The 144,179-nt window shown below is 31.4% G+C and overlaps 11 protein-coding genes across 15 annotated transcripts; 4 read left to right on the top strand and 7 right to left on the bottom strand.

Moving 5' to 3' along the window:
• Nucleotides 1-20,076: 20,076 nt before the first annotated feature.
• Nucleotides 20,077-24,900, top strand: LOC126844734 (transcription factor Sox-2). The gene has a single exon (XM_050583130.1). It carries the CDS (start codon nt 20,493-20,495, stop codon nt 21,867-21,869), a length of 1,377 nt encoding a protein of 458 aa, XP_050439087.1. The 5' UTR covers nt 20,077-20,492; the 3' UTR covers nt 21,870-24,900.
• A 43,481-nt stretch (nt 24,901-68,381) lies between these two features.
• On the bottom strand, nt 68,382-73,949 carry LOC126844539 (repetitive organellar protein-like). Of its 2 annotated transcripts, none has more exons than XM_050582813.1 (8): nt 73,743-73,949; nt 72,755-72,928; nt 71,103-71,202; nt 70,483-70,664; nt 70,117-70,411; nt 69,659-69,874; nt 68,587-68,958; nt 68,382-68,505 (listed from the first exon to the last, which is right to left on the bottom strand). In XM_050582813.1, the coding sequence occupies exons 3-8, from the start codon at nt 71,181-71,183 to the stop codon at nt 68,437-68,439; spliced, it is 1,215 nt and encodes a 404-aa protein (XP_050438770.1). In that variant the 5' UTR covers nt 71,184-71,202; nt 72,755-72,928; nt 73,743-73,949; the 3' UTR covers nt 68,382-68,436. The 2 variants fall into 2 exon arrangements, with proteins under 2 accessions (XP_050438770.1, XP_050438768.1); XM_050582811.1 differs by lacking the exons at nt 72,755-72,928; nt 73,743-73,949 and adding exons at nt 71,617-71,801; nt 71,864-71,963.
• Nucleotides 71,860-78,129, bottom strand: LOC126844726 (cilia- and flagella-associated protein 57-like). The gene is made up of 7 exons (XM_050583122.1): nt 77,841-78,129; nt 76,502-76,656; nt 76,183-76,437; nt 75,192-75,369; nt 74,211-74,633; nt 73,743-73,955; nt 71,860-72,180 (listed from the first exon to the last, which is right to left on the bottom strand). Exons 1-7 carry the CDS (start codon nt 78,108-78,110, stop codon nt 71,860-71,862), a joined length of 1,815 nt encoding a protein of 604 aa, XP_050439079.1. The 5' UTR covers nt 78,111-78,129.
• A 3,384-nt stretch (nt 78,130-81,513) lies between these two features.
• Nucleotides 81,514-88,841, bottom strand: LOC126844984 (MPN domain-containing protein). The gene is made up of 10 exons (XM_050583533.1): nt 87,405-88,841; nt 86,425-86,571; nt 86,232-86,331; nt 84,702-84,840; nt 84,434-84,603; nt 83,474-83,722; nt 83,246-83,406; nt 82,666-82,758; nt 82,172-82,583; nt 81,514-81,732 (listed from the first exon to the last, which is right to left on the bottom strand). The coding sequence occupies exons 1-9, from the start codon at nt 87,531-87,533 to the stop codon at nt 82,185-82,187; spliced, it is 1,587 nt and encodes a 528-aa protein (XP_050439490.1). The 5' UTR covers nt 87,534-88,841; the 3' UTR covers nt 81,514-81,732; nt 82,172-82,184.
• An 81-nt stretch (nt 88,842-88,922) lies between these two features.
• On the bottom strand, nt 88,923-102,993 carry LOC126844982 (uncharacterized). Of its 4 annotated transcripts, none has more exons than XM_050583528.1 (8): nt 102,508-102,993; nt 95,748-95,803; nt 95,413-95,677; nt 94,925-95,269; nt 94,681-94,826; nt 93,795-93,944; nt 93,590-93,720; nt 88,923-91,917 (listed from the first exon to the last, which is right to left on the bottom strand). In XM_050583528.1, exons 2-8 carry the CDS (start codon nt 95,748-95,750, stop codon nt 89,166-89,168), a joined length of 3,792 nt encoding a protein of 1,263 aa, XP_050439485.1. In that variant the 5' UTR covers nt 95,751-95,803; nt 102,508-102,993; the 3' UTR covers nt 88,923-89,165. The 4 variants fall into 4 exon arrangements, with proteins under 4 accessions (XP_050439485.1, XP_050439487.1, XP_050439484.1 ...); XM_050583530.1 differs by lacking the exon at nt 95,748-95,803 and having other exon boundaries at nt 94,925-95,082; nt 95,155-95,269; XM_050583527.1 differs by lacking the exon at nt 95,748-95,803 and having other exon boundaries at nt 88,924-91,917.
• Nucleotides 102,994-103,139: 146 nt separating this feature from the next.
• Nucleotides 103,140-112,758, top strand: LOC126844983 (symplekin). The gene is made up of 17 exons (XM_050583532.1): nt 103,140-103,336; nt 103,436-103,629; nt 103,689-103,922; nt 104,072-104,227; nt 104,298-104,446; nt 104,833-104,987; nt 105,242-105,472; nt 106,767-107,187; nt 107,258-107,465; nt 107,528-107,714; nt 109,016-109,257; nt 109,317-109,495; nt 111,031-111,191; nt 111,283-111,412; nt 111,475-111,839; nt 111,919-112,080; nt 112,550-112,758. Exons 1-17 carry the CDS (start codon nt 103,298-103,300, stop codon nt 112,649-112,651), a joined length of 3,315 nt encoding a protein of 1,104 aa, XP_050439489.1. The 5' UTR covers nt 103,140-103,297; the 3' UTR covers nt 112,652-112,758.
• A 2,056-nt stretch (nt 112,759-114,814) lies between these two features.
• LOC126844794 (importin subunit beta-1-like) lies at nt 114,815-118,418 on the bottom strand. Its single transcript, XM_050583206.1, has 3 exons — nt 118,359-118,418; nt 118,172-118,254; nt 114,815-118,085 (listed from the first exon to the last, which is right to left on the bottom strand). Exon 3 carries the CDS (start codon nt 118,066-118,068, stop codon nt 115,495-115,497), a length of 2,574 nt encoding a protein of 857 aa, XP_050439163.1. The 5' UTR covers nt 118,069-118,085; nt 118,172-118,254; nt 118,359-118,418; the 3' UTR covers nt 114,815-115,494.
• A 211-nt stretch (nt 118,419-118,629) lies between these two features.
• LOC126844854 (DNA replication factor Cdt1-like) lies at nt 118,630-124,864 on the top strand. Its single transcript, XM_050583282.1, has 9 exons — nt 118,630-119,015; nt 119,618-119,779; nt 120,881-121,428; nt 121,487-121,608; nt 121,675-121,775; nt 121,852-122,014; nt 122,439-122,602; nt 123,935-124,136; nt 124,210-124,864. The coding sequence occupies exons 1-9, from the start codon at nt 118,833-118,835 to the stop codon at nt 124,362-124,364; spliced, it is 1,800 nt and encodes a 599-aa protein (XP_050439239.1). The 5' UTR covers nt 118,630-118,832; the 3' UTR covers nt 124,365-124,864.
• A 49-nt stretch (nt 124,865-124,913) lies between these two features.
• Nucleotides 124,914-130,536, bottom strand: LOC126844425 (uncharacterized). Its single transcript, XM_050582613.1, has 10 exons — nt 130,236-130,536; nt 130,030-130,159; nt 129,566-129,880; nt 129,287-129,510; nt 128,531-128,696; nt 128,201-128,398; nt 126,958-127,181; nt 126,787-126,896; nt 125,690-125,831; nt 124,914-125,150 (listed from the first exon to the last, which is right to left on the bottom strand). The coding sequence occupies exons 1-10, from the start codon at nt 130,322-130,324 to the stop codon at nt 125,093-125,095; spliced, it is 1,656 nt and encodes a 551-aa protein (XP_050438570.1). The 5' UTR covers nt 130,325-130,536; the 3' UTR covers nt 124,914-125,092.
• A 3,176-nt stretch (nt 130,537-133,712) lies between these two features.
• LOC126844724 (DNA methyltransferase 1-associated protein 1-like) lies at nt 133,713-136,375 on the top strand. Its single transcript, XM_050583119.1, has 8 exons — nt 133,713-133,920; nt 134,056-134,219; nt 134,751-134,978; nt 135,043-135,144; nt 135,219-135,422; nt 135,788-135,932; nt 136,017-136,171; nt 136,237-136,375. The coding sequence occupies exons 1-8, from the start codon at nt 133,713-133,715 to the stop codon at nt 136,333-136,335; spliced, it is 1,305 nt and encodes a 434-aa protein (XP_050439076.1). The 3' UTR covers nt 136,336-136,375.
• A 374-nt stretch (nt 136,376-136,749) lies between these two features.
• LOC126844382 (gamma-tubulin complex component 3-like) lies at nt 136,750-143,610 on the bottom strand. Its single transcript, XM_050582534.1, has 12 exons — nt 143,442-143,610; nt 142,428-142,546; nt 142,183-142,368; nt 140,956-141,168; nt 140,745-140,881; nt 139,263-139,414; nt 139,004-139,199; nt 138,718-138,922; nt 138,483-138,621; nt 138,204-138,424; nt 137,695-137,934; nt 136,750-137,632 (listed from the first exon to the last, which is right to left on the bottom strand). The coding sequence occupies exons 1-12, from the start codon at nt 143,467-143,469 to the stop codon at nt 137,438-137,440; spliced, it is 2,031 nt and encodes a 676-aa protein (XP_050438491.1). The 5' UTR covers nt 143,470-143,610; the 3' UTR covers nt 136,750-137,437.
• Nucleotides 143,611-144,179: the final 569 nt, after the last annotated feature.

Raw genomic sequence — 144,179 nt, 5'->3', positions numbered from 1 at the left:
AATAGTATGTCTTGTAAGAGTAGCTATTATGATCGGCCGTCGCCGACGGAACCGTATCGTGTCACACGATTCTTCGGGGGGGGGGGGGGGGGAGAATAACGCCAGGGTATTATTATATTTATTTATTGAATTGTTCGTGGGCAACGATAATGATAAAAAGTAATAACGATGATAATTCGGTAGCTAGACGACCTATACCGATTATGAGTACCGGAGTTGGGCAAAACTCAAATAAAATAATAACAATTAGAAAAATAATAGAAGAAAATAGTATATTTATATTATAGCTTATAGATGTTATTATTATTTATAAGTAAAAGATAATTTGTTCTTCGAGAAGAAATTTATTTGTAATTATTTGTAGTGGGAGGAACTAATATTTGATTTGGAAATTTTGAAATATCTAATTAATAAAATTCGATAAATTGACGAAAGTTATTTAAAAAAATAATATTAAAAATTATTGATGATATTCATACCAATAGTGTATCTCACTATATGGAAACCTTTAGTGGCAGATTAACTTGATATCCTGTTTATCGACTATATGTACATATACCATATTATTATACTGTAACGTTTAAGCTAAATTCGTTTCACCGTTCAGGCGGTAATCAGTTTTTCGCAAACAGCTTTTGTGAATAATAATAATTAATAACTGTTATTGTAATGGTCTGGAAAATCCGTTCCGTTGAAATTGGGGGAAGCCAAACCGCTAGGAATAACTGTCAAACGCACTCTTGACAAGCGCCGCATAAGCTACCCGTTACGTCGGTGTAATTCCGCAGTGGAAATTAAACTTCACAGTGTTTATAGTTCGTCGCTAAAATCTTATATAGCAATACAAATTTGATTTCGCTATCTACAACCAATGGCCAGATTTACCTGAGAAAAATGTTTAAAACAAAGAAAGAATGAAAATATAAATATTATCAATTGTAGTACTTACAAACACCAAACAAAAATGGGTTTTCAGTAAAAAAAAACTCGTGAGAAAAAAGATCAAGGATGACATTTCTAGAGAATTGTTTCTATAATACCACATTTTTAATTTCTCCAAAACCTCACTCACCTATGAACTATCTTGAATATTTAAAACCAATTCCCACAGCAATTGGTAGTATTTATTTATGTTTTCAAAAACCAAAAATGTCCATATTTTCCTCCCTTTATTTTTTAATTAAGTTCCATTGTTAGACGGATCCACAGTTCAAAGGCAACGGAAAGCGCTGTTTGTTAAGTAGCAAAGGATAGGCAATATATTATGACAAAAATCTAGTATCCATTTTAAATATGCCGACTAATTTTAAGGTTAAAAAATATTTCTAGTTTTTCTAATTATAAAAGTTTAAAGTTATTTTTCTTCGGAATGGTGAACGTTTGATGAAAAATGTCTTTCGTAGAAAAGAGCTAAAGGCCAATTAAAAAAAAAAAAAAAAAGATCAACATAAATAAAAAATAGGCCTTTTAGCCCCTATAGAGAAAATGTTAAACTTTTTAACAAAAAAAAAAAAAGGTTGAAAAGTTTTACCGAACCGGTACCACACATAAAAAAGCAACTTCACGTTTTAGTCTTCAACGGAGAGACTGTTACACATTTTATTTTTTGTTTATTGTATTAATATAATTGTAACTGTACATTCTAGTCTTGAGTTAACTCAAGTAACTAGTAGAGAATGTCTAAGTAGAGAAAATTGAGACTAGCAAATCAAATATGAAAGTGTATTTTTCCGAATTGACAATTTGATGTTACCTTGACCGAATTTATCAAAAAATTAGGCGTTTTTTTAAGACCCTAGCATGTCAACGATTTAAGTACACGGAAAAGCTCAGATGACTGTTGTCCCTTGTGATCACCGCGTTCATTGTATGCTTTGTCCTAGCTTTGCTTTGAGCTTTGTGTGTGTTTGGTTACCACCTCTGTTCTCCAATCATATCTTTTTGCTTTTTCCATGTAAATGAATATGTCAACTTTGATTTTATTAGAATAGAACAGCAGGCTAGTCGCGTGAAGGCTGGAGCTAATGTCGCCCGTCTCGACCGTCGTCTAGACCGCGGCGAAAGCGCGTCAGCCTACCCGGATTCCGAAGCGTTACCACGGTGTCAACAGGTATAATATAATATACTGTGGATGATGATGATAGTAATAATATAATAATTATTTCCGTTATTATCGAAAACTTCACGGTATTTTCGTTGAACTATTAGAGGACCGTATAGCGTAGTGCCTCTGCCGACGCGTACCACTGCCAGGTAATATAAATCACCAAAATTCCACAGGACAACAAAAAAACAGTTACCACGTGTCCGCGGACCCGTGAACCGTTTAATTACGACTTGGACGAAATAATCGGTTCACGTTATCATTGTTATTACAAACAACGGCGGGCAAGCCGGTGTATGTATGTATAGCTGCCGGTGTACAGGAAAACAACGGATAGCCGAGACTGATGAACAAAAAACTATCTATAACATAATGACGTGTACGGCACCCGATCCGCCTTGACGGGTTTTCCTTCGGTTTGCTGCTCTTCTCTTATGGTGTATAGTCGCGCCGCGTCGGTTGATGGTTGATTGCTCACGCTGATTGAGACGTCTTCGCCTCGGCCGGTGATATAATATATACATTGGATTGGATAAAAAAAAACCTCTTTGTCTCGAACCGTACACACACAGTTTTCTATAGTATAACATACATAGAGCAGGGTGAAAGATAGAAAACTCCCTTCGATCGCTATTAAGACTGCATTGATATTGCCTATTATATTATGTTATTTATATAATAGTTGATTTCCCTACAAACAACACCGCACCGGCGCTATTAAACCGTACAATCGTACGCTGCAACCACGTACCTTGACTCGAGATTGGTAGGTCCTAACCTAGGTACATATTATTATATAGTATGCACCGTAGATTGGACGCGTTAAGTGCAATAATTACCGTATTTTACTCAAGAAAGAGCTGATACGACTATTAAACAAAGCGGACGTCTGTAAATTGCTGTGACAATATCGTGTGATCCGCCACAGTTAGAAATGTGTAGCCCGATAATGTTGTCGCGGATCTAGAAATGTAAATATTGTGCCGGCAAGCTGAACTGGGGCACACTAGTTTACAAAATTCAACCAAGAACGGACAGAATTCGTTTTTTTTCTTATGTACTCTTATGACAAAATATATATATATATATATCATAAAACAACTAATATAATTGACACGAAGACACGTGAAGGGAGGCAAGACAGCTCTGATGGATAGTGAAGAGTGAGGAATTTTAGCTGGCCCGTCATCATTTGCACTTCGGATATAGAGCTAAGAAGAAGACTATATACCGTAAGAACCTATTTTTATACATGCGAATGTCGACAATGAAGTTCTAACACTTAGCAATCGAATATGATCCAGTACCTACCCTTGTCATCTGCGGTGTGGACCAAATGTTTGTTTTTCATTTAAAAGCACATTTATATGACTCCGACATCTATAAAAAGTGTTTCACTCTTTGTACAAAAAATTTGAATAGTTATAACGAAATTTGCCTCCAGGGATTTGACCCGCCTCTTCCCCTTAAACGAATTCGGTCTCTTAAACATAATTAGAAAAATGTTGGCGTAACATCATTGTACGAAAATATGGAGTCAACAAGAAGAGTTTTTTTATTTGTCCGGGGTTTAACGTAAAACGTTTCAATAAACGCGGTTTGATTTTTAAATTACTTTTCGACGGCACAATCAATAGAGTTCGGTTGGTGCATAAAATGTATAATATGTGCTGTTTTATTCCATGGGTTTCGGTCGTGGAAAATATTTGAGTGCGATGAAAAATCCATTTGTTCGTTTCCGGGAATAACTAAAAGAAGACGCCGTACTCCGTATAGTTTATTATATAATAATTCGGCATAAGCTTTAAAATTAGTTTTGCAAAATAGTATACACAAACAGTCGAGTCGTTCAACGCCTATTCCGAATAATGCGGGAAAATATTATATTTAGATTAAAATATGTTATCGCCGTCGACGCCGGCTGCAGCTATATTGGCGAACGCTTTTGACATTTCAATTAAAAAAGAGTTTGCGGCGATTTCTCGGATTTAAGCGCGCCACGTGACCCCCTGTATAATTGCAAACCGAGAAAATTACATTTACCGTGATCTAATTTCTGCGGAATCGAAAATTATTATAATAATCATCAACTTAAGCGTAAGCTGTCGCCGACTGTATCGTGTGATTCGTGCGATGGCGGCGAAGAATTGGTAGGTACAGCACGTACGGTTTGCTGATATTGAATATAAATTATAATAAAATATAAAGGCCGACTGATTTGGACGGATTTATAAGTTCAACGGAATCGTTATAATCACACAACCATACCGGCAGGGCATATTCAGAAATAGTTCATAGTTTTAGCCATAGGTAATAAGATGAAGTTTGTGTGTGGCGCCCGTTGAATTCCTATTATATACAATATAATATTATTATTACTATGCTTGCTGGTCGGATTGTTGCTTGTGCGTATCCCGGTGGCCGCCGCCGTTTTGTTGTACAAGACGTTTCGGACAAATTAATGTTTGCTCATCGTTTAAACAATAATATATTATGTGTGTGTATTGGATAAACATACAGTAAACCCACACACACATCACGTTTGTAGATAAATATCTCGATGTGCACAGTGCACACACATAAGAGGCGGCCGCAGAGGAGCACTAACGACGGGATCGACCCTAAACACGAGAGGCCGCTCATACGCGATAAATCAGAGTTTTAGGGTTTGCTATGACATATTTCTCAGGAAAAAAAAACGGGTAAATCGGTGTCCGAGACTGCCCGTACCGCACCGACCGCGGCTGTCCGGCAATGTACCTGCGTTGTTATAATAATAACGTGCTGTACATGTCAGTTTCATGTGAAAATATGTTAAGAGGAAAAAAAAAAATTACAAAATAACTACGACCTCGGCTGATACCGTTAGAGGGTCCCCGGCGTGTCCTTGTCGTCACAGACAATTTTTATAGATCCTCGTTTTAGTCCTAGAAGGTCCTCTAGGACGCGAAAGGTCATTTTGGGTAGTTTTCCTTTAGCACCGACCAGGCGCCTGCTTGCAAAATACCGTCGCCGCGTACAAATACATACACATTTACAATTATTCGCCATTAACTATACCGCTTACCGGATCTAGATTATATAGAGGGTATTAGGTACAACCCTCCCACGAGGACTCCAACTTTCGGCGATTTCATGTTAAGTACAACTGAGTAACATATTTCAAGCAATGAACAATGTTGGTCAGTGACGTGCTGAACCCGGTTCGTCCGAAGCAACAGCTGCCTGGGACATATATTTTATAATTATTTAAAACTGGCTGGTATTACTATAGTATTATAGCATGGCTCATCGCCTCACCTTTAAAACGTGTTCGTGATGTAAGAATAATACCTATGATGTATAAAAACTGTCATGGTTAAATTACTGTTAAAAATAAAACAGAAAATTTCGAGGAATTTGAAATGATATTTTTATGGACATAACATCACTGTCAATTAAATTTTTCCTAGGTGGTTTGAAAGGGCAGAGTTTAAACTAACTTAATTTTTATTTTGTTAAAACTATTAATTGATCGATCCAACCAAACCAAACCTACTTTGATCGTACCGTTACCATTCCAAACGCTGTAGGACTATTATCCCAAGCCCAACCCCGCCTACGCGATATTTTTATTGTTTACTATTAACTTCTTCGCCTCTGCTCGGACATTGTGATTTTTACTAACATCGAAATTCGCGTTACCGTTTTAGACTACCGCTAATGATTAGTTGTTCAGATTACCGCTGCGCTTGGGTCTCGTTACAACACCAACTGCGACTGTAGATATTTTTTTACTATAATATCTTTGTTATAATATTATTTTCCATATTTTTTATTAAAAAAAAACCTATAACAGACCTGCAGCAAGACGCGCGTTCGACTGTACTCAAAAAATAGTACAATAGACATTAAAAAAAGGACAATTTTTATTTTTTTGCACTAGGACTTCGTTATACTACTTTACGGTTTCGGAAAAAAAAACTAATTCTCAACTACCTAAATTGCACACACACCCGGAAATAAGGGCCGAATATCTTTTCTCTTTATATTATAATATAAATCGGAAACGGTTTATGTGCACGTTTTCGAGGGTCTTTAATTATTACCGTTTTCTGTAAAGTAAAAAAATACATATTTTATTTCTATTACGGCTCGCTCCACTAGGGGTTTTTCTCAAATAGCTATACCATGATAAACACTTCTCTATTTGAAACGTGGTAATATAACGTGGTAAACATAATAATGATAACATTTATGCCATTGTAAAACCATTAGTACTCCTTATCTCACCGCATTAAAACTCGACAATTAACAACTGTTGTTCCTTATGTAGATTAACCCGTACGGTTAAATTAGGTTAGGATAGTGCTAAACAATAATAAGAAAACATATTATACCTAATTTATAAGAAAAACGAATCGTCAAAGCTGATGAAAAAAAATGTTAGTCCTGTCGCATACGTCTTTTTTTCTAGAAAACTACTCACCATCCTGCCCTCCTCCAACGTTTTGTTCAATTTAGATTGTGTGTGATTGACAAAATAGTAGTAGCAAAAAATAAATATAACGTGTAGGTCTTCTACAGAATGTACCCCTGGAAGGAGTCTCGTTTTTAAACGCAAACACAAACTATATGGCATTTTCCTGAATAGTAAATGATTATTTTTCGCGTTGGGCCTCCATAACAGGTATGTTACCTACATCAAAAAGCTGTCTATGAAATTTCACGGAAACCGAATTTCACCGTAAGCTCAACGAATACGGGATAAAATATTAACCCCAAACAAGTGCTCACGTTAACGTCCGTTTCTTTAAAAATGATTTTCATCAAACACAATATATATATATATATATATATACTTAAAGCGCTGTGTAAACGTACGGCAAAAAAAAAAGAAACACTAATGCCATCATACAATGTTTGTACAATATATATAGTACAGTTTTTACGAACTATGATACTTTTGCTGTTTTATGCGTAGCAGCAGGCAAATTGACACATATACGAAATGATAGACTTGCATTAAACAATTCAGTCGTACAAATCCAAATTATTCGTCAACCGGTGCACACTTCTAATGCCGTCCTGATACTATACTATAATATATGCTTTGTAGGCTACACCACATATACTTTGAGACGGCCCGAAACGTTGATCTCGACAGACATAGTGCAGTATAATATTAAGAGTTCGATCACGGACAAGGCAGACGGGTTAAGTGATTATTATTATTGATATTATTGTTGTTGGTGTGTATACTTTACTACAATGTGTGTGCGGATATAATATGAATGAACGCCAGACGGACGTAATGAGACGTTCTCCGCCCAAACATTAAGTGGTAGCTCCCAAAAAAAACCCCCTAATAAGCGGCCGCCGTCTTGTGTTGTTCTTCTGCGGTAATGTTGCCTGTATATAATACATATCATATTAACTATGTTTGAGACTTTTTTTTTTCAATTTAATTTTTTTACCAATAATCGATACACTAAATCGATCGAGACACGCAAAATGCCGAAAATGTTTTCCGTTTGATGTACCGCCGCATGCGATTCGTTTTGATTTTGGTTTTTGGTTTTTACATATTACTATACATAGGAGAGCGTCATTAAACCCGTTCTCCCAAGTGCAAAACATTATGTCCCGGGAGAAGATCATTTCATGGAAGCTGAACAGTCTTAGCACATGTTGTAAGTGTGCAATGCGATATCCGTAGACCGTATGGAGTAAAGTTAACGATCAAGAGTTTAGCTACATAGACATTAACATGGGTGACATTCGATATAAAATATTCGATATACTGTAGATCTTACTATTATACAATTTAGAAAGTCCGGTGTAGAAAAAAAAATGTTTTGGATTTATTTTAATATTTATACGATACTACATAATAACGAACTAAGAAAAACATTCAAACAAATTTTGCTTTTTAGTACCTAATAAGTAATATTTGTAAAAAACCATGCTTTTCTAAAAATAGTAAAAAGGTGAACTAAAAATTAAAATACTATCGAAGCTAAAATAATTTTACTATCAGAACAATTCACCAATAAATTGTAGCACATTTTATTTAAAATGTCAATTACTTTGAAAACAACCGAAAATTAACTACAATTTTAAATAATGTTAAACATCTTTAATTTTTGACTAAAAAGACAAGCGTGGGAGGGACAAAGTCCAATTAATTGAGTTAAGTATTATGAAATGTATGTGTCACACACTAATACTGAACTAAATACAAATTACAAAAAAACTTACAATATAAAACATTGTCCAAAAAACGATGTCCAAGTCCCAATATTATTACAGGATATTGTATTGTCATCCGAGATGAGTGTCTGTGTCAAGTTTCAGCCCTCTAGAACATCGGGAAGTGGGTTAAATTAATTTGGCAAGATTTGAAAAGTACCCGTACAACCGTACGTACGTGTTAGTGAGTTAAAGAAAAGCATGTTATTACATTGTTAAATTACACGCTATATTTCTTTTCTTTCTGTCAAACTACTATCTAGTTCCATACCTCTCTATCTACAAACCTCGATGCTTTCATTTATCTTAATGTAATTTACTAGCCTTTGTCTAACGCTAACTTCGATCACAGTCCCTTGCATTCGACATGCCCGAGCTCATAATAATATGCAATTGCCGCAACTTTCTATGCACAACTTATTCTATGACTAATGCAAAATATTTTACATATTAGGATTCGATACAATTGGTGTTATAATTATGTATTTTTTTTTGTGACTGAATTAACGAAAACTTTTTTCCTGTGGACCGAATTACTCGTGTAGCACCTCTTCTATAAATCCGGATTAGTGTGCAGATGGTACTTTGTTGGGTCAGAACTTCTTTAGCCCCGAAACAGGGAAAAATCCGAAATAAGTGAAGTCTATATCGAGCACAGTATAAACCAAGTTAAAGATAGAAGAAGTATCCACAGATTCGCATCGAAGAGTTTTCTTGAATATGATTATATTACTCTACAGTCTACTACCTAACCTAACCTAACCTCTAAAACACAGGTCTAGAAGAACTGAATAATATACCTAAACTAGTTCTATATAATTTAGCAAGTGACAGAAGGTTCTAGGTACCAGTCTTTAATCTTGTAGCTCGATTATAAGCCAACATAATAGGACCTGTGATTTAGAAGTACTACTTCTAAAAATACATTCAAGAAAAAGCTCCGGTGCGAATCTGTGGTTTGGAATCTGCTTGGTTTGAACTGTGCTTGGTTTAGGCCGTACTGGTTTTTTATATCTTATATTAATAATATTAATAATAATGCACTTACGAACAAACACTCATACGCAGAATTAGCAGGCGCCAACTGCCTTAGGCATCCTTAGCCTCCACCCCACCCGTCTTTAGACTTTAGTTTTATTTTTCTAAGGTTTCTGGAAATAAAATGTAAATGGACATATTATTTTTTTGTACATAAACATGTGTATGACCGTGTAGAAGATCCGGAATTCGGTCGCGACCGCTCTGCGGTTCGTTGGACACGACCCGCGTGTGCTGCACTATTAGTATATGAACGTTATATTATGCTGGTGACGATGATGACGGTGACAAAAAAAAAATAATGAAAAAATAACCTTTAAGGACCCACCACTCGCCACCCGGTGGGAATATCGGGCCCTGTGGAAAATATGGCTTTTCGAAATGTCGCAGTATTTTTACCATACGCTGGATTTATTGTTATACCTAATACATATATGTATATACAGTGTACGGTATATATATACAAGTCTCACGTCCGTATCCCGGGGGAAAGCAAATAATCCTACCTGAGAGACGTCTAGCGGCGAGCGTGCCGGTTCGCGCCTTTGGACATATATATATATATATACCTATTTCAGTTTTAATATTTTTTTTTTTGGATAAATTTCACGCGATCCGTGGCGGGTTCGGTTCGCGCCTCGCACCGACACTGTCACGCCAATGCCTAATCACTCTCTTATTAGCGACCGGTCCGACACGATAATATAGGTAGGTAGGTAGGTAGGTAAGTGCAATGTGTATAATAATAATAATATACAATGTTAAAATAGGACCCGGGTAATAATATTCAATAACGTTAATCAAATTGATTTTCTGGGCTCGACGCGCGCATGCGATGCCCCGCACCATCAATTACACGCCGAAAAAACCACCGGCAAATCCGGTTTTTCACACCCTCCAGATACACACCCAGATACCACTCGGGGCATTTGTTTTTTACAACATAATTACCATACCGTTGCCATTGCGGTGGAATTATACACCTCACGCTCGTCTAACTGTTGCCAAAATCTATTCACGATATAGTATATTTTCATTAACAAACGCCTTGTATTTTTTATTATAATCGGTATCATATATAATTGTAGTTCTTTGCGATGTAACCGGCCAAATGGTTGTAGCCAAAATACCTACCGCCGTCTTATCTACACACGTGGACGGAATTTCATTTATTGTAACCACAGAGCTGCTATAGTCGTAGGTTGTTATTGTTATCTAATATGCGACCAAAAAAATATTTAATCTTTATATATATATACATATGAAAGCCAGCTATTGCTATTTGCTAGCTGTAGTTGTGTGTTTGCAACCGTATAGTGTAGTTGTACCCGAGGACCAAGTGGGTAACCGTGCAAAAGTATTCAAGTGAACGTATTTTCTCCCAGGTTTTTACTTTAAAATGCTACATTTCTCTTTAAAAAAAAAAATATTAATAATAACCAAATTAAATCCATAAATAATACGTTTACGTGGTAAGTACAGTGCAAATTATACAAAATGGGTTACATAGTGACTGTAGTAAAAAGTTACAGACGTTGTAAGAGTGAACGATTAGACTAAATTACAGATATTTGTGTAACATTTGACGTTGATGTTTAAAAAAAAAAAAGTAAATTAAATCCGAAATTTTCGTGTAATTATAACGATTGATAAAACATTGATTGGCTTCGAGTGAATCGAGTATTAAGAAGTCGACAGATTCGTAGGCTAAAATAATCACATTATTCTTACAGCTATTAACAGAATATAATTATTTAAAAAAAAATAATATATTAGTTGCTATTTAAATTTTTAAATAATTATGCTGTCGTGGGATCTAGTTCCTGCCCTTTATGTAGGCCTACAACTCTCGTATAGTACTTTGGTGTATAATCTGTACTTTCATATAATTCTCAATATAGACATCAATCTTTATGCCAAATAACCTATATCGAAGTTATAAAAAGAAAAACAAACCATTTATAGGTGTTGAGTGTCTGCAAGTTAGTTTTTTTTAATAATGTATAAGTATAGCCTGTAGGTATCACATTTTTGTCAAATTGGTCGAGTGGTCTGGTGTTTTCAAGAGTTGTTTAAGATGTCAATTATTTTTGTAAACGAACATTAAAGTTTGTATTTTGTTATGAGTGCGTGCATTCGGGTTTAAAGTGTTTATAAGCGTGACTGTGTCTAATTAATACAAGTTATTTACAGATAACTTTAAGTTTTTTGAGTGAGGTAAAGTTGTATATATATATACATATACAATATGTTGACCCTTTTAAATCTAAAAGTACAGACAAGGAATATTTAAACAAAATTTAACAGTTCAATAAAAAAAACAATCCTTTTTTTACAGTTTTATGAACTACCGAAAAACTCCACAGCCTTTTTTACCTTCCATTGTTCGTGTGCGTTAAACGCTATATATTTTTGTGTGTATGTAATGATTGAGACCGACAACCTGTTACAAATCCATATTATGTATACTATGTAGCCGCAGTAAAAAATCTATCCGTATACTGTACTAATATGCTCTGTACTCATATATAAGTGTATAGTAGAGTATAGTGGATGTGAATATACACATTCGGGCTGTGTATCGCGTTTTCGATACAATGTTTATGGCCCAGAAAAGGGAAAAAAGGGTCTAGTTAACCATACGTTTATAATATAATGTTTATACACTCTAGTGTTTGACGGCTTTGGAGTTGAAGAAGATAGCAGCTAATATAACAATATTGATAGTGTATATTATTATACAACACGGTATACTACTATACATTATATATCTCATGTTATTTTTACGGTATGACCAATATCTATACACATACAAATCCACGTGCATTATAACGGTGATTCCAGTATATAATAATAATTGTGAACAGCACTGCAGTGTAGTTAAGCCGCAACAACAGTTAAAATATCTAAACCTAGTATCTAGCATATCTATTATAACATAACCTGCATGTATGTATGTCTATTCCATATACACACATAATAATACTCGCAAGTTGTAACATAATGAACTAATTGCAGCAAATTAAAAATATGTCAGCATTTGAAGTTGATTAAATGTCAGAGATGCATACAGGTGAGCAGCGTGCGCGCTTAAATAGTGAAACTTAAGTTTCCTTGATTCTCCCCGCCTTTGAAAACATACAAATAATTTATGTTTACAAATACTAGTTACATTCCTCAAACAGCTTCTTTTCTCACCACCGAGTGACTTGCAATAATAGACGCTTTAAATCGTATTGAAACATTCCTTATTGTTGTACAGCCTCTCAAGTCTCAAGCCTGTCTCGGTGCCCTTAACTGTTTCTCTCTCAAATCCACCTATACGTCTCCTCTCCCCTTATAAAAAAAACAAATTCGTAATCTATATCTTATATTATCTAAGTTGAGCTTGAAATTACTATCGCTTCCTAATCATGTTGTTATTCAATTCTTACATGGTCCAATCTTTCTTGGTGCTATGAAATTTTCACTGTCAAAAAAAATACTATACCTATTTCCACGGTTTCATTTTGGTCACAACTTCCATTCTTCCTTCCTTCTTAACCATACTTCAACTATCCTCGAATAATTCTTCTTTATGCTACCTCCGTCTCCAATAATTTTCTATCCAAAGTGAATGTGATACAATTAAAATATTGTTATGCTTACCAACTTTTATAGCTTTTACCACTCGCCAAAATCTTATCTTCAAGGCGATAAGAGATTGGCTTAGATGTCATGTCATTATTTCTATGACATCTATTTTTATTTCCTGTAGCTTTTAAAATTAATATTATACTTCTTAGCTCTTTATAAAATGTGTGGTTGGTTAATCTTGCATTGACATTCATTGTAACTGTCTATAGATAAAACAGATCAAACAATATTATGAAAATAAAAATATCTAAATCGAATTGGTTAAATGACTTCTATAAAACTATAAAACAATCGACGAAGGAGCGGTCATTAGGCAACATACTGGCAGTGGCAATAATTACAATATGCATTTTCATAGCTATTCTATTCATTTAGAAAACTAAAATGGCTGTGTGTGAGAAATTGAAAAACTGGAAAAGAATCTGATATCTTTGGCCGGTAGACGGATTTATAACGATATTTATATACATTATAATAATATATACAATAATAATGTTGACTATTCGAGTTGTATTATGTAAAGTACATTAGTGTAATATTTTGAAGCCTGGTTTTTTGATAAATTATGTATTTGGAATAATATTTTCAATCGGCGTAGGTATAAGGTACTTAATTATATCATTCATTATTGTGTGTATACATTTCGACTGGGCACTATAAACAGACTCGTCTGTACAGTTTTTTTTTTGAAATAGCAGTTTAGATAGGTCTTACATACTCAACATCATCATATACATTTTAGGTGTACAAATACTATTGCGTACCATGCGTTCGAGTTACTTCAGTTTGAGAGGGGAAAAAATAATAATATTAGTGAAGAGGCGAGAGGGGGCTCATTGAACTCGCGGTCTAGAATAGGATATGTTGGTAACGACGACGGCCGGAGGGGCCCACACACAAACACAGCAAAACCCATGCACGACCAGGAAAGTTTAACCTTAAAAAAAAAAACACCTTTTGATCTACTTACGTCCGACCGAACCATGTTCATTATCCATTATGTTAAACCGGAAACCGAATTGTACCTATATGAGTGTAGAGCGTACGTAGACCCATAATAGCATATAGCGTCGTTTGTGTATATGTGAGCATTGCTATAATATATATATATATATTACATTTCTAACGATTGGTTATAATAACAATAATAATGTTCAATGACGGATTGGCAGTGTAAGTACGTTCAAATAGATAAGACAACAAGCGTGTTTTAAAACGCTGACAACTGAGCTTTAGTGCTCGAGTCAAACGCGCGTTAATAGGTGCACTGTCTTGTTTTATTGAAAGTGATTTTTTTTTTTTTGGTCGGAGAAACGTATAAAATAAATAATTTTCTTTATCCGGTATACCGTGTAGGTACTATAATATATATATACAGAGAATGTGAGTACACACAACGGCAGTGCACATACGAGTATAGTAGATGACTAATGACTATTCCTCTGACGTTGCAGCTCGGCACAGTCGTTTGTATTATAATAATACATATGGAGAAGTTGGCGGTTTAGTTAACGGTTTTGCAAACTAACTACTGCTCTGCAACTGATGCTTGGTTATTCTTATGCGACAACACATATTATAATGATGTAGGCACATACAAATATATACTTGCAGTGTATATTTTAAATGCGCTTTGTATGCTGCAACGAGCTTGGACGACAGGGAAATTATATGGTAATACGACGACGATAATGACTTATTTTCACCTGAATAAATATTAAATATTTATGAATTTTGGCCTATATCCAATAACATCTAACGCCCGTTAATGTTTGTCCGCGATGACCGATGATCATTAGATATTATTATTACTGTTGCACCGTCCGGCTCAGATCGTCATCAGGTGTATTCGAAGACTAATCGATTCATTTTATCATTGTATAATATTATTATATGTACCTATACATGTGGCGTACACCGATAATCAATGTATAAATCCATCGCCGCCAGTATGAGAACAATGTTCAATCCGTCTGGTGTACCTACATTTAAAGGTTGATCGCTTAATGTAGAAATTATTACTAAAGAAAACGATGATAGACGGAGAGAGTGAGAGCGAGTAAAGGATTAGGCTGACCGACCCCGTTTGCATTGGGTATAAGACGAAGGAGAAAAAAATTAAAAAAATGTAGATATAAATTAATCAGTTTTTTATTTTTTTATTTTTGCTCAGTCTTAGTGACCAGCTACTCCTTTGTTTCTTTATTTGTCGTATTATAATAAGGTATTAAAATTCATACCCAGTCAGTTGTCCTCAAAGTAACTCCAGAGTCAAAGGACCATGATAACGATAAGATGCAACGATTAGCTACAAACGAAACTTTCGCGGTTCGGTGTTATTTTAAATTCAGCCTTAGGTTTTGAGCACAATTAAACTCTGGTGTGTGTGTGTGTACAATACATAAGCTACAAAGATATTGTATCTAGGCATATACCGGACGCCACCGTGTGATGTTTGTGAACGCCAGACGTAGCACTTGTGTATAAAATCATAAAATAATGATATGCGCAGATGACATGCCCGCGATTAAGTCAATATACATATTGTAGAGTTACACACATAGTTTTAACCATATAACATATTAGGTTAGGAAGTATTTGTATTTAAAAAAAAATGTCTTTAAAACGTACCGTCGGAGTACTCAAGACGGCCAAGTGGGTCAACACGCACAGACACATATACGTTTAGGTATAAGACTAACTGCATCGTTATTAATAATATTATATTCCCATCTAACGCGACGACGTCTCAACACATAATATACAAAATATATTATTATAGATGTGTAGAAAATATGTTTCAAGAAATAATTTTTCATCGAATCGTCAAGCCGCGGCGTTTCTCTTCAACGCTAATGCAAACTGCACCCTACCGCGAGTGCACGCTCACAAGTGTGTATATATATATATATATGTGTATACGGTTTTTAATTGATATTATTGTTTATTATCTTTGGCCGCGGTGAGAAATTGGGTGTGAAACGTTTCATCAATCACCCTGTATATATATATAAAATAAAAAATGAAAACACAATGGGAAAAAAAAAAGAGGGGTGGACAATGAATGCCAGGTGCTCGGCGACGGCATCGGTCGTCGTGGACTGTCAGCCAGTGTGCGTGGAAAATTTTCATTTTTTTATTTTATTTATATATATATATATCTACCGAAAAAACACACACACACATACATATACTCAAAACACCACATACACCGACCTCGTATATGCCAACGCTGACACCTCGTATGGACGATGATTTACGCGTCAAACGTGTGTCATGTGCGCTTGTGATTATATATTATGTGGGAGGAGCAGTAGACACATACACACACACATATGTATAATATAAATTGGTACAAACAAATAATTGAATAGCAGTAAAAAAAAGTCTAAACGCAATTAGATAGTGACCGTCTTATTAGTCACACTATATACTTTACTGTATTATAATAATTATTATACACATACCTACTGTGTATAGTATAGTAAAGATTATAATATTAATATAGGTATTAGGGACACATTACTGTTCGTTCCACGGTGTTCTGTGGTCATAATAATTGTTTTGCAGCGTGATACAGAATTCGTCTAGGATTTATCTTATATAACTTCAATAATTCCAGTTGATTTTACAAAAATACAAATAATTTACCTATACACTAATGTATATAAACTACTCGTGTTGAGTGTTCCGAATTATATTATAGGTAATCCGGTGCCTTGTTTCCAGTAACGCCATCGCGTACCTTAAACATATTTGCCCTTATTCTTAAACAGGTATACCTAGTAGGCTGCTATATGCATGTATACCTATTCATTCTAACCTAATCCGTCAGCTGTTCTAGCCCCGGACCAAAACTATTCCGCGTGGGCATAGTACCCGCACAAATCTATTATGTACAGCCATAAATATGTATCCTTAGGTATATATACTTACTTTTATAGCCGTTTTCAAAACGTTTTACGACTAGCGCCATGCCTGTGTTATACCTAACACATAATATGCGGGTAGGCTACAGAACGCATAAATCTGCTAAAAGGTGCTCAGAACATGAATAATTGTTAAATAAGGTATATCATTATGCGCCAATATAGCTATTATTATGATTTACACATAACGCGGGCAAAAAGTATCAGCCACTGTGCTACACTATAATATACTATCTTATTATGCTTAAGTATACTCGTATACAGAGAAAGTAAAGTATATTATAAAGAGAGACTGTATAAAGACTTTATACAGAGGGTTCTCTATAAGACCGTTGCACGCGCTCTTAGACGTCGTGTGGACGCGGACAATATTGTTATTGAGTCGTTTCCTATTGCTTTTTCTACTTTAATGTATACACAATAATAATGTACATATATGCACGTAAGAAGTGTTGTAACGAATACAATATAGTATAATGCAGTTGTGGTGATCGTTGGGCTTTTATGCCACGGGGCCAAGGTCACGGACGGCGACTGCAGTATACAGTACATAATATTTATACCTATATATTATTGCTGGTATGTACAATATATAGGTATAAAAAAAATATTACTATAAAACGTATGTATGCATAAATGCATACATATTGTATATATTACATGTATATCTCGAGACGACAGGGCGTCTTGCATAAACAAATATGTTTAACTCCCTATTGAGGTTTATTTAACCGTAAGATGTCTACAATATAATAGTATGTATATAAAGATATGTCGTTCATTTTTGTACTTACATATTATTTCAACGTAGGTCGTAGTGCGTATGCAGAATATTTGTATATATATATATATATAAACAATTAAATTTTTAATAATCGTTCAATATAATTACTTGGTACCCTTTCTCAAGTATAGTAAGTATATGTACACGGACACTAAGATATTACCACGGAATAAAAGCTATTGGTGCGACAAACGCTGACCCTCACTGTAAGTATATCATATGTGGTAAAATATATTATATAAATATACAAACAGATTTATATATACATAATATGTGTGTGTGTGTGTATCATGCCGTATATTATAATAAACGTGGTGATGTATATGTATATATATCTGTATATTATGCTATGCTATCCGGCAATATTGTTAACGCGATTATCGTGGGGGGACGAAGCTGCTTGTATACATATTTATCGCGTTATTTAATCCTAAGCGGTGCACAGTCGTTTGATTTAATATGATAATTATATTATTGTAATGCGATTGGAACGTCCGTTCATTTTGATATTTATATTAGGTATTATTTCTTTTCTCTCGGCGGGTTAACGGGTAGATAATAAATTTGTTATTTATGTGTATTAAATGAAAATAGCATCGTTTAGCCTAAATATTATGTTCTGTACAGTTCTATAATTTATTTTTTATATCTCTTTAATTTTTACACACAGTGTATCTAGAATATGTTAGTGTGGTTATACCGTGTATTTAAGGGCTACTAAAAAAGAGTTTCGCGGTATAAAATTTTAGGATATAAGTAAAATGATTAGAACAAAAAAATGTTATGGATATGTTTTCTACAAAGTTCTTTTCCAAACATTTTGGTAAATAAAATACCGATTAATACTCATTTTCACTTATAAAATACCAATACAATTGTTACAATAGCTTCGTTCTCTCGTTTTTCATATGTTTTTCCTCTTAAGATTTAGATTTGGGTTTGTTGTGGGCTGCGGCAGCTCACTGTGTAAGGTGTCTTTGTAGCTTGAATGCCCAAAGTTTCAACTAACCTTGGGGCTTGGATGACATAGGTATAACTCTGCATGTAAACAAATAATTAGTCGAAATTAGTAAGTATTAAATAGATATATTCAATTACATTATAATATACATTATAATTCAATTACATTATAAAATCGTCTGGTTTTTCCAACATAAGTATTTTTATATTATAGGGTCAATATTATAGGCTCGTTCTTAGCTTCATTTCTTGCACTATTAATAATTAGGGACGTTTAATGTAATTACACGTTTAATAAGATTGTTAGGTTAGCTGCTGTCTATAGGTAATAGGTATAGGTATTGTTTTTACATTTTAAGTCAGAGTATTGGTAATAATAGGCGAGATTGTGTCTACAATTACATAGTACAATCAAAAGGGGGAGCGACATCAAAATGTATGAATCCCTGCATGTTGGCACCAATCATCCCACAAGCCGAAATTTTTTGCAATTAACAGTGCTACCATTTCATACTAGCTTACCGTTTTTATATGGTCTATAATATAGGTCATACAACTTATATAAAAGGGTTTAAACGATTAGTAACAACCCTTAATCAATTGATTTTATTAAATATGTGTAATAAGCTACTTTTCATTTTATCCAATGGACATTAAGCGTAATAATTGTGTCGATTTAATACAATATTAGTAAATAGTATATAAAAAAATGTACAACCTACTTAAAAAAGACGCGCTACTTTCGAGCTGGGAGGCCAAGGCTAAAGCATGTTCCATGCTAAAATAAAAACTCGGTTAGGTAAAAACTGCCGACAGATAGATAGGATTATAGATGGGATTAGTGAACATTCGTTATGATCCGTAATTGGTCAATTATATGTCATAATGAACCGTTCAATGTAAACAGTTTATCGTGCGACCAGGGTTTTCATTGAACGATTCTGTGGTGATTTTGGATGTAAGTGTAGGTACATTTATAAATTCAAGTGGACAGCGGCTATTGTTTTTGAGCTCACGTCTCGCGAGTATGTTTACCTAAATTCCGGTGTTGTTTTCTCGAGTAATTTTTCGAAAATTTCTGACCGATAACGTGTTGGCAAACCGGGACGGAAGCGAGAGGGGACGCGGCGGTTTTTTTTTTGGGTCCGTTACGGTAGTGCGGGCAGTCGACGGGTACAGCGGGTTGGGACCGGGACAGCAACGCGATGTGGGGGAAAGGTTAGGCGCGCTCGTCCTCCGTCGGCGGGCGGCACCGCCCGGTGACGTCTCGCCACCGGATTGGCCGCGGAGGCGGGACGCCCGGCAATCGATATACCTGCGGCGGTGGGGACACCGTGGCGGCCGTGGCGGCCCCGAGACTCCAACGCCCGATAGTCGTAGCCGCCACCGACGGACCGAATCCGATAGTAGTTCTACGACAGCCGCACTCAGACGACGTTGTCCGATCGCGTGTACGTCAGTGTGTCGTGTACGATAAAAATATTAATAATAATACCTATTCGATATTTCGTCCGTGTCGTTATTTTGGACGTCCACGACCACGTTTCGACGGCAAAGTGCGTGCATGCAGTTGTTATTGTTTTCGCCAACATTACACACCGTGTACCGAACCGCCGCAGGTATTGCGTTTTTTGGTCTTTAATGAAAAAAACGTCCAAACCGATCGTGTACTTACGTGCGAGTGTGAGTCAGTACCCGTGAAATACTCATTCGGCGCTTTGTCCGACACGAAGTTGTCGCCTATTTCCGTCGGTACTTATTGTGATTAAAGCGCGCGCGTCACAGCGCCCGCGACGACGGCCGTAACACAATGTTAATGGACGCCGAATTGAAAAACTGCTCGGGCTTGCTGGGCAACGCCGGTGGTGGACATCACGCGGCCGCCGCCCACATGGGCCACGCTGCGGCCTACGGCAATCTGAACCAGATGGGTATGCTGGCCGGTATCGGTCCGGCGGGTGTCGTGCTCGGTGGACAGCAGTCTCTGTCGCCGCCGCCACACCACCAACACCATCAGCAACAGCAACAGCACCAACAGCAGCAACAACAACAACAGCACCACCATCACATGCAGTCGGCGCACCACCAACACCAGGGCCACGGTGTTGGCGGCGGACATTTACAGTTACCGTCACCAAACAACAACAACGGCACGGCCGCCAACAACAAGAATCAACAGCAAAACGCGGACCGCGTCAAGCGACCCATGAACGCGTTCATGGTGTGGTCCCGGGGTCAGCGCCGGAAGATGGCTCAGGAGAATCCCAAGATGCACAATTCGGAAATCAGCAAGCGGCTGGGCAGCGAATGGAAGATGCTGACGGAAACGGAAAAGCGACCGTTCATCGACGAAGCCAAGAGGCTGAGGGCCGTGCACATGAAAGAACACCCCGACTACAAATACAGGCCTAGGCGCAAGACGAAGACATTAATGAAAAAAGAAAAATACCCATTGCCGGGTGGAGGCGGTGGACCGTTGTCGCTGGGTGGCGGCTCCGGACCCGGCGGCGTCCAGTCGGACCCACGAAACGCGGCGTCTCAGGCTTCAGCGGCCGTCCAACAGCAAATGGTCAACAGTGGCCGCGAGCTATACCATCAGATGAACGGTTACATGCCCAACGGCGGGTTCGGCATGCACCACCACGATCCCAACCCGTATGCGCAGCAGCCGTACGCGTCCGCTCACATGGCAGCGGCCGCGTCCCAGGCCGCAGCCGCCGGTTATCGGTATGACATGCCGCAGATGAACAACAATGCGGCCGCGGCCGCATCCATGCACTACCTCAATGGCAGCTACAACCTGTACTCGGACATGAACCAGTACCAGCAGCAGCAAGGCCCGCCGTCGACGTCGCATAGCCCGGACAGCATAAAATCCGAGAGGATCACGCCGCCCGTCCAAACTGGCGGACACTCGCCGAGCCCTAGGCTCTGCCAGCAACAGCAGTCCGGAAACGGGCAACAGCTGCATCAGCAGCAACAGCTAGGCAGCGGCGATCTGCTACGCATGTACATGCCACTCGAGTCCAGGCTGTCCGCGGCCGGTGGCGGTGGCCACAACCCCTATCTGACACAATCTGCAGCCGCCGGGGCCGGTGGCCACCAAGGGCACGGCCAAAACCTCGGACAACACCCTCATTCCATGTCGCCCGACCTGCAGATGAGCCATCTCAACCATCACATGTAAATCAACGCTCCGCCGTGAACCATGTGTAAGCCATATACATATACATATTATATAAATACATATATATATATATACATAGGTTTTTTTTATATATATAATAATATTATAAATAGATACGTTTTAAATGCCGCCTATGATATTATAAAGCGCGCACGTTTTAATTTATTTTGTGTAACCCCCGAAAATTAAGTTTGAAAAAAAAACATGTAAATAATAAAGTTGATTGTTTTTTTATTCTTTTTTTTTTCATTTCACTCTGTTTCTTTTACTTTTTTTGTACGTATATTAGGTATACTTGCGTTGGTCGTTTTTATTAATAGAAAAATAAACACTATTGCAATACCTCTCAAAAACTTGTTCTTATTAAAACAAAAAAACCCCACAAAAAGAAAAACGCAACAAATAATTTCCGAACGATAACCAATAACTATAATAATAATTGTATAACAAAAAAAAATAATAATGATAATAATAATAGTAATAATAATTATTTTAATTTTAATTATTTAACAAAAATGTTTAATTAGAAGTATTTTCCAACGACAAATTAATAAAAAAAAAACCGTCGGCATACGACGGGCCAGCCTTTTATGTAACTAAATACTATAGCTTTGTACATAAAAGTGCGGTCTCGAATATTGTTGTTGTTATTATTATTATTATGATTATAATATAAATATAAAAATTGCTAAACAATTATATATTTTATTAACTGTTATTCTAAAATCGTACTTACATACCTATACTCGAGACGAAAAACGCGACCATCACACGGTTAACAATGCACGCGCTTCGAGGTTGTGCCATAAAAAAATAATCTAATAATAAAAAAAATATTATCCAAGCGCTCGTACGTGTATAATTTGCGTGTATCGTTTAAACAAAAAACAATTACTGCATGTGTATAAAAATGACCAAAAAAAAATTCCAAATAATATTAATAATTATTATTGTCGGCAATATATTTTTTATTATTATTGTTATTGTGAAACGTTCGGGCGATCTGCCCCCCCCTTCCCCCCATAAAAGCGGTCGACGGGTTTAACGTTGGTTTTTTATTTGTTAACTCGCTAATGAGTTACTAATTAGCGTTTAATAAACCAATAATAATAATGAAAAAAAATTACTTGTGGAATAGATGCGGCGGCGGCGGCGGCGGGTTAACCATATTCGCCGTTCTGAAATTGAATAATGAAAGCCAGAAAACTGATTTTCAGTGACCTTATTTTTGGAATTTTTTTTCTTTTTTCAAACAAAATTTCGGTGTTATTTTTTTTCTCTACGATATTAATAATAAATACTAATACCGATTATATTTTGGGTAAAACGCGGAGAACACGAGGTTCTGTGCGCGGTTGTCCGCATCGTGTCGACAACCGGTCCGGCCAGGCTTATCGACACCAAATCATCGCCGTTTGATGGTTGTTTTGGTACCTAAACACAGCCCAAAAAATGTTCATCGTCCTTGACAACAAAAATAGAATAGTGCACACCGTCGTCGTCGGTGTACAACAAGCACACGGCGGCGGTAATCGCAATAACGATCGGTCAACGGAGTTTCCGGTTGTTGGATTTGTGGTAAAATAAAAAAAAATGTCTACTTAATATTTTCGTTAATTATCAAAAAAAAAAAAAACGCTAAAAATTGAATGAAAAAATTAAAACACATACCGTAAACTAGCCGACAAAACATTGACCCTCGATTCGATTAGGTCAACGCTACTTACTTGCGAGACAAACGTGAAGCCGTTTATTGCAGTAATTATTTTATTAAATAATCCAATATGAACACAAAGATGCGGTTTTTAGACCCGTCGACCCGATCAACCCCGCTAAACTAGCCAGTTCTCTTGCATTGAAAAAAAAACCCAAATATTTTTACCGTTGTTCAGGCGAATCTGAACAAACGACAATATATTATTATTATATTACTGTCAGACGTCCAAACGCATTTTTACCTGCCGGTCCGTCCGCCGAACAATTACATATGATATGTTTTAAATAATGTAATGGTAATAAAAACAAAATAATTATCGTGCCATGATATGAAACAAAACAAACAATTTTTTTTTTATAAATTTGTTTTTTTTTAACTACCTGCGCGTATTTAATTTTTACAAAAACGTGAGCGAAACAAAAAAAAATGTGTATTTACTTAGATTAATAACGTGTAAATAGTAAAAATAATAATATCGTTGTTGCGTCTTGATTAAGTGATTGATAAGAATAAGAGATTTTTCTATTGGTATAAATTATTATTATTTTACGAACGGCAGACACAATAAAAAAAAAAAAAATGCTTTGACAAAAATTAGTAATTTTACTGTGAAAAGAAAAACGCTCTTATTGTAAACTTTTTTTTATAATTTTTTTTTTAACCGCCTAAATGATTCTCTATAGCACTGCCGACAGGAATAGGTGATAATAATTATTATCATTTATGTATTACAGAATAATACTATTATTTGTATTATTATAATAAGTATTAATTATTATAACCGACATTGTTATGTATAACTACTTTTTTATATTTTATCCCTTGTTTTTCCTGTCGAACGTGAGAATTCGTTTCTTTTTTTTTGTGTATTTTGTTCTTATTTCAAATGATTCATTCAACATGTTCATACATACATTATTATAAAATAATAATATTTAAAACAAAATCCCCGAACGAATCCGACGCGACCGAGCAGTGCTATGACCCGAATCATTTTTTTAATTGTGTACAAAAAAACAGCAAACAATCAAATAATATATAATTGTTGTTGTCTATTTCTCTCTCTCTATATATATATATATCTCTCTGTCTATTTGTGAGCCTGTCCAACGCATTTCATAACATTATTTTGTATTATGAGTTTTGTTTGCGAGGTTATCGGCTTATACAGACCCAATTAGATACAAAAAACAAATATATTTTTTTTTTGTTCATATTTTCATTATCACTATTATTATTATTATATAATATTATCATTATTATTATAATTATGATTATTATTTTTATAACTATTATTATTATTATTTTTATTATTATTACCTATTATTATTATTATTATTATTATTACTATTACCTATTATTAAGCTACGATTATTAATTATTATTATTATTATTATTTATACTGCGTTTGTGTACATATTAATTATTGAATAATAAATATAAATTTTCGGTTTATAACGCGAAAAGCAAAAATACATAATATATATGTATATATATAAATGAACATATATTTATATGTATATATATATTACCTGTAAATACTTTAAAAAAATGTAATAATAAAAGGAAAACATGAAAAAAAATCAACTGTTGTACTATTTTTCTATATAATATGGTTTTGTTTTTATATTGATATATATTATATAATTATCTTATCGCTGTCACGTCTTGTCCACACACACACTCAAACAAAATAATTAGCTAGGTTATCTATTTCGTTATTAAATCATTTTACATGTTGCTGTGAATAAATTATAAGAATAATATTAGTTATTAACCTAACCGGCCATAGGTGTTATGTTTGTACATATATAATATTATATATATATGTATTATTAGATATTATTATACTAAGTGTTTTTAATTTTTAGTCTATAGCAATAAGTGTACAATAACAGCTATACCCTGTCCGCCCAGAGAACAAGCCGCGACCCGTCGAAAAATTGGCCGTTCTGCGCATTGTCCCGGCATGTTCTCTGGGCGGACAGTGTATAGTTAATAGTTTAATCTTCAGGCAGAATAACTAAATTGTGTACATTATTATTATAAGAAGAAAAAAAAGTTGTCTACCAATTATTGTATCATATAAAATGGTGTTATTGCTTCTCCGTTTCGCCGCAGTGATCGATATCAACGACTAACACTAAATAGAGTTAATAATAATGTTGTAACGCCAACTGATCGGATGGGTCGACGACGCACGCTGTTTGAGGGGTAAGTTTTTATACAATAATATAAATTAATTTAAAACATTTTTTTTAAAAAACGTTGAATAAGTTCTGACTTTTGTGTAATTTAAGCGCGGCGTACGGTTTTTGCGTTCTTTACTAAATTATTCTTATGTATGACGTTATCTCCCATGTCGAACACTACAATACAATACAATTTAATCAAAGTAACGTTTTTTATTTTGTTTTTACATTTTTTTTCCTTAGCAAGCGAAGAGACAAGTTCAAATACACCGATAAACCGCAGACATAATAATTGGATTTATAATACCAGAAACCCTGACCGTCGCCTAGGGATTTAAACTTTATACTTATGTCATCTTAAGGCACGCTTTAGTGCTGAAGCTCATACTGAGAATTATGCTCAGACACTTATTTTTAACCTCAAGTCGACGCGACATTTCGTTAAGCTTTGCGGTGCAAATCACAGATATTATTATGTTGATCGCACACCGCTTGTGTTAATTGATTTTTCTTGTTTGGTCAAATAACAAGTTCGCAGCTCGACTCAACGTTCTTAGGGGTTTTAATAAATAATAAAAAAATTGACAATTTAAGAGTTAGCTCTTTCTGCGGTGTTCGAAAAACGGAAACTAAAATAAATAATAAAAATAATGACATTTTTTTTTTTCATGTTAAAATTAGTTTGGCGTCGATTCTTGTAATATTATTTTGTTGTTGTTTTCACACTATTGACGGCCGGCGCAACGTGGTGTAGCAACCGACGAATGTCGCCAAAAGTGACATTGGCCCGATTCGAATAGAGAACAAAAAAAAGATAATAATAATAATTCGTTTCCGTCTTGGCCTTCAGGTAAATTCAGGTAATAAAAAAAAACAATGTTATCGACGCCAGATATAGATAAAATTATAATATCATTATGTTCACGACCGTTTTTGGTAAATATTATAGATATACATATTATATTATACATAATTTAAATCATGATAACAGCATGAGTAGGCGATACGGTATTTAAACGACAGTTCGTTTGTGGAATTCCACTTTTGCGCCTCATCGTGTGAACGACAGCGTTGATAATAAGTACCTATTATTATATTTTATTTCAATAATTTTAACGCTAAAATTTAGTAAATTGTAGGGGATGTTCGAGTTAGCAGCTTAGGTTAGGTTAGTAGTTTCCATTTTTACAGCGGTCGGTTGTAAAGTTAAATCACCGCAATAGGTATAAACAAACAGCATATTAATTTTGCGATGCGGCTTAATATAAACACTATTGTATAATCTTTCAACGCCGAAGTCCCCGATAATTACAGTGTATACATTTAGATATATGGTTAATAGATTTAAGTACATAATAACTGTATTACAATAAGTGATCCGCCTCAACACAGGACACCAATTATCTCTGAAAATAGTTACAGTTTTCTAGATTTTCTTTTTGGGGAGACATTTTAGTTGACGTTATTTCACAGTATTAAACAATACTCAAATGTGTATGTCTATGTATTTGATAAATTTCAGAACTCTATCGACTTTTGAATAAGTTCTTTGAAGTTGAAAAGTTAGGACGGCATATATAAAGGGTAGAATGTATAGTATTATTTTTATCTGCACCGTATTACTCTACCACCTTCTTCCTCCTGTTCTAAAATCTTAAACATAGCTTTAGTAACTTCAAAAGTAACTATCTAAATAATGGGTTTCGAACAGTAAACAATTTCAAAACATTTTTTTTGAATTTAATAAGTTAATAAAATGTATACAGTATCGTTTAAGTTTTAAAAGTTAACACTTAACAGAGCTCTGAATAGTACCGAAAAAGACAAATATTTAGTTATTTTACAATACTGTTGTACAATATCTAACATCTAAGTAAAAATGTACACTATTTACACATCTTGCGGTTGTAAAATAGTAATTAACGAGTGTATCGCTTTAAATGGATCATTCTGTACATACATACAATATTATAACCTCTTTTGATTATACCACATGTGTGTGATATGCGTATATAGTAATATAGTTATTATAGGTTGTGTATTGCGGGTACACCGGTCGGTCCTGTTGGGCGGATGTAAAATTATTTTTACCCCTGCGCTCTGCGGCTGTCCGTGCACACGCCCTCGAAGGGGTTTTTCGACGACGGCCGGTTTTGCCGGGGAGGGACGTGGATTTTTTTTTTGGTTGGGGTCGCAGCACAAGCCTCCGCCTCTTCCAAAACGACCACCGTGTGCGAGAGACTATTATTTTAACGTTTACAAAATTACCGGCCGTTTGTTTCCTCTTCGCCCGAGCAGTCGCTGAGCCACGGTTTATATGGATCACGTCGCCGGAGAACAGCACCAGCAGTGCCTAAAAGTTACCAAAATTCAAAGCCACAGGAACCCAAAAACGGGAGGGGGATTTTTCTCCATGTTCTACTTATGATATGGGGCTATATGCCCATAATTGTGTAACTACAGGCGGAGGGTGGCTGGGGTAATTAAAATCCTTTTAAACTTGTTCAGGTATTACAAAAAATGTCAGCATCCAATCGGCCACGGTCCTCGGTAAGGTTTATAAGTTTTTACTAAAATTCTGAGGGAGCTTTCAGAGATTTTAAAAGGTCTGAACTGAAGAGGCCCTTTTAGTTACGCCAAAGATTGTACCCTTCTTGGGATCCTTATATTCCAGTTCGTCTGCTATTTAAGTAATTAACCGAAATCACAATGTGACCTAGTTGTGCACCAACGGTGCTTATATTACTTTTTTGGCGCATTGTCCACAGTTTTAGACACAAGAAGAGCTGATAATCGCAGATTAACTTCTACACGATGTATAATACTTTTATAACTATACAGCATTTGTAATTTTGTATACAGGCTCATCCGAATACACTCGAGTTCGAGTTCGAAGTATAACTTAAAAATACAAATGTATATAGGTAATACATACATATATATTAGAACAACACATTTTTACATACAATTATTATATTTGTATCAGATATATTTATGGGTGTATAATCATAGATAATAATTATTTGTGGTGAGACTGGTGACGGTATATATGTTTATAAATTATTTTCAAACAACGGTCCATTTGATAGTAAACTGGATTGCCGAAAGTTTTGTTAACTTTGCCGGACAGTGTGTGTTTTTATCATTACAATTACTATTATTTTCATGCAGCAATAGAAAACGATTGTGGTTTAAAAATAATTATTTTGTTATACGCATTGGACGGTTTAAACTAGTCAAATCTGCAGAAAAATAATAATAATTAACGGCAACTTCGAATGGACAGGGATAGGGATCGCACACTAGCATTGAACATTTACTCAATTTTAAAATTTCAATTCCACAGCAGTAAACCTAAACAGTAGACGTCCTGATAGATTGTCACGGAAGTGGCATACAATTTTTTTTATTTTGGAATAATAACACAATCGAATCGAATTTGATCGACCTTTGTGCGTCCTTTGTACATACATACCTATAGGTACATACGGTCTAGTGTGTCACTGATAGGATTTAACAAATTCGGACTCTAGTCGTATTTTTCAAAACGGTTGTTTATTTTTGCCGCCGATAGGGAAACAAAACCAAAGCCGATAGAAACGATCGGTGTGTACAATGTATATATTGTTTTAGTAAGTGAGTGTGTGTGTGCCGGATTGTCTTTAGTCCTACGACGGTTTGCCGGTACCGTTAACCAATAGCCGTGCCTTCTGCCGCCTCCTGTCGCTGTGCGCGCGCACTGCTGGAAATTAACAACGCCTCTCCCTCTGCTTGGAGACGTTCGGTCGACGTCCCCCATTCACTTTCCACGGCTCGTACAACGTACTATTAACACTTATTATGGCCGTACTACTACCGTTGTTGCTTTTTTTTTTTTTTGTAAAAAATACCCACTGCGTCGTAAACCGCTGTTAAACTGAAAAAAAAAACGGTTAAAGCCTAAAATATTATAATACAGCGATGAGGCAGTGAAAACATTTAAAACGCCGTGCGGCCGCAAGTGCTATACAATAATATAATATAATAATAATTGTTTATCCACCCGCTTTCGTATAGTACCCATATAGATACCTCGGAGGCTATTCGCTATTAATAATATGTATAAAAAAAGCCGTAAAGTAAAACCGTCGCCGAACGAAGTTGTTTTGGGACACCCAACATTTTCTCATATATGCACAATAATGCTATATTATTTTTTGTTTAGTACAAGTGTACATAACTGTTTTACCAGTCTGAAGCCCCACCACCCCTTATTTGTACACACGTCGACACCGGTTGGGGTATACAGACATATTGGACCGCAATATAGTCTGGTTAAAAATATCATCAATGTCAATTAGATCTAGGACAAAAATATTATCGTCGTGCTGGCCGACTTGTATCACATTCACACGGTGCCCTATATATTTAAAGAAGATACTACTTTATAATATTATAGTACATGACATGTATCCATTGACACAAGTATAAAGTATATAGCACACCGAATATGTGGTCTGTGGTCAAACAGACCAACCATAAAAGCTAGCAAAAGCTATGCGCGTCAGCTGCCCCCTCTTTTCTCTTGTCCTTTCTAAAATCCATTAATCCGAGAATTAATTTTAATGGAGTCTGTACTTGAAAACACGGTTTCCTCTCTTTCTTATTGTGTTTTATAAGAATGCAGTTTATACATAATCTTTAAAACCATGTGAATATCCTATGTCCTTTATTATGAAAAGTTTTTTTTTAAATATAATAATTAAAAATAGGTAAATGTTAACACTTCTCGTGGACAACCTACATTTATGTCCCTGTCGTATCGTCGAGTGCTTTTGCGATAAGCTGCTAAGTCTTTTACTGACCAATTGACAATGTAAAATTTTTGAAGTGCAATAAAAGCTAATTTATTGCAATCATGGGAATTTTGGAATTATGACACAATCATTAGATACACAATCACACGATGAGTTAGTTGGACGTTGGTCAGCAATATTATGTTCAGTGTTGTTATCACTGCGCGTGCGTTTATTTTGCGGTACCTATAATATTTAGTGTTTATTAATTAATTGTCAATACCTGTTGCAAGAGAAGCTTATCGCAAAGACAACCGACCTACGGCAGTTACAAAGGTAATCAGAGGTTGTATACGATAAGTTGTTAACATTTACATGTTTTTAATTATCATATTGATTGATAATAGATTAGAACATAGAATATTCGTAAAATATAATATATATTTTTTTAAATCATTGATCCAGCCCTAAAACTCAAAAGGTCTTACAAAACATTCGAGTTTTTAGAGTATAAACATAATGGATCATACATATTATGTTATAGTATTTCGGTGGCACTTAATTGCTTAATTTGTGGGTACACGTTTGTACATAGATATGCATTACAAATATTACCACAGTGAAACCCGTGTGTGTACATGTCACACAGCAAATATTTTAACAGTAAACATTTTAATACGAGCATGGTATAAGAAATCATAAAACTTTTTTATCTTTTTCATTTTACCCATTTGCTTCTGATAAACATTGTGTAAGCGCCATCATACGTATATTGTTTGTTTCGATAAAAGTTATAATTAGGTATACTAAACAAATAATAGGTACATAATATTTGATTTTGTTGTAAATATTATGTAGGTTCCTAACACGCATAATAAATTGATTTTTAAATGATAATAAATATTTCGATCATCGTAGGTATATATTTATGGTTTTACTTTTTCTACATTTTTATGTAATTTCATATCTCATGTCACAAATGTATCATTATACTTGATTGTGTAGTAAGCATAATATAAATCGTACATACAAGTCGTGTATAGCGCCAATAGGGTTTAAATCATTCAAAACTCCTTCAGCCTTCCATAAAAATCATAACCAGACTGGAATAGCCTAAGTATATGAGGTTTTGTTTTAGTCAAAACCTGTGGTACCTTTTAGAGACGTTTGTAGGGTCACTAAATGTCCTCGGTTATCTCCATCGTCAGCTATGCCAATATCCTTGCGGTTTATAACAAGTATTATAATTTAGGTATAGGTCTAAATGGATCAGTCGTAACTCATAATTACATGTAAACGGCTAATATAATATGCTTGTTAAAGGTTAAACGTAACTGCCACGATTTTCATGATTCGAGCTTTCCACCTAAGAAAGTACACAGCAGGGATAGTTTAGACCAATGTCAAAAAGGACAGCATCAAGTTCCATTGAATGTAGGTAATAAATTCTCCTTTATTTTTAACAAACTTGTAATTTATAAATAGGTAGGTACTTAAATGTTTATTTTTGGCTCTCGTCGTTAAAACTTCGAAATTACCCCAGCGACCTTGGTTTTTGAACGTCATGTTCACAAGTGAAATTGTTTGCTATTTTTCAAAAGTTACCACACAATAGAATACTATATCTATACATAGGACAGCATTTTGTCGACGCTTTGTTTGTTGGAAAAATAAAAGAAAGGACATAAAAATGATTCATATGCGACGGCTCTTGGTGCACGGATATAATATATATATATATTATGTATTTTTTGTTTTTTTTTTATATTGTCTGTGAAGAGTTCCGGACCTATGCCTTCGCGCATACGATACCTACTATTATATTATTATTATGTACATCTACATACATGCGTATGATGACTTATACGAGCAACTAAGTTCATTAAGGATGACTCGTATGTAGTACTTGGACGTGCTGCGTTTCAGAGAAAAACAAATTATTATATTATTATTTTCGAACGCTCGCGGCTTCATTAGTATTCGGTGTGACTGTAGGTACCCATATATGTATATTAATATATATATATATATATATATATATACATATACACATAGTGTATAAACGTACCTACACCTAATGTAGTATACATATATATATAAATCAACGGGACTCGCATACATGCATATTCATTAGCCACACATCGTAATTATTGTACCCGGTGTAAGTTAAATTAAAAATATACGCACATACATACTCGCATATTAAAACATTATATTGACATTCTTTGTCACACACACACACACACACACACACACACACCACACACAGACATATATATTATATACTATATTGTACGTTAAACGGCAAAATTCTCATTGTGGGTAGGTCGTCGTCGGTGGTGTTTGGTGGGCACTAGATTATATTATACATTTTTAAATACCCATAGGTAAAAGTTATACCGTATAAATAATTAATTTCTTATAATAATAAGAATAATTTCTGGCTTTTTTTTTTTCTCTTTTCCAAACCATTCATGGTGGGAATAGGTAGCACGGAAATATAGCCCATGTGACCGAATCGAGTGGCGTACGGTGTAAACAAACGCGACGGGGAGCGCTGCCGGAGAGACCCGCGGCGGCAGAGTGCGCAAAAACGCGGTCCCCCGGCGGTGTACATAAGCAGTTTCCCCCGCTGATCATATTATACCGTTGACGTGGGGCAAACCAGGGCCGGAGCTCACCCCCCAGAAACTAGTTTTGCCGTCACTACACGTCAAGGGGTCGGATTTCGAACGGGTTTTTGTTTTCTGTACATATACACGGCCTTATACCTTATACCCATATAAGTATATTTATGTACATGCACAGCCGAACGTCCCCTAATACTATTACATACACCACCGTCGGGGGGTACGCATAAAGCCCGGCTAGAACGTTTCCTATGCGCATGTACATTATTTCTTTTTTGGCTCTCCTGCGTCCTGTTATTCAGCTGTCAATACGTCCAGACCGACCCCCGTGGTATATACATGTGTGTGTACCCCCCCCCCCGCCTCCTGCAAAAACTCCTGCCGAACACCACCGAAAAAGTTGAAAGCGTTGCTCAAAAATATACTCTGACGTGTTGAATAGTAGTACTAGGTACTATATAGTTGATTGGATATGTAGCATACCGGCGGATGGACTAGTAATATAATTACATATAACTTTACCAAGGTGAAAAAAAATTCAGAGGAGAGAAGGGGGAACCAATCGCTTTTATCACTTTTAGTCGCCTGTTTAAAAATCGGTCACTCTTAGTCGGTAATTTGATAATTAGTCACCTTTTGTCATTTTTTGTTTTTCCCAATGTGGAACAAAAATGATTTTTTTTTAACATAATTGCTAATCATTAATAATGGCAAAATATACAAAAACTGAACAATATTATATACCCACCATATAGATCCATTTAGAAAGTTCGCAGGGCTTAAAAAGTCCCAGCAAAAACTTGCAACCCCTCCCCCCAAACATTTAAAATTAATTAAAAATTATAGAATTTTTTTTTAAACAAAATTAGCTACTTTTTCAATTGGAAAATTTTTAGTTATTCGGTATCAGCATAGAATGAGTACACCTCATATCAAAGGTATTTGTATTCTTATTAGAAATCTAATAAAAATAGGTACATAAGGTTATTGTTGTTAAGATTGCTTGCTTTAACTCGGCTCAGGTTATGTTATTTTTTATTATGATCAATTCTAAGCAAAGACTGGAATTTGTATATTATAAAATATATAGGTACATTTATAATTAAGTAAGGAAATTTGATAAGTTCCTGTCCAATAAGTAAGTACTGTAATTTATTCATAGTAATTATTATGATATTACGTAAAACATATATTTTAATAAATAAAAATGTTCTTAATATTACAATTGCAAAAGGAAACAATTTTATGTTTAAAAAAAATGTTAAATGTCAACTTTTCAAAAACTTTTAGTCCTACAAATTAAATTTAAAAGTTATAAATAACTTGACTTAAATGTATCCATTATATCTTAATATAATATACATGATATCATTTTATATTATTATAAGATTAGTTTGCTTATCTTCAGTTTATTCTAACATAGTTAGTGTATTAGTAAAATAACTTTCTTAAATAGTCAGAAAAAGTTAGAAAGTCATAAAAAAAAACGTAACAAAATAGGTTTTAATTATCGCTTTGGTTCAGGATGTACTTACGCTGTCTTGATTCAACTCATTTGAGTGACAGGGAAAGTGGAAAGTAGCAAATAATTAACAAATTTTTAGTGTGAAATATTGTACAAAATAAATTACTAAAAAGGAAGACGGTGGGTCTTATGAAGACTGTAATTTTGCAGCTGGTCGCCTCAAGTCTACAAGGATTATTTGATTATCAAGTGATTATTAAGACACTAATAACTGTACGTTAAAATATCCAGGTAGCTTATAGTTTATATATGTATAATCGATACTCTGATCTATGCGTCATAATTTAAAGTAATACACAGTGATAGATCATATACGTCTTATAACTGATTCAAACAAACAATTAGTTTACCTAATTAGGTATTTTGTACTTTGTATATATATAATTAATTAATATACAATATGTAAGTCTTAACAAATTGATAACATTATATTTTGTTGCTGAACTCAATGATAAATGTCTGCTACACAATCTAAACGTATAAGCTTAAACAACGGTAATTCTAAATGCCTAATAATTCAAAAACTTTCGACGGGTAAGTACAAATTATTTTCAATAATATAAAAATAAATAAGAATAGAGAAAAAACGTGTTGAGTCACGGTTTACAAAAGTGTAGGCTAGTTATTTAAAATAGATCAAAAAGTTTCCATATTCCAAAATGTTTTTCTGTACCTAATTTATATAGTAGAGCAGAAAATAAAAAAATATATATAAAATTATTTGTATTTTAAATGTATAGTATGATGAATTAATATTACTCACAATTTAGCAATGTTTGTAAAAAAACTCCTTTCTAAACATGATCTTAAAAATTTTTAAAATATCTACAAATATTTTGATAATATTAATATTTGTATGGTGTATTATTTTCTTGTAGGTTATAAGGTGGAAAATGGATTTTAGAAAGTTAGGCAACAGCCCAGCAAGTTTATTTACAATTCCAATTCAACTCTTTACATTTAAATTCTGTATATATGTATAAAACTCACAACATAAAGTTCATATAGGATTTTCGTTTGAAAAAAAAATATTTTTTTAGCTTGGCATTGTGATGGTAATTTGTTGACGCACTATAGGTAAAAACTAAAAAGTATTTTCAACAGTTTTATATAACGGTATGATACAGTTGTACGCCTTTTAACTACATACACTGATACTAATCAAAAAACTTTTATTATATCCCGACGATAGTTGGTCCAGGTCACTGTGTATGTTGTATTATACATATATTTTTATACAAATATTGGTTTAAAGCAATACTACAACGAGCGTTTTTATAATTGGGCTTAATCCAGATAAAAAAAATACCAAAAAAAAAAAACCATGTAGTTAACCACCAAACGTGTATATTATTTACTTATCGATGGGACGGCCCACCATAAATATTTGTGTTTGCAGGATATTCTAGTATTTCATTGTAAAGCCCTATTTTTTTATTCAACTCTTTTTTTTATTATTATTCATTTGTTCTCCTTGCTTGCATTGCTCAAAAACAAAACGTTCAATCATATCCATATATCATGACGTAGGCATACAGTCAATTATAATATAATATACATAAATAAATATATTATATATGTGTGTGTATGTAGTGTGCACTGTGTGCTGTGTAGAGATTAATGGGAGTTAACAACCTTCCGTTAGTATTGGAATATCACTTTTTGTGCCAAATTTACGAGTGTCCGACATGTAGTAGGGGGAAAAAATGTACATATTTAGCTGAAAACGCCTTTGTTAAGCGCAATAGGGCCTATTTATTAAAAACGAATATTTATGATTTTCCTCAATGAATTTTAATGACAATAGAGTAGTCGTAGTAGGTACACCTCGGATCTTTAACGCACAGTTAAACGAGATCTATCATTACTCATTTTTTTTTTAAAAAACTAGGTACCTACTTGGCAACCAATTTTTACAACGAATCACAAGTTAAGTACAGAAAACGGAAAGCGTGTTAAGTGTATATTGAACGCACTTGGTGACACGGTCCTATAACCATGTAGTGTTGACTATATTTGTATATATAAAATTAATTACAGCGATGAAATAAGAGCAAATAAAAGTATAAAAGGAATTAGGTGTAAAGGACCAATCGTCAGGGGAGGATATGAATTACCAGCGGCGTTGTTTCTGATATTTCCGGGACATTACTTAATGTCAGGTACGGATTTGCACTTTTATGTAAATTTATATAATAAGTGTGTTCGTATAAACAGAGGGGAGAGGAAAAAAAAGGAAAAACTTTTTAGCGCTGTATGATGTTCCAGGAAATCCTGCGGTGGCGGAAACCCGTCGTCGTCTCGACGGGGATTTAATTTTCTTGTAGGGATTGTCTTCGCAGTATTCTGTCCGTGGCAAAAGAAAAACGATAAAAGTGTAGTTTCCTTTAGCAATCCAAAAGGGAATAATAATTCTAAGCGAAAACCCCTTGTAACAAAAACAATAATAATAAATATTATACAAAACTGTGTTTTAACTAGATCTGTGCGTATACTGCTCATATACAAATGTATGTTTTATTATTCCATAATGTTGCATAGGGTTATTGTATACAAACACTTGGTTATTGATCCCGTTACCTCGTTGGACCGTGGTTAACTCGTTATCATATTAACATAAATTTGACATTTTCAAAGTTTAACTTAATATTTGGTATGTGAAAAGCAAACGTTAAAATAAATTAATTAATTTTTATGCATTTTGTTATTCTTTATTCATCCTAATAAAGAATCAATACCTGAATATTTGACCTGTACTTTGGAGTCCAAACCTGTTATGTGAAAATAAATTAATTGGTCATGTGTAAAATAGATTCTTTAGTTTAGTTTAGTCTTATTAAAAATTGATCACACGCAACATAACTACGAAATAATAACACATATGTCATAGCCTTTTGCTGGTAGTAAGTTTGGATTTAACCACGGTACTGTAGATTTAATTAAAGCTGTAGCCAGTATGTCATGTTTGGTGCCAACACCTGAAACAATTTCAGTATTAGCATTGAGTATATATTGTATATATATATATATATATGTAAATATAATATATATATGTAATATATGTAATATATACTCAATGGTATTAGGTAACAACATTTGCAAGTGTTCCAAGTGACTTATTAATATCTGAAATAAAATTTAAAAAATATTAATATTAATTTAATATTTACCAATCACTAAACCAAATGGTACTACAAATGAATCAATCCATATGTGGATCAAAAGGGTTAAATTAAACAACTACCTACACAGAATCATTTAATTTTTTTTTTAAATATTGAAGTTATGTTGTGTATTAACAGTTGATCTTGTGAAAGAGTATTTTAAAAATTAACCATTGTAAAAAATAAATTAAGAAATAGTATGAAAAATTAGATGCTCTACTAATGGTGTTCACAAAACAAGAAATTACTTCAAATGTTAATTTCATAACTAATACTTAAAAATATATTTTTTATTTTTACTTTACTTGTATGCATATTTGTTTATTACTATTATTACACTATAATTAATATAGTTATGAAAATCTCAATCAAAATTGTATGTTATTAAATTGTAATAGTAGGGAAGCTACGTTTTATGTAGGTACTTAGGTAAATAAAACAAATTAGTTGGGGGTCAGTTCAAAGAAAAGGGTCCAAAAATGTTTCAGGCTCTACTGGAAATTGATCTCTGCGCATGCCTAATTAATTTTAATCACTATTATTTACAAATATTTTTCTCGTTATGATAAAAAGCCGTTAAAAGCCGTTAAAAAGCCGTATATTTATATAAACAGAAAAACGCTGCCAAATAATTGACACATCGCAAAACTTAAGGATATATTTATAATAAAACTTTTGCAACAAAAATCCTTTTTTAAACTTTATACAGGCAAATTCGATTAATAACAGAAAAAAATTCACGTGTTCAGAAACATATATAACTTCTATAATTTTTGAGCTTGTGTGCCCAATTTTTTACCACATACCAAGTTCAGCCAGTTACATAAACTGTACAAATTTCAGTCTGTATTTAATGGATCGCAAATAGAATAAAAAAATCCCGTCAAAATGAAAAAAATCATCCAATCACCGGATCGCCACCAAAATTTAATCAGTTAACGCAGATATTCGACAAAAAAATTGTTCAGGCAACCATAGCTATTCTTCTTTGAGCAATCTATAACAATGATGATTGATAGAATACATTTTCTGTTTTTTATATTAATGAAAAACCCGCTAAAGTTTTTTTTTTTTTAACCATACAACTTGAAGAGAGTGCATGCAGTCCGTTCTCGATCAGCTCGCTGAAAACCTTGAAAGTTTATTGGGGAAATTTTTTCAAATGTTTTTAACTGTTCAACTGGATCGAACACTCTTAAGAGATCAACGTGGGTCGTGAGATAAATAATAAATCGGCTCGCGTGGGCGGTTAAGAGGAGAGGGGGGCGTAAATATAGGGTGAAAGAATTGCGGGCGCATTACAAACAGTTTACTCAACGTAATGGCCCGGGAAATTATTGTTGAATAAACACACGGCGTCGTCGACTTAATTCACAGGTCATATTATATTATTATTATTATGTGTGTTTATATTCCGTATATGGTTGGCGAATGCCTATAGGCAAGCTTACAGCAGCAGCACCACCAGGAACAGCACCCCTAAAGTCGTGGTGCGCGTTTGGCCGAAAGTCATAACCAAACAATCTGTGTGCGGGCAAAGGGGGAAAAATTGATTTCATATAATAATAATATTAATAATAATAATACACTGCACGGTCTTCTGTCCCTGGAGACGTGGCCGCATTAAAAACGAACATATTGTTGTTCCGGTCGTTTAATCATCATCACCACTCCTCGCCAATATTAATAATGAGTAATGACAATGATATGACGGTTATTGGATTGCGCTGAGGCCTGAGGCCTACCGGTGCCAGGATCAACGGGAGGACAGATCGAGTATACCGTCATAATATTGGTATATAATTATACAAATGTACTACCCAACAAAGTACACACACAAATTATTTGTTTTTTAAAGGTCGTCGAACGCTTTAAGTCACTATAATTAGGATTTAGGAGTACCGTGCCATTGACTTGATATTAGCTTCAAAATGCGATCGAAGTAAGAAATCTGCTATCATTGTTGAGCAAAGGCGATAGACCACAACTTGCTCGCCAGCAGTAAGTAGGTAGATAAAGAATTAAATTATTTGTCAACCCATGGAAGTTGAGATGTTTATGATAAAAAGGATAGACGTACCTACCGACTTGAAAATTTGGTGGGTGACATCAGTCGGTGTCTTAATATTTTTTTGACTTGTTCATTTTTCTTTAAAAACTTTTATTGCACGTTTTCCAGATAAATATATTACACGTATATTTTTTCCAAATTTTAGCTTTTAAAGCCTAAAATCGTCATTAAAAAATGTAAAAACTTTCCCTCTTGTAAAGGGAAAGGCATTTGATGAAATTTAGTCTTATGCCTATTTCTGGATAGGGCATGACAAACGTATGTAACATACAAATGTTGATCCGATTCGACCATTTAATCACAATCATAGCAAATCAAGATTAAAACGTGAAAAATCGGCAAACGTTATCGGTGGTTTTTCTATTTCAAGGAAGATATAGTGATTTTTTTTTAATTATTGACACCTCAAAATTAATTTTGAAAATGTTTCTAGTCGATTGACGACCACTCAATGATAAAAGTTATCATGATAACAGACACAAAAAACGCATCATTGTACATTTTATACATTCTCAGTTTAAAAGATAAAATAAATCAAATTAAAGAATATATTTTGATATTATGTCAACATTTATTTTAATTATTTAGCGGTGCATATGATCTTTGATGAATTGCAATGGCTGCCCAAACGGCGGGCACCCTGTGCATCCAAGCTTATGGTACTTATTCCTATATTATTATTAGATGTAGTATTAGTATAATATGTTCATCTAAGTTTTAGTCTGTAGCGATACTTTGAGTGTGTTAACTGTTATTTCATAGAATAGCAGATAGTTTCATATAGACAACACTATACAGTAGTCAGTACACACTATACAAGTTATAGTATATTATAATAATTATACGCGTTACATCTGGTCGTGTGTTTAACTTTACACTTGTTTTGATTTGTTTGGTAATGAGAAATACAATTATTATTGTGCACACTTCCTATAATTTGTACCCACTCGTGATAAGAGAAAGGTAAGTGTTTTTTTTTAATACATTTTTTTTAATATGTATATTTAAAACACTCGTCAATAATAAAAAAAAAAAACCTTTTACTATTTGTTGAGAGCGGAAATAGGATTTTAACAACCCTGTAGTATTTTATATATTATAGGCGGTTTGTTGGCTTGTATATAATTTATTAGAAGTATTTATATTTAAACACTTTATAATACGGTTAGAGAGGGGAGGGATGTTATGAATAATCTGCATGTATTTACAGGCACATGTGTATGTATAGCGTTAAAAATCGTGATAGGGATATAATATGATGTTTTAGATGTATATTATATACGTGTATATAATACGGGGGACGCTCTAAGTACAACAGCGTAACAGACCGGCATGCTACGGTTCTCCCTCGTCCAGTCTTTACTATATGAATAATATTATGTATACTCAAAGCGATTGTGTGTATACACGAATATGCGTTAAACTAGATAATGAATGCTATGGGAGAACTTAGTAAATCGCCCTACTACTGTTGGGCGTAATGTGTTTATTATTACCCACACATAAATAAAGGTATTTTTGGTCTTAAAGCATCATTTGTACAGAGGAAGCAACCATATTATTATTAGATGCATCTGTTAGAATAATAAACAACTGCAATACAATAATATTTTCCTTTTGTTTACTAAACTATTTGTTTATGGAAAACAATTTACGAAAACAGTTGATTTGAAGTCTATTAGTGTGAACAATTATTAAGAAAATGTTGATAAGGTTTTATAAATATAAATGTAGTCAGTACCAACTTCACCATAAGGTGAGAACTTACGTTTAACGTGTCAAACCCAATAGTTGTGTAACTCTCATTGTGAAATCACTCTACTAAATATAATGTAATGTCATACGATAAACCAGTAAACCAGTAAATGTATAGAGTCAATATACGATAAGTAAGTAACTGGCTAGTTAAGCAGTCGATGACTAAGTTTATCAGATTCTTGTGTGTTGATGTTTGTATAATAAAACTATTGAAATATTTGTTCTAATAATATATGGTTTTAATGTTTTATCATTTCATTTACGTAATATGTCATTCTATTTTCCATACTTATTTTGACAAAAGCAGGAAAGTTTTTTCCTCAATTAATATTGACTGGTTCAAATAAATAATAATTTAGAGAAAAATTGTTGAAATATCACAAATTAATTGAAAATAAAAAACTTTTTTAATATTTAAAAGGTACACTTATTCGGATATATTATTTCTTATATTTGTAATTATATATAATATATGTAGTACTGAAGAAAACCAGTTTTACTCCAAGCCGCTAATAGTGTATAATTAGTTTAAGAGTAATCATTAAACTTGTAGGCATTAAAATACTAATTTATGACGTACCGGGTCATGTTGAGAGGAATAGAGTGGGAGGGGGGGAGTGTATAATGAGGCTAGTTCCCTAAGGTGGCAAAGGCACCATGCTATTAAGGAGACGTAAATTTCTTAATAATGGCGAAGAAAGGGCGACCAAAATCACTCGCACTTGGGCACTCATAATAGTCTTGTAGTTAAGTAACTATAGTCATGTAGTTAAATACTTAACTATGTGTTTTTATGATAAAATGCCAATATATTTTGAATTTTACATTTAGTGCTGCCATCTATCTTTCAGTTAACAGATTATATTACACTCTCTTGTTGAAAGTTGAAAACTAATTAAAATTAGACGTGATCTCTTACCAAAACCAAAGCCAATCGATCGTATAGTTATTTTTCCCCCTCTTTTTCCGTTACACTCATGGTAACGTTTACCTAAGTTGTGTGTTGTGTTGTAATTTGTGAATAAATTGTGCGCACGTAACACAGTGCATACTATTGAGTATTGTGTAAAGAGCAATAGTATATTAATATGATATTGATTGATAATAATCTTTCGGGCCTAAAAAACAAAATAAATCGGTTGGGTACATAACCAAATAAGGCGTACAATTTTTAGGCGTAAAACACTGCAGCACAAGTGTTTGGCGTTGATTTTATTATACATAAGTAATACATGTTAACACACAAATTAACACAATAATACAATATACACAATATACACAAATTAAAATAATAACGACCGCCACCGAAACCATAACGATCTCGCGGTCTTTATGATAGTTTAATTCGCCTGGTGCAGTTACCGGGTATAGTGGCTTAGGACCCGCATATTCTACAATCTAGTATCTACCTATACCGCTTGAAATTGCAATTTATAAACATTAGTAATCTAAGTTGCGATCAGTGAACGTTGCACGTTTCTATAGCATTTTTTGTTTACACGGAAACCTCTAGATTTCTCCGAGTTTCAACACTTTTTTTTTATTATTTCAATATGTTTGTTAGTTGTTTTTAGATAAAATAATTTGAACTATTTCACGTAGCCTATATACGACTTTAAGATGCAATTCAAAAGTCATTTATTATCTATTGACTATTGATAATACAATACAAATTGTCACAGATAAAAAAACACACGGACCATATTATTGTATAATAAAATATCTGTTTTTTTTTTATATAACTAATTTTTAATTTTATCAAAACATCGATTCCTTTGCAATTCCTTTCTTATGTTCCATAGGTACCACATGCTATTGTTGCCTAATATGATGTATTATCAGGACGCTATGGCGTAGAAGGTATACACGATTGGTCGGTTGTTTTTGTTTTTTAAACTTTTTAATTTTTTTTTTTTACAAAATTTCGAACGTTGCGAGACGTGACGAAACTGTATTTATTAGCATAATGTATATAATATTGTAATTATAATATCAATAGCCTAGGAATAACTGATATATTAATATACACGGGTACATAACCAAACGTCGGAGGTCGCCTAGACTAGAAACCTACGACATTCGACTGTGCTTAACATAACAATAACAATAGTAATATATATTTCATGCAATTTCGTGTAAAAGACTGTGTAAAATATTATATATATGTATATGTAGATTGTAGGTGTACAACTAACGCTGGATGCTGTATAGGTAATATGGTTGTTTGTGCTACAAGCTACTGAGTACACTGCATCGACTATATGGTATTGTATATTATATATTATTATTATATACCCACTGGCTGTCGACATCCGAATTCTGTTTCAATGATTATAATTTCCAACCAAGATGGAGACGGACACGGAGAGATGGAAAGGACAGTGTGAGTGCGCGTGCGCGTGTGTTGGCATAAGAAACGTACCTATGTAGTGAAGGGAAGTAGTAGAGAGGGATAAGAGAGTGAGAAGGATTACAATATATTTTATGATGATAATAATAAAAACGGCATTAACGCTAGGTGTGCGTGAAATTAACTATCGGCGACGGGCGCACATAATGAGTTTTTGACGAAGTTTCAATGAAGTCGCGCACGTTGTTATATTGTATTTTACATCATATATATATATATATATATATAGATGTAATACAAGTCGTGGCCGGAGGACGAAGGCCCTCGCCATGTTCTCGGCATATAATAATAATAATATCCGATGTATAGAGCGATGTTCGATTTGTATAGAACAAAAATAAAATAAAATAAAAATAAATAATAAAAATAGTAATAATAATAATCCATATATTATTTCGGTCGAGGTGTCGGGTGATATCGTGCATCAGCCAATTTCGTAATCATATCTTGTCGACCTGGTCGGATTATACAGATTTATCAAACTAGAATTTAACAGATTACCCGGATTGTCCGAATGTTCAGATTTGAATTCTTTTATAAACACAAAATCAGCATATAGTTCAAACCGTGTACAATATAAATCAGTACACGATAAGTTGGCTAAGTTGGGTCAGAGAAATTATTATTAAATCTGAAAGTTTTTCCATAGCGACCACAACCAGAAGCGTTTCGATGCGAATCTGCAAATAGTTAGTAGAGTATAGTACAGTTTAAATCAGCGTAGTTCTAAGTTCCAACCAAGTACAGTATAATAATCCAAATCAAGCACAGTTAGAAATAGCCAAGTCGGGTCCAGTAAAATAGGAACTTTGTAATTACTGACCTACCCTTTTATTTTAGTACGTTATTATTTAGATTCGATGCGGAGCTGAGACGGTATCTCTATCTACGATGTCTTCTAAACCACGGAGCCGATTTCTGTGTGTAGCAACTCTATAGATCTGAAATCGTACCTAAAAGGTACTTTATTTGGACAAAAATTTGAAAAAAATCACCCCTTTCATTAAAAATTGAGAAAACACCCAACAAATTCACATATTTTTCAACTTAAAATTACGAGGCTCTATAACTTTTTTAAAAATAGTCGAATTAGATCCAATTTGTTTGGAATGTTCTTTAAGCGTAGTTCTAACAATAAACATTGACAAACCAAAAAATATATCATAAAACCTTTCCTCTAGAAGGGATAGAATACTCATCGTTTATACCCAGTTAGCTTATAGCTTCTACAAAGTATTTTGTGACAGTTTTCATTTCTTATTTTAAAAGCTTAGTAAATTATAGGGATAGAACATTTTTTCTTAACATGTTAAAATATGTGACTATCAAAATCCACCAAAAAATTTGCTATAAACAATAAAATAAAACACAATAGACAAATCAAAATTATTATTATGTATTAGGTATTGTTAAATAATATAAAATAAAATCACAATTGTTTCAAATTAACATTAGATGATGAATATTTTTATTTGTGTGATTATAAATATTTAAATAAAAAAACATATTGTTCAAGTGTTTATACAGACAGAATTCAAATTACTCAGATAATATTAATAATTATCCCCAATAGTGTATTTCCACGGCCTTAAAACATCAATAACTAACACCACACGACCAAGAGTAATACCTTTCTATATGCTTTTCTTTAAGTTACTAACACGTACGTATGTACGTTTGTACGGGTATTTTCAAATCTTGCAAAATTAATTTAACCCAGTTCCCGATGTCGTTGAAGCATAGACACTCACCTTAAATGACAATTCAATATCCTATGATAATATTGGGATTGAGACATCCAGGTCACCCTACATAGGGTCATATTATGTGGGGGTCATTTCACTAAAATTTCATGTTTTTTCAAATCTTTCAAAATTAATTTAGTAATACATTCACAATTATTAAGTACCTTCAATAGGACTAAAAAGTAAAAAATAAAATAAAATAATAAAAAACAACTTTTCTAAAAATAGTAAAAAAATTAACTAAAAAATAAAAAAGAATTTTACTACAAGAACAATTTACCAATTAATTGTAGCACATTTTATTTTAAATGTCAATTACTTTGAAAACAACAAAAAATTGACTACAATTCTAAATAATGTTTTTTGCTAAAATTGATTAGTAAATTATTCTTGTAGTAAAATAATTTTTTACTTTTTATTTATCAGTAAAGTACATTCATATGTACTTTACTTTACTTTACTCAAAATTTATATGTTACATAAAAGCACTATTTCGAGAACCGCCACCGAGATATGGCCTTTATTTCTGCTTAATCATAAACACGTATCACGTGTTAACCTTGCAATAAACATAATTGTAATACTAATAGGGGTCTTAAGATAAAAGATTAATGCTTAAAACATAATTATGCTATTCATATTCTATTTATTGTGTTTTATTTTACTTGTAGTAATGGACACTGTTGAATATCACTTAATCTCATATTACTCATAAAATCAGGCCACGATGGTCCCATGAAAGACTTAAATGTTGTACAAGCGTTTCCAGAGCTTTAAACGTACGCATTATCTTTCCATCTTCCAATTTTACTTAAAAAGGCCATATTTATATAAAACTATCACAGAAATTATTTGTAATCGTGTATAAGGTAAGTAGATATTATGTGTAACTATTAAATCTGAATGTGGTTTCATCGCAATCAAACGCTTCGGTGCAAATCTGCAAATAGTAAGAATCCAGCACAGTATAAGCCAATCAAAGACTAAACTATCACAGTCCAAACCAGCACAATCTGAATTAAGTGCAGTATATACCAGCACAGTAAGAAATTGCGAAAGCGGGGTTCAGTATCCTAGAATTGCATCAAAGCGTTTTCTTACTTAAAAACTTAGTATTTTATGGTTTAAAATTATTCGGCATATTTAAAATGATTACTAGATCGTTTTTTGTCAAATATTGCCTATCTTTTTTCTTAATAAATATTCCTTCCCGTTCCCATAAAAAAAATTATTAAGATTTCCAAAACTTTAGGCGTATCTCTTGTGAACCGTAAAAAACGCCATGTTGTCTAGAGTCGAACTTTACAAACTCTACATAACAATAAATTGTTAATACTTAATACTTGATTTACAATAATCTGAATTAAATCTTTATTAAATAATATATATATTATTATTATATATAGATATAATAATATCTATAATTATTAGTCTCGTGGTACAATTCAGGTTGAATGGTTAGGTCACTTTAGTTGTACCAACCTTGGCCCAGGACAAATAGAAATTAAAATGTTTCGTCAGTAACAAAAAAAACATTATATATTGGTGTACTTTATGCTATGTATAGACTAACCATGTAAATGAGCTGACGTTGATACCGCAGAGATAATATACTTAATATGTTCAATTTCTGTCTTTATTAAACCACTGTATTTTCTGTAACAAGTGCGCGTTTTCATCAATGACACTAATTTCTATGTATATGTAATAAATATACATGCATTGTAATTTGTATCCTTTTGGTCTTGTTCGTTGTACAATCTATTATAGTAAAATCATAAAAACAGCGACACAGAATTGCACTATAGTTGTTACTTGTTATACAGTAATAATATTGCTTCAAGTATACATAAGTTTATTAAATTTGTAAAGTAAATCGAGAAAAAAAAAATTGGATGTGCTCAAGGTGATATTAACGAACTGCATTGAAAAGACAACGCGTGCAATCCTTATTTATGTGTATGCATGTGTAACATCTATTACTTTCCTACTCATGAATCATGAGTCATAATAATCTAGTTATAATGTTATGTTATGTTTTTTCGGTAATATTCCTAATATAAAACTCGTTCCCACTTTTCATTAATACGACATCAATGTAAAAAACAGTACTGTCAAACGTTATTAAGTGTAATATCTATACAGATATATCAATATTTTTTAACCTTTTTAAATATTGATTAGTATTAAGTATCATTTTCATGTAACATGCACATACATGTAGTACAAGGATACACGAGTATTCTAGCCTAGAAATTAATTTATTAAAAAATGTATTTAAAATATTTAATATATAAAAACTATTAAACCTACACACGCCTATGGACTGACCGCAGTTATCACAACAAACTGGTATTTATAAATTGTAATTATAGTTTTATTGGGGTACCTATGTACATAGGTACCCCAATTATTTACGTGTCAACCCTGGTTTAACTGCAAACTAGGTTTATGAAGGTCATCATTCATCCTGATAACCCTATCATAGCTTCCTGAATATGTTGCATCCGGAAACATATAATTATTTTACAGGGTATCTATGTGAAATCAAACGCTGCATAATTGCAATGTAATTAACATTATCGAAGAAAATCTCGTTATTTAACATATTAGGTAAATATAATAAATTATGCCTATTTACTGTTAACTATTTGCGTGACTTCACAATTTTGTAAAAAAAATGTTTTCTTTATTTTTTATACAAGCAAGTTGCGTACCTAGTGCAAAAATAAAATGAACAAACGGTTTGTCATATTGTGATTGTTGGTTTTGTTACCAATTTTATATAGCTTTAATTATTAAAAACTTTTTCGACCCAACTTACCAGTAGTAAGTATTGAAAAGCGTTTTTAAGACTTGTATTTGAATAATTTAACAACACAAATAACATTCACCCCCTTTTTTTTTTTTAATAAATATAAAATATGCACTATAATATTATTGTTACTTTATTTTCTTACTTGTTTTTCATGGGGCCATCGTAGCCTGTTTCATGAGTAATATGAAATTAAGTGATACTCAACAGTGTGCCATGAGTAAAAAAAAAGCAAAAACTATCTGATTAATTCGAGTTCTGTCTCTGGGTACATATGTTTATAAATTATAATCATACAAATAAAATTATATGAACTAATTTTATTTTGAAACAAAAGTGATTTTATTTTATGTTATTTAATAACACCTAATACATAATAATTATTATTATCACTAAAAATCAATGATTATCATTTAAAAACAAAAGTTTGTGGATGGGGACATGTGCAACCAATATCCGACCTTTTTTCACGAAGTTATACACAGAAAAAATTATATAGTTGGTCTAACCACGTATTTTTTCCGCGTAGAAAATTAAATTTGACGATTGTAAAACCGGTCGAATTTTCCCAAATTTGGGGGAAGTAAATGTCTTTTTCTAGTTTTTACCTGCCAAAGAACCAACTGCATACGTTTTCGAATCTAGAGAGGTGCCAACTGCTACTCGAGTAAATCGGTACAGAAAAAAAAGTAATTGTGGCACAAAAATAAAAACACATTTTTAAAAAACTAATACCTTCTCGGCTAAAAATTAAAATTATTAACGTTAAAAAAAAAGTGTAAAAAAAAGTCGATTTTTAGGCCGCATATAAAAGATAAAAAGAAACTTTACAAAAATAATTGTTTTAAATTTTAATGTTCACAGTTTCAAGCTCCAGCTCGAAAACGACACGAAATAGTGTCACGAGAGTAGCGCAAAGGTAGCACGAAAGTGATGCGATCTAGCGGTTGTCAAGCTGTTATATGGGAATAAATTATTGGGGAATACTTATAAATATTATCTAAGTATTTAGAATTCTGTCTGTAAAGACACATAAACAATATATTTTTTTAATTAAATATTTTATCGTTATGTTTATAATCACACAAATAAAAATATTCATCACCTAATATTTATTTTATTTTATGTTATTTAATATTACCTAATACATCATAATAATTTTGGTTTGTCTCTAGCGTTTTATTTTATTGTTTATAGAAAATTTTTTTGTGGATTTTGATTATCACATATTTTAGTATTTACATATTTTATCATGGTAAGAAAAAATGTTCTATTCCTATAATTTACTAAGCTTTCAAAAAAAGAAATTAAAACTGTCACCAATGACTTCTTAATAGGTATCTTTCATTTTTTAAGCAGTTTTTTAGGGATATAGGTCTAAAAATTAGACCCACGCAGATCTAAAATGGAACTATAACTTCTCAAAAATACGTAGTCAACCATAATTTGTTATGTTAAGTTAGAGCTATAGTTAATAGAACATCGCAAATAAATGCAAAGAAATCGAAAACTATATGAGAATAGGCGATAGTTTCAATGTACATAAAAAGATTAAAGAAGCAGCCAGAGTAGTATCAAAAACACCAGAAAACATCTTAACAGATGTGGATGGGAATTTAATAACAACCTTGGAAGATAAATTCGAGAGGTGGCAACAATACTTAGAAAAATAACTTTTCCACGATGTACGGCCAGAAAATCACGGAATAACGTTTAATGATAGCGGACCGTCAATAATTGTGGCTGAAGTGCAGAAAGCTATAAGCAATTCAAAAAACTGGAAAGCTGAGGGCTCAGATGAATTACCAGCAGAATTACTGAAGACCTTGACCAATTCCAACTGCATTACACGCTTAACAGAGTTGTTCAATGCTATCTACGATACAGGCTACATACCAAATGATTGGCTACATTCCACATTTGTCGCAATACCCAAAAAGGCAAATGCAAAGAAATGTAATGATTATAGAACAATTAGTCTTATGAGTCACACACTAAAAATATTTTTAAAAATTATTCACGCCAGAATTTACAAAAAAGTGGAAGAATATATGAGTCAAGAACAATTTGGTTTCCGCAATGAACTTGGAGCTAGGGAGGCTTTATTTAGCATCCAAATACTGGTTCAACGATGCCGAGACATCAACCAAAAGGTTTATTTGTGTTTCATCGATTTCGAGAAAGCATTTGACAAGGTGAGACATGAGAGACTATTAGAGGTTTTACGAAAAATTGGTATAGATGGAAAAGACCTACAATTCATAACGAATTTGTATTGGCATCAACAAGCTAATATTAGAATAAATAACACACTTTCTAATGACTTTAAAATTCGAAGAGGAGTTCGACAAGGGTGTATCCTTTCGCCATTGCTTTTCAATCTATATTCAGAAGAAATAATGTCAGAGGCCTTGGAAGAGGCAGAGGAGGGCATTGTTATAAATGGGAAAATTATAAACAACTTGAGATATGCAGATGACACCGTGTTGATAGCTGGCAGCATCGAAGACCTGCAAAAGGTATTGGACAGAGTAATAACAGCTAGTGAAAACTTAGGTCTACATTTAAATTCCCGAAAAACCTATTATATGATAATCGATAAAGAACAAAGCCCGATAAATGTGCTTAGACTTAACAATGTCCCCTTAGATAGAGTACATAAAATTACTTATCTTGGACAATCATTGATAGATAACTGGGATCATTCGCACGAAATAAAATGTCGTATAGAGAAAGCAAGAGCGGCTTTTATGAAAATGAGAAATATATTCTGTAGCCATCAACTAAGCATGAATCTTCGAATAAGAATGATTCGTTGCTATGTATTTACTGTATTTTTTTATGGAGTAGAGACTTGGACTTTATCCAAAGTTTCGATCAACCGAATCCAAGCGTTCGAAATGTGGATATACCGAAAAATATTAAAAATTAGTTGGTGCGATTACATAACGAATGTCACAGTATTGGAACGAATGAACAAGAATCTGGAATTAGTGACAACAATAAAAAGGCGTAAACTTCAATACCTGGGACATTTTATGCGGCATCCAGAAAAGTATAGTTTACTACAACTAATACTAAAAGGCAAAATAGTTGGAAGAAGGAGCCGTGGAAGACCTCAAATTTCTTGGATGGACAACCTCCGAGAGTGGTTCAATATATCTACGATCTCTCTATTCAGAACAGCCGTTAATAGAGACCAAATAGCTAACATGATTGCCAACGTTCGATAACGAATACGGCACTCAAAGAAGAAGATAGTTAATAGAACTTATTAACTATACTCATTAAACCATCATTAAAACAAATAACCGTTTTCATTTCTTTCTTTTTTTTCTATTACATAAGAAGTGTGATCAAGTGAATAAATCAAACGTGTAAAAGTTTTAAAGTTTACATTTTGTTGTATCTACTACGCTTATAAAGAAACGAAACACAAGCTGAAATAAATCGCTATATCAAAAATACACAATAATATCTTCATATGTTCAGTCTTTGAAGTTAACTTGGCAATATTTTTACAGATTTTGTTTACACATTATTTTTAAGAGTAAATTTCTATAAAATATACTATCTTATTTCTTACTTTTATAATAAAAATGTATATCTAGTAGAGACTCTCTTCAACAGTTTTAATTTTAGCTTCTATACAATTATTTTGGTTAAACATAAAGATTAGGCGGGCGTAGCACAGTGGTCCAAGAGTGAATTCTAGGCGTTCAAAAGTCCTATTAATAAATATGCAAAAAATATCAAAACAATTATGAATTATTAATTTTAATATGTTTCTTAGACATAATATAAAATTTCAAGGTCATATGTGTACCTGGACGTTTTCTATTGCTATTTAAAGTTCAGTTTTTATAGTTTGACGGTTATTTTGATTTCAAAAAATAATATTTCGTTACAACTTTTTTACCCTTTGATATTTAAAAAAAAAAATTTTTAATTAAATATTTTTATTTAACTAGTAGATAACCAAAGGAAAAAACATTTTTTTTTTAAAAATGTTTTTTTTCAAACTAGTTATGATAATTTTGAATGAAAAATATCAGATGTTTTACATGTTTTTTTTTTTAAGAGAGTAGTACTAAAATTTGTCAATTTTTACCCACATAGCAATACATAGGTGTTGTAGAACAAGTATTCAGGTTTTTAAAAATATTCATTTTTTTTGCGTCACACAAAAATTAATTAGTACACAAGGCAAATTAAAAAGTATGATTTTTCAGTTTAGCGATTATTTTGTTTTCAGAAGATATTATTTCGCTTACAATTTTTTTACCATTAGATTTTTTTTTAATTACATTTTTCAATTTAACTAGTAGACAACTAAATTAAAAAAAAAATTTTAAAAAATCTTAGGGTAAAAAAATTGTAAGCGAAATAATATCTTCTGAAAACAAAATAACCGCTAAACTGAAAAATCATACTTTTTAATTTGCCTTGTGTACTAATTAATTTTTGTGTGACGCAAAAAAAATTAATATTTTTAAAAACCTGAATACTTGTTCTACAACACCTATGTATTGCTATGTGGGTAAAAATTGACAAATTTTAGTACTACTAAAATTAGTACTACTTAAATAAAAACAACATGTAAAACATCTGATATTTTTCATTCAAAATTATCATAACTAGTTTGAAAAAAAACATTTTTAAAAAAAAAATGTTTTTTCCTTTGGTTATCTACTAGTTAAATAAAAATATTTAATTAAAAAATTTTTTTTTTAAATATCAAAGGGTAAAAAAGTTGTAACGAAATATTATTTTTTGAAATCAAAATAACCGCCAAACTATAAAAACTGAACTTTAAATAGCAATAGAAAACGTCCAGGTACACATATGACCTTGAAATTTTATATTATGTCTAAGAAACATATTAAAATTAATAATTCATAATTGTTTTGATATTTTTTGCATATTTATTAATAGGACTTTTGAACGCCTAGAATTCACTCTTGGACCACTGTGCGTAGGCTATATTTTATACACTTTAGTCGAGTAATACGTAATAATTGAAACTCTAGTTGCATCTTGATAGGAAATATAAAACGGAAATGTCTGGAATAACTATTATTCATTTATATTTGTACGTCCATCGTCTAGAAAAAGATTGCAGGATATTGAACTTGTGTTTTCCCGTTGAACTTGCAGGTTTGCCGTTGATGAAAGTGAGAAGTCACGCCCAAGAAAAAAATTATTTATTTTGTAACATTTAGTTTTTTGATTCATATAATAGTGAAACAATTTTAAATACTTGAAATAAAAACAATCAATAAACGTGAGCTTTCTCGTTTTTTTTTTTTGCCGTTGTATACAACACTTTCTTATGTTGCATAAAATAGTATTATTAGTATTTGTGTATAATTATCACCAGAATATAATATATATATATATATATAAATATGAATATATGTATATGAAATTAGTAGCTAGTAAGTACATACTTTGTTTCCCTTCCGCAATGTTAATTTCGGCATTGACTTCTTTGGTAAGGTTCAGTTATTTTCATTTTTCGTCTTAGTAACAAAGTAACAAACTTTTAAATGTATAGATTGTCCTATTAATAAATTTATTCGTTTTTTATTCGTTTTAAACCATAATGCATCTAAAAATAAAGAATACGATGAGCAATAAACGGTGAAGGTACAATTATTATTTTTCAAATCAACTGAGTTAAGCTAATATATTAAATATACTTTAAAGTTTGTATAGTTAAATTAGGAAATTAAATAATATCTAAATAATAACAATTAATTTAATTGATTAAGTTTTTATGAATTAGTTTACATTCTGGCAGTAAATAAATCTTACTATATTTTTTTTATTACATTTTTAAGCAAAGGGTAAAAGAATAAAATACTCAATTTTAAAGGAAGACGTTTCAAAAAATTTGGTTAATAGTATAGGGAAATATATTAGAAAGAAATTCTAAAAATGAGACATTTGAAAATAATTATTCAATATAAATGATACGTTTATGTTTAGCGGTTGTACCTGTAGGCTGTGTTATAACTTAAAAGTATTAAGTTGTCTTACTAATATACAGGTGTGATAGTTGGGCAGTAATAATTGTTCTGCGTACACACCACAATAATGATACTGTAACGTTCTACTATAATCATACTATATATGTTTGAAAATCCATTACAATATGAAGGTCCTAGTTGTTTATACGATAGGGTAGAACTTATTTGACCGTTTTGTCCGGCACTGGTAATTTTTTGCTATAAAATAAATTTAAAAAGGACAACAAGGATCTATTCCCAGACTAACAGAGTAAGTACATTTCTGGTTTTATTGTACTAAACGCTTTTCTTTGCGGTTTCACTACTACCTATTGCTATTTTACTTCAATGATCATTGAAAAACGTATAACTAAATATACTGCTCAAAAATGCAGTACATAATCTTTTTTCATTATCTTTAACTTAAACTGGGGATTTTTTCCTAGTAAATGGAAATCCATTTTTATAGCTTCTCTGTTGAAAGCTGATAGTAAGTCAATTATTAGTAGTGATGGGAAATAAATCTGGATTTTCTTAAAATCCGTAAAATCCGGTTTTCGAATTTCGAAATTCAACGAAAAAAATTCGGATTTTACGAAGAACAAAATTAAGCGAGTTATTTTCAGTCTGCTTAAAAATGTAGAGATGAAAAAACATTTTTAAATCGCTTTCAAGGATATACTGTGATAGTCCGAAAAACAAAATAACTACCAAAATAGAGCCCTAGTTATTGAACTAATCACATCATAGTTTAACCTTAAAATTACGATTTTGTATAAATTTCCTATACATTACTCCTTAAAAATGGGAGATTCGACACCCTCTAAAACAGAATCTAAAGTGTGGCCAAATGGAAAATTATTTACTTATAGAGGAATTTATTTGTTAATTAAAGCAAATATTGAAAAAAAATAAACAATATACTGGATAATTCTTATAAGGTGCTACACTAGTTTTCTTTCAAAATACTAATAAATTTGTAGTTTTTCTTTTTTTACAATATTAGGCAATATTCAAATTTTTATTCTTTTCCTAAAGTTCTATCAACTTTTAAAACATTACTGGCTAATAGTGTTGTAATTTGGATTCAAATATTCGGATTCGAATACCTAATTTTTAAAGATTCGAATAGTTGAAAATTGTATACATTATTATTACTATTTGAATATTCGAATATTTCGCATCACTACTGGCTAATTAAATAAAAAAAAGAATATTCTGATCAAAATTTGACTGTCGATAACTAGTTATGGATAATTATTTTTAATTTTAAGACTTAGGACGGGAGTGTAGTTGGTCAGTCAATTTTTTCAGCAAATTATTTTCTAGAAAGAGAAGCAACTTTATTAAAAAAATCAAGCGGGCTGCCTAAAACATAGGTTGCCATATAAGACACAGCATACTAGATCAATACAATAGTACATAACACAATTTTTCTTTTAACATTGATGGTAATAATAGTAACACAGGTAAACATAGATTCTTTAAGACAAAAATTAATAAATGAGTAATAAGACTAATAATCCAATAAATAGACGATTGAATAAAAATGAAAAAATACAACATTTACGTAGAATATAGGTGGAAATTGATAATATACAATGTGTCCTTCAGGACTAAAAGACATATCTTACGCAGTTATTAAAATATGTCATAAGTTATTAAAATATGTCGCGTTACTCTATTTAAGAAATACTAAAAAATATATAAACTTGAGTATTGTCTATTATTAGAAATTATAACATAAATAATATGCTTTTATATGCTAATAATAGCCTTGTCGGATTGTTATAAATTCAATAACGACAACGGTACAAACCAGTTTTGTAAAAAACGGTTACTGATAAGTGATAACGTAAGTAACCACAACCTAGGTAACCATAATTGTGGTAACCTAAATAACAACAACCGTGGTAACCTAAATAATAACAACCGTGGTAACCTAAGTTACCACAACTGTGGTATCCTAGGTAACAATAATTGTGGTAACCTAAGTAACTTCACAACCATGGTAACGTAAGTAACCACAACCGTAGTAACGTAAAGGCGGTATCACAGCTACGTCGTCTGTCGTGTCGTGCGATTAAAGAAGTGGGCGTGGCCACTTAAGGTTACTAATGGTAGCTGTACAATACCAATTTGGTAACTATCTATCGTGGTTACCTAATAAGTGAATGCCATAAAGTACTCGCGAAATAAATTGAAATTTGATAAAATAGTTACTTTTAAATATACCGTATACGGCCCATCAATGATAAACCGGCATTTAATGCAGATAGTGATAGTAATAAGTATGTTCAGATTGATAATTGATAAAAAATCAATTGACCGCGGTTACCATACTTTAACCACCTATACCACACGATACGAAAGTTGAGCTCAGCTCAACTCTAGCAATAACCCGGTAGGTCATGGTTACTCAATGATACCGTGATTACAACGGCCAATCAGAAGGCGATATAAGGCACACGACACGATGGACGACGTAGCTGTGATACCGCCTTAAATAACAACAACCGTGGTAACCAAGGTAACCACAATCGTGGTAACCTAAGTAACCACAACCGTGGTAACCTAAGTTACCACAACTTTGGTATCCTAGGTAACAATAATCGTAGTAACCTTAGTAACCACAACCGTGGTAACCTAAGTTACCACAACTGTGGTATCCTAGGTAACAATAATTGTGGTAACCTAAGTAACCACAACCATGGTAACCTAAATAATCACAACTGTGGTAACCTAAGTAACTATAATTGTGGTAACCTAAGTAGCCACAACCGTGGTAATATAGGTAACCACAACCGTGGTACCGTACGTAACCAAAACAATGGTAACGTAAGTAACCACAACCATGGTAACCTAAGTAACTATAATTGTGGTAACCTAAGTAGCCACAACCGTGGTAATATAGGTAACCACAACCGTGGTACCGTACGTAACCACAACCATGGTAACCTAAGTAACTATAATTGTGGTAACCTAAGTAGCCACAACCGTGGTAATATAGGTAACCACAACCGTGGTACCGTACGTAACCACAACCGTGGTACTGTACGTAACCACAACCATGGTAACGTAAGTAACATCAACCATGGTAACGTAAGTAACCATAATTGTGGTAACCTAAGTAAACAAAACCGTTGGTAACCACTACCATTGTTATGGTAGCTTTGGTAAATGTATTGAAAATTTAGCCATATGCATATATAATTATATGCAATATACATTATTAAGTACAATATTAATTCTACAACTTCGGATTTCGGATATCGTAGTTTGAAACTCCGGTTTTTTTAACTCCGCAAAATCCGAATATCCCATCACTAATTATTAGTAATTATCGTCCTAATTTACGTATAGAAGAGCTAATAATAGAATAAAAAAATATCGAAATCATTTAACTATATTATTTATAGCAATGCTCAACTTGATTTTCGAAAATTATGGTTTGATCTAGAGCTTATCTGATTGTATTCTATTCCTAATTAATTGATATTATAAAAATATGTGGTCGAGTTGACAATATTAACACAAATCTTAAAAAGGCTTTTAACTCGGTCGATCATAATAATTTGTTTTTAAAACTAAAAAAGCTTGGTTTAAGTGGTCCATTATTATTTTGGCTTTCTTCTTATCTGTCCTATAGGTTTTGTATTAAAATTGAAAGGTGGTTATCTAATAGTAAGAAAGTATCGTCCTCAAGGTGATCATTTGTCTTCCCTTTTACCTCTTTTGTTACAGAATAATCTCAAAAAGTATTATAAATTTTTCAAATCTCTCATGATTGTTGATGATTTTAAAATGTCGTACTATCAGTTCTATGGAAGATACAGCCTTCACAAAGATTTTTCAATTAGTGTTTCACTAATTTTAGTTGAATAAAAACATTTATTTAAAAGCTTTCAAAAATATAAACTGTATTACGAAAATAAACCTAAATGTTTATTTGGTTAACTATACAAATTCCGTTTCAAGATTACTTAAGTATTGTAGTTGTATTGTATAGTAATCGACTATAGTTGATACAACCGCAAAGACTTGGTTAATGAAAAGTGTATAAAGAAGAAACTTAAATATTAGTAAGGAAAAAAGAGATAAAACAATATTATAGCGAGTCGTTGAGTAAAGAGTTTATCAAACAGATGGAAGAGGAAACGGAGTGGAATGAAGAATTGGTAAATGAAATCAAGAAAGAGGTGCACAAAACGGTAGATGTAATGAAGTGTAAAAAGGCACCGGAAGAATGGTCGATAGGGTTGTTGAAAGCGTTTGGAAATAACGGACTCGAGTGGGTTAGTTAAGGTGTTCAACAAAGTAAGTAATGCGCGCAAGTGGGAAATGACAGATCATTAAAGAAAATATTATTTACCTAACTCCGCAGTGACTATAGGGTTGTGCAGAAATAGAAATGAGTATACAAGAGAAAGTTTAAGATTTGCATTTTGCGCCAAAAGCAGGAAAAATCAATGACAATGGATTGAGATTATTCAGTCGTGTTGAAATTAGGGAGAAAACAGCGATAACTGCAAACAAAATACTGGGAACACAATAATTTATTATGTGGTATAATATTAAATTTCACACGGGGCTTTTCAAAAACAAAACGCCTATCGGGTCGCACCTGTTGCAGCAGTGTGTGTGTGTATGCGCACCATGTGTGTGCTTACCGCGGACGGCGGCAGCCGTGGAAAGTTTGTTATTTTTCTCATGGAATACTTATATGACGTGTGTGCTATAACGTACACTATCGCGTTTCGAAATAATATTACTTTGGTACATATTTATTGTTTACTATTAATGGGGAACGGAAACCGCATTATTGTCCTTATTACAACGACGTTCGGCCGCCTCCGGCAAACATATGTCTCCGCCGAAACCCGGTCTGTGTGCACGAGGTGGTCGGTCATACGGCAGTCTTCGGGCCAAAAACCCTTTGGGTGGATGCGATGGAAACGCCCAGTGGCGTGAACCTGATATACACACTGTTTACAATATATTATATAGTGCTGTAATGTAGGTAATTATTATATTGTTGTGTTTTGAAACACTCCCGTAGCCTCTGTTTGCGTGAGCTATACACATACACATAGACAGAGACAGAGTGTGTTTAAGTGGCGCTTTTAAGTAGAAACACACGTACAGATGTGAGTTTCGCATGTATACCTCGGTGTATAGTATGCATACGTATACATATATATATATATGTATATATACGTGGTCGATACCCTATTGTTTGTACATAAACGTTTACACACATAGTACAGCTGATGCAGGTCTGACGTCTGTGGCGGTCATCGTTGGAATCGCGTGACCGCCGACACTTTATTGTCGGATACCCGTTAACGCTATACTTTATTGTGTGCAATGTATAATTTCTTTTTTTCCGGCTACCACAAGTCCCAATTAACAACTGATGATAAAATTAGCCATGTATACATAGTTTGACTCGATAACGCAACAGATATTCAGGGTAGCATGGCGACAATCACGAAGTAGCCAAAAAATGTCTGTGACAATCTGTTTAGAGCTTAATTAGGACCAAGTTGGTCGTTAGGAAGTCTTACTTTGTAAAAGGTGCCGTAAGACGATTGAAAATTACTTGTAAACGCGTTAAACGAATTTTGAGATTGAATGTTTTACTCGCAAAAAAAATACTACTACTTTGATTGGCTGACTTTTTCGGGAGGGAATCTTAACTTTTTTTCTTTTCTTCTGAGTTATCTCTTTCCTATCAACCACATAACGCTTAAGTGAGTACATTTGATAAAGATGTTTTATGCTTCATTCAGAAACTGGCTAAGTGTTAAGCAATATACAAAAGCAGTGTTGCTCATGAAAGTAGGGGTGAAGTAAGGTTATGAACTAATTAAAAAGCAGACTTGACCACAATGTAGATATCACTACTTTGATAGGGTGACTTTTTTGGGAGGGGGTCTGGAACTTGACCCTTTTTCACTGTTAGGTTTTTGTTGGAGATATCATTCCTTTTTGCTGGCTATAGTTTGATTCACGCGGTCGCCTCGAAGATTTTGCTCTAATACAATTTTTTTAGAAAAGCGGCGCTTGCAATTTTTTATACATAGAACGATCGAACGAATTTTTTGACGAAGAATAACACGGGTATACGGTCTACAGACTAAATTAAATAATAATATTATTACAATTATTAAAATATTTTGTATTTAATGACTGATATTTAAAATTAAATACAATACAGTTATGAAAACATTATGTTTGAGAAGTATTTACTGTCAATTACAAACAATTTATTATTGCCTTATTGTAAAACTGTTTAAAAGAGAACGTTGATTTCAAAGGGGTGAGAATAAAACCTGTGCTAATCAAGCAAAATTCATGCGCGTCACTACATGCATTTAGAACTACACTCCCTAAAGTGGCATTAATTTTGAAAAATTGCAACTTTCAGATTTTTTCCTTTAGTTACACTATAAGACCTACCTTTGTGCCAAAATTCACGTTTCTACCTACAGGAGAAGTGTTTTATAATTTTGATGATAAGTGAGTGAGTCAATCAGTAACAAAAATTATAACTTTTAGACTATCATTATTTTACAGTGTCCTAAGCTATATGATTTTAATCTATGTTCAAAATTTCAAAAGATTATCTTAAGAAGAAACAGAGATATGTGGGTTAGAAAAACTGGGTGAATTGGTTCGTGTAAAGATACACTGGCATTGCTAGAACTTGGTCTGGCGCACTGCCGTGCGCTTAGGTAAACTAATAAATATAATTTGTATTAAACACCAAAACCACATTGATTTTTGAAATTAAGTAATTAACTTTTCATCTTTACTTTATTACTTTGAAAAGTAACTAGTTAGACAGTAACTTTTAACTTTCTAACTCGTTCATGCTCAGCCTTCTACGATATATGATTGATATTTGACAAACTTAAACCAACGAAATCGCCAAAATAATTAGAAAACTGATTACCTACTAGAGCTCTTGGTCGCCTCCACTTCAAAGAACTCACGTAACTTTATTAGAGTGGTACTTATTTCAATTTTTCTAGAAATTTTTTTTTTTCTAGCAAGCTCTCCAAAAATTTTTTATTATCTTTTATGAGGTGTGCTGAATTTAAGTACAATTCAAAGGCAAAACATGCGTATCATAAAGGCGTTGAACTACCTACCACCCTTATTAAGACACTAGTAGTTCTATGGAATTTTTCCATAAGTTTTATATTTAGAATTTTAGTATAGGACTCTTACTAGGATACCCAATTGAAGGGTTGCGGGGAAAAAAGATTAATGTCAATTTTTTTTTGATAATGAGATTTTGGTATCAAATTATATGTATTGATGTATTGTATCTTTTATGCGCTCGAACCAGGGAAAAAATAGATTAGTCGAGAGTAACGACCGCCAGAAGTTTAGGCATACAGGCAAAATGTATTACGTATTTGAAATTAAAAACATGATTTTCTCAGAATGTTAAAAAATTGACATTGATCTTTTTCCCCACAGCCCTTCAATTGTAATTTGATTTTTGTTAAAACAAATTATTTTGTCATATCGTTGGCTCATATTTAATATTTTATCTACTGCTAAAAAATGTTTTGTTACAACTTGTCTGTGAATATTGTAGAAGAGAAAAGAAACCACTATATTATTGAACCAGCAATATAATGTAGATATACCTGCTATCTGATATTCGAACTAAAATATTATTATAATGTCGGATGTGTGCCCTGCGTGACGTGTAAATGGTCTTCGGTGGCATAACGATAATCATATTTTAACCGGCCGTAACGAAAAAATTAACATAATCGCATGGGTGTCCCCTTCGGGCAGCTTCCGAATGGAAAACTAAATGCACGCTAGGGTGAACACCGAATATCGTTTTGTGAATTATGTTAATAACGCGTTGTCTCATATACCACCCGTAGGGTATCCACACACACATCGTTTCAATCAATTATCATAATACAACACAATATATTATAATGATGATGTTAAAATATCCCAGTTTTGCATACATTTCACTAAGCGAGATTAAAAAAAAAACGCCCCGAGCCATAAGTATATAGTTTTTACCTAAACTAAACTACCTGTTGTTGGTATTTAAACTCCTATGCAATTATTACCATAGACTGATTATTCATTACAAATACATCGGGCGATGATCAGAAATCTATAGGAGATTAACAGCGGGTTGGTTATAGGATAGGTTAAGTTAGGTTCTCAGATTCCATATTCTATTCGCTTATTTCATTTAAAATAAATTAATCCCTTATGCCCAGTGACTTTGAATAACATTTAGTTGTGTTTATTGATATGTTATATATTTCTCGCCAATATTTACCTGAAACTAGTTATCGACCAATAATTTTATTCATTTCATAATTCTGCTTTAAAACTTAAAAATAATTTTCTAACTTGGACGTTACAAATTAATTTTGATCATTTTTAGTATAATTAAGATTTTATTTAGGGTTTTCGCCATTAAAACCTTTTTGTTTTTGTTTATTTATGCAATCTGTTACAATGTAGAACAATACGTACATACGAGTAAGAGTAAATGTAATATTTACAATGGGCAAAACGATTGACAAAGCGAAGAGGTTTTTCCCAGTAGTGGAACTTCGACAGAGTTAATTAAAGATATTATTCACATGTTTTCCTATTGAGCTAGCAGGTCAACTACATTACCGCCTTTTTAATCATTTTGCGGAGGTTGCCGGGAATAGTTATTGATGAGAGAATCAAGATGATGATATTTTGTTCGTTTTTTAAAGCGTTCGTAGTGTAGTTTGGCAGTTTTTGCCACAGTAGGAAATTTTGGTCTTTGTGAATAGAATGATTGGAAACATAATATGGAGCTTTACAAATAGTAGGTAGGACTATGGATTGGCGTGGTTCTTACCAGTAGTTTGTAGAGTGATAGGTCGGCTGTGAGTTTTATACGGTTAGATGTTGAAAGTTAAAATAAATATTTCGACGACCATAATATGATTGCAACAGAAACAGCGAACGACTATATAATAGGTATTATAAGTTAAATTGTCCATTTAGTCGGGTACGAATGCTACCTACTTGGCGTGTTGCGCTTGAAATGCTGGTTAATCGAACGGAGAACGATCGGTGATGTTAATGATGATGTTGACTATAACGATAATGACCGGACGGTTTAGCGAAAGTCCCGCCATCCGGTGACAGCGGCCGGAAACTTATTTGCCCATTTGTCCCGTTCTCATCGCCGCCCCGAATGCACCACAGAGAACCCCCTACCCCCGACGTTAAATTTATAACGGGAAGCGTTTTATTTTTCGCCTCCGCCCCGAAATAAGGGTAGATCCGAAATGCCATTATGCGCATTACCCGGAGTCCAATAAGACCCTACATTATTATATATTATAGCCGTACTCCGGGACCCGGGCACCTTTAGCGCCGTCGTTGACCTGAGATTTATTAACGTTTGTCGTTTAATTATTAAGACCGAGGTCGAGAGAGGCCGGATGATAAACGCGAAACGCCAAAATAGTCGCTCCCCTCCTCTGACCCTCCCGCCTCACACCGGCCGACTGGCGATAACCGAAACGGCTTATACAATAACTAGTATAATTATTCCTCGTAGTATATTATAGTAGTTTTAAATTGTAATGAAAATAAATATTCTGGCTTAGCGTACTTTGAATTTCGAATGCAGATCGCTATTATTGTAACAAGGCTTGATAAGAGTATTAGACAAAATAAATATCAGCTTTAAAAGTAAATTTTTTTTGTCGAAAATTGCGTAGAATATCATCGACGAATTCAAACAAAATAACGGACAATAGTATTGAGATTAATAGTAAATGGTCGATTATAACAAACCTTAAAAGTATTTACTATAAACCGAACAGTGATCACATTATAACGCGTTAAACAAAATCCGTCACGATCTATGATTCGCCTAAAACAATGAATTTCGTGAACCGAAATAATAACAAGGTTGCCAGATTATTAAACGCTAACAATAAATTAATAAATTAAGTGATAAATGTTGTACTGTCTTTTCTTCATTTTTAATTTTATAATATTAAACGTTGTATATATTATTTTATATTGCACATTTATTGGCGTTTTATTACAGCATTCCGAATGTAGCGGAAATCATATGGTTTAGAACGAACATAATGATAGTTGACTGACAACATCTTTTAAATGGTTTTCTATTTGAAACACCGAGTAAAATAGCTTCCAAATACTCGAGGAATATACGGATGTTTTGTTTTACTTAGGCGCCAAAAATATTTAATTTGATTTATGTTTTTTAATGTTGGGGTTAAACGGGTTATTTTGTCCGGTAGGCGGTAATAGATATTTCTGTCCTAATAGCTGTTAAAAATTAATAACGTTGAAATCCCAAAACGCATTTTCAATGTTCTGCGATGCGTAATAGGTATTTTTTTTCACAACCGCCGCGGTAGCTACACGGTTCATGATGCCAGCGACGGGCCCCAGAATTAATTACAGGCAAGGCGCTCGCAGAAAGAGGCAGGAAGTGTCATATCCTATATAGGCAGCAAACGCCGGATATCCGGTTCATCTAGTGAAATCCCCTAGCCGCCGTCGCTATAACATTGTGTGTGTGTAATATACGTTCCATGTACTGCGCTGATATTGTGGCCAGTATGCACTGTTGTGTGTAATAAAACTTTGATGCATTATTTATGCATTACTATATATAGGACGATCAACTTATCGCGAACCACTCAATATCCCACTGGGTTAAATTAATAATTTTTTTTTTTTCCATATTGTTTTTACACAATTTATTTTTGTTTTTACCCCCTCCCAACTTTAAAAATAGTTATTCAAATTTGGTTATCGACCAGTCAAAATGTTTAGTACATTATTCTCAATTAAAAAAGTTAATAAAAAGTATGCGTTACCATTTAAGTTTGAAAAGTTGCTATCAAGAACATTAAGTAGAGAGGGTAAAAACTAAAAAAAAAAAATTGTGAAAAATTGAGATCACATTGCATAAAAACACTATGTAAAGAAAAAATTTAATTTCTTATTAAACCCACTGAGATTTTGAGTGATTCACGATAAGTTGATCACCTTGTATATGATATAAATATATATCCCACCCTAATGATAAAAGGAAAAACCATATAGCTTGATATCTTTCCAACCCTTATTGTAATATATAAATATATATTCGTGCAAATAGGAAATCGCTTAGTTCACGCTAAATAGGTATACTGTACATATTATTATTCGACTAGTAGCAAATATATTATAGTTTTTTTCTTACAAAAAAAAAAAGAAATCTAGTTTATTGTAATTCTTATATGCATACTATTATTTCCATATGGGTACCTTATAACGTGATAATTCTATGGCACCTCGATAGAGTAAAATATATACACTATACTTTGACCCCTCGCCGTATACATAAGTAGTATACATTATACATGATGGTAAACACTTACACTATCGTTACCATTGTTGTCGAATATAAACAATAATAATATGCACTAACAGTCTACTTATACAGATTTTTACACGGTTTGTTGTGAGTAGATATTTTTTTAAACATCTTGTGGGCTTTCTTGTTATTCTTCTAGTCTATAACCATATTGAGTTAATAATTTGTCTATTAATTTTTATGAGTTTAAACCAGAAATTAAAGTTTATTTAAGGAAGTTATTTGTAGAAATAATTATAAAAGTTGCAACAGCATAGCTGCTTTAAAAGCCAAGATAGAATTCCAAATTTATAAAACAAAACATGTTCGTTGTACGCAGGTATAATGAAAAATCTATTATTTATCTGCTTTATCAAACCATTGTTTTTTTTTTTAACTTAAATACCTAGTCCGTATTTATGTAATCTGGGAAGTGGAAACTGTTATGTCAAATTCATTACTTGATACATGCATTTCTTTATTACTTGATTATCTAATTTTTTTTTTACACTACAGTTTGTCAATTGTCATTGCTTTATTACTAGATTGCTTGTTTATTTTACTGTTGCTTTAATTGATTTTTTTTATTACTTAAGTTTTGATTTTTTCAATGCTAAAAATTAAGCATTCAAGTAAACAATTAAACAGGTTAAGTTTCTGATTAACAATAAGTACTAACATTGATGGGTTATAATATCACCAATTATTATGCAAAAAAAAGTATAATGAAGTGATAATATCTCTTCTTATAAAAAAAAACATCAAAAGCTATAATTTTGCTGGGCATACCGCAAGATGAAAATGTACTAGGTGAGTACTTAAAATATTAATTTTTTACTTCTTATTGCAATTATTAACATGGGTTCTACGACACTAGGTGGGTTCTACAATAAGTTTAACTAAGTCGAGTAACAAATCATAACTAAAATCAAGTTAACCATAGTTAGTGAATACCATACTTGAACGTGAAAAATAGGTACATTATATTTTATCTATACAAGCAGTAATAATCAGTCAACATGTTTGATATAATATCGTATGCATGTCTATAAACGTGTGCATTTTTCCTGATAAAAAATGACGTGAACGTTTTTATGGATTGGGTCAACAAAAAGGTCAATAAAAAGGATCCGACGAACGAAATCCCGGAAGTTCCGGTCGCACGATGCTGCTGTTGGGCGGGTAAAAATCCTAGTTCCGGTCTAGCGAATGAAATGACTTGCGGTGGATGCACCAAAGCTTTATAGATGACACGGCCCACTGAGGAGTCGACCGCCGTACACTTGTGTGCGAATTTCCCGGCTCTGTGCGCTCACTGAACATTATCAACCGAGCTAGGGGAACGAATGGATACGATATGGAAAAAAACGGTGCATGTGTATATGTGTAAGTGAAAAGGGAAGGAGGGCTAAATATGGTATGGCATACTTAGATTTCAAGTGTACGTTCACACACATACTGTCATACGCGTACGAGGGAAAAGGAAAATAATCGATTCTATCTGCGTCCTTTCTTTCTCTTATTTTTCATGATATTTTATAGAAATATGTTTAAGTACATTTATATATATATATTTATACATTGGTGACCCCACAGAAAGGACGACGATTCGGGACGAAGCACTATTACATGCGAATATCATATTCCTACTATAAAATTAAACATTACAAAATGGGTATTCTAAATTGAGGCCTAGAAAATTTTTATTTTGCTACTTGATTCCATACTCCAAAATTGTAATTAGAGTGTACAAACTATATCTAGTTACAATACGTCTATCAATAAATATAACATAACATAAATATGAACGTGCCGACTAACAGGATTCCGAAAAACTAACGTTTAATATAGTGGTATCGTTATCATATGGATATCGAAAAGCTATAAATTATATTGTTAGACATAGGCAGTGTAAAAATATACAACAAATGACATAAATGTTGGAAATTAAAATCACCCACAGGAATAACAAATACATCTTGCATCTATGTAGTAATCACGTATTTTAAGCTAAATTATTTTAAGTTTAAAATGTGTAAATAAATTATTATACCTAGTCAGTTTGACTCTTGTTGTGCACATCCTAATATATTGTGGTTAATTTTAAAACTTAATTAAACTTCTAATGTAAGCGGTACCTACAAAATACATTTTTGAGTAAATATATTATTTCAATACATTTCATTTTATTCATCAACATTTTTTTGATTAAGCACATGCCCGACTCATAATTTGATTTTTAAAAGAAAACCTTATTTTATATTATTAAGGCTTGTGCTCAAGTAGATAAATAAGTAAATAATAAATAAAATGATTTCCAAATACATAATAGTCATTTGGTCGCTATATGTGAGACTCTGTTCAATTCGGACTCTAATACGCTAACTTTATTTCGTAGATCCTGAAATTACATATAAAAAACAATAATGGTTATTATCACTGATGGCAATATTACCTATGTTTTAATTAGGTTGATACTCACGTCTATTTGATCCCTGTATTTTTTCTCAAATGCGTCTACCGTAGTGACTGTTTCCAACATCATTCTGGCTTGTCTGGGAGATAACTTTTTGTTGTCTTCAATTTTCAAAAGGCTTTCTAGATTATTATACTTGACATGATAGTCTTTGACATCTTTTCTCAACTTGTTGACCTCTTCGATGAGCACCATGTTTTCTTCCATCATTTGATAATAAGATTCGTTTTTTTTACTGCACACGTCCATCCGGCTCCTTAGAGAGACCACATTGTTCTCTAGCAACTGCCTTTGTCGGGAAAATTCAACTCTGGAGTCCAATTCTTCGCCCTTGGTCCCGCTAAATGACGTTTCATCAGCGTATTTGTGATATAATCTCTATACGCAGTAAATAAAACCACCGTCACTATTATTACTAGTTACTACTAAGTATTTTATTATCTAAGTATACCTACTACCAAGAGAAATGCAAAGTATGTTTAATACAGTACATACACGAGTACTGTACAGGTATTATTTAAAAAAGTTCAAAATAACATTTGTACAACCGTCGAAGTATAGACCTAATGTGTAATACTAAATTTAAGAATTTTTCATTGGTAGTATAACTAAAAAGGTAATTTGAATTTTAAATCGATAACCGAAAATTTCAAATAGTATATTACACGTGATCCTTGTTTGATCCTTTCGAGTTGTATGTTTATATTTTAGTTTTCACTTAAGGGGATTGAAAGTACCTAAGGAGATTTTGAATGTTTAAACCTAAATTACTGACAAATTTAAGCCTACTTAGGATGGTTTGATTGCAATTCTAAAAATGATTTGAGTTTATTGGTTTTTTTTATTATATGAAACAGTTATTGGAGAATCGACTTTTACAATAACCTAGGGAAAAGGTAGATGAGGCCAAATATTTATACAGAATTAAAATTCGATCATTCTTAGTTGGCGTAATATTGTCAGGCTTTTAGATCTATATTGATTCCTTGTAGGAACAAAATAGATTTTACTCGTAGAAAATTATACCCTGAAACTGTAAATAAATTGACATGGTCGAAATTTATTAAAACATATTTACCGCAACCGCATCTCTTAACATGATTGGATTCTGTAATTGTTGACTGACGTGATGCATTTCGACGGTCATGCGACTGATAATGTTATTACTCTCTCGAATAATTTGCTCGTGCTTTTGCACTTCTCCCTCCATGGTCTTTCCGATCTTTTGTTGTTCCGTGTAAAACAACTCCATACGCTCAATGATCATGTTTGTATCATCTAGTATGACTTCTAGCTGCAACGGAAATATTTTTAATACAAAATTAATGTCAACAAACATAAAATTACACACAATATATACCTTAAGTTACATGTGTTTTAACGTAATAGCTTTTCTAAAGGAAAATTAAATGCAGAACTATAAATATTTTGTCACAATAACAAAAATATATTTACTGTGTTTGAGATAACAGGTTTTGTTCAACAGCATGCATATGTACTAAAGTATGAAATAAAATTATAAGTTACTGCACTCACTTCTTCAATGGCTTCTTTTTTTGCTTGCATCTCCAACACCAGCGGCTCTATGGTCTCTTCTAGGCTTTTAATGTTTTCTTTCATCACTGTTGACTCTTTTTCCCGTTCTTTCAACTTGAGATTCTCGTCGAAAAGCTGATTATTTTTCTCTTGTATTACCTCGTCCTTGCTATTGATTTGTTTGGTTAAATCTTGTTTGATATTACGCTTTTCATTGACTGATATTTGCAGCAGTTCCAGGTCCTCTTCGTATTTATCAATCAAATGACTCAAGTCTTCCACTTCTTCCGTCGCACTGTGCCGAATAATGAACGAATCGATTTTAATATACTTAATAGTTTAAGAATAGATGCATTTATGTTTTACAGTTTAGTTTTCATTTTGTACGACCCCAACTCGCCTCTCAGATTCATATTAACTTTCTTTAGTTCTCTGATTTTGGTCAGGTAATTGGTCTTTTTCTGTAGAAATTCTTTATCCACGTCGTCTTCGATTTGATCCAACAACGCGAGAATGTTGCTTTTTTCTTTTATCATGTCTTCTTTGATCTATATTTAAATTATAATAATATAAAATACACCCAAAAAGTATTCTATTATTATAAGATGAGACGTAATATTTTAAAATTTACGCAAAACATTTTTAATTTTTAATTTTGCAAGTCTCGCCTTAATATATACTCACTATATTCACCAAAATTTGAAGTTTTTTGACAACTTTTTAAGTTTAAGAGATCGCTGAAAGCAGTTAACTATTCAATTAAAGATATTGTTGGTGATTTAGACACATGAGATTTCTCTAAGCGAAAAATGCGTATAGAATTAGATTATTTGATCACCAATAATGTCAAATATTAAGATAAACACTTAATACTTAAACATGCAAATATAAGATATAAGATACATAAAAAAGCTAATGCACCTTGGTTCTCTTTCAAATAAAAACAAAATTATAAAAATCCGACCACTCTATGTCTGTGAACATACTTTTAGGAGTTCTTCGTCTTTTTCATCGAGTCTTACGTTGAATTCATCAATAAGGCTTTGTATTTTCTGTTCTTGTAGCATCCTGGCTTTCTCTATTCCACTGCAATGTACACAAATATAATTGAAAACACAATTCAAGCACTTACGAATAATACAAATTAAATAAGCCGTAAGAAAAAAATTTCTTTGATAACGAAACAATTTATTAACATTATTAAATTATACCGAAATACATATTCGAACCATTCAATTAAATTATACGGCTAACTTCATAATAGTTAACGAGAGAAAGGTATGGAAAACTCCATAAAATTGTGCCACTACGGCAATAACCAAATGGACTTATGCAGATGGCACTCGTCCTATTTACACGATTGTCCCTATCCATTTCTATATAAATTATCTTATGCTAGTCGCGAGGACTAAGCCATTTGACAGTTTTTCTGCCGTCAGCTATTTCTATCTTAATAAACAAATAGGTTTGTTCTCGTATACGCAACACATTGCTGATTACTTTTTTAACTTCAGCGTCGATGTGTACATGCTGTCCTCCAAAATCATGAACTTTTTGTATTCGTGCAACAAATTTTCAAAATGACCAGTCTCAAGTTTCTCAATGACGTCATCGTGCGTTTCTTTCAGGCTATTCAGTACCTTCTTCAGCTTGTCCATGACAATGTAATGTTCCTTTGTTCCTTCCTTTGGGCACATAAATTTGTTTGATACCGATAAACACCAAGTAATCAATAACTATTGTCTACAATACTGTCTGAATTTTTTTCATAGAATCTATTATTTTCGCGTTTTTGTCTCTCATTTCTTGGACGAGATGTGTGTTAGCTTCTCTCAACTGGTCAATTTTATACGTCCGCTCCAACTCTCCAACGCGTATCTCCAGCTGTTCGATAATGGCTAATTTACTTTCAACGTCCGTCATAGTCACCAGGATGTCGTCCAAATACACAAATTCCTCGTCCGTCTTGATCATTAAATCATCGGCGTTTTTCAACTCCCAGATGCATATGCTGCCGTCTATTGAACAAGTTATCAGATACAAATCGTTCATCGTCATGGACATCTAAACGTACACAATAACGTCTCCATTAAACTACCATAATCATAAACGTATGAACATGGCGTATAGTTTTGTTTAATCTCTTTTTTTTTTCACTTTTTACATACTTATGGAACTACCATATCTGCTATAGTGTTAGTTAATAACTTAGTGGATTAAATTCACCTCTATTTCAACAAAAATTACCACTATATTCAAACAAATTAATTTAAATCTACATTTTTAGCTATTGTATCAATGTAACTAATATGAAAATTAAGCAACTATTTTAGAACATATATCCACTTACTGTTTGTTTTAGGTTATATTTCATCTATAACATTAAATGTAGAATTTTGTTTGAAAGTAGGTATCATTTAGCATAATAGGTATCATAGGTATTAGGTAGTGTTATCATTCATTATAAAAAGTATTAATTTTCACTTATTTTATTAATTATTTGAAGTTAAAACTATTAATGTTGGATTAGGTTTAAACTTTAGTACAAAGTTAAATTTTACTTCGGCCCGACCCCTGAGCGCTACTATTACACTCATATCGATAATGCAATTACAATTATAAGTACCTACATACTCACTGTAGTAATGTATTGGTTGTGCATACTGTACTCGCTAAATTCAATATTGGTCACGATCGGCAATGTTATAAACAACACCAAACCATTTTCAGCCGCTACAAATAACATTGAATCAGAATTCGAAAGCACCGCAGCGTCCAGTCTCCCTCGGTTAATGTTCGCATTTCGGAACAACTTTAAAATATAGATAGTGAACAAAAATATCATAACATTACTCAAGGTGAGATAAGTATGATGTACAGATATTGTAATTATTTAGAAGTATAAGCTGTAATTAATATTTTATCTTATGCTGTACCTGTGGTAGTATACAATCCCCTTAGAGCTTAATAATAAAAGTATTTACATTTTAAACATGTAGTCCAACTATAATAAAAACATTTTCTCATTAACAGGAAAGTAATCTCTACTTCTTTCAAGACAGACTGGCTACTAATATTTTATAAGAATGACCCGATGATTTTAATATATTGTCGTAAAACAGGAATGATATGAAACCAAAGATATTTCTAGGAAAGAAGAGAATTGTACAATAATCTAGATTTGGCCATATTATCAGCGAATTAATTTTATGAACATTTAAATTAGCAGTAACTCAGTATTTAGAGTATGCATAAATTGGTTTAAGGAAACGAGTATGTGTTTGATGTGAGATTATTATTTTTGTTTAATGTGATTTTAATTTTTTAAATAAGACAGGATAATTAAGAAATTGATAGTTAAAAAAAAGGATATTAAAGTGAAATCTTCAATTATGAAGTAACTTTCATTGCTTAAGTAACAACCACATATAATGTAAAAATGGTCATAACATTTTAGTAATATTTAGCAACTAATGATAGGAAATAATACGTAACACAAGTGTAGGTTAAAATAAAATAGAATTTTAAAAAATCAATAAGAAATAGATTCTTTTATAAGTATGGTTTCAATCTAAATAGCAAGATAATATCATAGAATTCTTTCAATAATAAACTCGCCTACTAACCGTTTGGTTGAAGATTTCTCTGAATCGACCGTCCTGGGCGATTGGGAAGATACGGCTGGTGTCTTTTGACACAGCTAAATCCACGTATACGATCTCGGGGTGCACAATATCCATTTCCCGTTCGCCGGTCCTCATGTTGAACTCGTATATGGCGCCATCTAAGCCACAGGTTATCAGTTTCGTATCGTTGCGGGACCACTGCATTGCTGAAATCTGTGGTAAATGAATACACATTAAGTAACGGTCTACAGCTGTCAAATTCAAATGATGGCGGCTTACGAGAAGAAAAAGAATATAATTAAGATAATTATTATGAAAAAAGGTGAAGCCTTAGATAAGTATTTCAACCGATTTAAAAAAAACTATCAAAGATGAAATAAACAACCTAGGCATTTTTTTCAAATTACTTACTCTTTTTTATACTAATTTTATTTTATTTTAATTATTTATTTACGGAATGCATCTCACTATTCCCGAATGTCCTCTGAGCGTAAACCTGTGTTCGAAGAGCACACCGCAGAACACGTCCACTTTGTGATGATTCGCCAACGCAAACATATGACCGGAATTGCTAAAAGCCGTCAAGTTGCAGTCCATGATAGCGAATTTTTTCCACTCCTTCAAGCCTTCCATTTGAACCAGCTGGAATTCAACTTTGCTGATAAATGTCGCCAACGAATACAGACCAGTCGGGTGCAGGGACACGCTAAACACGTTCTCTTGGTAATGCTGGGTAAGAAGCAACGTACAATCCGAGTAGTCCCACACCTTGATAGCACCGTCTATTTTGCCACAAGTCATGAATATCGATTTCCACTGACAAGTAGATAAGCTGGCCACGCCGCCGTAATGTAGCTCCTCGCTTAGCGGTCTCATGCTGACCGCCGAACCCTGTCGACGACATCAATTACACAGTGACATAAACACGAAATATTATCTTTATTTGTAATTTTTGTAAAACACATTTATGTGTCCGAAAAAAATCATTTACACGACCTAAACCTTTTTATACAAAAAATAATACACAACATGATGTTAACGTAGAAGAAAATACAGATCACTGCATTTTATCAACCGATATGGAGTAATGGATGAGGTGTTCAACTTGTTAATTTAGTTAGATTCGATTGTGTTTAGTACATGCGTGACAATATGACTATCACATTACCAATGTAATGGCCACATCCAAAAGTGTACGGTTTTGGGGATGCTCTGAAGATATGTAGAGCAGCTTTGATGTAGGTATGTTATACTCAGTGAGGAAGGAAACGACAACATCCCTACACCTATTGATAATGTTAATAATTTGATAAAACGTAGATACGTATTCGGACAAATAGAAAGGGACAGTATATTCTTTAGATTAATACAATATGATTGATATTGCACTACCAGAGAATATAATATTCTGTTAACATGTTCTTAATCTAAGGATCATAATCCAAGTACCATTGGTATATCCGGTGTTAATGTAATCGATACCCAATACAGCTGTAACATTCTGGTAGCGCACACCATCTTCTTTTCGTTTGGCGATACGCATATGCTATCGACGGTTTGTAAAGAAATATTTTCATCTAAAATACCCCCCTCTTTTTCAATGGTGAACACGGCTCGTTTCAAATACCTAACAAAAGAATTAACATAACATTTAAGTGATGTACGCATCTTATGCATTTAACATATTAAACCATTCCAAATTAACTTAAATTATATGCGCTGACAAGTAACAACTGTAAATACTTTTACTGGTAAGCCGCGCTCATGTTAATAAAATATTAACAGCTAAAATATTATAACTACCGTCTTACTTATTATTATTGGATTTTTTCGGCAATAACTAGTCATCCTAATAATATAGTTACTAGAAAATTAAAAAATCGTATGTATTTTAAATGGAAAACTTTAACTGCTTACAGGCAGAGGTTAGGATTGACTTAGAAAGTTCCAATTAGGCCAAAAAAATGTTTTTTTTTTCCAACTGAATGACACCCCGGCAAAGTAAAAATTCAGACATCACCCAAATAAGAACTACCCTAATCAGCATATATACTTATCGTTTCAAATTACTAATGATACCTCGTTACTTCCTGCTACTACATCCAACTATTTTGTATTTTACATGCTAAATCAGCTTTTCGATTCCTCTATTTACTGGTTTAACTGATTCAAAGTTAATCGAATTTGCATTTCTCTATTCTATTTTTTACTTCCGCCCTAAGCATTAATACTGTCTGGAAGTTCTACCATTTTCCTTTCACTCTGTTCTTAAATACAAGAACAAATATCTATCATGTTTAAATCTAAACCATAAAAACAAATAATTTTATGTCGCGTATGATTTGGACACCGTTCGATTTCTGTTGAAACCGATAAATCAATTCATGTACTAAATGTAAGTAGGTATACTCGTCGAGTGGGTTTGTTGGTGTGTACTGACATCTTATCGTCGCTGGATTTTTGAAAGAAGAACATCTTCTCTTCGCCCAAGACAAACATCAGTCCAGTGCTGAACGCCACGCAACACCGGATATCACTCAACCGGTGGTTATCTAAAGGCGGTGCTACGACTGCCAGGGGATTTTCCATTTTGGACTTAACATCTATATAGTCCATGTTGATCGCGGCGTACACTGCTCGCAAGTCACCGTTTTCCACGTAGAACACCCGACCGTCTTGAGTGCCGGCTAAAATCCTTTCCAACATTATAACACAATATTTGAATTTAGGTACATTTTAGTTACGCAGTCGAAGCTCACCTGTCGCCGTTCATCCAGCATACGCTGGTAAAATGTATGTTTTTTGAATTCTGAAAGCCATACTGCCTCCAGACTGATTCGCTAATGGTCATCAACCGAAACAAGCCGTTACCGACAAAACATATTATTGTATTGTCCGAAGGGTTCAGTGCCATCTAAAAAACACAACTTTAATTAGTTTTTCAGCATCAATTGGCCACATTTGTATAATAGTCTAAATCTGAGCATTAGAAACAACTGCCAGACCACCTGGCGAGTAGCGGCTGACACTTGAGTCAGGTGCTCCCCTATGCAAAACTACAATCTACATCTATCAAAGACATGCAAAGATCAATAGAAATAAAGGCAAGAGACTCTTTCCAATCCCTCTGGGAAAAAGAAACCTCCAATCAACTCTACCAGATTAACCCTATAATAACATAGAAAAAATATACTATAACATGTCTAGAAAAGACCAAACAACTTAAACAAAAATACGAATAGGTCACTCTCGTATTACTCATATCCACCTAATGACCAAAGAACCACAACCCAGATATGAAGTATGCGACTCAGATCTTACAATCAAGAGTGTCAACGTTGGTCAGAGAAACGAAATATTTTTGGTGACAACACAAGCCTCAAAACCATACTATGTACCTAGAATGTTTTAAATTATTATATTATTTAAAACAAATTACATTTATAACAATTATTAAATGTGTAATGTATAACTAGCTTAAATGGACTTTTTATTTTTTATTAAAAGAACTTCGGAGATAATTTTGAAGAAAGAAAAAGTCAAATGTTGGTTGACAGTCTTTAAAAAAAATACATAATTAACAACTCTGTACAATAAAAATTGACGTTGAGTTCAAAATAGGTACGTTTTAAAGACTTTTTATTTTCGCTGAATTCGAATCCAGCCCCAAGACTGGAGTTGGGGGTGGGAATTAGCTCTGGCACATAACCGAAAAAAGTGTTACCAAAAAGCGTAACCAAAGAAGTGGGGGTGAGAGATAGGGGTGGGAGATTTGGGTAAGATATAGGAGATAAGAGATATGCTGTACGTTCAACGTTCAAATTAGAACTAAATGATAAATTCAAAATAGTTTAAGGGCCCAAATTTCCTATGAATTGTTTTAAGCCAGATATTAAACACTACAATATTAGACAGAAACTTGATGTTTTTTTATATACTAGCTTGTTACTGCTTCTATACTATATTGTTATCTATAATTCCACCACTACTCTAAATTTATTCGGTACTTCAACGAGACATGAAATTGCTCTTTCGTGGTTGCAGACTCGGCTATTTGTACTCTCACATAAATAACATTTCAGTAAAACAATCACTCACGGCGACTACTGGCCCTTTGTTATTCGGCGGGTCAATGGCTTGTGTCGAACTTTCAATCATCGCGTTCTCCCAGCTGTAATAGTACATCATGAAATCCGGTCCATCGGTGACTGCGGCCAAGAATATATCATCGCTAGAAAAGTCTATGCTGACGAAAGCCTTGGCTCGGTCTTCTTCTGGCGAAGTCAGAGTATGCCTGTACTTTAACGTGTCCAGGTCGTAGATGCTGATGGTCGGCCGATCGCCCTTCTCGGCCAGAGCCACGACCATCCTAAAAATGTCCGGTGAAAAATCATTCTGGTTATTATAATTATTATTTAATAATAACACCACAAATGAAACAAATACGGTGTATAGTTATCCCTTCGCTTTTTTAATCTACATATTCCATTCCTCTTCTTTTCCTCACGGACGGATCCTCTATTTTATCATGTTAATACTGAACGCTTATATTTTAGCTATCGTAGACAGGGCCAGCGTTGGGGGAAGGTGGCTCTCGATTAAAAGTTAGAAAGAGCTTCTAAATCCAAAAGTGTAGCAAATAACTAAAAATTAATATTTTCAGATATTTTGGGGAAAAAACTGCGTGCCATCTCATCAAATGGTGTTTTCGATAGAGGCCTCCTCATTATATAGTATATAATGCTCGAAGCATGGAAAAAAGCCATGTACCCAAATCTAATAATAAAACAAAATTTGTTTTTGTTTGTTTTTTAATGTATTGCCGACAGACCTAAACTAATTTTTAAATAATTTATTATCATAAATCTTAAATATTATAATATTGTTATTTTTATAATTTTGAAATTAATAAATCCTTAATTTTAAATCAATTCTCAGGCATTAAAAAAAAAAGTTTTGCCTTTTATTTAGCAAGAAGCCCAACAAAAATTATTTTAAAAATTCTTTTACTTGACACATTAAAATGTTTTATTTTTACTTAAACAATTTTATCTATACCTACTTAAATAAATAGGTATTAAATTTATAATGTTAATCGAGTTGAACCTTAATGGTCGATTAAAGAACTAAAATTATAAACTCAATATTTATTTTATTATTAATCGGCAAGAAAAAAGCATTGTTCGGTATGGATAATAGTATGTTTGTAAATATTTAAAGACAACAAATATTATAAAAATTAAAATACAAAGAAACTTGTGTGAGTTGAAATTTGTGCAGAGTAAGTAAACTAGAGCATGTATCACACAAAAAACGAAATGAGAAAAAATGTAAAGCTTTACCCAGTGGGTATCGTAGTTCAAAAATAAGTTGAGTTCAATACGTTTTTTTTTTTAAATTATTTATTTAAAAATAAAATAATGTGTAAATGATATTTAATAATGATTTCTTGTAGTAAAAAAAAAACGAAAATTTCCCCGAGCCTCACAAATCGTAGCGTCGGCCATGATTATAGACTCATTATCTCATTTTAAGACTTAAACGAAGCTTCAACTTTTCAGTTATTTGTTTAGCCTACTAGTATCCAATTCCTCTATTTTTGAAGTCTCACTTCTCTAATGTGCGTGTCGAATGACACCCAGACTTTTTTTTTTTTTGTGAACGCTACTCCGGATCCAGTTAGTCATTGATTACATTAAGTTAGAATTTGGTTTATTTTGTTGTTACTTAAATTCTAGAAGACTTTATAGAATAAAGAATGTAGATTAATTATTTTAGTTAGCATTTTATACAATATATACCTCTAGGCTGGCTGATGCAGTGTTTAAGTATGGTTCAAAATAATTAGTTTATTGGGACGATGAACTTTTCGGTATTTTTTAAAAACTACCGATTTTTGAAGGTGATTTTTTTTTCAACAAAAACCCCGTTCATAGCTGTCAAGTCTAGACTTAACACCGACAGTATAGAAATTTTAACACTGCAGCAGCCATTCTGGGACGTGCGTTGTAGAATACTTGTTCACATTCAGCTTCATGGCCGTGATGATTTTCGTCGGATCGTACAGCTGTATGTATTTTTGGGAGTGATACAACACGTTTTGAATGACAATGACGCCCGAGGCCAAGTACACGATTTCAGTGTCGTTGAGAAACAAACAGTCGCCTCCGTTCTTGCCCGTCGACATCCCAAAGAAATACCTGGGAGTCAAACATGGTGACGAAGACATGTCCAAACGACAAATTATAATAACGTAAATGTATGTATTAAATAATTAGGTATGTCTTAAACGATTAAACGTAATCCCCATTTTTGTTATCGCTTTTATTTTAGTTCGTTACCACGATACGCAAACTAAAAATAGATACTTGACAAACATCAAAATAGTATACTTTCGTTATGTTTGTTATTTTTTAGATTAAGAAATTATCGTTTCAAAATAAACAATAATCTACATACAATCAAACAACATAGAAATCGTATTTCAAAACTTTTTGACATCGTTACAACTAAATGGAATTGCGACGCCAAAATAATTGGACCCAACTCCTAAATACCTACTTAAATTTCTGTAGACATTGTTTTGGTTTGCATAACAGTCCAATTGCTAAAATTGTACTTAAAGTATTATATTATTATATAGATCTGGTTGTTATGATTTTTCCCCAATACGTTACTCTATTTACCTATCTAATTTAAGTTCGAAAATGACATTGTCTGTAAGCGTATACCTAGACATGAACTATATATATATATATACATAACAAATATTGTAATACCTACCCAAATGCGCCTATAAAGAGGGACAGGGGGGGGGGGGGTAAACTCCCCCTCAGCTTCTCTGAAAGTTAAAAAAGTGTATATTCAATATCCCAAATTTGTGAAACCTATTACAAAACCATAGGCTGAACTAGACGACATGTACACGGAACAAATACGACATTTCGGACCAAGGACCAAAATGTGGATAACGAACCTGAACAACTATGTCAATGACACACAAAGGATTCCAAAAATTATTATTTTTAGTACAATATGAGAAGTTTTTTAATTCTTAATTTAAACTACCATATTATCAGTAATAATAATAGCTCTCCTATTTGGCCTGTAGTGGTCATACAACCTTAACATTGTAGTGACACTTAATCAAATGACACAATGTAACAGGAAATTGTTTTGAACCACTGATTATATTTTTTTACTTAAGTAAACAGGAATAAGATAATAAAAAACCATTACATACTATGTACAATATTGTTGTTTAAATATTTCAGCTATAGAAAAGTTTTCTTAATACAAATTAACTAGATTTTACACACAAAATTAAAAAGGTGTCATCTTCTTAAAATTGTTTTAAAGAAGGAGTCATAATCTTTAAAAGTAAAAACGTGCTTATAGATGGGTGTAGGTCAAAGCGAAATGGTCATAGAATAAAAATGTTGATACTGTTAAAAAGAAGAGAACTTTAACTAGGTTCTGATATGTTTTTTTTAGAAAACTTAAATTTTATCTTAAATACAAGCACTTTAAAAGTAAAAAAATGTCAAAATGAAAATGAAAATTGTGAATGTTAAGATAAATTAACATTCACAAACATTAACCTAACCCACCTTTTTTTTTTGTAATAAATAAAGTTCTTATTATTTAAAATATGTAAACAAAAATTTTCTACGTTTATTTATACATTTTAGACAATAATAGAGAATATGCGTAATTATTTTTAGATGAAAACAAGTTTTTAAATCAGTGTCAAGGATGCTGTGATATTCTAAAAAAATAAATTTATCACAAATTTTTAGGACCAAAAAAAGAGTCCTAATTACTCAACTAATAATTACACGTCAAGAGTTTGACCTTTAAATTAAGATTTATTTTACCGAAATTGCCTATACTAACTCCTTTATAAATGGAGGAATGACGTCCTCCTAAAAAAATTTCTTTCTGCATCAAATTTTGTCTACAACATTTGGTTTTTAATATTTATTAAACTCTGAAACAAAAAAAGAAGTAATATTATAACATATTAATTACTTTTCGAGTTAAAACCAACTAGAACAAAACAAACTTTTTTTTCAAATTGTATTTTCCAAAAAAAAATTACACTTGTGTCTATACATTTTAAATCAAATTCAAAAAATATCAACAAAAAACACTCATTCAAATACATACATATTGAGTATACCCAACTATTATTTATGAAATCTTTAACCAGAAATACTTATGAATCCTTCAAAAGATTGTCAAAAATAAATTACATTTAATTTTTGTACTTTGCAGAAATCCCTATAGTACAATAATAATTACAAGCTATACATTATTGAATAAACAAGAAACTTACACACAAGTATCTCATTTAAGGAACACCGTTTTCTTATTTATACACACATAATATTACTATAAATTAAAAATATAATAGTATTTATACTAACATGAAATTATATTTTAGATTTGTGTGAGAGGACTTGTTTGATTACGAGAAAGAGAAAGGCCAATCAAGGACATGGCTTTTGAAAATTCTAAATTGTGAAATAAAGAACTGGCAATACTTTCAGAAGTTATCGACGATGATGCGTTGAGCAAAGGTGTATCTTGTGTAATCGACTTTTTGGTATTATTAAATTTATTGTGAGAGTCAACTAACTGCTGAGATACAGTGTTTGAAGGAATACATAGGGAAGAAGAAGTTGTAAGAAACTGGGAAGGGATAATGGCCAACAATAAATTTTGTAGATTGTTTTTCAAAGTATCGCCTGAACTGCCAATGCTTATTATTTCACTGAGGAAATTCCATAGAAATCTATGAATTTTATCATCTTTTGGAAATTTATCCTCCAACGAAATCTAAACACAAAGGTTAAAAATATTATAATAAACGCAAAACACACCAAAATCATTTTATAGTAGTCATATACTGTAGAAGTACCTTTAGTTTGTCTAGATATGTTATATTATCTTTATATTTTTCTTTAAAGTTAACAACATCTGCATCATGTTTGTTAAAATCAGCACACTTTTTCTGAAAACAAAATTACATCATTATGTTTATCAGCTTCATTTATAAAGCACTAATATCAATAACTAATGTTATTAATAATTGGTTTCAAGTAATCTAATTTCAAATGAGGACGAATGGCAGAGTAGGGTAAATCAACAGTGTGTTAGCGTTCACTGTTTCTGGTTTGAAACTCAGCTAGGGGTGGTCTCTCTCTTTGGGCAGGCAACTTTCTAGAGAATGAGCCTACCATTATCTTTATAGGTCCTAAAACAAGTTAGAATACTGAAAATCCTATTAATCATAATAATTTAGTTAAGTATAGAAACTGTGATGATAGAAATGTTTGATTAAAAAAATAGATTGGATCAAAAATTGCCTTATTTCACTAACATTAATGACCCAACCACTTATAGCTATAGTAAAATATGAATTAAAAATAGAAAAAAAATAAGAGATAAGGATGAAAACAAACAACACAATGTTTTGATTAAATTTTATCCAAACTCACCAATGCCATAATAATATCAAGCGTCAATACTTTTTCCGGTTTGGTTGTAAATTTCATATTCATTGGACGACCATAACCGTGACCTTCTTCTTCAAATGATGGTAACACCCAGTAACAATTAATTGTAGAATCAAGAGTTGCTTTATCTTTATTGTAAGGTGCTTAAAAAATAACAAACATTATTAAAAAAACGCACAGTGATAATATTAAAAGAATATAAAATCTTACAACAAATAATCCCAATGCAAGGAATGTAGGATTCAACGGTTGGACCTTTAATTTGTAACTCATAATCGAGTTGTGCTTCAATGTCTTTTAAAGAAGGAGTAGCAATAGATTTTGGATGTGAATGATACCATCCAACAAGCACCATGTTTTTCGCTGTAAATGTGTTTCTGATTTCTTCTTCTATCAAAGAAGTAAGCTCTTCATCGTGCAACCGATTTTTGAATGGATATGCATTTTTTATGGTAAGAGCTAAATTAAAAATGTTTAATTTTTTATTTAAGTAAGGCACATATTAATACCCGATAAAAATTAAAACCTATATAGCGTGGGTAAGTTCAATACTAAACCACACTGATAGTGCAGTACAAATAAATTACATAAAGATTATATTTTATTAATATCAAAAAAGGTTTGATGTATGTATTTAAAATTAAATTAAATTTATGGTAACTGATGAAAATAGCCAAAAATGAATACGCGTAAATTATAATAAATTATTGAATATTAAAAAATATAGAAAATATAAATAAATATATTTTTAGGTGTGCACGTACTGGTATATTTTTAAAACTTAATAAGCTTTTGAAATTTAAATGGCAATTTTTTAAATGCTATTAATTTTAAAATATATAATGCTAGAAATGGATACATATAAACACTAAGGCAATTTACTTAGTTAATAATGTAATCTCAGTTTAAATATTTGGAATAATTTGCTTAAGAGATACAAAAAGAACCTTAAAATATTTAGACAAATTCAGCCTCCAATTTAAGAACAGTTTAAATGTTATAAACTCAAAAATAAAATGGTTGGAAACTGGTTTAGCCAGATATAAGATAAGTTAAGTAATCATAAAAAATCATTTGCTATCATAACTATTTGCTCAAATATATTTTCTATTATTACGTTTACAATAATTGTTTTCACTATTTAGGTCTAGATCCTTAAAATAGACATACTCTGAGTTGAAAAATCCCAACTTCCAGCTAAGTAACCCACAACTTCATTTTTGGTTAAATGACAATGGAAATCCAACAATAATATGGCATTAGCCGATATGTAAACTTGGAATGGTTGCGATTTATTAAAATAAGACCAATCCGTACACTCAATAAGTGTGTCGAGGACCCTGAAATATAAAAATATTTAATTAAACAATTTGATCATTATTATCCTTTGAACTTTTATTCCATTTACAACTACAGTATTATTGCATATTATACTCACAAATTATTACACCTTAAACCGATTTCACTAAATTGAATTGGTTTCTTTGTTGCATCCACTCCAATTGTTGAGACTGAAGATAACGTGTTACTATGAACAACATTGTCATCAAATAGTAGCTCAGTTTCTATGTTATTGCCTAAAAAATTAGTATAAAATAATTGGATTTTGGTTTTTTCTAAGCAAGAAGAAGTTAAAGCCCTAATTCAGATACGTCGTGTTTGTCATATCTTTTTTTATGGCACTATAACGCATCTGTCATACCTTTGAGGAGGACAGTAAGTCTGTTATCTGAGATAGACTATTTGGGGTTAGTTCTTTGACCAAGGACAGTGAGTGCTAACACACTACCCCCTTAACCATTTGGCCACTCATCAAATAATAATTATCATTTAAGATAAATAATACTATTTTATTTTGATATAAAATATATAGGTTACATAAAAATTTGTTTATATTATTTCAAATCATGAACCAGTGTAGTAAGAAAATAACCAAATTCAATAGAATGAGCCAAAAGAATTAAAAAATTCACAATCAACAATTTTTATATACCTGCTAGGGATAAACTGATTTCTCTATGATTAACTCTTAGTTGGCTTAGAAACATGTTTTTTTTAATGACCTTTTTAGGACGGTTTGACAACTCTTGATGTACAAGAGACAAGAGTTGCCATCCTACGGAAGTGGTTATGGTGCGGTGGTAAAAGCATATAAAAACAAAATGTGTGTTTAACATGTCAATGCAAGCATACTAATGGAGAACATCTAAAACATAGTAGGTACTTCAAAGAGTTGTTTTAACAGAATTTAAATCAAACCATTTGTTATAAATACTGCCCAGCTAGCAAAGAAGGCCGTAAAATGCTATTTAAATAGTTTTAAAAAAAACATATTTTTCTAAACTTGTTTGTGATGGTAGTAAAGAAATACGATAAACCATTCTATGATTTACAAAAAATCTATAGCAAATATGATAATTTTGCTAAAAACATTAAAAAATGCACCTTTAAATGCTAAATATTTTTGCATAAAAATATAATTTTTTTTGTTATTTGGCATACATGACTTCCTTTGCATTTTTATAATAAATTTTAAACGTTCAACAACAAACTTAAGAATAACCTCAAATTAAAAAAAATTTTAAATCATAAAATAAACAAATTGTATAGGTTTAATTCAAATTCTTAAGAACCTATAAATTACAAAAACTTTTTATCGTTAGTCTTTGATTTTAGTGTTCTTTAACTAAAGAATAATTAAGCTATCAGTATAATATTTCAAACAGTTGGCAAAAAAACCCAAAGCTAATGAAACTTTTTTGTTTTTTCCCTGCAAATGTTCGGTACTTACACAAAAATATAGGTTTTATTGTGTTAATGAATACCAAAAAGAACTTAACTGGGTCAGGTTTAAAAAAAAAAGGGTAATTGCCAATTTTTTATTTGTTATTACCTAATTTAAAAAAATATATCTACAAATCAATTATGTAACAATTGTGTAATTGTAAAAAAATTACATGACGTTTACCTTCAATAAATACATCTTTTACAGAGTCTATATTAATTGATTCTTGCTTTCTGTAATATGCATGCTTATATGCATCAAGTTTCTTTCCTTTGTACCGTATCTACATAAATGAATTGTTAGGATATAATATTATTTTTTAAAGACAACATACATTTTTAAAAATATTTATTTACAAAAAATAAAAAATACTTACAAATGACCAACCACATCCAGCCTTTTTTATCTTATTAATAACACTCTTGCAACTATAAGCCCAAGCACTAGGAGACGCAAATTCATTTTGAGTTTCGACTGATCGAATTCTTCCGTCTGGTAATAAATCACCAGTAAACCTCTGACCCTATATAAAAAAAAATAGTAGAGAAAAACAAATTGTATTGGTGAGTTGTCAGAATCTCAGGTTGCTTGCATATGATACAGCATCAAACAACAATAAAAAAAAATTCTTTTTAAACATTGATAAATCATAAAACAGTATTTTCTGGAATACAATTAATGCATTAAGTAGTACGCAAGAATAAAACAATATTACAGTGGAACCTGTATAACACCAAACCATATTAAGCTGAAAGATATTACTTATCAAGCAGTTCTTTTGTCAAATTCAATAAAATATACATGCAAAACGGTTTGACGGAACTGTACACAAATTTTGTCTTATATAATTTTCTATTTTATTTAGGGTGTTTAAACAGGTTTCACTGTATGAACGATTTGTAATTATCTACTTACTGTAATTGATTTGATAATTCCACTCCCGTTTTCAATTATCTACGGTATTTTACATAGATTTTTAGATGTAGGAATGAAGCTACAACAACTAAAAAACTATTAACACTGAAAGTGCATTCAAACAATTTTTTAGCTATACCAAATACAAAAATGCATGCATATAATCAAGAACACAGTGGAACACTAAAAAAAAAACCATAATATTTGTTAAATAATACATTTATTAACTAATTAAAAGGATATAAATTATTAATTCATTTATGTGTAATGAAATTTAATTTACTCGGTGTTAAAAACAAAAATAATGTAATATTTTTTTTTATTAAAAAAATTCTTGATGATGTGTTGTTAGATTAGAACTATAAAACTACACTTATAAGCATACTCAAAGAACATTTTTTTTTAAATTTCTTGCACAAAAATATTTACACTAGGTATTACCATGTATTCTAAAGATAAGACCGACTTGCCGGGTTCCAATATATTTGTGTTCAATAACATTTGTAATGTTACAGTACGGCTGGTGTTGCTAGAAGTAAGTCTTCTAGACTTGGCCTTGAAGGTTTCCATTTTATTTTTTTAGCCCGGTCTTTTGTGATACAGTAGTCAATAAGAACGAAAAAAATAGAAAATGGGTGCAAAACAAAGAAAGTTGAAGAAAGACCGTATGACCATCTATTGAATGCAGTATTTATTTTAGAAAAAAACAAAAAAGGTTATCGAAATCGAACTTAATAGACAATCATATTCTTGGTTTTGTTATTTTGTAACGTATTATCAAGTGGTAATTTTAAATTTAAATTATTTGAATAATTTTATGATAATATACCTAAGTCGCATACATACTAATTATTATCAAATATCAAGGAGTGCCTTATCATGGATACTTGGCTTTGCTCATATGGAGGCAGATTTTGTCAAGGACATTCTAGCTCCAGCCGACTATACAGGTTTTGGCGCGTAAACTGACCTTTTTTTAAATAAGCAGTACGCTGTCAATTATTGAAAAAACATTTTTTTTTGAGGTCTATATTATGACATGCCATTCGAAAATATTAGTTGCAAGAAATTACATTTGCGAGGTGCTGGCCATTTTTATTCACACTAATTTGAAGGCGTGCACAACGGTTAGGGTTCCTCGAAAACGTCTTACCCTCTCCGACTTTTTCGGAATCCTTACAGTTCTTCCTGGGCAGTTCTCAGTAGTTTTTATCATTACTGTTCCTATCGTCCTAAATTTATTTAGCCTCTATGACGACTAGTGTTAAAATGTAGCCGCAGTGTTCACAACTGGTCTGTACTTACGAACATAAGTATTAACGTCGTGTTTTTGTGTCCACTAAGGCATAACCATAAAAAAAAAAAAAAAAGACTACAATGGGCAGATCAATTAAGAATGGCCAGAGCACGCACTTATAACGGCTTGCAAAGTCATTTTTTGAATTTAACATAGAAATCAAGTGTGACCAGAAAAATCTGAAAACGCCATCGCCTTCATCGTTAAAAACACACATTTTGATGGCAAAAACAAACCTACGAGACCTAATATAAATTTATACCCAAAATATTTATGTAAACTTAAAGCTTGTAAAATGTGCCAGAGCTAAGACATGAAAAAGTCAAAAATGTCTAAACTATTTTTTATTTATTATAGGTTATAAACCTTTTTAGCTTTGATGCGGAGCGAAATATATTTTATTGTTTTTACAATGATATCTTTTTTTATCTAGACAAACGTTTATGTTTCCTAACCATACCGATTTATCCATTTAGCCAGTCTGTAGATCAAATATCGACCCTAAAAAGTTGGATATCATTTTATTAAACTAATCTGTTGCTCTTTTAAAATTGAGAAAATTTCACATTTTTATCTGTTTAAAACTACATATATGAATATGAAATTCTCCATAAAAACTGTTTTATTTGTTTTTTCAATACCTATACTTCTTTGTCCTGATAAATATTATATAAGCAAGTATTAACAAAATAAAGAATACATTTTAAGGTACATGCAAAATTAAGTATAATATAAAATTTGAACTAAAAAAATTGTTCTAAAAAATAAATCGTATAAAGATTCATAAAGCACATAAAAATAATTGTACCTAAATGCGTATAAAAATATTTGTTAGAAAAACTCAAAATCGCAAATTTAATTGAATAGTATTACAATAAAAAAAGGGCCAATAATTATTATTATGTCTAACTATCCGCCAATATTAAGGATTTGATATCATTCTTATTGAAGTACAAGTCAACTTGGTGGCCTAGGTCGTAGTCATGTTTAACAATAACCATCGTAAATTTGGTCCGACCATTGTCGCACAAATTTTGAAACTTTGTTAAGGAACATTTGTGCTCATTCAAATTCAGCGAACAATCAACAAACATAGTTTTTGCGTTAACAATATTTTTGGGAACCGCATACAGCTTATTCACTATGACAAATTCCATCGCCTCGTCCACAAGTTGCACATTATGGCCACCACCGTCAGACGGGGACCTATCGTCTACGTACTTGACCCGTTTGTACTGTCCTCCACTAACCTGGGCTACGTATATTTGATCGATTTTCGCTTTAGTGGCTGGCACAAACTTTTTTAAATTGTTCAACACGTTGGCCACTTTTACTCGATCCGGCGTGATCAACTGTGCCACAAACATATGAAGACTGCTCGGATTGTGCACGGTGACCAGTAAAGGACTGATAATAGTGGACATGCTCAAATTGTTGACGCGCAAGTCAACAAGAGCTACTTGAGCGAATGACTCTGTCAACAAGTGCACTGTTATTGTGTTCGGTGGGTTTACATTGGTGGACATTTCGTCAATAAATCCAAGGTTAACACTATCCACGTACGGTTCCTGTATGGGTTTTTGTAACTTTAGTGAGCAGAGTACAATAGCCTGCGCCATAGTTTTTAAACGGTCGTTGGGCTTGAATATGTCGGAACACACTTCATAAGTCCCGTAGTCCACTAGGAAACACCTATATTCTCCCGGTCTGTCTTTAAATCTGTTCAAAACTCTTGCACGGTACCATTTCTCGTCAAGAGCCAAAGGACTTTTGACAATCACTAGCTGTCCCACGGTAGGATTCTGCACCTGCACCGGATCCGTTGCTATAGTCTTGCTGATCTCCTCTTCTATCGAGCGTTTCATTTCCACCTCATACGCCGTTTCCAGGTAGAAAAGCTGGTACGAGTAGATTGGACCGACGGACACCAACGGTGAGCCATCCAATGAACGCTTGTTCAACTCGGCGCGGTTGGCTTTCTCGATCAGATCGTCTCGGTCAGGTAACAGCCCGTACCAGAGCAAATTGTTTACCATAGTCAACAAGTCCTTACCTCCACATGATAGCGACACAGAGTATGGCTTGGTCTTAGAGAAGAATTTGACTGTCAATACTTCAGTATTTAAATATTTGACAAACAATTTTATCAAATTAAGACTAGATAGTTCATTGCTGTCTTCACTCTGTAAATCTTTCAAGCAGCACTCGTGGATCAAAGGTGGAATTTTCTTTAGACGGTCAGGCAATCTCTTAAAACCTCTAACTAATTGTTCATCTATTGACAAGATCGTAAAGTTGTAATAATCAATAAAATCAACAGCGACTTCTTCTGGTTCCATTCTTGAACACATCATACGAGAGCACAACGCACGACTCCACAAGCCGGTTTCTTCATTGAACACACCCACGACTTCCTCTAACAACCAAGTATCATCAATTTGATCTGACTTAGGCAATGCTTCTATGAAATCGGAAAACCATCGCAAGAGTACCTCATCCTCATTATTCTGGATGTAAAAACTATCAAGTGAATCGAAGCTCACCATAGTCACAGTCCATGTTTTATTCACGGTCGGTTTAGTTGGTTTAGCTGGCGGAAGAAAAGAGTTCCGACTACTATTCTTCATCTTAATGAGCTTGTCGGGTGGGCTCGATTTGCCCAACTGGTCGTTCCCAGACGACGCAAAAACTATTTCGCCGTCGCCATTGACTGACCGGGGATGTAACGCTACTTCGACGGGCACGCGTTTGCGGTCCACAAATTGACAAGTCACCACGTCCGACAACTTTAGGGATTGGATGTCAACAGTGGACGACGCGTTCCACCGGCACCGTGTCGCACAGTTAGGTGTCGATTCTAACGAGCTGGTTAATTTCCTGGGCTGTTTGGTTACATCAAACACTTTTCCGGTGTCCACACACAACGCCCTATCTCGATATCTGATTAATGCCCGACGCCACACGCCGTCTTCGTCATCGTATGCTCCACAAAGGCATCCGTCTTGCCGTTCCGCCGGCATAGCATCATCAATCATTTTGTTTAGCGCATCCGCCAAGGTACTTCTGATGTTAAAATAAGGTTCGGTCACGAGCCAACAGTCTAGACCATAGCAGTGCGCTACAATGGCTTCACAATCGTCCTGCCATATTTTCGGCCCTTGCAATGTCTGGTCGTCAAATTTCGAAGATAATGGGCCTTGATCCGGAAAAAACGCATTCGCCTTACCGTCATGGCCTACCATAAACCAAACTGTACAATATTGGCCGACATACGGCATGATTGAATTAATCTTAGCCTGTATGGCGCAACCCGGATACATAGACATTTTTGTCGGTTTCAGATCAGAATTCTGTTGATGTTCCAATGTAACACCATAATCTATGTCACGCAAAATGACCTGATCCGACGAAAACTGTTCAAGAACTACTCTAGTGTCGTTGGTAACGCACACCCTGCCAATGTCAAGTATGGCCAAACCGGGCATTATACTGTTCGGAATCCGGCAAACTAGTTGTTCAATTTCGTTGAATCTGTCTACCCTTTGCATGAACACCGTGTCTTCTTCGATATGACTCACAAGGACTTTTTCAAAATGACGCAACACAGGTTGGGGGAAATATTGATTTCCATTGTAACTTCCTACATGTATGAGTAATCTGAAAAAAAATTACATTTTTAAAATACAAACCTAAATATATCTGCTTTAAAAAAGTTAATCATTTATAATTGTAAGGAGCGTTAGATGACTTATTAGCATTGACATAATGGCATGTACAGATTGGTTTAATAAAGATTATTATATGTATGTTTAAATTTTATTACAAGCTGAGTACGATATAAAACAATCAATATTTACTGTACAAAAAAAAAGTGTGTGTGTGTGTGTGTACGCTTACTTTTCTCCACAACCAGTCGGGTTTGTCGTGGTAGATGGCCCTTGGCAGTAAGAGAGTTCGGGAGGGATGGCAGTTCGTGGTTGGAAGTAAGGGCGAAAGTATTAGTTTTAGAATATTCTAGAAACACGTTGTTCAAGAATAGAATGTTCGAAAATCGGTATTAATAAATACCGTGTTCTAGAAATGTTTATTATCGAAGCCTGAAAGTACATATACCTAAGGCTAAGTTCGACGCGACTTGTTTATCAGTAGCTGTTTTATTGTATCGTGTACTTCCGATTTCGCAGTTAATTCAGTTCAAGTAAGTATGGAATTTTATTTTTTTATTACAGCTCTAGTTTCAGTATTTTTAAATCTAGAGCAACCATTATTGCACCGTTAAATATGAAGTATTAGAGCCATTCACCCCATCCCACCTTACCACCAATTTTCAAAAATCCGTAGCTTTTAGAGATTTTAATATAGAACAACCATTCTTTCACTGTTAGATAGGACTCGATGAGGACTACCACCCCATATCAACCCCATCCAAAAAACTACCTCCTAGAACGAATTGTCCTTCGACCGAATAGTCATTCAGTTATAAACGATTACAATTTCCCTTGGTTGGCCTACGGTATGACCATCAATAAAGCGCAAGACCAAATACTCCGATATTGTAGTGTCAACTTGAGAGAAGCATGTTTTTCTCGCGGCCAATTTTGCGTCACGTGTTCACGAGTTGAATCGCCTAAACACTTATTCATTTACTGATTTACAGCCGGAACAAAAAAACTGATTATAGTATATAAGCAAGTTTTGTAAACAAATTTTAAATACAGATTGTTATATAAAAAAATTAAAAAATAAGATACTGAATGTGAATAATAAATATTTATAGCCCACATAGACTAGCCATGTAATAGAATTGACCCATTTTCCACTTTGACCGTAACACATATATATAAAATCCGAATACCACTCACTCACTCACTGATCCCTACTTCTAAAAAACCGGCAAAACGTATGAACTTGAAATTTGGAATAGTGGTTCCCCTAATGCTCTAGACGCGCAATAAGAAAGGATTATTAAAATTCCCCCCTCTCCTAATGGTTGTCTCAAACACGAATTTCGTACTTGAAATACGAAAATTGTATAATAATCAATAACAACCAGAGTTTGTTTCTGGTTGCTATAACTATATACAACTATATAACAATAAAACTATCGCTTTTCTACAAGCTGCTCAGGGCTGCCAAAAAACGTTTCAATTTTCCCGTTTATCAGGCGAAGTAGGGGAATTATTTCTTACCTACACTACTTTCTTCAAAAAGTATGCGGATACGACCATTAAATACAATACAAATTAATAATTTTAGACCACCTGAGTACACAACGGTTTTCCAGCGAATAATACATAGTATTAAAAATGATAACAGTAATTTTACTTACGATCCGTCATTCTTCTGTGAAATTGCTTTGACAATATAGATGGTTTTTTTCTTTGGCACAAAAACAGTATCAGCTTCACATTTCACACATTTACGACAACATTTTAATAAATAATCACTGATTGGTTTGATCTACACAAAGAATATTTTACTATTAATTACTGTAAAACCCAAATATCTGGGTATCTAAAAAAATTATTACTTACTTCTTTGAAACTGACTTTAACTTCATTCCCATAATCAATTAATAATACAGTGACCGAGTTGCAGCTTCTATGTTTTATTAGTGCCCTAAACCATTTGTTGTCATGATTGGCTATGCAATAAATCTGATCAGATGAAAGTCTGACTGGAGCCTGTAAAAAAATGGGAAGTTGTAGCAATAAAAATTTGCAATTAATAATTAATGGGTAATAAAATCGATTAAAAATAGTATAAATGGTAGTAATATAGTATATAAAGGACAAATGGATTTGACACTTCTTATTTTGATTTCATATTAGTTTTACAAGGTAAAATTGAAAAATGCCGATAAAATAGCATTGCCTATCTTTAGTAAATTTAAATATGTAAAGTTCTAAAATTATACATTTATTTTAACTTATTTAGACATTTTTGATTAGAAGGTATTTGTCATTGAAAAATCCCGAGTTTTATGTTAATTCAATTTTTGTTCTAAATAGTCAATACTTGATACTGTGATAATTTCAATAATTATAAAACCAATTTACCTTTAAAATAAATCTTAATAACTAGCCTAAGCCCTAATAATATACAAATTAGTTGAATAATTATACAAATGTATATCTTTTAAATACATAATAAAAATTCTGAAAGCCATGTAAATATATATAAATAAACAAATTCATAAAAAAAAGCGGAATTATCATATAAATGAATTACAGTATGACAGTTAAAATAATAAAAAATTAAACAATAATAATATTAGGTATATAAATTTTTAATGTAAAAAAAACGTTGAAGTTGACCAAATGTATTTGTGAACGTATCATAAAACAATATTGTATTTTATTAAACACAATTATTTTTAATTTATTATAAGAAAGATAATTTAGTTATATGAATTATTACATTATTAGCATATTCTTCAATTTCTTGTTCGAGTACATCTAAACTGTAAGGCTCAGGTTGAACATAAACTGTTTTCTCTTTAAACGGAGAAATATAAGCTAAAAAGGTTTGCCCAATCAATAATTCACAGTCATATGGATATTCAGCTGTAATATAATTAACATTGTAACAAATATTTTTTTCTATTTTTCATCACCAAAAATATTTTAAATTTGTTATATATTGTCAGAATAACCACACTTACTGGTGCTGCCATTCATAATAGCTGATAACCGCTGACCAATACCACATTCTAATATTGAAGTGACCAAGTCTTTTTCATTGACCATTGTAAACATACTAACAATATGTATTTCCGAATTCATAATTTCAGTCGTCTCACATAAGTATACTTCACCGATTCTAAAATGTACAGAAATCTCTTCATATTTTCCCATCCGAGGATAAGGTAGCCATAAATCAAATAGCACACACTTTAATGGTGCATGTACAGGGTAAGTACTGTCACTGAAATCCATACGGTAAAACATCCAATCAGAAGCTTGCAACTTTTTTTTTTTACTTTTATCAATAAAACACACTTCTAATTCTGAAAAAATAAATAATACAAATTCAATGTAACTAGATATACATTTAGTATAACTAGATGATTCACTTTGATGATTAGTGTCTATTCCTATTCTAAAACAAATTTAATGATTGTGTGATCTTATTAATTTGTACTATGATTACCTTTGAAATTTGAGTTTATATGTAAAATTTGCACTCTATAAACTGTGACTCTCGTACCACAGCCTAATGACTTTGCTATAATATACTCTTGAAGTTGAAGATCTTTAACATTCAAAACTTCCCGATTTTCTAAAGAACACTTTATATTTTCCATAAAAGCATCAAATTTGATTGTGTTACGTTTTACAGTAAAATCAAATGGTGAATTATAAGATTCTAACATAACCAATTCTTTTTTATTCAGATCTAGCCGGTCCAATTTTAGCTAAAAACAAAAAGTCATAAATTATTAAATTTAAATAATACAATTTACCATATAGAAAAATGTAATTAACCATGATGTGATGGTTTTTTGACGAATTCGTTTTCGGGACGGATCTTCAGTGTGTTACTATAGAGAATAACAGTAAGTAATAAATCTACAAATTTTTAACTTGAATCTTATGTTAGACGATTAACATATGGATACATATTTTGCGATACAAATTTTAATTTTCAAAACCCTAACCCTTCACATAAACAGCCCTTGTATGTATGGCAGGCAAGACTATTTTCCATTATTTAAAAATCAAAGCTGATACTTCTAGTTTCAAGGCTTATATCACAATTAGTGGCTCAACCAGAGGAGGGTAAAGTTATCTTTTTTATCAAAAATGAATTTTAAAAGTATTTATTAGAGGACGACAAGTGTCCGGGTGTTAAAGTCTGCAGTGCCTTAGCTCTCACTATCACCGGTTCAACACTCAATCAAGACATTCTCTCTCTCTGGGAAAATTACTGTTTAGGGAGAGAAACTACCGTCCTCCTCAAGGCTAACCAAACTAAGCCTTAAGGGCTACTTCCTATCTAGAGAGCCATATCAGTAATAACAATAATAGTATTAAATGTACAAAAATTGGTTTTATAATTTTGTTTATAACTATTTCTTCTAAAATAAAAAATTCCTGGTTACCACACTGACTATTTTCATCAATATTTTCTATAAAAAATGTTTACAGATATATCTCCGTAACTAGAAAAAATGTAACTAAACACTATATAAATAGTACATTCAGTTCGTGTTTTGCTATCGCCCGAGCAACACGTGTTTTACCACAGTACACTATCGCGTGTTTTTATAAGCTGCCGATAGCACTCAAGGCCAACAAGCACAGGTAATATGCAATATTTCCTATATATACATTACCCCACATAACAATAATGAACAATACACACTCGATCTCCGCGAGCAATAAAAAAAATCCCAACAAAATTACTATCACAAACCCTACTACCTCAAAACTTACAAGCAAAGTAACAATTAATAAACCCGATAAAAACTTATCCAACATAAACAACACCTCAAAAACCACAAGCCTTAATTAATCTAAAATCAAAACTTTTGCTGAAACCGTCAACAACAACAATAGAACAAACTTCCCTAAAAAAAACCAAGCTATAATATTCGATATTATAAATGAAGAAATCCTCCATAAGGAGTATATCTTTGAAATAGGGAAATTAACAGAACTTAAAAATATTATTTTTGTCTCTAAAATTTCAAAAAAACGCTTTTGCATCTTTCTCTTGTCAAAAGAGTTAGCTGATAACTGTAGTATACTAGTCGCAGGTGAAAACATCAAAATTAGGAAACTGTACAACCCCGATAAAGGAATCATATTAGCTAATGTTTACCCAAATATTCCAAAATGACGTAATTTTAGAATCTCTCAAAGAATTTAATACCAAGCCAACAAGCCAAATATCTTTTCTACGTGCCGGTATATCAGTAGAAGGCTTTGATTACATTCTAAGCTTTCGAAGACAAATGTACATATCAGCTGAAGATGAAGACAAGATACCAGCCTCTATACTTATTCATTTTGAAAATTTCAACTACCGCATTTTCCTAACCAACGACCAAATAACGTGTTTTTTGTGCAAACAAATAGGACACACGTCTAAACTCCAGGGCCGGTGCTAAGAAATATGAAAGGGGGAATGTCAAAATGAAGATGCCGACTAAAATATTTGAGTACTTTCGTAAATATTTTATAACATTTTACAACACAAGTCACAATTTTTTGCTAAAATTAATGGGAATTAATAATTGTTGAAAATTATTTTTTTTTTAACTTTGAATTATTATTTTTTTAAGTATAAATAATACAAACAAATTTAGATAATAAAAAAACCATCAAAAGTTTAACTTTAATATGCCGTTTTTTTTAATGCGGGCTATTTCCTTGTTATTTCTTCCAAATCAATTATATCGAAAATATCTCTGGTGGAGTTTAAAATCGCGGGAGTCATTTTTTATTATTTTTTAAAGGATAAGAAGAAGAAAAATGATAATAATGTGATATTGTGACTTGATTTTTTTGATTTTTAAAATGTTTTTGGAGCATAGAAATATTTTAGGCAGCTAACAAATGTATTTATTACTACATTTTCAGTTCTCAGTCACCAATACTAAAACAATTTGAGCCCTACTTTAAAAGCATTATTTTAAAAATGTTTGAATTTATTTAACATAATTATAACGTATTGCAGTTGAAACTGCAATTTAACCGAGATATAATCCAAATAGCCTTATTTTAAATAATTTTATAAAAAAATAATGAAATTGTATTCAAAATTATTATTAAAACCGTTGAAATAAAAACAAAAGTGTATTTTTTTATAAATTATTATCTAAAAACAATTTTATTTTTATTTTAGTTAGGTACACTATTTAAAAATAATGGTCATGTCTGCTCCCTGCTCGCTATATATATATAGTATAGTAGGATATTATAGTAGGTAATATCCCACCGCAACGATAGTAATAAAGAAGAAACAAGACATAGTGAAGTAGTACCAAGGAACTCTCATAGGCCTTAAAAATCTGGCTTAATGATTTATTCTAAATACGTATCCATCTCATACCTTTTGTTCAAAATTTACTCGGGCAGGCTCAAAAGGATTGTTAGCAGCTCCTTGGTGTTTCATATTCATTCTCTAACCATATATATATATATTAGATTACACACATTAATAACCAATACTTATTATTTTACACGCGCACACAGGACAAGCAAAAATAACCAATTCAAAGACATCATTGAAAATGCACAAAACAACCAAGATCCCGAAAACATAATAGAACAACACAACGTCTCGATAATAACAATAGTCAATTTATTAGAAACAGTAAGACCTTTGCTCCAAACTAACATTATTAAAAACAGAATGACACTACTTAAAAATACTCTCCTCCAAAAATGTATGGAACATACTGACAACAATTAATAACAAAATATCAACAAAAAGTTATTTAATAGTGTAAATAAGTACCCACACTGCTACCTCAAAGATTAACATTCTCCAATGGAATTTGAACAGTTTTAATAAAAGACTTAACGAACTACATATCTTAATAAATAAAGAAAACCCCTCATTAATTTTCCTACAAGAAACCAACTTCACTTCAAATAATGTGGGACATCTAAAGGGCTATCAAACTTCCACAAAAAACAGAACACAGCATAATAAGCCAGTGGAGGGGTAGTCATCTACTCTGACACTGGATACCCCGCCGAAGATATCCAAATTGTTTCTACTCTCGAGGTTCAAGCCATCACTCTCAAAGCGAAAGAAAATATAACCATTTGTAATCTATATCTACCTAATCAAACACTTATACAACAAAACGACATCCAAAACATTATAAATCAATTACCAACTCCTTTTATAATACTCGGCGATTTCAATAGCCATAACACCATTTGGGGTTCGGCTAACACAGATCCCAGAGGCAAAATGTTCAAGGGAATTTTGGATGGATCAAACATAGTATTATTAAACAACGGCGAACCGACTAATTTCTCATCATCTACAGGCAACACATCTGCAATAGACCTTACATCAGCATCGCCATCTATTGCGCCAAATTTTGAATGATCTGTGATTCCAGCGATTTACAGTAGCGATCACTGGCCGATCATAATCAAAATAAATTACAGGGACACGAACCTCACACACAATATACAGCACAAATGGAACCTCAAAAACCCAAAATGGAAGCTATACACTGAACAAATTGAATGTGAAATGGAAAGAATTAACCCTGATAAAATAAACAACCAAGAAACAGACAAATTATTAGAAACAGTAGAGAATCTTATCATTGTCAACGCAGTTGAAATTATAGGCAAAATCAATTTTTCTTGTAAAAGACCTCTTGTACCATAAATGTGAAGTTGCTATTAAAAACAAAAAAAAAAGCTTACAGATTAAAAAAAACCAAAAACCCACTAGATTTAATCGAGTTCAAAAAATGCAGAGCAATAGCCAAAATTGTCAATAATAATAGCAAAAAAATAGCATAGCAATCCTTCTCAAAAACACTAACTAGAAATACCCCTACATCTGAAGTCTGGAAGAAGATTAAGGCCATTAAAAACATAACCACCAACAAAAAAATTTAAATTTTACAAACTAAAACTCTCAACATAACAACTCCTTTCGAAATAGCCAACGAATTGGGTAAATCTTTCGAAACAAACAGTAATGACTCATCACAAGATGAACAATTCCTAAACTACAAAAATCAACACGAAAACTTTGAATATTTTAATAGGCCCCAACTTTCAACTTGCCAAGAATATGATGCCTCAATATTAAATGATGACATTACCATGGCAGAACTATTGCAAGCTTTAAATGAATCAAAAAGCAAAAGCAGCGGTCCAGACAACATTCCAGTTGACTTCATCAGACACCTACCCTCGATAGGACTCAATTTAATACTAACATTGTACAACAAGATTTTTAAAAACAATAGCTTTCCAAAAAGGTGGAAAGAAGCCATTGTGATCCCAATACCCAAAGCAAACACCAGCGTACACTCTACGGAGGGTTATCGTCCCATTTCACTATTATGTGCCATTAGTAAAATATTAGAAAAAATAATAAATAATCGTTTAATTTGTACCTAGAAAAAAAATCTAATAAATGAAGCACAATCAGAGTTCAGAAAAAAAAAGATGTACCTATGACAATTTAACAAATATAGAAACAGAAATTTGTGACGCTTTTATATCTAAACAAAAAATGTTATTGGTGTGTCTTGACATTCGTAAAGCATATGACACAGTTTGGCGATTCAAGGTATTGAAAACATTATATAAATGGGGCATTAATGGTAATATACATCAATATCTACATCATTTTCTAACAGACAGAAGTTTTAAAGTTAAGGCCAATGACACACTTTCAAACACATTCAAATTGGAAAATGGAATAGTCCAGGGATCACCTATAAGTGTTACTCTCTTCTTAGTCGCCATGAATAAAGTACCTAAATTAATAAACCTTCCAGTTAAAGTTAATCTTTTTGCAGATGACATAAACATTTTAATCAAAGGAAAAAATCTCTACTCATTAAAAAAAAAATATTCAAAACAACATCGACGTACTGTACAAATGGAGCCAAAAAACGGATTATCTTTCTCACCCAACAAATCTAAATGTATAATGTTTACTAAAAACAATAAGGCAGAAACCCAATCTATCATCAAACTAGGAGACAGCCCTATACTAAACGTAAAATCAGTGAGAATATTAGGACTTACCTTTGATTCCAGATTAAACTGAAACAAATTTCAACAATTAAACAAGATGCAGCAAAAGCAACAAATATTATCAAAGTCTTGGCAAATAATAAATGGGGAGCGGAAAAAATAATTTTGCTGAACGCATACAGGGCACTCATCAGATCAAAGATTGATTACGGAGCAATAGTCTATGGCAGCGCCAAGAAAGCAATACTTGATAAATTGGAACCAATACAAAACAATAATCATCGGCTCATCACAGGCGCCCTCAGGAGCTCATCTATCAAAAGTCTACTCTGTATTTCCGGAGAAATATCTCTGTTAAAAATATGAAATATCCTAGAGCTCAAGTATTCTAGCGACTAAGAATAGCGACGAACCCCAAAAACCCCACGTACAATTACTTATTTCACAAAAGATACAATAATGCATATGAAACCACTCCTACTTTTGAAATACCTTTAGGCAGAAGGGTAAGCACATACTACGAATCAAATAACATCAGTCCCGAAGACATAATCAGAGACACAATGCCAAACTTTCCACCATGGAGAAATATGAAAACAACTATTAATCTACAACTAACAGACCATAAAAAAACAACACTATGAGTTCAGTCTACCAGTGCCTTTTCAAAGAAATAATGCAAGCACAAGAAGAAACATTTATTTATACGGATGCTTCCAAAACCCAGGCCAACGTCGGCCTAGCCATAGTAGTAGGCAATGAAGTACTTAAGTACAAGATACCTCAAACCAACAGCATATTCACAGCTGAAGCCCTGGCTATAAAAAAAGCTATAGAATTGGCAATTAACATGAATGGTCATTAGTTCAATATATTAACAGACTCTTTGAGTGCACTAATCTCTATCAAAAACAATCATAATAGTAATGAAATCACCAATAATATTAAAAACTTATTATTTGAGACCAATAAACAAATAAACTTAACTTGGATTCCAGGACACACAGGAATAATAGGCAATGAAAAAGCAGACACTGCAGCAAAAGAAACAGAAAAAGACCTAACTACTGAATTCCTCAAAATATACAACTCAAATGACCTCAGCAACGAAATAAAATCAAAAATAATATTAAAATGGCAATCTGAATGGAACCTACATAATCTTCTTTTTCTAATACCATTTTCTTATACCATAAGGGTTGGTCAGCCAAATCAGCTTTCACAACATATCTCCTCTTCCATCAAAAACAATTTATTGTTCACTTAACCCTTCACTGCATGAATTTTTTTTTTAACCATATTCTATAAATGTACTTAATACTACTTGAAAAAATTTTAATTAACTCTTTTTTAGTTTTGGTTTCATGGAAAACGCTTATTAAAGAATTTGGAACATTATGGAACATTGTGCATGCAAAGATGTATAGCATGAGCAGATATAAACAATAAATACAATTGTTCCATATATGGAACATTATGCAGTGAAGGGTTAACACAATTTATATAGTAGCATATAGTTTAAATAAACTCGTGATAGTTTTTTAAAAATTACTTGGATATTGGTTTTTTTAATTTCTTCCATTATGTTCGCCGTTTGATATACCTAATGATGATACAGTCCTAGTACATAATAAGACGTCCGTGGTCGGTGATTTAGTATAGTGGAGAACTTGCCGCTTGGATAAATATTTGTGAAATGTGGTGAAGTAACAAACAAGAGTACTTTGTCAATTAAATTACTTGAATTTACAGTTATAAACAGATTTCTAAGCCCGTGGCCTGACCGCCAGCGTCTGCCAAGATAAATATCTGTATTAACCTTTGGAGCCTGAACCCTGTAGGTAAGGTGGTGGCATAGTAAACTATAAAAGTATAGGGTCTTTTTTTTAAATCCATAGGGTTAAGTGTTAACATCTGTTAACAATTAACCAAAATATGTACACAGAGACAGACTACATAAGGAAATGTTCATTTAATCTGTGATATGTATTATAAACCTACAGAGTACAGGCTACTATAAATTTAATCTATTATCTGTGTAGGTATGTATGAAGGTGTGTTAATGGGGCGCCGGCAGGATGCAACCGCCGCGCACTCTAGTGGTGAAATTTGTATGCAGTGCTTAGCATGACGGCTTGATAATACTGAAGCTTTGACACCTTATCTCTAGCGTTCATTGTCATTACATATTTGATATTATTAAAAAAATTGACTTTATAGAATTATCGTTGAAAATGTTTGTACTTTATAATACCGACTACCGACATTAACAAGGAAATGCAATAATTATTAAAAATTACAATGATAATAACTTAAAATTGTAGAGTTGAATAAGTAGAAAAATGTTACGCGTAGATCAATCTTATAATCCTGCAGAACAGGTGAATGCGATATAGATTTGTATAGATGCAAATTTTTGTTGTTATAAACATATTATACAAAATACGAAAGATACATCTGAACTTATATGCAATTTTTAGGTGACCAACATATTAAATGAAGCTGCTGTAGCTGCGGATGACAAAAAACTTGAACTGTTGTTCAAAGCAAAGGAAATAATAGTGTACCAAGAACCAAAATTATTGCCACAATTTATTGATGATGTTATTGCTTACCAAAACAATCACAGTACACCAGTTCGAAAATTCGTTGTGGGCTTTATTGAAGAATGCTGGTATTTTTTGTTTTTATTTTAGTTAACTGTTTTTTATTAATTCTTTTCTTCTCTTCTAGTAATAAAGAAAAATCTAACGTATGTATTACTTTACCAAATTTACTCGTTCTACTGAAGGATCGTTCTCATATTGTCCAGAAAAGAGTAATTCAAGCCGCTTGTGTTGTTTATCGCACTGGTCTACAATGGATATCAATGACAGATTTGCCTAGTTCTGATATAGCCAATGTTTGGCAAGATCTATCTAACTTGAAATCTTATGCTATTAATATGGTCGACAATGATAATGAAGGGTAAAATTACTTATGTTGCTTATTTTCTGTTGTTGCTTCAAATAATAAATTATTATATACCTGTATATTTATTAAAACAAATATTTTTGTACTTGATTTTACTATATCTAATACAAAATCATAGTTGAGTGTAATATTTTTAATTGCAGCATCCGCACACAAGTAATTAAATTCATGGAAATGGTTATCCTAGTACAAACCTACAAATGTGAAGGAGGTGTTGATATAAAACACGATATGTCATTAGAAGACATACCTTTAACTCTTAAAGTTACACGAAGAAGAAGACTCGAGGATGAAGCCAAGTACCTATATTTATTTATTGTTTATTTGTTATTTATCTGTTTATTTGATGTTTTTATTTTTTTTTTTAAGAGTGGTATTTGACCTTCTTTCACGATTTGTTCATTCTGGTAATGTTTGTTGCGCCAACTTAATTACCTGTATGAGATCATTAATAGTGATAGCAAAATTACGTGTTTCATTCATTGGAAAAGTATTAGTGGTGTTAGAAACTCTACCTAGTAAGTGTTATAATATATTCTAGTTAGGTGCAGGCACGTGGCCGAGTGAGATAAGGCAACAGTGTACCAATGCACAGTCACCAGTTTAAATCTCAGGCACTGCCAGTATGTTCCTTTGAGCGGGTAACTGTCTATGGGAAGAAATGGCTACCTGCACCTCTCTCTTGGGCCAACTTAAAAGTTTGGCAGCCAGCTATAATCCAAAGATTGTCAAACCTATAGAACCGTCTAAGTTTTGATCAGTAGGAATACCGGACATAAAAATGTGAAAAAAAACATGTATAGGACAAGTTTTTTTTCTTGACATTTTATGGTTCTATGAGTTTTGGGTTTTTTTAGTTAATAATTGGAATAAAGTTATTTATATTGTATTAAAATCAATTTAGAAAACATGCCAAGTTCTTTAACTACAAGTCAATCAATTTCTGTGAACAAAAATTTAAAGCAACAGTTGTTGAGTTTATTACGAATTCCTGCTTCAACAGAACACCAACAAACTATTGGGAAAATTTTGTTGGATATTGGTGCTACTAACCAAGAAGTAAACTATTACTTGATTTTTTTTTAATAATTTTTTTCCCTTTAAGTAATGTAGTAACATTTTTTAATTACACTAAATGAACTAGCAGTTGGGCGCACCTTTAACTACTTTCCGCCAATCAGAATATAATTTTGTAAGAATTTCCTAAAAAAATCTAATTCTGATTGTTAAACTATGCCTTAGAGAGTAGATTCACCAACCTCTAGTTCATTTTGACTTATTAGTAACCCAATTTTATGGTTTTACATATATAGATTATTAAAGCTCTTCAAGTATTATCAAAAAATGAAGATAGTAAAAAATTACTACGCTCATTAAAACGCAAAAATGATGATAAAGAAGATCGTAAATTAGATAAAGAGGATATTCCAGATAAAAAAAGGTGTACTGAAAGTTTAGTAAAACTTGACCCAGAATTAGTTAAAACATGGATTCTCGAAAGATTTTCCTCACAAACTGTTGCTGAACTAGTTATGGCTTTCATGGTAAGTATTAAAATAATTTAATGTTATATGTTATTATTAAAATAAAACATTTTTTAATATGAGGTCTAAAATCACATTCTATAATATGTATAATATGTATCTTTTGTTTATTTTTAAAAAATATGGGTTTTTTTGCTGCAAAATGTATAGGATTTTGTATACACATATATTTATATTACCTTGATTAGTTGCAAAAAATTCTTCAGCTAAAGCATTTTTCAATTGGGATGAAAAGTAAAAAATCACTTGGTACCCAGTCAGAACTGTAAAGTAAATGTTTCAGAATATCCCATCTGAACAAGTTTAGAACATCAGTTTGCATAAAGAACTAAAGAAAAGGAATTTTAACGGAAAGTGTTTGCCTCCTCCATGACAATGCCCTTCTACACATCGCCTGGCCTATAATTGTCATGGCACCTAGGGATTTTCACCTTTTCTCTAAGTTGTTCATACACTCTTCTTCTTCACTAGCATTTACAACTCTATTTGAGTCTTTGCCGCCATCACTACATCCCTCCATCTCTCTTGATCTTGAACAGTTGCCTTCTATTCTTGCACTCCCGGAGCTTTAAAATACTCTTTTACTATGTCTAGCCACCTCTTCCTCGGTCTGCCTCGAGGTCTTTTCCATTCCATAACTGCTCTGATGATTTCTTCTCATAATGTTGCCCAACCACTGTATTCTTTGTATGTATCTATGTATGCCATCATATGCATTTTTAAAGTCCACAAATATATGTCAAAAATCTTAACGGTATTCATATTTTTTCTCAATAATTTTTCCAATTATCGAGAGTTGTTCCCTTTTTGACTTCCCTTTGCGTAAACCACATTGATATTCTCCTAAGCACTCTCCTGTCTGTAGTATTAACCGACTCTATAACACCTTAGAAAACACTCTATATGCTGTATTTAACAGGGATATACCTCTGTATATCCCTTCTTATGCAGAGGTATGATTATGGCTTCCTTCCAGCTGCTTGGCATCTGCTTTTTATGCAAGTCTTCTGACAGACTTTAAATATGAAGTACCGTAATTCTTTTTCACCATATTTTATCACCTCTGCTTGAATATTGTCTGACCCGGGTGCTTTCCGATTCTTGAGGTCGTTTATTGCTCTATGATTATAAAAACTCAATTTTTTAAAAATAAACGTCATTAATTTCTGAACAACTCTCGTAATAGATATTTTGATAATAAAAAACTGAAGTATTATTAAAAGTTTTGAGAACAAAAAATATTTAACTATGTATATTACTGTTTAATAAGATTAAATAAAATTATTATTTTTAGGTTAAATTACCATCAAAAATGCCATCTTCTTTTCAGTCAAATTATACTCCAATATCTGCTGCTGGTACTGATAGCCAGATTAAACATTTAGCTGAGATTTTGACTGCTCAGGTATGTTCCTCGAATGTTCCTATACCCGAGTTAAATACATGCAAACTACACGATACTGAAGCATCGGAGATTATTAAGGAAGGAATTATTAAAAATAATGATAATGAAGAAAATATGTTTTTGTCTATGCCTGCTGAATTAAATGTAAAAATGTATCGCATCGACTCCACTGAAGCGGAAAAACTCGCACATGACGCTTTATTAAGGATTTTGGGAACAGGCAAACTTGTAATGTCAAAAACATGTAAGGAGATACGCCTTAAAGCCATATCTCGAATGGCAGTCATGTGTAATGATGATTTTCGTAATAGTAAGTAAATTTGAATGAGAAAATTGGAAAAATACTTTAAGTATGGAAATTTGAACTTACAATTTTACAGCTATACTTGATTATATTGAACTGGATATGGCAAACAATTTAAATTTATGTTTATCGTGGTTGTACGAAGAGTACAGTATGAACCAAGGTTTCACTAAGCTACCTACAATGTTTAGAAATTCATTGTCATCTGAACAGAATTATAATACAGTTTTGTGTTCATTAATCAGAGCTGCTTTAAATATTGAAAACCTTAAAGAAAAAGAAGAGTAATCAAAATTAAATCTTCATTCCTTTTTATAAATATTTAATAATATATATTTGTTTTTAGTATTCTAACTGCTCTTTACATAGAAAGTCCAAATATCACTGATGATGCTGTTGACATTTTGAAAGATATATGTAGTAAACATACTTTTGGTCTTTATATCCTCAATGAACTAGTGACAAAAAGACCACCAAGACAACTAGTATATTTAAATGCTCTTCTATTTTACACATCACACAATGATATTGAAGTAATTATTTAAATTGTTTTTATTTTTGGTTTAACATTGAATTGAACTATACTAAGCTGAGTTTACTTTAATTTGGTTTCATTCCCTGTGGATAATTTATTATACTATTCTTAATTTTATCATTAACCATTTTTTGCAGTGGAAATCAATTCTGTGCTTGACGTATAAAACAAAAATTTTAAGAAAACTAATAACAGCTATTTTATTCTTTATAATTCATTTTCTTAATATGTATAGTATATTATTAATTGAAGGATACGTGTTCTGTTAAATTAGAAAAGCTCATGTTTTAGCCCTGCTAAAATGTATGAATGTGCTACGATGGGCGCAGTGCCTATTCACATTAATTTTCGATTAATTCGGTTTTAACTTATATTAATTGTATTTATTCATAGAGCTGCATAAGATAGTTTGGGCCAAACAAACTTTTGGTTGGTGAGTTCACCTCTTCTCTAATTTCTGGCATTTTTAATTTCCTACAAATTTTAGTTCTAATTGCTAGATGATGTCTAATGAGCAAAGTAACTAACCGCACGTTTGGTTTCGGCTCTGAAAATAATAAGTTTATAAAAAAAAAACTGGTTTGTATGGAAAACAAAATGTTTTGTTTCTAATTATTAAATTATAGCCAAGGGAGATAAATTGTTGTGCAGTTTAGAAAAAAATTACCAATTTCATTTAACACATGATTATCAAATTATTATTATTGTCACTAATAAAATAATTATGTAAAAAACTTAGTTCAAAATACGATCTTTGTGTCTTTACCCTTTGGTTCCTGACATCCTCGTACGAGGATTTAACTATTTAATATTAACAACGTACTATCATTATCAAAATTGTTTTTAAACATAAGTTCTTGTATAGATTGATTATAAAAAATCGACACAGCTATATTAATAATCAATGTCAGTCCGTTATTATAGTTTGTTTAGTATCATAGGTTTTCCTTATTTTCACTAATTTACAACGTCTTTGTTTTTGAAATTGTTTTAATTTAGTTATATATTTTTTTATAACCAGTAAAAGACTTTTTGTAATTTATGTAATTTTAGGTAAAATAAAAGTAATCATTTCTATGATATATTTATATTGACTTCGTTTCTTCCCGACATACTTGTTGAAGGATTTTAAATTTTGTAGTGTATAACTAAGCTAGAATTCTAAATTTACTTCTGAAACTTCGTAAATATATTTTTTAGTCCTATACAAATACGTAAAAAAAATTTTGAATTTTTTTCTGATAAAGGAACGATAAAAGGTTAAATAATCAATCGTATATAAATATTATATGTTTTTAGTTACGTCAAATTGCATTGAATTATACTAGCAAGCTTTACAAGAACAATGATCTTAAAAATATTATCGAAGAATATGCTACTTTTTATTTGGGTTTCCTAAGATTACCTCAACCACCAGATGTACTCTTTGGTCAAGAAAGTGGTCGTCTCATTAAATCTGAAATTTGGGACGATGACTCAACAACAGCGTGCTTATACCTATACTTTATGCTTACTGCAAATAACTATGAATTGATTCACGAGTAAATAATTTGCTATGTTAACATTTTATTGTTATCTAATAATCTAAATAAATTATTAGGTTAGCATCGGTGTTCGTTCATGCAAAAGGAGAAGTGAAACGTTCAATCATAAAACTTTTGCCACAGCCTATTCAAAATATGCCTATGAATTCGCCAGAAATGTTTAGACTCCTTGAAGACATTCCTAAAGGTGCTGAAACAATGGTACTTCGAGTATTACATATTGCTACTGAAAAAGGTAAGTCAATCAAATTATGATTTGCTTAAAGTTAATTAAAAATAAATATACTTTTAAATTTTAAGTCCCATTTTCGGAATTGATTTTTGAAATGGTAAATAAAGGCACAACATTTGAAGAATGAAAGTGTCAAACGTTCCAAGTGCCAAAGTATAAAAATTCAACTTTATAACTTGATTTGTATTTTATTCATTACCGGAAACACTTTAACATATTTTTGAGTTTTAAATATGATTGTTTTTTTTATAAATAACTATTCTTTACTTGAAAAATGTACAAAATTGTTTCCGGTAATGAATAAAATACAAATCAAATTATAAAGTACAATTTTTATACTTTGGCACTTGGAACGTTTGACACTTTGACTCTTCATTTGTTTTTCAATTATATAACAACTTGATACCTATGCCTTAAAACTCAACCTTATGACAATATGAGTTAATAGAAAAATGCCATAAATTATTTGTGTTGTATGTATCGTTTAGTATTATGTTCTATTAGAATTACATGATTAAGTACTAATATCCAATATTGAAATGACTTTGTTTTTATAAGTATAGACAACCAACAAGATAAAAAAAAAATTCAATATTAACAATTATTTTATCAGCTATTGATGACTGCTTTGACTCAAATAATTTTAATTAAGAGTATATAACTATTGCACTCGCTACAAAATTTCCAACTATTTAAAAAATGACACTACTTAGATTTGAACTTTGGATGGCAGTGTTTTTTTATGTTACCTACTTTCATTCAAATTCAAACACATCTTGTTAAAAAAAAATTAGAAATAATTTTATTAAAATTCAGTATATGTTATATTATGTGTTTAGTAATGTCTATTTTATTACCTATATGGTAAATTTTACTAAAGTAATTTTAACTGGAAATGAAAAATATGTAAGTGATAATTGTTTAAATTTAATCTAAAGTTATGTCATGTGATCCTGTGATTTTTATTTGTCAACTATTGTAAACCAGTTTATTACACGGGCAGCTAGTTTATTATAGGTGTTTTACCAATTTAGTTTTACATTCTCAATGAATTTAAGATGATTTGTTGTCCTCTTAACTGAAGTAAAGATATTTTAGATCTACTAAATGTCTGCTTATTTTATAGTGTACATAAACCAGGGTTTTAACTATGTTATAATAAAAAAATGTTACGAAAAGTCATAATTTTTTTGGTTATCGTACCATAATTCATTAGGTATAACATAATCATAACCCTGAGATGAAATATTATATTTCTTTTTAATCACAACTTTTAGTAGTAGAAAAATCTGTCATCTTATGTCATCAGTGGGTCGACTATTACTTGACTGTTCAAAACTAAGTTGCTAGACTTCTTTTTAAATGGATGAAGGAAATGACTTATTCCCTGATTTAGAAGATGATAGAAACTACTGCATTAACCGAGGTCCTTTAACCGTTTTAACGGTCATAAAAAAAGAATAACTAAATATTTTACATTCTTATATTTTGTGGTGTGTATTATTTTATTATTAATGTAGGCAAATTATCTATTTTAGAAATTCCTTCAATTGAATTAGTCTCCAAGGTGAAGAAATTATATGACAACCAGTTGGTGGAAGTACGGTTCTTAGTACCAATTATGTCCGGGTTAGACAAAAAATACATTTTAAATGTTTTGCCACAGTTGATAAAACTCAATCCAAATGTAGTAAAAGAGGTATTGAAAATGTTGAGTTTTATTTATTTATTTAATTAATTATTTATTTATTAACTACATATTTTTAAATTATTTGTTTCTTTTATTGAAGGTATTTAATAGAATATTGGGAATAAATACTTCAAATTCCAATACTAATCCTTCAGTGAGCCCTGCTGAACTGTTAATAGCATTGCACACAATGGACACAGATCCCAACGATCTCAAATTCATTATTAAAGGTAGGTATGATTATAAAATTAAGCTAATATACATGTCTTTGTATATTTCTGTTTTGTTATAGCTACATCGCTATGTTTTGCTGAAAAGTCCGTGTTTACACAAGAAGTTTTGGCAATTGTAATGCAGAATCTTATGGAAGTAAACCCTTTACCGACTTTATTGATGAGAACAGTTATACAGTCTCTATCTACTTACCCTCGATTAATTGGCTTTATAATGAATATACTTCAAAGGCTTATTTTAAAAAAAGTTTGGTATCAAAAAACCCAGTGGGAAGGATTTATTAAATGTTGTCAAAAAACCAAACCCAATAGTTTTCAAGTACTATTACAGTTGCCACCAGAACAACTTGAAAATGTACTAAGTACATGTCCAGAATTAAGACGGCCTATATTAGATCACGTTCTTAGCTTCACCGAAGTGCAAGTATGACAGTATATTAGTTTAGTATTTTAATTTGAAAATCACCCACTCTTTTTTTAATTTTATTTCAACCTTTTAAAAGCGTTCCCACATTCGCCAAGCAACAATGGATATAATATTTGGTAAAGGACTGGATGTACCACTGTATCAAGAGGTCAAGGTAAAACCAGAACCGGCTGATAAGTCATCTACGCAATCTGTTCATTTTATTACTCCTGCTACTTCCAATACTACTACTGCTAAGGTATGTAATATAAACAAAGTATTATTTTTTTAAAACAATAAGTGCTAATAAATAAAATAGTAAGTAGTGAAAAAAGAGTAATAAAATATTAATACAGTAAGTATAATTTTTAATCCTAATTCTAGTTGCAAATTCAGTGGCATTTATTGGTGATTTTCCAACACTACCTTTTATTACATACCTATATTGTTTTTAATAATATAAAATAATGAAATATTAAAAAAAAACCTCAACCACAAAAAATAATACACTTTAGCCTTTATGCAGCAATTTTACCTTCATCAGCACTAACAACAGACTCGGGTTTGTAGTATTTTGTATGGTTAGGTATGTTTTAAATATTTAATTATTTTATTTCTTTATTGTAATTAACCACAAGTGTTGCTTAAGTTTTTTCTAGATATTTTATTTTTGTTATGCTGTCATATTTATTGATTATTTGATATTAAAATTTTTATATTTTCCATAGAAACTACCACAAAAGCTAACATCGGAAACACTATCTAATTTGAGAGAAGAAGAACTTAGACCTCCAGGCGAAGGAGACGACGACCCAATGCAGGATATTTGATTTGAAAATTACACTAAATAGTTTTAGCACTTTCATCTGAAAAATTCGTTTTATTATACAATTATACAATGTAGTTCATAATTAAAAGCTTAAACATTTTGTTTATATATCAAGATTGTTTTTATACCTAAGACTTTATTTATTTATTATAAAGTATTATAATATTTAATATTATACTTTCAATAAAAATAACAATAATAAATCAATCTTTAATGTAGACAGTGAATTGTGAGCTTCTTGGTAAAGGAGGTAACATTAAGAAAAGCATAAAATTATCACGATCCCAATGTTGAAAATATAGTTAAGCAAACGGCGTTTTTCACCACGGGAAAATTTTTATTCGCCATCAACAAATGAATACCTAACCGCCTTTACACACTTCTTTGAAGAGTCCACAAATATAATAGCGTACGCTATAATGTATCTAAGCCGCTCATTTCTAAATTTTTTAAAAAAAAATTATTTTTTTGTACTTGTATTGACTATTTGTTTTAAATGTTGTGCGTCTTCTGAAAACCTAATAATATGGTATACATAGTAGATCACAGTACGTGAAGTTTTAAGAAAAACAAATCGGTTTACACTAAAGTTCCCGCATTGAATAATCCCAATAAAAACAATTTTCTATAGAATAGACTGAGACAGTCTGACAAAAAAAAAATAACAACCAATAAAGAATCCACAGACCACACTGCTGTAATACCTAAGATCATAAATCATACACATGTGTTGTAAATAATTTGATGTAGGTATATACTATGTTTTAAGTTCTAAATTAAGATTTTGCATATAAAAATGTCCTTATTTATTAAGGAGTAAAATAAACTCGAGCTTACAATTAGATTTAAATTAGGTAAATCTGGACTCTGTGATTATCTAAAAAGTTTAAAATTGTATAAAATTATCGTTTTAAAGTATATTTTTTTCTATTAATTAGTCTATCACGTTTTTACTTGACAAGGCGAGAAAGAAGGATATAGTTCTCTCATCAAATATTTTTTTATAATTTGTACTTAATTTATATTATGTCATAAATCCATAAACAGTAATCGTAGTATGAAGATATCTTATGAAAGAAAACCCAAAACAAGTTTGAAATTCCAGCTGTTTTATCTTTAACAATGTTAATATCTAGAATTTCTTCAGACAAAAAATAATTATCAGTTATCATGGAGAGTTTAACTGCTAAATTTGTATTTTAAAATCAAATAAATTCATATAAGTGTGGGAGTTCTATATTAGCCCATGTACGTTTAGTCCAGTAGTCTAGAATTTAAAAAATGTAGACTTGAATGGAAAATCGAATAAGTACTGTGGAGTTTTTAACGCATAGTGGTAGCTTATAAGTTTGATTAACTAGACAGCCACTTGTCGAAGTAAAAAATTAATGTGAAACCTCATCTCGAGCTTCTCAACATAATTACATTAACTTTATTTTATTTACCAGTATGGTCTTCAGAACTATTAGCTATTATATTCTCTTCAGAACTATTAGCTAATTTGAACATTTATACAATTTTTATTTTTTTCAGGTAATTTGTTTAAGAAAATACACTTGAACGCTATTTCATAAGTCCTGAATAATTCTAATTTAATCTGTGATGATCATCTCATGATTTTTTGTCTTTGCAACTTACAAATATTATTAAATAAAAAAGATAAGACGTAATGTTAAAATTGTTGTTCTTCATGCGTAAAAAGAACATGGGGAGTTTGCTAAAAATACAAATTGAGCTACTTGCGCATCAAAAATAGCCTTCTAGTTGCTATATGAGTCAGCTTTATTTAAAAAAATATCATTTCATTTCGGGGTGTTAATTATTTTATTTGGTTAAATAATAAATTTAATTACTGCTTAGTGCTTACGGATTGACACAGATATTAATATAATTTATAATAGTAATATTCTATTATACTTAACACAAAACTCGTTTGTACCTAATTATATATTTAAAAAAAGAAAAAGTATGTAATACATAAAATTTAAATGTTATGAAATATATTATAAAGCAAGTATAATGAATTGATAGTGATGTGATAACTAATAAGATTTGATTTAAAAAAAAAAATAATAACCAAAGATCAATTTTTAAAATCATAATATAAATTATGCGTTTTTATTTAATAGAAAATTGTATAATTTTACAATTGTTACTTAAACTTTAACTTCAAAGCATATCTGTTGGTTTTGTAAAAAAATAAAATAGCAAACTAACTATACAGTTAGCCTAAAACAGTATATTTAAGACAAATAAGACTTATTCTAAATAGTGATCAATTGAAATAATAATGAAATTTAAAAAAAAAACTAATGGGAAATTTATTTTTCAAATATTAGTTTTTAATAAATAATTATATATAATCTATTTTTTTTTCAAACACGACAATTTTCAAACAATTTAAATTTAAACATTAATTAGTGACAGACAGACAATGAAAACAGTTACAAGGTACCTAGTAAATAACTAAAGATTGCAGTCATTCTTAAATATGCATTCGGAGCAAAACAGACAGTCGGAAGCATAGCTGTTCAAGCCATTTCATTTTCGACATTATATACAAGATAAATATTAAACAAATAAGTAATATTTGCTAATCAGTCAGTCATACGAGCCGAGTAAATGAGCTCAAAGATAGTAAACTAATATAAATTAAAATCACTTTCAAAATTCTAATAGGAATAAAATTATTACAGAGTAGCACATTTACTCATACAGTTATACGATATCACAGACAAATATTGGTTCCATTTATACTAAAAAAAAAAATTACGTAGGTACTAATAAAGACAGTCATACGACAAGACAAACAATCTAAAGTCTCACGTTTAAAATTAAACACAACTACATTACAAGCGTCTTGATTCGTTGAAGTTCTTTTGCTGACCAACGTGCTAAATTCTTAGCGGTCAAATCAGTAGATTGGCGTCCTTTGTACAACAAATTATGAACTTCTCCATTGTCTAAAACAGGGCACGCCTTGGCTCCAAATGCCGAACATAAATCTCCAACAAGACCGCAACAGCTTTTCAATATCCCTGGATTTGCATTAGGATCAGAACAAATAGATATCATGTATTGTACCATAAATGGCAGATGGGCTTCAAGTAAATAAACATCTTGATTGGGTGCGACACCTTCGCCTTTCAACCCTTGCACAATACCAATGTAAGCAGCCAATACTCCTTCACGAAGTTCATTTACATATTCAATAATATCAGCATCATTGGGATCTAGTTGAATTTGTGCAACTTGAACCAACGCATTTAAAACATGTTCCAAGTATTTTTTGAATTCTGGCCCGATACCAAGAGCAATGTCTCCAAAAGTAGATAGGATTTGTGGTTTTAGATTCCGGTTAACGGTATTACTTCGTAAAGTTTCAAACAATAGTGCAAAAACTTGATCGCAATAGGGAGCAAAACCTTCACGTAGTGCTCGTGATAAATCGCCTACAATACCAACAGCAGCTAAACACACTTGGAATTCGGTATTGTTTTGTAAACCAATAAACAAGTATGTCTTAAAATACTCCATGTATTTAATGAAACCTTTCCCAAGATTTTCAACCAAAGGACTAATAGCCATAAGGGCATCCTCTTGAAGACCACTGTCTTTGCTCGTACTTAACATCACTAAGAGTGCATTCATGATGGCATTAGATATTTTGTCCACATCATCACTGTTCATTTTCCGTATAACACTTTGTAATGTAGCACACAACAGTCCTTGCATGTCTAAACAATCTTCATTCACCGTTTGCAAATTAAATATTTGATTCAATCTACTAAGAATAATTAATGTTGTACTCTTAACAGTTTCATAACATTCAATCGGTGAAAACTTAATCATATCCATAAGTGCTTCATATGCAGCAGATCTTAGATTTGAACGCATTCCATCACCTCTTTCTGTTGTTTCAAGTAATCCTTGAACAATGTAATTAAAATATGGTGTTAAAAAGTTCATATCTTGTCCGGTGGTTTGTGCTAGACTACTAAAAGCCCAACATATGTTTGTAGCTACACGTGGTTCAGATTTCAGACCCTTGATGAATACACTAAGAACATCACCTAGACAAGGGGAGTTGACAATAAGTTCAGGTACAAACTCAAAGATGCGACCGAATGTCCATGCTGTTGTATCTTGAACAGCAACACTTGAATCATACATTAAATGTACAAGAATTGGAATATTTGGTTCTAATAGTTCTACTAACGCACTATTATCTAAGCCACCAATAATTGATCCAAGCGTCAAGACTGAAGCATCTCTGTAACGCCAATCTGTATTACCAATATTTGCATTAATAAATGGAAGTACATAAGGAACAACACGACTTTGACAACAAGTTGCCAACAACATAATACAAACACCTGCTGATTTGCATGGATTCCAGTCATCATCATCATCTCCTTCCTCTTGATTAGTAAGCTTCTCCATTAGAACTGGAATAATAAATTCTAATGCTCCTTCAGTATACATCATAAGCTTCTTCTCAGTGGGCGAGTCTTGACATTGTCCCTCATATACAATATCAGCTTCTTCTTCAGCAACACTAGACCAAAATTCAATACCTTGTAGGGCCACTTCGTCCAAGTCTGATTTAATGGCTTGTAAAGTAATTGGAAACAATGTCGTCATATACGCTTCCATGTGTTCATAATAAAGAGAAACAATTTTAACTAAACATTGAAGGGCTGCGACTTTGACAGGTGTTTCGGCCGATTGTGTAGCTTTGCAAACAACTTCCATAATATAATCACGTTCATTTTTCTTTTCAAAATTACCTTTGGTAAACTCTAAAGAGTTATAAAGTGCAGTGGCAGCGGCTAAACAAACATTACTATTATTTTGTGTCATTCCATGAACAATGGCTGTCAATACTGTATTTGATTCATTTTTTAAAACTTCATGATCAGTATCTGCACATATATACCCGATAGTTTCTAACGAAGCCTCTCTTAACATATCAGTGGAGTTGGGGTCAGTAACGTTAGCCGCCAGAGAACTAATAAGACCAGGCCATAAGTTTAATGGTAACTCCAAGATGGCAACGTTAGCGACACATTGTGCTGCTGAACTTGGCCGACTTTCTGTACCAAGAGCTTTAAATATGTTGTCTTTGATATACAAACGATCCTGTTCAGGAAACGTGAGCCAACGCTGTTTCATTTGTGCTTTGACACCTTCATCTTTGGATGTAAGGTGATTTTTAATCTGGAGACCGGCAGCAATCCGAGCAACTGGATTGTTGACGGAATGCACAAGAACATTTGACAGAGTCTTGATAAAGCCAAGAAGATTTGTTTGTGCAGCATGTTCCAAAAACTTTTGTATTTGATTAAGCTCATCTTTGTCGGTGGAGATAGTACGCTCCAAAAGATTAGTGATTTGAATAACTTCCTCGTCGCTCATTGTAACTGTTTGTTGTCCTAAATCAATAAAAAAAATGTACTATAAATAAAAACGTGCAAGAGCAACGCAATTTTCAAAATTATATTTAAGTAAAACGGTTTACCTGTAAAATATCTAATAGCGTAATCGCTTTTTCCACTTTCGCAATAGTACGTTTGACGCGTTTCCAAAATTAGAATGAAATGACTGAAATCAGAATAGCAAACACTTTTTAACGAATGCGGAATGACGACTACTGCCTGGCTAAAGACATAACCACAATAATTCTTTGTTTAATGGCAGCAACGAACCTGACCGTTAGTGCCCGAGTCGGTTTTGCTTATTTTATAGGTAATACACACACACACACGCACTGCGGCATGGCTGACGGCACAGGTATAAACTATAAACTATCGGCATACGCGCGGCTGCAAATGCCGAACAGTGATAACGTTACAATCCAAAGATCTTCTAAACTCTCATGCATGTTGTTGAATACAAAATTTAACATTAAACAACATTCTACCAAGTACCTGGTTACGAATCGTACACCGACCCGTCACGTCCTCACGTCCACATAACCGTGTCATTTCCCCTTAATAGTCAAATTCCATTTCCCCATCACTTTTAAAACATAGTAACGAAACGTACGTTATATTTTCATTTTAAAGTTTTAACTATAGAGAATATGGTAACGGTAAGTGTCGTTTAGTGAGTTTTCGCCAATTTTTTTGATTTTACATTTGCCTTTTAATACCGTTGAGTTAACGTGCACACCGAAGAAGATGGAAGCTCAACAGAAAACTTTGGATTGTTTTATAAAAAGTCGAAAACGACCTGCCATAGATGACGGCATACACAAAAAGGGGTTGATTAACTCCAGTAAAATAATTGAAGTCGTTAAACCTAGCAGACAATTAGTATTTGATGATATAGGAGCTGTACCAGTATCAATCAAAAAACAAAAGGTAAACTTCATTAAATTGTTTAAATTATATTTACGATAATGCATATAAATTATATTTTTATCTTAAACCGTCAGTAGCAAGGTAGTAATAATTATTTTGATGTAGTAAGAGATGTAAAATATTTAATCAAATTATTTATAAAATTAATTAATATAAATAAAATATACCTACAAATTTTTCTTACCAAAAATATTCTTTAAAGAAATATACTTTGTAATAAATACAGCTACAGTAATAATTAAAAGAACTGTTGTGTTTTTATTAATAATAAATTTAAAGCTAGAACAAAAATAATTAGATTCTATTATAACATAATATTATTGTACGGAATTAACTTATGTAATAATTAAGTACAATGTGTTTTCCTCATAGCTTGACATAACGTCACTGTATACATCTAACTGAACTGCTGACAAAAGAATGGTAAAATCAAAGGCTAAATTTGTGTTATATCACTATGTGATAATTTAAAAATGTCTTTGTTGCCTTATAAAAATATCAATATTACTATAAATACATTAAAAAAATATACCGGCTACTTTTTACAACACAAAATATGCCATTAAGTAACAAATAAATTAAGTCATTTTTACTGGTTTTAGACTCAAGCAGCCGTCACTGAAACACCAATGTTAAGTGAAACACCTACCAAGGCATGTATTAAAAATGTCATTATTGAAGGAAATGAAAGCAAAAATGATAGTGAAGAAAATGAACCTATTACCCCAGATCAATCTCCATCAACCAAGGCACAGTTACGAAAAGTATGTTGTAAAATAATTCTGATTTAATTATTGATTAATTTTTGTAGAGTTTTTAGCACGATTAAAGTCTAAAAAATTACAATGTGTCACTGGCAGCCTAATTTCCTTATATGGATCTGGGAATTTTTTTTATTAGTTTATAGTCAAAATCAGATGTAGAGCACCGTTACAGTGATGGGGATATGGGCAACACATTTCTTTTACACAATAATGTATTTAGTGCAAATATAACTTGGAACCAAAGATAGGTGTTATTTAAACAATTTTTTTTTAATTAAATACAAATTCAAATAATAATAAAAATGTCTTAAAAAACTCAAATAATAATTAAATCGTTATTTTTATTTGAATAAATTAAATTTAAACTTAAAATAATAATATTTATTACATTTGTATTTAAACAATTATAATATAAACTAACAGATCATTTGAAACATATCACAATTAAATATATTTAAATAAATTATTTTTTGAAATTTTGTATTCTAAAATTTTTTTAATTAAAAACAGTAAATAATAAATTAACAAATCTATATTAAATAAAAAATATTTATGCAATAAATAAAAATATATTTAAAATAATTATTTGTTATTAAAATAAAGTTTTCTCCGCTACACGGAAAATCATTGAATCATGTATATGTTTTTGTTTACTTCCCTGATGTAACTTAATAAACGTTATGTTAACAATGACTCGTGATCATATCTTGTATGAATTGATAAGAGATTATTTTTATAATTGGAGAACAATTGGTAAAAAAAAATACAAAAAATTTAGTTTCGGACGTGAATTCAACTGATTACTAGTCGTGCTAAACACACTAAGTCTAGTGACTTTGCCATTGAATGACATCATTTTGTGACATCTGGTTATAATGTGTCCTAAATTCTGGCTGTGTCTAGCTCTAAAATATCCACGATAAAATTAAGTTTGCTTGCATTAAATGATTATTATATTGTCGGTTTATTTAGCAAATGGCTTGACATCAAAAGTATTAATATTTATTAACAATAAAAATGTTACGAAACTATAGAAAACAATAATACACATTAATTAATATTATTAAAATATTTCTAATACTAATTATTATGTGTTTTTAGGACTTGGATTTGGGCGAGTTTCGTAAAATTGTTCTTAGAAAGCAGAATCTTCGAAAGTTGCAAGAAAAACTTAATAACGTTGAGCAATGTCAAAACGAATTGTCATCTGCCAGTAATAAAGTAGAAACTGCTAAAAAACATTACTTATCTTCCTTTAAATCTGTTGATTTAATGGTTGACACTAGTCCTGTAAAAATGGGCTTAAGTCCAATCAAAAGGCAAAATTTGAAGCCCACTGCATTGTTTGCTAGTCCTGCTCAAATAATGGTCAGCCCTCGAAAAATGATGATGACTTCTCAAAGTCCGCAAGCCAAAGAGTATGTTTCACCTAGGAAATTATTAGATGAAGTTGGGTCACTTTTAGCTATGTCCCCATCTAAAAAGTGTATTGCACTAGCCGATTCTAAAACATTACCTTTGCCTTACAAATATCGCATTTTGGACGAACTATTTAAGGCTATGGAAACAGTCACCTCGATGATGTTTAGTCGTAAAGAGAAAATAACCTTCAGCAAACTTAAACGAGGTGTTCAACAAATGACTAGAAAGTAAATATTCAGTAGGGGTATAATAACTTAATTTTAATAAAATCGTTTAATTTTACAGAAATTTCACAGAACTACATTTAGCACAAATCAAGACTGTAGTGCCAGATTTTTATACTTTTTCATTAGTTAGATCTCCTAAAGACAAGACTAGTTTTGAGCTAATAATAGCTCCGACTTATGGTAAGCACTAACTTGTTATTAAAAGTTTAATAATCGTTTTGTCCTAATAGTAATTAACATATTTAGGTTCTGCCAAAGAAAGTAATATCGACTTGATCGAGTTGACAACACACAGGAAAAAAAGATTCACAAATTCTTTACTTGACATAGTAAAAGAACATCATAGAGTAATTAATATACTATTCTTATTTTATTTTATTTACAAATATTTGTATTTCTTACTGTTAAAATGTTTTGTTTTAGGAATATTTGATCCATCTAATACCGCCTATTGTAATTGACAAAGATAAAATAACAAGATGGCATCCTGAATTTGATGTAGAATGTGTACCTGATATTAATCCGTCCCCGTTACCCAAAATTGAAGTTAGCAAATCTAAAATTGCTTCTGCAAAAGATATATTAGGTATGCATTCTAAATTCTATATGTGAGCACTGGTCCAATTTCTAACAGGTCTACATTTTTTAATAAAAGATATTAAAGTAACTTAGCATTGACAGAAATGATGGTATTGTAACATTAAAATAGTTAGTAGCTAAGTACATTATTTAGGATATATTACAAAAATTTTAAAGGTAATAGATGGAATGTAACCAAATTAATAATCATGTCAACAACTTGTCTTAACCAACATTAAGTGACTGTATATTTTATAGGAAAACAAAATATCTTATAAATATAACTGTTAAACCTATTTATTATTTGGCCCATTGTCTTTTTTTTATTAAGTATGACGATCAAACCACCGTCAATTCCTATAAATATGATTACAAATAAAGTAGAATCTAACACTATAAATTTCCTAACAGATGTTTTTATTTATCATTAGATCAATCGCATGCTTTGTTTACTCAAAATAACCGATTACATAGAACATTAACAACGATGAAAGAAGAAAAAGAAACTAAGCCTGAAAAAAAAATAGTAACAGAAGATGCCAAAAATGCTCTAAACAGTGCACTGAAAGGCATTCCAAAATCATTGTTATTGAAGGTAAAATTAATATGCAGTAACCTTTAATTTTTAAAATTTAATCAATTTAAAAATGTAATTTTTTAAAGGGTTTTTTTATTAATTAAACTCTTGATCGCCTTCATAGAAAGCTATAAGAACACATTCAGTTTTTTGTTAAACGTATCACACATTTTCCCTTCCTAATTTTATATTTCATTTACTATGCTTGTATAAAGCAAATAAAACGTTTTGAAAGATAAAACACTAGCACTAGATAGTTTAAGAAATTTCAGACCATTTGGTAATATTTAAAGTATTATGTCTCAACATTATTTAATCGCTTTATATGATAGCAAAAACTAACACTAAACAATAAACCAATAACACTAATGAGCGCTATGATAATATATTATTATTAAATCACGATGCAAGTGTTAGAACTAAAGTATACATTACTACTGATATCAAATAAGTAACACTGCATCAATTTATCGTTATTCCCTTATAAATTTACTGCATAATAAACCTAACCTAACCTTGAATTATTACAACAGTTTAAAGTAATATTTCATGTATTACCATGTAGTAATAATCAATTATTTCTTTTAACATTTTTTTATGACATAAAACAATAATATTTATAAATCAAATGAATGTCATATTATCTGTAATCTATAATACTAAATAAGTAACTCAACGTGTACAAGTAACTCGATTTTCAAAAAAAAATTAACTGATACTCGTTTTCTGTATTACTGGCAAAAAGGCAGTAACTCAACTGTGTTATTCAGAACCTCTGGTCGATTCGAGTTACTACCTTCTTCGCTGGTAATACAGAAAATTAGTGTTATCAGTTCTTAGGACGTAACTAAGAAAATATAGTTACGTCCTTCTTCTTTGGACACGTTAAACTAATCATATCTGATAGTATATTTTTAAGAATGGCACTTTAGGTACTTTTTATTGGGGGAAGGAATGTTGTAATAAATAAAATTTTCAGTCTTCAGATAAATTTATATTTAATCTGTGCTAATAAAGTCACTATTATCCGATTAGATGGTTCCGATCCAATTCAGTATGAGTTATTGAAAACACTGTAATGGGCATGCTGGATATTTTCACCACACACCCTGTTACAGACGTTAAAGATGCAATTACAATTTTTTTAAAGAGCACTGCATTTGTAGGTCAATAAATTGATGCACTCTATTCAATATAAAACAGTGACTAAAATCTAATAAAGTACTTGTTACTTTGAATTTAATGATCTCAACTAAGGGATGTACAAGTGTTTCTGTATAAAGTAGTTATGACTCATAAAGATTTTATTTATAATAGTTATTGAATTTAACATTTGTTTTTTATGATTAGATTCAAGCTAAACAAGCTGAAAAAGCCAAAGAACTAATGACAAGAACTGTGAATCAATTAGATGAAGATAGAATGATGAGCAGACTACCTGATATTGCACGCAGAATACGTACTTATTTCGTGCAACTACAGCGAAACATTATGCCTTTTAAAAAAGTTATTAACCAACTGAAACAAAGTTACCCTGAAGCCATGGCTGAAGGTAAATAATACATTTTGTAAACTTGAGTTGATTATATTATACTTTAATTGTAACTATATTATTTGTATTCCAGAAAACTGGAAAGTTCATTTAAATCTGCTTCAAGAAAAAGTTCCTAAGTGGATAACATTAAAAGTATTAGATGGTATTGAGCATGTTAGAGTTGACAAAACAATCCCCTTTGAAGAATCTGTAATAAAAACATTAAATAATCATTTTGCAGACTAAAATTTACTCACAATTTGCTTAGTTAGTAAACCATTATACAACACTACTATAAAATGAATTACAATTATTCACAACCAAATGGCCACCTTTCTTAATATTATCATTTATTAACTTTTTGTATGTTAATAATTTTTTGCATTCCTCTTAGTAGATTATAACTGTAAAGTAGTGTCATACTTTTAAAATAATTAATGTGATGAAAATCGTTCTTGTTCCAAAATGTTATAAAATTGTAACCAATTTTTATGTAATACTTTTAAATTGATATTGGTGGTTTAGTGTATTTTTTTTTATTTTTAAATTTGTACATGTATTTGTAACAACATCTAGTTTTTAAATATGTAAATTTTAAGAGCGATTTTAATATGCATTTATGTTGCTTCACTACCGTCGAATTATTTTAAGTAAAATTTAGTGCAGATTTCAATCAACCGAAAATTGAAACATTGTTTTGCACTCAAATTTTATTCATACTTCAAATAAACAAAGACTGTCGACAATTAATTTTGTTTTTTTTTAATTAACATAGTTTTATTAGATTTTGCACAAATAATTAATTTAAGGTAAAAATTAGACTTATAAAATAATTGAAAATAATCACAATAAGACACAATTTTAAAAAAAGTAGACTAAATTATTATTCCTTTTAACTTAAAAATATTTTTACTCTTTAGAATGCACTAAAAAGTAATTAAAATCAAAAATTGACTTTTGATAATTGAAATAGGCTACTTCTTCCTTGGATGTTCTTGTTTTAGTAGTATATCTTTGAACCATTTTGAGTGCCTAAATAACAAGTACATATTTTTGTAAGTTAAAAAACAGACAGGGGTTCAATGTGTGGCTTACTTAAATAATTAACCTACTGTTCATTATCCTCAATATACTGAGTAATCTAATTACAATGAAACTAAAATCTAGTGTAATTAATTTTGCTATTCTTCAAATTCAATTTTTAATATTTTTTTAAGGAATGAGATATCGTAAAATTATTTACTGTTGAATAAAAACATATGAACAACAAGTAATTGGTTAACATGTATTTTTATCATGTAAAATGTTAATGTTAAGATTGTTGTAAAATTTGATGAGATAACGTAGATTCCTATATAATTACAAATCAAGTAGAATCTAGCACTTTAACAGACATGAAAGTACTCTATAAATAATAATATTTAAGTATTATGGTATTAGGTTACGTTTTAGTGAAGGTCAACAATAAAAATGTAGGTCACACATTGGAGGATTAATAGCAATTCATTTTTGCCTAATTAAACGATTTGCATTGTATACTGTATTCTTATTTTTACCACATATTTACTTACATCATATTAGCAACAAGTTTACAATCGTCAATACTTGGTTGTAGCTGTATTATGTTTTTCTCTACTTCAGATATTATTGACTCAAATTTCAATCGATGTTTATTTTCTTGTTCTTTGATATCTTCAAAATCATTTTGTACATCTAAAAATATACAGAAACTTTAAATAATAAAATACATTTCAAATTTGAGATCTTGGGCCTGATTACACCAATGATTTTAATCTGGTCTAAACACTAACCAGCTAATTTTTAGGCAACAATTGCTAACCTCGATTAAAACCCTTGGTGAAGAAATTGGATTGAATTGACAGTTAAAAAAATTCCCTTTAAACCGTTAATCAGTAGTTTTATATAAATTAAAACAATGAGATAAGGTGTGTTAATTTCCGACATACAAATTAAATTTATTTTTAATTGTTTTATTTTATATAAAAAAAAGAAGTATTTAAATTCTTTTGATGTTACTATACTCGATTAGTGGGTTCTGAAACAGTTTGTCGTCAAGTTATGAAACGGAAATCATGCTATTATTTCAGTACAATAGTTACTTTTAACTTTACTTTTTAATTTTATAGATGTTAGAAAAAGTTCGGTAAGCAATATTGTACAATGTATAATTTATTGTTTTTATAAACCAAAATATTAAATACAACTTCATTTTTATTCTCACAAATTTAAATAACAAATAAAAAATTATTTATAATTACACACTGGTAAACAGCTCTCGCACAAACTTACAGTTAAACATGCAGTTAGCTTAACTGACAGTTTTTCAACTGATAAACCGAACCAAAGATATGATAAAATGGTTTTATTGGTTATTATAAGTAGAGTATATTTATATATGAGTTTTCAGAAGATTAGAAATTTTAAGGATTTAAGAATTTAACATTTATTTTAAAAACTATAATGAGCCAACTGCATCATTCAGCTGCAGTGTGTCGTCTGGTATGACTAGTCTCCAAATAATTTAGATAATAAGTGACCATAAAGACATTTTAGTCTTTGCAGCCAACCAATACTATATGATCTACACCCACCGTAACCAGCTAAAACCTTAATGGTCGAAGTGTAGACAAAAAAAAAAAAAACTAACCAGCAAGATTATTTGATTGCTCAAGTTTCATAGTGAAATCTTTAACTACATTGATCATTTTGGACAACAGTATCATATCTTCAATAGTTTTTGAATTGATTGGACTTGACCTAAAATGATAAAAAATTTTTAATAATTTTATATCTACTTAATAATAATTTTGAAACTCACTTTGTAAAAACTTCAGGTTGCAATTTGTCTATATTAGCTATATCACACTTTGAAATATCTTTTAAATCTTCCAGTTTGTTATTTAGTTGACCTCTTTCGTGGATTCTTTCAGAAAAATCTTTAGCTACATTATCTAATGCTATTTGTGCTTCTTTTATTCCAAAATAACTTTTTTCAGAACTTAGTTCCCTTAACATTTCACAAACAATCTCTCTTTTATGTACCTAATAATTTATCAAAAATATACTTTTAATTTAAATACAAGAACTATTATTAAATATTAAAATTTAATAAATATTATTCAGTTAGTATTAATACAATAACATAAAAATATGTAAAGTAGTTTTAGCAAGGGAATAAACTTAATTAAAAGAAATTAGAAAATCGTAAGCCAAATAGTTATGAAATAAAAATAAAACCATTATTTAATGAAAAGTTATTTACATTTTATACAACGAGTCCCAAAAAAATATAATATACAGATATACTATCAGTAGAGAAAAAATAAGTTTTCTTAAAAACATATAATAAATTATTATAATGATTTGCATATTACAATAATAACTAATTTAAGATTTATTTATAAAAAACAAGCAAGCTGTTAAATTATTTTTTATTGAATTATTAATTAAATATTAAATCCAAACCGGTTTTAAAATAAATTAAGAGATTTTATAGTTCAGTTAAAACTAAAATTATGGTAGTAGTTATATCTCATTGGGTGTATTTGTCACACAATTATGCCATAAGTTTTTCTTAAACATTGGACATCAAAAAGTGCTCTAGGCTGTAAAAACTTTGTATTAACTATAAATCGCCTCTTACTCCTATAAGCCACCATTTCTTTGTATTCAACAGTAGTGGTATATTTATGTGGAAAGACTTTTTATTGATAAATAGATTCTCTAACCCATTAAACTAATTCTATCGCAGCAATTAATACCTAACCTAACTAAGCCTATTTTAATTGCACTCGCCTAATTTTACATGAAATTGTTACTTTATTATTGTTTAATAATTGTGGTAACACAGTCTAGCAATTTCTCTTATTGGTATTCGATGAATTAACCCTTAAATGATATTTCATATTTTCTTTTATTATCTGGTGTTATTACTGCATACTTATTGCCTTATTGGTCATAATATTAACTTACTTTACAGTCAACCTCACTCGTTTTATTGTTGTTAGTACAAAAAATCTTGGCCAGTAATTTCTAATAAACATTTTACCTAAAATACTCACAATTTCAGTTTCCATCTTCTCAATTTTATCTAAAATTATATTTAGACCTCCAAAAGTTTCATCGTCGAGTTTTATAACTGAATTTGAATCTACGGTTTTTGATTCCATCATACTGTTTACAACAAGAGATTTTATAGCTGAAGTAAGTTTTGACTTAAAAGCCAATAATTCATTGTCAGTGCATATTACATTTTTCAGCTGAAAATTAAACAAATATGATAACAGGAACAGAGAATTGTTGGACAAAAATAATTTTAAAATGTTATTAGTAAATAGATGACATGTTTTGAATAAAAGCTAACTTTATACTTAAAACAAAAGAGCTAATACTTTATATTGATTTGTGACCTCAGCTTCAACCAACACCATAGTTTCTTTTAGCTGTTTTAATTTAAGTTCTTTTTCCGATACTGCCATAGATAACTTTGATTTGAGTTCTAAATGTTTTTTCTGAAGATTCATAAATATATCATTGAACAATTTTTCATTTTTACTCCTAAAATAATTAAAAACTATTAATGGGAAATTTCAATATTTTCTAAATTGTTTTATTTTAAATTATAACCAAATCCCTAGAAAACATTACAATGAATTTGATACACAATTGTGAAGTAATGATTTTTAAACCGTTATAACAGTAGTTAAAAACGATAGATATTGGAATAAAATTGAATATGCTTAACTGATTATAGATAACTTAAGGCAATCTCTATAATTTAGTTAAACACATATAAACATACATTTATTGAGTAAATAGTAATATGATGAGATAAGTAGAAAATATAATTACGTTAAGTATATAATTTTTAAATTTTATATTTATTTATATTTTAATTTAAGCAGTTACCACAGTAACTAATAAAAACTTGATAACCAGTTGAAACAATTAAATTAGGGGGTACCTAATTGTTTGTAAATATATTGATTTTTGTTTTTTTAAGTATTTTACGAAGGAAAAAAACGTCAGGATGAAACCCTAGGATCGTTTAAGAACTTAAGTAATTCTTATATTAAAATTGGTAGTTATTAAAAATAGTTTTAATAAACCTTTTTTTCTAGATAAGATAAAAAAATGATCAATTATACTTGTCATGGTTTGCTATCTCATTATCTTCAGCAATTATTTCATTACTTTTATCAATACGTTTAATGAAATTGTTTTCAATTGTTTGAACCATAATTTCTGGAGATTTATCACTCATGGTTGAGTATAAAACATTATAAAGTTTCTTGCCGATGCCAATACTTTCGTGCATTACACCCATTTGTTTGGCTTCGTCCACTTTAATAAGGCACTTTATTAAAGAATCCTAAATACAAAAAAAGTTAAATATTATAAAATTAGAGTTATTTTGATAACATTACCTCATAATCACTTTTAATCAGACAATCATCGGGTTCTGTTGTGTATAACGTGCAAATATCAGACACTTCGTTTAACTCGTCATTAAGAGCTTCATAAAAGTTTACTTTTTGTTTAACCAAATACATTTTATTCTTATTTGATTCAATATTATGAATTAGCGTTTTCTTTAGCTCATTCCTTTCGTGTACTTCGGCTTTAAATTTACTATTCTTTAATTTGGTATCTTCAATTTCTTTTTGGATTTTAAGGTATCTAGTCATAAGCTCTTCATATTTCCAAGCATTGTTGAGATCATCAATTGTTTCAACTTTAGCCTACAAAAATACATTTTTATTGAATTATAATTAAGTAAATAATAATATAAACACAATATCATTTTAAAAATGTAGCTCTGTATCAAAGCTAATATAACTGTATAATGATATTCAAATAATTAATTTTTTATTAGAATATTATAATTTACCATCAAAGGTGTATGTCGTTTCTGGAGTTTGTGTAATAAAATTGACTTCTTTATTAAACACACTTCTTCTTGAGGTAAAACTCGTTCAGTTATATTGCGCCACATATCTCGACGTTGAGGAGGTATCATCCTATTTAATGTCAAATAAATTTAATTTAAATTAAAAATAAAAACCATTATTTGAATTTTGATTTTTATGTACATACTTTTTTAAAATATCGTCGTTTATCTTGCCTTCATAGTCCATGCCTAGTTTTTTTAACCATTTCTTAAAATTTAATAAATCTTTTTCCATTGTTCGAAGTTAAAATTCAAGAGTTGAGTACAATTATAAATATTATAGTAATTAAACTAGTGTGTCATGTGAACGTGATAGAAGTTTTAACTTGTAACGATAAAACGACAGAGTACATAGGAGATTAGAGAAATGAGTGGGGAAACTACATAGGTTTTATTGTTGTTGTGTGTTCACTGTTCATCTCAAATGACTCCCTACTTGTTTCGGTAAATTGGCGCGAAAATACTGACGATGTATTAGTTGTTAAACCATTATTGTTTGTGATGACTGTTAACAGTTAATTGATAACGAGACCGTATTCATATTAAAATTAAAATTGTTATTTATATGATATATTAATGTAGGCATACTAACGCCACTTAGTAATAATAATTACAAACCCTTAAACTAATCAACATTAACAATTTTATTATACATTATTATTATTTATTTATCATTATTTATTATTCACCTAACAAGGTTAAACATATTTACTAAAACGCCCATAATTTTTAAATATTATAAGATTATAAACGCCATAACAACAGTTGTCTAACAGTAAATGTTTAGTCAATCGAAAACGCCTCTCATTTAGAATAATAAAATTGTACGTCTCAAAATGATGCACGTAAGTCGGCGTATCTCGAGAAACTCTACCTTGCCATAAAGAAGAGCCCTGATTAATCAGAATAACAGAATATATGTTATTAGCAAATTCAAATGAAAAATTAAGACTAAGCGGTTCCCCCTTATACAGTTCTGAGGAATTAGAAGAGATATAGAGGTTAGGTAAGGATTAGCGATACAGAATCTTGCAGTATGCATATGTGAAAGAGATGAGAGCATGAGTTTAATTTACCTTGACAATGAACGCAGATTACCCTGTACATTTGTTATAATACCTTATTTACCCCAAAATACCCATAAGCATATTTGATGTAAAGATATTATTATATTTTAGAGTTTTATGTTATATATATTCATTGACCCATATTTTATAGGAAAAGGAAAAAAAATGTGTATCTTTAAACATTTTAAAATAATATTACTATGTGATACTTATAACATTACACGTAGTTAAATTATCTATCACTTTGTATTAGAAAAAAAATGTATTTAAAATGCTTATTACCATATATCAGCAGTTCCCGTCCTTTTATGAGCGTGACCCAAATATTTTTAATTGAACTATTTGCGACCCTAAAAAAATAATAATAATAACCGTAGTAATTGAAATAATAATATGTATTTATTAACTTGCTTGTTATAACAGACTTGTTACAATATTATAAAAATTAATTTACCATTAAAATTTAATATTTTATGACTACCCTGTTGCTAAAAATGTTCCGCAAGTTTTTCAATATTAGGATGAATATTAATTGAAAGTGCACACCGCATATCGTGTTGAGGATTAAGCCGATTTTTGTACTAAGTTGTAATGACAGCTAAAGCAGAATACCTAGCTTCATTTAAGTACATTGTTGGGAATACGTATTCTTTAATTCTATTTAGTATATATTTCTACATCGTTTATTTGCAAGGAATGCACATTAATAAAATGTAATAGAGGTGGTTATGTATATTTTTAGATTCAATCTATACTATTAGAAGTGCTTTGCAGTTTACTAAGTTTTGTTGTTCGAAACCCCTTACAGTACAATAAGTAATTACATTAAAATGAAATGCTCGTTTTCAAGTAAATTCTAATTAAAATATTTGAAAAAAAGTTACACAATGGAAATGGTATACTAATTAGAAAATTATTTACACACATTTTTTTTTCTGAATGTAAAAAAAACATAATACTTCCAACTCACAGGAAATCTATAAAAAAATTAAAACAAAATAAATACCTGTATGAGACCAGGTGGCCAAGTACACTTTTTAGTAATGAGAGGATAAAAACGAGGACAGTGCACCGAAGAAACTTCAATGTATTATTCTTAGACTAACTGTTTTTTGTTCTTTCAAAGAACTATCAAAATAAAATATTTAACTATAATAATATTCAGCTTTACATTTTGCGTCTCAAGTTTCTTAAATTATACTACAAAAAAGTTGTCACCATTAATGAATAAAAATATTGTACCATATCTCTCTTAAGTATTTGTGTAGTAGGATACAACTTGTTAAAAAAATATTATTAATATGAGAAGGAACTATTTTTATAATAATGAGCTTTCCTTAATTTTTTCATGTGGACTCACGATATTTTTAAACATTCTATTTAATTTTCAGACCTTAAGCCCCAAAACTACACAAGAGAAAGTGCATTAAAAATAAATGTTACACCTCTGCTGTGGGAAAAGGTTTTAGAAATTGGTTTGGGTTGTCAAAAGTATATTGATAATAATACTAAATGGTTTATGGTTATACCTAGAAAATATCTGGCCCTGGATCTCAAATTTTGTTAATCCATGTCTGATCATGAATGTTGTCATCAAAGATATAAAATAAAAATAGTAAATTCAAACGGATTGGAAATGTATAAACCATATAGGTACAAGCATTTTTTTTTTAATATTTTGCCTTAATTGACCCAGAATAATTATTAGCTTCATTGTTAACCTTCCCGACATAAATCCAAAATTATTTTTCAACGAGAAAAAAAATAATCAACAATTTTAAGATTTATATTTAATCCCTTTGCTCCCTTAAACTCGAAGTTTTCATTTATTGAAAATACACCAAGTTATTTTATTATCATATTAAATATTTTAGTTAATAACTATAGCACAATCGTCGTAGTGTTTAAAAAGTTATTCGAAAGAAAATGTAACTCAAATCTCAATTTTTTCGCTTCGATGCTATAGCTGAGAAGGTATTGTATTTACAATGATGTGTTTTTATTTTTTGTCTGTACCCACGATATCTTTTAAGCCTCTGAACCGTTTTCGTTGTGTAGCAGCTCTTAAGATCAGAAATCGTACTTGTAAGGTACTTTCATAGAGTATAGACTAAAAATTGTAAAAGTTTATCCCTTCCCCTTAAAATCGAGAAAAACACACAAAAAATGTGATGGGCAAATATCTGTTTCTCACTGCGACAGCCATGCGTAAAGCTATAATATATAAATATATTATATATTTTATAAGCTATAAAACATGCATTCTTTATGTATTGAATATTTCGTTTTCTTGGTAATTTTTAAAAGCTGGTAAAGTTACAATGTAGATATAAATCTTTACCTCTGTTAACTAATCCCGGATGAGCTTGATCTCCATTTTGCAGCAGCTACGATCTGCGCAGCCGCCACTTTATTGATCGACCGCCGCACCGGGACGTAGGCGTCCATTATATGTACTTACTTATATTATATTCAAGTTTCAACACTTGCATGTAGTATAGTGCGTTGTTGCGTTTTATTTTAACTGGTCCACTAGCGTCGTATAGTAGATACAAAATGTCAAAAGACATCCGTGATATTATAAATATAGGCCATGCTACCGGTTCGCATGTGTCTAAAAATGACATTCTGGGTACACAAACGAAGAAAAAGATGTTGTTGCCATCAGCTACCCGGCAGACGCGTCGTCCCGAAGGAATGTCCCGGGAATTGTATTCCTTGATGTATAATGGCCAAACACCACCCGTGACTGAAACCGAGATTGGTAAGTATATACGCTGAAATCATTTTTGTAACAACCTCAATCATTCGAATTCTCGGTCAACGGGTAAATGTATAGGCTTTCCACTATTAGTTATTACTATTGCCGAATAATGTTTAATGAATGACTATGTATTAGGTTCTAAGTATAAGACTGAAAAGGCGCGTTTGGGTATGCAGCGGGTTCAACCATGGGTGTGGGCTCCATTTGTGAACCCAGCACGGGAAGATGGCGTTTGTTTTTACCGTTGGCGAAAAGTAGCTGACGAGGGTGAAGTGTATCCATTTGCAAAATTCAACAAGGTAACCCTTTCAACTTAAATATTTACTATTCATATTACATATCAGTAGGTACTTTTAAAACTTATCTATATAAACATAAAATTCAAATAACCTCAGGTTGAAAGCTTATTATATTTTGTGAAGAAATTGTCTATTCAATCTCATTTACAAAATGGTATGTACCAGCGTCTAGCAAGGCGTGTAAGTTTTGAAGACTGGAAGAAGATTTAAAAAAATATTGTATTACATTTTTTATAAGAATTTTGTTATTAAAACTCATTGGTCTAAGTGTAGGTATAATTTTAATAAGCGTAAGTTTTTAAATAATAATGATGTTTTTTTTACAACTACACGTAAATAATTATGTACAACCGTTGTACAAAAGTCTTTACTACAACGGCACCTATATATATATATACTAATCGCATCCAATTTTAGCCAAAAATAGAGTCAAGTAATAATGTTACATTTTATTGCTTTATAATAATTGTACTAAATTTCTTATTATTAGTTGAAAAAGAATTTGCAAATATAATAAATTTTGTTCCATAGAAAATTGAAATTCTGAAGTACAGCAATAGTGAATATGAGATGTACTTACAATCAACTTCATGGAGTAGAGAAGAAACTGATCGTCTTTTTGACATGTGTGAACGCTTTGATTTAAGATTTATTGTTATTCAAGGAAGATGGAACTACGGGGAGTATGAAAATGCTGTCAAGCGTACTACTGAAGACTTAAAGGATAGATATTATTCTGTGTGTAACATATTAATAAAAGTGAGTTGTACAAATTAATAAAGTTAAAACAGTTATACTTGTCACTACAGTATGTTATTTCTAGGTAAGAGGTGGAAATGAAAATGATATAGTAATATATGATGCAGCACATGAAACACGTAGAAAGGAACAACTTAATAAACTTTATAGCAGAAATCCAGATAAAGTAAATACATAAATATAACTATATTAAAAAATAGTTAAATTGTTATTATACTTTAAATTAAACACTTATATTAGATTAAAGAAGAAAAAATATTATTACAAGAACTACAAAAAATTGAAACAAAAAAACATGAAAGCAAAACTCAAGATAAAAAAAGCTCTGCAATTGCGGTAGACAAAAAAAGAACTGATCGTAAAATCTTGAAAGCAGTAAAAAGGAGTACACACCAAAACAAACAATACACTTTGCCAGTAAAGGCAAGCAAAACAGATCCAGAAGTAATGGTGAACAATAAAAATGTATGTATATATAAAAGAAATTGCAATACGCTATTTTTACAAAAAAAAAAAATGTAACTTGGAGTTGTAAACAAATGTTTATACAATTAATTTTGTATTACTCTTTTCCACATGTCAACATTATTATATCAAAAACGGGTCTCATAAAAATTATTCTATGTTTTTATCGCATATAAAAAAAGACGAAACGAAAAATATTTGTAATTTTGTTTTGAAAACTTTTGGTTACTAATAGTTATGGCTAGGATATCATTTATTTTGTAGGCACGTACAATTTGTATTACAATTGTATAACATATTACGCAAGGCAATGTATCCATCGTAATTGCTTACATTTTTTTTAGAATTTCGAATTTGTTCCAATTAAATTTCCTGACGGTAAGAAGACTAGTGGTGTGTTCAAACAATCGCAAATGATGAAAATACCTTCAAATGCAAACCCAAAGAAAGCAAAAACTGTTGAAAAAGTTCTTCAATCTCTAAAAATAAGTATGTATATCTCTATTGCGAACTTAAAACCAGTCTGATTCTGTCTATTTTTAAATCTGTTTATTTATATTTGTTTATTCATAGAGCCAAACCCTATACCAACTGAGAAAATTCGTCAAAATTATAATGACCTACGAAATGAAATTGTTTATTTAAATGAACTAAAGGAAGCTTGCAGTTCTAGCACAGCTGAATTACTAAAACTAAAAAATCAATATAATAAACTAAAACCAGATAGTGTAGGTTTTTAAAAAAAATTAAATACTTTTATACAAAAATATTATAACTAATGTTTTTTATTTAGGTTTTGGATATTGCCCCGGAGTTGATGCTAAAATTAACTGCTTTGAGTTTTAAAGAAGATAAAGTTGACGTTGGCACTAACACTGAAAATACAAATTAACTGAACAATCATCTAAGTAAACTTGTTAGAGTAGTTAAATAATGTTAGAGTTAAGTGATGCACAATTGCCTTGGGCCACCTAATACTAATACTTTCCCAACTCTAAAAAAAATAAAGTTAAATAAAACTTTTTTTTAACAAACAATCTTATACATAAATGAGTGTATTATAAAAAACTCAAAACATTGGTTCAGCATATCAACTAATTGTTTTTTTTATTATTAGGCTACTTATTTATATTTAATGACTTTATTACAAATAACAAATGTAAAAATATGATTTAAGTTACATTAAATCATATGATTTCAACAATAAGTTAAGACAATTTTAAAGTTTTTTTTATAATTAATGCAATTGTTTTTAATACTTTAAATAATGACTTGTAGAATGATAATTTATAGAAATAGTATAATAAGCATTTTTCTATACTTTTTAATGTAGACAAATAAGTGTAATGATAAGTTAATTTAAGTTATTTGACATAATTTTATAACTGAATAAATAATTTAAATACTCGAAAAAAAAAGACTGCACATAATTTAGTAGTTTACCTATAAAAATCGAGTCTAAAACATATTACTCTATACTCATGTAGAAGAATTAGCTAAAATGAACAATGGTTAAAAATGTGGAAGACAAAATAAGAAGTTACTGGATTATAGCTAAAACTAACTCATTTTTAAAAATAATGTATAACAGCTGTTTCTTCTGCATTATTAAATTTATATACAGACTGTTCGACACTAAGCATATTATTGTATGACAAATAATTGTACTATAATTTGTTTACTTCAATTAATATTTGTTCAATTACTTGATTTTAATGAATAGCTTTCAACGTTTTCAAAAATAATCATGTAGGTAAAATTATGTCTTTAAAGCTGTTCCTTATTGAACGGTCATGAAATAACATGTCATAAGTAGATTGTTGTAAAATGCTTTTACAACAATAATAAAACATGAACATTAACAAAAAAATAGAAAATTTCATATAGTGTAAATTGACTTGATCGTTTAGGACATTAAAATTATTTATCAAAGAATTATTATCATTTAAAAAAAAAAAACTAAAATAGATCTATTTATTTAGTTTTGTTCGATTTTATGACTTTCTTGAACCTTTCGGTAAATACTTGGACATTTGAGATCTGCAAACATATGTGGCACATTTTTCCAGTTCTTGATCATTTTTGCTATAATATTGGTTAAAATTAATACGATTGGCTAATGATTGTAAAGCTTCTTGATCGTCAGTAGATATTTGAATAAGATTTTTTAAAAATATTCCCAAATCAGTCTAAAAACAAGTGATAAAATATAATACATTTCAAGTAAGCTTCAAAAATATTTTATCTTTACCTTGTAAGAATTATTGATTTCTTTTATGACACCTTCATACTTAGAAACTTTATACTTGAATACCTCCTTTTCCTCAGCATCATCATTTTCTATATCGTTACACGTACCGTGCACCTCGATATACTTATCAAGATCTTTTCGCCTTTGCATTTCCTGTTCAGATTGACTGTGAAATGTCTCTTGGATGCCCCGAAGTTCTAGGACAGACTCAAATAGTTGACGCATCTTCTTTGACAAATCCTTTAAACAATTTAACAGTAGAATTGATATTATTGTATCTGTAGTTACAGGTCAAATAGTGATGTTTAAAATTTAGAATTTCATATAATATAAACAAAATATTTAAAATAGTTAGTACCCTAGTACCTCTAGGATCATATTCAATACTTGATATTATGGCAGCAAAACAACATTATGGCACTCAACATTTATTTTCTAACTTAAGGTTTCATTTCTGTTTACCTATCAATACATAATTGTAATTATTAATTTTAGTGAATACAACTAACGTGTGATTCTTCAGTCTGCATTGATCGTTTAAAAATATTTTTTAGATATTTGTCGTGAGCATTTATTACATTCTCCAAAAGAGTTGCTTTATTAAATGCTTGACGAAAATGTTCCCATTCTGTTTCAATGACATCAGAAAGCACATAAAATTGTATCTGTCTTATGCTGTGTACCATTTCAGCTACCAAATTATTAGTTGACTTCAAAGCACATCTTATTTCTAAAAAAAAAAAAAAGTATTATATTATATTTTACACAAAACAACTTGTCAATTTTACCAGGAACTATGTAATACGAATTTTTCATTTGTAGTTTTAACTCTCTCCACATTTGAGACAACACAAAATCAATCCTCTTCAAACGCCATAAAAACACAAACATTAGTGAATATCTTCCACTTCGGCTAAATTCAAAAATCTAAAAATACAACAATTATTAGAGTTTTAAAGCATTACTTACATTGTGAAAGTCTAAATATAAAATAAATCAATAAAGATTTCCTTAGTTACATACAGTTTCCAAAGGACCATCGGTAACGTAATTTAATTGAAATATATCCCACCCACAATCTTCACCAGACGTGAGCAATAGTTTTACATCAAGAGATTTCAATATAGTTGGTTCATCATACTGAGCATTACTCATTCTAACTGCAGTGTCCAAAAAATTTTGAAACATATGTGGCCCCAATGTACCTGAAGGTTTGTCTAAATGCGGTCTGTAGTTTGTAAAATATTGTATTTATATTATTAATTATATGTGATAAGTAACAAAAACTGATATATTATGAACAGCTTACTGTAGAATTTCTAATAACCCAGTGACAAAATCTCCTTGACCAAGAAGCATATACCGTCGAAGACCCTCAAAGTGTAAAAACAACTTGAACTTTTCTTTTAAAATGTCTAACACCATAGCTGATGATTCTGTACACGCTTTGCTTACCATATCAGATATAATGCTACCTTGTTCCAGCATTGGAAATAAATCGTTATCTAAACATTATTGAATTACTTAAATTTAATTTTCCTGACAGCTGAAATGTTATAAATCCAAACCTCCTAAATTCCTAAGTTCTTTTAATGCTTCCCTTGACGGTGTAAGACTAGGCTTGCTGCCGCATATTGTATGAAGAAAATTTATATACCGTCCAGTTCGAAATATACTGTTGACATCATCTTTAGTAAAAAATGCAGGAACCATCGATTCTCTAAAAAATTAGTTTATTTTAAAATACAGCTACGTAACAGAATATGTATAGAAAATAGCTCTTAAGTAAATAATATACTACACTAAAAATTGTTGTGTTCTTATAAATCTGCATTAGAGATCATACGTGATAAGGGGAGACAACATTTGTTTTGCTGTGCCCTAAAGATCTAATCTAGTACCTTAAAAGCACCGATTTAGATAGCTCATATTACTGTGTCACGCTTGATAGTTGATAGTGACTATTTGATTGCAAAAAATTGATGACTTAAAAAAAACTATTGAGTGACATGAAACAAGTTGTAAATAATTTTGGAAAGCATTTATATATTTTACTTATTATAACCTATTTTAAGGACAATGAGAATATTGTGACACCACTTGTTGGGTATTTTGAAAAGACGTGAAAAGGACTGTAGCAAAAATGTTATCCAGAAAACTAAGATAAGGCTCATTTAGCCCAATGATACATGTTATAACTTGTAAATTTGAGTAACACTTATAGAAAAAAAGGCCATCAGCCAATAAAATGTATTAAAAGATATTTTACACTTTTAATGTGATAATACTTATTTTTACAAACAATTAATACCTGCAATCAATTATGATTTCCTATCATTTTATTTGCAATCAATTTACACACGATCAAATGTCCACTAACAATTTTCGTATAGCAGTGTAATATACAGGGTGGGCCAGAGAAACGGGAAAAATTGAAATAACTCTTACAAACGTTTAAAAAAAATATTTTCAATATTTATTGTGGAAAACGTAGAGTACATAATATGCTATTCAAGGTTCAAAACACTTAAAAACCTTCCTGGTCTTGACAACCCGTATTTTTAGCAAGATGGAGTCACAGCTCATACTGCCAGACCATCAATGGCAGCCGTTCGACAGGTCTTTGGTAATCAAATCATCTCACGGTTCAGCGACATTCATTGGCCCGGTCACCTGATTTTTCAGCGTGTAATTTTTTCTTGTGAGGCCATCTTAAAAGCAAAGTGAACAACACTCGCCCAATAACACTTCTCCAGTTGAAGACAAGAATCCAAGAAGAAATTGCTTTGATTGCCATGGAGATGTTACAGAGAGTCCTGCAAAACCCCCACACACCATTCAAGGAATGCATACAGAGGAACAGACACCATCTTACTGACATTATTTTTGGAACTTAAGATTTTAGTGTTTTGAACCTTGAATGGCACATTATGTACTATACGTTTTCCACAATATATATTTAAAATAATTTTTTTAAACATTTGAGTTAGTTCAAATTTTCCAGTTTCTCTGGCCCACCCTGTATATGAAACAGAGTACAATAAATTTACCTAATTTTATATCTATTATTCCACATATCAACATTTTTTATTCCTGAACATTCTGATATAAAAAATTCATCATACGGATCCAGCAGTTCTCCATCTACCATCCAATGGCACATCATCATCAACAATGGCTTTGTTGCCTTGAAACATTAAAAATTACATTTTAAATTCTTATTGATATTAATAAACTTTATAATGCATTGATTTGACCTACAATCCTAATCATATTATTAGCCATTTGTTGTAGAAAAGGATTTGCACAATAAGCAAATGGTGCAATGACAGACACCAATTCACCTCCACGTTTAGCATCTTCAATCACTTTTACTGTGTAAGCTAAATCTTGTAACTGTCCTAACCACATTACAGACCAGCACAAAATGTTGCCAAGTAAATATGGTTTGGACTTTGCACACGCTTCTTCCATCTGGAAAATATAACATTTTAATATTAAAAAAAAAAAATAGTACATACATCTTATATGTACTATAAAAAAACAATATTATATTCTATAAAGTTAGATTTTGTTGATTCCTATTATAATACGATAATTCCAAAACTAATTTCTAGAGAAAACTGTAAGAAATTAACATTATCATGCATTCTTTTTATCGACTACTGGCTACAAAACCAACTATCAATAAAAAGATTATATTGCACAACATATTGCGGTACCATCGATTTTGAAAATATACAGATAGTGGTGCTATACACAAAAATGGTAACATTTTTATGCGGAATTCCCGCTAGCAAGAGCACCCCTCTATCATAAACCATAGGCACATTTAGAGGGGGTCTTAGTGAGTATAGCATCTTCAATTGTAAAAAAACTAAATGCTTATTGCAGAGTTGATAAAAGTTTTTATTATTCAGTATTATTTATCAATTTCAGGTGCCTATCATACTTCTCATTAGTTCTGCATCTTGTGAACGTTTTTTCTTTGCTTTAAGGAAAATAAAGATTTGGCTTAAGGGGTTTCAATGAGACAGGACAGCCTTACAGATTTTCCAATATTTTACATAGACACAGGTATGACAAATTTAATTAACATGAACAAAGTGATTGACATATTTACAGAACAAGCAATGCGTAGAATTTATAAAATTAAAATCCTAATAAACTTAAGTGTTAAATGTTAAATTGATATACAACATCCTTGCTAAAAAAAAACTATTAAACTTATTAATTCAAATTCAAATTTAAATACCTGTAAAATGCAGAGCATGAGCACCCTCAAATTTTTTATTGAAATTGTGCCTGTGCTATAAACTATGATAAGGGTACCTCTGCTGCCAGTGAAAATTTAATTCCATTTTTTTATATAGCATCACTTATATGTATATTAAAAATCATTGGCGTAACTTTATGACCCAATATAGATATTTATAATAGTATCAGAGAGAAAAAATTAAATACTAAAATAAAATGCTTTCAGAATACCTCTTTTTGTAGTTCATTTATACTACCATAGTATATACAGAGTTCTGTATGTAAGCAATGAGCTACTCCTGCAGCAACAGACCCATTTTTATTACTACTATTTCTGTCAATATATTCTTGGACAACTTTGTGTAAATACCCCAACTCCATGAGACGATTACATTTTTGAGTTTGATAAAAGTCTAACTGTAATTGTAAATATTTGATAATCAATTGTGTCAAAGTAAACGTTTAAAAATTATTACCTTTGCTTTTACTTCAAATTGCTTTTTAGAATTGTTAAATACAACCCATTTACTGTCAACACCTTGGAAACAATATAAAAGGCTCCGTATCAATTCTTCATCAGATATTTTTTCAGAATCTATAAGAGCCAAATAAATAGAAAACTTTAATTGACTAACTAAAAACATTAATAATTTTTTTAACACACATAACCAAATGATTTTTTTAAACTAAAAAACAAAAAAGGCAGAAATTATGTCTTTTACATATAATTGTAGCATCTTCTTTAACTTATAACTGTCTTTTCGAGTTAAAGGGTTTAGACCTTAATAAAGTATTATCTCATGAAACATTAGTGAGTGTGTTATAAATGTATGTTCTTAATGTTTATAAGTTGTAACATTTTTAAAAAAAATGAGAAATATTGATTCCCATTTCTTTATTTTAGGGGATATTGAAAAAACAATTTTCAAAAATATTATTTTTTATGTTGTATGACTAATAATTAATTATATAATAATTTAGTTAAAATATTAAATATTATTTGTAATATCATATCTACGTAATAATTTAGTCTGAATATTAATACATAAATAACAGTTAAAAAAAACTAATAAAGCAGTATCAATACATAGTATACTATAAATAATTAAATGAATATTATAACTACGATTTTAGATTTAACGGAAATAATGAAGTTAATAAAAAAAGGCATCAAATCACAACCTACTAGCATTGCCCATTTATAGTATATATTTTATTTTATGGCAGTATTTAAAAAAAGAAGATATTGCTATTAGATTAATATTTCAAAGTTGCACTACATTCTATCCAACCGCTCACATAATTAATATAATAAAATTAATACAGTAAATCTAAAAAAAAAATTAAAAATCGAAATTAATACAAAATATATAATAATATAACTATTGCAAAGGCTGTAAACACGATATTTTTATTTTATAAAATTTGTATTTATTTTTTATTCCTAAATAAAACAATGTTAATGTATTCATTTGATACACATATCTCACCTTTAGCAGTAGAATTATGAAGTTTCATTTTCAAATTATTATTCAGCTATATTATTACTTAGCTAACCGTTTGCGTTCAGTAGGAATGATTTTATGAGAACGTTACGAAAAACATAATAGGTATTTCACTCAAACCCTACGTCCCAACAATAAAAACAAAACATGATATTTTAGCGCGATTTTACTAGATGTTGATAAATGATAATAGATTTACAGATAACAAGTATTATCATTTAATATTTATCGTAGTGCTAAAATCATAGACGATAGCTTGTAGACCTGTAAACTAAAGTTAACACTTAACAGTTTAATAAGTCTGGTTAAAACCAAAAAACAAATAATAGCTGTTATTTATTATATTAAAAAAATACCAAAATATAGGAGCATATTTACTGACGTCAGAGGGAAGAATGTACCTAATTTGTTTAACACAGTAGTTTAAAACAGAAATAAAATATTATAATAATTACAGAATATCAATATCCATCCATAAGGACCAAGAGTTTGATGACTAATCCATACTACAAAAATATTAAAAATATTTACATATTATAAGTAAATTTGCTATATTGAAGCAATAAACTGTAGTAAAATGTTAAAATATTTACATAATACTTACATAGTAGATAGTGCCAAATTAATAACTGTTTTATAAATATTTCATAGAACTAGCCACATTTAGCTGTATTATTAAAAGTAACTAGTACCTATTTCATCTCGGTGAAATATTTTGGACAT

This window comes from Adelges cooleyi, unplaced genomic scaffold, assembly GCF_023614345.1.
Source record: "Adelges cooleyi isolate 19-005CV unplaced genomic scaffold, UGA_ACOO_1.1 ACOO_flye_CR_arks_rails_tigmint_CR_PRNA_651, whole genome shotgun sequence".
NCBI classification, from domain to species: domain Eukaryota; kingdom Metazoa; phylum Arthropoda; class Insecta; order Hemiptera; family Adelgidae; genus Adelges; species Adelges cooleyi.
This window is presented reverse-complemented; position numbering and strand designations above follow the sequence as displayed.

Coding starts and splice junctions, on each gene's coding strand:
- LOC126844734 (XM_050583130.1), top strand. CDS start 20,493: ATGTTAATGGACGCCGAATTGAAAAACTGCTCGGGCTTGCTGGGCAAC.
- LOC126844539 (XM_050582811.1), bottom strand. CDS start 71,774: ATGGACAAGCTGAAGAAGGTACTGAATAGCCTGAAAGAAACGCACGAT. Junction 69,875..70,116: donor AAAAAGAAGCCATTGAAGAA/GTGAGTGCAGTA, acceptor TTTCCGTTGCAG/CTAGAAGTCATACTAGATGA. Junction 68,959..69,658: donor TGTTAAGAGATGCGGTTGCG/GTAAATATGTTT, acceptor TACTGCGTATAG/AGATTATATCACAAATACGC.
- LOC126844726 (XM_050583122.1), bottom strand. CDS start 78,110: ATGGTCGTGGCTCTGGCCGAGAAGGGCGATCGGCCGACCATCAGCATC. Junction 76,657..77,840: donor ACAAAGGGCCAGTAGTCGCC/GTGAGTGATTGT, acceptor TGTGTTTTTTAG/ATGGCACTGAACCCTTCGGA. Junction 74,634..75,191: donor TAACACCGGATATACCAATG/GTACTTGGATTA, acceptor TGTCGTCGACAG/GGTTCGGCGGTCAGCATGAG.
- LOC126844984 (XM_050583533.1), bottom strand. CDS start 87,533: ATGGAAACCTTCAAGGCCAAGTCTAGAAGACTTACTTCTAGCAACACC. Junction 86,572..87,404: donor TCTTATCTTTAGAATACATG/GTAATACCTAGT, acceptor TTTTTTATATAG/GGTCAGAGGTTTACTGGTGA. Junction 83,723..84,433: donor TTGGGATTTTTCAACTCAGA/GTATGTCTATTT, acceptor TTTTTAATTTAG/CTCTTACCATAAAAAATGCA.
- LOC126844982 (XM_050583527.1), bottom strand. CDS start 102,537: ATGGAAGAAATTAAAAAAACCAATATCCAA. Junction 95,678..102,507: donor TTAAAAAAACCAATATCCAA/GTAATTTTTAAA, acceptor TTTTGTTTTTAG/CTAAAATTGGACCGGCTAGA. Junction 94,827..94,924: donor TATTATGAATGGCAGCACCA/GTAAGTGTGGTT, acceptor ATTATATTACAG/CTGAATATCCATATGACTGT.
- LOC126844983 (XM_050583532.1), top strand. CDS start 103,298: ATGTTACGCGTAGATCAATCTTATAATCCTGCAGAACAG. Junction 103,337..103,435: donor CTTATAATCCTGCAGAACAG/GTGAATGCGATA, acceptor TGCAATTTTTAG/GTGACCAACATATTAAATGA. Junction 109,496..111,030: donor ACATATTGCTACTGAAAAAG/GTAAGTCAATCA, acceptor TATCTATTTTAG/AAATTCCTTCAATTGAATTA.
- LOC126844794 (XM_050583206.1), bottom strand. CDS start 118,068: ATGAGCGACGAGGAAGTTATTCAAATCACTAATCTTTTGGAGCGTACT.
- LOC126844854 (XM_050583282.1), top strand. CDS start 118,833: ATGGAAGCTCAACAGAAAACTTTGGATTGTTTTATAAAAAGTCGAAAA. Junction 121,609..121,674: donor AATAATAGCTCCGACTTATG/GTAAGCACTAAC, acceptor TAACATATTTAG/GTTCTGCCAAAGAAAGTAAT. Junction 124,137..124,209: donor CCCTGAAGCCATGGCTGAAG/GTAAATAATACA, acceptor TTTGTATTCCAG/AAAACTGGAAAGTTCATTTA.
- LOC126844425 (XM_050582613.1), bottom strand. CDS start 130,324: ATGGAAAAAGATTTATTAAATTTTAAGAAATGGTTAAAAAAACTAGGC. Junction 129,511..129,565: donor TGATTAAAAGTGATTATGAG/GTAATGTTATCA, acceptor TTTTGTATTTAG/GATTCTTTAATAAAGTGCCT. Junction 125,832..126,786: donor GCAATCAAATAATCTTGCTG/GTTAGTTTTTTT, acceptor GTATATTTTTAG/ATGTACAAAATGATTTTGAA.
- LOC126844724 (XM_050583119.1), top strand. CDS start 133,713: ATGTCAAAAGACATCCGTGATATTATAAATATAGGCCATGCTACCGGT. Junction 134,220..134,750: donor CATTTGCAAAATTCAACAAG/GTAACCCTTTCA, acceptor TTTGTTCCATAG/AAAATTGAAATTCTGAAGTA. Junction 135,423..135,787: donor CAAGCAAAACAGATCCAGAA/GTAATGGTGAAC, acceptor CATTTTTTTTAG/AATTTCGAATTTGTTCCAAT.
- LOC126844382 (XM_050582534.1), bottom strand. CDS start 143,469: ATGAAACTTCATAATTCTACTGCTAAAG. Junction 138,622..138,717: donor CCGATGGTCCTTTGGAAACT/GTATGTAACTAA, acceptor TTGTATTTTTAG/ATTTTTGAATTTAGCCGAAG. Junction 137,633..137,694: donor AAATCAATAATTCTTACAAG/GTAAAGATAAAA, acceptor ACTTGTTTTTAG/ACTGATTTGGGAATATTTTT.